At 39.4% G+C, this 121896-nt stretch overlaps 1 protein-coding gene across 1 annotated transcript; it reads left to right on the forward strand.

Moving 5' to 3' along the window:
* The first annotated feature begins 33258 nt into the window (after nucleotides 1-33258).
* Nucleotides 33259-118258, forward strand: brinp1 (bone morphogenetic protein/retinoic acid inducible neural-specific 1). The gene is made up of 8 exons (XM_002935206.5): nucleotides 33259-33545; nucleotides 97724-97979; nucleotides 103457-103647; nucleotides 107001-107170; nucleotides 108179-108284; nucleotides 110769-111005; nucleotides 113374-113596; nucleotides 114975-118258. Exons 2-8 carry the CDS (start codon nucleotides 97774-97776, stop codon nucleotides 116113-116115), a joined length of 2274 nt encoding a protein of 757 aa, XP_002935252.2. The 5' UTR covers nucleotides 33259-33545; nucleotides 97724-97773; the 3' UTR covers nucleotides 116116-118258.
* Nucleotides 118259-121896: the final 3638 nt, after the last annotated feature.

Here is a 121896-nt window from a genome sequence, read left to right on the forward strand (position 1 = left end):
TGCATTCATATACTGAAATTGTGCTAGAATGAGAGTTGTACCCAGGGCTCATTCTGCTAATTCTGCTGTCTCTATGAGTGCTACACCTTTGTTCCTAAGCTTTGGCTTATATAGTTCCATGTTCTTCTTCTGCATAGTTACATAGTTACATAGGGTTGAAAAAAGACCCCATAGAGGCCATAAAGTTCAACCCATCCAAGTAAACCCAGCACTCACAACCTATACTTGCCAATCTATACACTCACATACATAAACTATATATACAACCACTAGTACTAACTGTAGATATTAGTATCACAATAGCCTGCTTGTTCAAAAACCTATCCAGGCCCCTCTTAAAGGCATTAACAGAATCTGCCATTACCACATCACTAGGAAGGGCATTCCCCAACCTCACTGCCCTCACTGTGAAACCCCCCTACGCTGCTTCAAATGGAAGCTCCGTTCCTCTAATCTAAAGGGGGGGCCTCTGGTGCGTTGATTGTTTTTATGGGAAAAAAGAACCCCCCTATCTGCCTATAATCCCCTCTAATGTACTTGTACAGGGTAATCATGTCCCCTCGCGCCTCTTTTCCAGAGAAAACAACCCCATCCTCGACAGTCTAACCTCATGCAGTCATTGCATTTGAATAGATCTCAGAACTGTACCTGTAGAAAAAGCTACAGTTCTCGTAAATATTTGTAGTTTGGCATAATACCTGTAAGGAGGTAACATTTATTTTTGTTTGTTAGTGTAAATAGTTGGGCAATGTTTAAGTTTAGCCAGCAGGTGGCACCAAACCATAAAGAGATACTGACAGCAGAAATGAAACAATTATCAGAACATTGTCTTTGCATGAGCTTTATTATTTTGCTGTAAATCTGCTGCCTATGTAGGTATAGTGTATGTCCTGCGCAATGGCACTTACACTGCACTATTTATTCTTACATACCCTGGCATGCCCCAATCAGCCCCCAAACCTGCCCTCTCTGTAATATTCCCACACATGGCGTGTCCTTCCCAAATAGGGACAGGGGCAACGTATGCATTAATTACTCAACATAAACTTACATTATGTGTATTAAAGAATTGGCAAGTGGTGCTGCAGAGCTTTAGTTGCAGTGCTGCCCAGTTCTATGAATTTGCAGGGCCAATAATTCCCGAGTGGCCATACACAAATTAGGACTCTATCACTTAAAGACAAAGTTCGCCCATAAGTTAACTGCCTACATGTTGCAGATGGAACTATGCCAACCAGTTTCTATGTTGTTCTTACACCTGTTTTGCCTCTCTCCACAGTTAAACATAATATGCTTCTTGTCATCTATACTTGGAGACGCTGGGAATCAGAAAGCAGATTGTTGTGAGGTAAGATTTTTTTTATTGTTTATATATGGTGCTCATCATTCTGTGCAGCCTTCTTCATCCTTCCGGCAGATACACAGGTTTCTCCACAGGCACAGGTCTCAAGCAGTCACTGGCCTTTCTGTTGTTCGACTATGATTCCCAGAAGCCTCTGTGGGAGATGCAGTTACGCACTGAACAGCAGCAACACGGGGTATGTTATCCCTGAGTCTAGCGTACTGCATTCTGCAAAACAGTGTGCGTTTATAAGGTTCAATAGCAAGCTTTGGGAATCTGAACAGCATCAAAGAGAAACTTATTTGCTGTTTCAGCAGCCTCTGTTATTAACCTGCCCAGTGCCTTATTGTACTGGGTCAGAACAACTGGATCTAGAAGTGTCCCTCCATATTGCCCAGGATAAAAGTTGCTCTTATGCTTAAACTTGGTAGTATCTATCAGTTCCTAATTACATTGTTCTTGCAAGGTAACATTCCTCTCACAACTCCAGTTCCCTGCATCATGTAAAAATATTTCTTTAAGGTTATTTTTTGAACAAAGCAATTAACAACAACAATTGTTTCAAAGATATTAAAAACTCTAGTAAGTGAAAATGACAGCCCTTTACTTAATACTTGTACTAAGTATTTCTGACCGTGCCATCGCCCAGCAAGCAGGCCGCAGATCTCTGAGATCTTGACTGTAGTTGACTGTTTGCTGTCTCTTTTGTGAAATTAGGGATGCCTTTTCCCCCGCTAGCTGTCCCCTTTCTATACAGAGATGGACTTGGAGTACTCCTGAGCGAGACGCCTGCTGCCCATTTGGAGATTTCAAATCTCAAATCTCTGCCTGCAGTGTGGATGGTCGAGCTTCTAATTATTCTTGTTGAATCTCTCACCCTGGCGCCCAGTTAGCTTTGCCACATACCTATCTCTCTTTTGAGCTTTGTAGCTTTTAAGTGGTCAACTGCATGAGGATTTAAGTATATTTGATTGACATTTGGAAAACTTCTCTACCATTTTTCTGGACTTTTTTCTATAGTTATATGGAGGCATAATTGTTTTTGTTTTAGCTCCAGGCAACGATAGCAACTATTAAGCCTTGGAATAAATTTATTGACCTTGTTGCTTCTACTTGGAAATGCATAGGCTGATTTACTTTATGTTCTGACCATGGCATTCATATGGTTATTGTAAGTAATAAGGTTATTAGTCTTACACTTGGGGCAGTAATTATTAACATTGGAGACAAACATTACTGGTGATGTTGCCCATAGCAGCCAATAAGATCTTTGCTTTTGTAGTTGACCGTTCAGATTCTAATTGCTAATTGGTTGTTATTGGCAACATGACTGGTGATGTTGGCTTCCACACTATAATGAATATGCCCCTTGGAATAATACAACTGCATAAAGAATTTAATAACCTGACGTATTGGCGTTAAGATCTCCTACAACACTTTGAAAGGTTTATATCTCAAATCGCTCTATGATATTGGAGAACCTATCACTGCACTATTTTATTCAGTAATTTTGGGACTGTGATGTTATGGACTGTATTGTGTGGGTGACGACATTGCCCAACCGGCCCGAAGCGGCAAGCGAAAAAGTCCGCTCCTCTCTCTGTGCCTTTATCAAGTAAGTTCCCGGCCGGGATCAGTGTGAAGGGTGTGTTGTTTGCTAATCCCCGTGGGGTCCCTTGTGTATACTTTACTCTCCTGCAGTGCGGGGAATTACCGATACTTTAGTGGGGATTACTGTGAATACCTTAAGGTTTGGCTTCATCTGACGCCTCTCCCATCCAAGCTTTATGCCTCTATCTGCTTTTTTATAACGTCTAATTAGGTAATCCATTCCCGATTGCGATAGGTCTCTGAATTCATTGGATGTTTTAGTTGGGTTTTAAGGTAGCGATCATGTTGTTCAAATTGTTTTTTATTTCTTATGAGTATAAATTATAGGTTTTTTAACTGTTTCTCAATTTATCCAATAATCAGTTCGTTTATACCTGTAATGATCAATGAATTCCTGTAGTTATTGCTAATTATTTTTTGTATATATTCTCATCTCCTTTTTAATTATTGTGTTTTAATGTATGGGAATGAATTAATTTCATTACTTATTTCATTTTTCTGTCACTGTGAGCACTTTTTGATTTTGATCCACTGAATATTGTAACATTTTTAATAAAGATTAATTGATTAATTTCATCTGACACGGGTGTTTTGTGAGCGCCAACTCTGTTGTTATTCACTGTTTAGAAACACTAGGGGATTAGTTGGAGGATGGCTGCTCTGTGATATATTGATTCACCAATTAATTCACACTCTGGTGGTTTTTTTTTTTTTTGGTTTTTTTTCCCTCCTTCTCACCAATTAGGTTATTGGTTAAATTAATTCTTTTCACAATTTTTTTGAATCTATTTATTTTGCGCGGGCACGGTTTCAATACGTTATGGACTGTATTGTCAAATACTTTTGTAGTTCAACTCCTTCACCATTAGATGGCACCATAACACCAGATAATCTTGGAAGGGTGATGTCGTATTACTGTGCCGCTAAATATTTTTTTAGTGTATTATAAGTATTTTCCTCCACATTACTGTGCCACTTAACATTCTCCTGGGTTACAATTTCAGTTATCTTTAATGATCAAATAAAAAAGCAAAACCTCTCCCTTGCTTTATCCACAGAAACCAATTGTCACTTTCTTGAAGCAACAAACTGGTTGTTTGATACAATCTGCACACAACTCGGATGGGGCGGAAGGAATTGGCAAGACACACAGATACACTCAAATCAGGAATAGACAGTACAAAAACAGACTTATGGCAAATTAAACAACAGGTTCTAAACCACCAATTGAAATTAGAATACCTGGAGAACAGGTTTTATCGGGATAAGAAATGAGGAATTCCAGAATCTTATAAGCACTCGGAATTGCAAGAATGCTTTACCATTTACCATCTCAGTTTCGGCACATCGATCAGATCCCCAGATCCTTGGGAAGACTCCCCCAACACTGATCAGCCATGAGATATCATCCTGAAATTCCATTATCACCAAACCAAACAGGTCATTAGTAAAGCCTCCAGACAAGGCCAACCGTTTGATTTGTAAGGCCATTCTGTGCAACTGTTCGCAGATTTCACTCCTAAACAACAGCTCGTTGAAGGGCCCTCAAGTCTGTACTTACAGTACTGCAATCTCACAAGATCTGCTATCACTGGGGTTTCCCTTGAAATTGATATTTACACATAAAGGCAAGTAATTTTCCCACCCTACACCGAATAAGACCAAGGAAGCTCTCCAGTCTGCTGGATGTACTAATGCCTTACCAACTAAACTGAGTACAGCTCCATGTACCCTGCAATCATTCCAGGGATCATTCAGTTTAAGACATTTCCCTCATCCTTTTTCAGTGTTAAATATTACCTCTATTTACATATTCACATGAATTCACAGGAAACTTTAATTACTTTAATTGGTAAGTCACTATGCCCCAAACCAACAATGTTTTCTAGACATTACAGGAAAACATTTTGTTGCATGAACAGGGTGAGCTAATTCTAGCAGGCAATACTAATCTATGCTTGTTTCCTTCATTAGACAACTCAACAAGGCTTTATCATGGGACACTTAAAAAAAAAATGCCACCAGCTTGGGGGGGGTGAGGGGGTAGGGGGGTTGGGACGCATGACATTACGCTCCACCGCACAACTTAGGGGCGTATTTAGGTAAAGTGTCTAAGGTGGCACCGGACTTAAATACACCCCTGGAACTTAAAACAATTTTCTATGCCACAAAAAAAACAGATGAAAGCCTTTTGGATACCACTGATCTTCATGTTGCCAATGTTTGGAAGGGACAACATCCAACCAGACTAGACTATAGGGTTGATTCACTAAAGTGCGATAAAACGAGCTCTATTTATAGCATGTGTTAAAAAAAATTTTGCGTCTAATTTTTCGCGTCTTAATGCACGATTCACTATAAGGATATTGCGTTAATTTAGACGCGATGCTGTTTGCGTTATTTAAGTTGCGAAGACTATTTTCGTGCGGTATTTGATGCAACGCATGCTAATTAAGGCAGCGCGCTACTTGTTGTGCACGCTAATTAACGCACGTGTGCTACTTATCGCGCACACGCCATATTAGCTATACACACCATTACGGCTGCATCACTCTGGGGCCAACACAGACTGTAATAAATCCCACTGCAAAGTCCATATTGTGTTGCCAAAAGCTCATGAACTGTACTTTTCTATAATTACAGCCTGCTCCAACTAGGTGTTAATTTCCGCATAGAGTAATGCGATATATAGCGCGTCTAAGTGTTTGTGAATGATGCGTTAGTATTATTTCTGCGCGCTAATTAACGCAATGTGGTAAAAGTAACGCATGCGGTTGCGCGCTAATTAACGCACGTGGTATGGGACTTAACTATGCAATAATACTTTAGCAAATCGCGCGTTTTTTTCGTGTCAATTTTAACACAAAAAAGCATGCGATAACGCTTATCGCACTTTAGTGAATCAACCCTTATATGTTCTATTCACATCCCCATTCTATCCATACTTGAATTGATCATATATTTTTGGCCAAAACACTTATGCCCAAAGCTCATACTTCCTCCATACGTTCCCCTGCTTGGTCTGATCATTCTTTAGTTTCTTTAACTTTGACAAGTTTTAATAGTAAACCTACAACACTTAGATGGTGCTTTTTACATTTTCTGCTGCACATTCCAACCAAGCTGGAACAGGCAACGCAGGCCGCCCTTTATTATTTTAAAGAAAACTTTGATTCTGTACAGGCTCCAATCATCCTTTGATAGGCACACAAGGCCATTATGAGAGCCATGTAAAGGAGTAACAATTACAGTTGGTGCTGGGTGTTTTCCATCTCTTCTCTTGGTTCCTTCTCTTTCCTTTCTAGCTTTTGTTCTGCTGGGGCAGGTGGAAGCTGTGGTGAGACAGGGAGCAGCAGTAGGCCAATGCATGTTGCCAGTCCCAATATGGCTAACTGATGTCACATGCAACCTTAGCATGTGAGCCAGCCTCAGTTCAGAAAGTGTGTACTTGAGATCTGTAAAGAATGTAAAGAGATCCTTTTTATAATGCATGAATGTAAAGTCTGAAGAGATAGAGAGAAAATACAACTTCTAAAATATTGGAAATTGAAGATGGGGGAGAGACTAGGAGATTTAAAAACAGAGAGAGAGATAGAGAGAGAGAGAAGTATCTAGATAAAGAGACGTTATGATTGATGATAACTAGGACAGCAGATAAAATAGACAGAAAGTACAGATACTGTAAGTGTTCTAGCCAAGAAAAGTTGGTGAGAGAAACCAAAAGTTTATTACAACTTTAATTGCAACTATTGCATTAAACTGTTGTTTAACCAAAAGAATGAGGATCTGCACCATTGAACCCTAGTTATCAATAGCAGCATCCCAAACTGGATAAGTTTATTAAAAATTCATCTACAGAAACCTCATTGTGATATTTGTTGCATTGACCTCTTCATTTATTCATTTTTTTGAAAGAAAGCAGAAGCACAAGTCTGCTGCATTCCATAAAAGGAACAACACATTCAAATAACTGTGCCTGGTCTAGCTTTCTAATGCCAACACATCATTGGCACACAACCTATCGTAAAAAAAAATGAAAAAGTGCTGACTTTCGCCAAAAAATATTATCGCAAGATTGGTAATCCATAACCGATTAGATGACACTGCCACGAAACTCAAATTATTACAGCTCACAGAAGCACATAAAACAATAAGACGGAACAACCAAAAATATTATGCCAAATATAACAACGCTGGCAAGTTATTCGCTAGAAAGTAAAAGGGGCTGGATATTTCTCAGAACATTACTTACATGATTAATATGAGCCCATCCTGAAAAAATCCATATACAGTATATCATTCTAATCTGTATCAAGAGCCCTTCTCCCCCTAAATGCAGATCACTTATATCATAAGATTAAACTACTCGATAGAACTACTTTACAGGCCGTTTGCAATTGAGAGTTATGCAAGCTATTAAAGATTTGAAATCTAATACAGGTATGGGATCCATTGTCCAGAAACCTGTTATCTAGAAAGCTCCAAATTACAGAATGGCCATCTCCCATAGAGTCCATTTTATTTAAATAATTAACCTTTTAACAAATGATTACTTTTTTCTCTGTAATAATAAAAACAAAACCTTATACATTATTTAAACTAAGATATAATTCATCCTTATTGGAGGCAAAACAATCCTATTGGGTTTATTCAGTGTTTAAATGAGCTTTTAGCAGACTTAAGTTATGGAGATCCAACATTCAGAAAAGGGATCCAGAAACCCTCAGGTCTCAAGCATTCTGGATAATAGGTTCCATATCTGTACTACACCTGGCCCTGATGACTTTACTTGCCAATATTATAAGAAATTCTCTGAAATCCTAAGTCCTTATCTTACTAATACCTTTTATTCATATTGGCCAAAGAAATTTTCAACACATGATAAAACGCTTTATACTCTTCCGTCAGCACTTCTTAAATAGGAGCCATTCACTTCATCTAATATAATCCTGCAATAAGGAACTTGTCAGGGCTGCCCCTTATCTCCCATTCTTTTGCCCTTGCAGTGAAACTGTTAGCCAGACTGATCGATTTGCACCAAACTTTTGGAATTGCTTTTTCAACAAACAATACAAAGCTTGTTTGTTTGCTGATGACTTAATGCTGACCCTCATCAAGCCCCTAACACCATTACTTTACTTAATCAGTCCACTTCCATTTCAGGCTCATTGTTAACAACTCAAAATCTAAAGCACTCAGTCTTAACCTGCCATCACACAAGATAGAACTCTTACCCTTTCTAATCCTTTCTCTATAAATGGAATTATCCTCTCTCCATATATGAATTATCCTACAATGGGGAGAAATTAAGACCGTATTATCCCAATGGACTAGGCATAAAATAGCCTGTCTAGGACAGATATTATTTGCTCCATACCCATCCCAGTACCTAAGAATGAGCTTATTACTTTACAAAGGCTCTCAACTGGTTTGTTACCCTTGGGAGCCACCTTATGCTCAAATAGCCCATATTACCCAGTTGTACTATCCGTCCCCTCCAATTTGGGTCCAACTTGAAGTGTCACTTATATCCCTGATAAACCCTGCCTCTTTACCCTGAATTGAAAACCAATGGCCCAAGGTAGCATCTGTGTTTATGCAACACATGCTTTCTAAATGGGACCAGGTTAAAGGTGATGCTAATCTAACATCATCCCATAAACCAGTGGCCCCATTTTGGGGCAATCCAGAGTTTCTTCTAGGTGAAGAAGTGGGTTCTTCTCAGTGGTGGCTTGCCAAGGGTATCAAGTATGTCTGTGATCTGTATAAGTATAAGGACAGACTTACCTGGACATCTTTAGAACAAAAACTTAACCCACCTACCTTGAAGAAATTTTGCTCCTTTCAATTGCAACAATTTTTCCAATCTATGTTCCAACATACAGTGGTGTGAAAAACTATTTGCCCCCTTCCTGATTTCTTATTCTTTTGCATGTTTGTCACACAAAATGTTTCTGATCATCAAACACATTTAACTAATAGTCAAAGATAACACAAGTAAACACAAAATGCAGTTTTTAAATGAGGGTTTTTATTATTTAGGGAGAAAAAAAATCCAAACCTACATGGCCCTGTGTGAAAAAGTAATTGCCCCCTGAACCTAATAACTGGTTGGGCCACCCTTAGCAGCAATAACTGCAATCAAGCATTTGCGATAACTTGCAACGAGTCTTTTACAGCGCTCTGGAGGAATTTTGGCCCACTCATCTTTGCAGTATTGTTGTAATTCAGCTTTATTTGAGGGTTTTCTAGCATGAACCGCCTTTTTAAGGTCATGCCACAACATCTCAATAGGATTCAGGTCAGGACTTTGACTAGGCCACTCCAAAGTCTTCATTTTGTTTTTCTTCAGCCATTCAGAGGTGGATTTTCTGGTGTGTTTTGGGTCATTGTCCTGCTGCAGCACCCAAGATCGCTTCAGCTTGAGTTGACGAACAGATGGCCGGACATTCTCCTTCAGGATTTTTTGGTAGACAGTAGAATTCATGGTTCCATCTATCACAGCAAGCCTTCCAGGTCCTGAAGCAGCAAAACAACCCCAGACCATCACACTACCACCACCATATTTTACTGTTGGTATGATGTTCTTTTTCTGAAATGCTGTGTTATTTTTACGCCAGATGTAACGGGACATGCACCTTCCAAAAAGTTCAACTTTTGTCTCGTCGGTCCACAAGGTATTTTCTCAAAAGTCTTGGCAATCATTGAGATGTTTTTTAGCAAAATTGAGACGAGCCATATGTTCTTTTTGCTTAAAAGTGGTTTGCGCCTTTTTTGCCCAGTGTCTTTCTTATGGTGGAGTCGTGAACACTGACCTTAATTGAGGCAAGTGAGGCCTGCAGTTCTTTAGATGTTGTCCTGGGGTTTTTTGTGGCCTCTCGGATGAGTTGTCTTTGCGCTCTTGGGGGAATTTTGGTCGGCCGGCCACTCCTGGGAAGGTTCACCACTGTTCCATGTTTTTGCCATTTGTGGATAATGGCTCTCACTGTGGTTCGCTGGAGTCCCAAAGCTTTAGAAATGGCTTTATAACCTTTACCAGACTGATAGATCTCAATTACTTTTGTTCTCATTTGTTCCTGAATTTCTTTGGATCTTGGCATGATGTCTAGCTTTTGAGGTGCTTTTGGTCTACTTCTCTGTGTCAGGTAGCTCCTATTTAAGTGATTTCTTGATTGAAACAGGTGTGGCAGTAATCAGGCCTGGGGGTGACTACAGAAATTGATATTGAAATTGAAAATTGAAATTGATAAACCACAGTTAAGTTATTTTTTAACAAGGGGGGCAATCACTTTTTCACACAGGGCCATGTAGATTTGGAGTTTTTTTTCTCCCTTAATAACGTAAACCTTCATTTAAAAACTGCATTTTGTGTTCAATTATGTTATCTTTGACTAATAGTTAACGGTTTTTGATGAGCAGAAACATTTAAGTGTGACAAACATGCAAAAGAATAAGAAATCAGGAAGGGGGCAAATAGTTTTTCACACCACTGTATGTCCTTCTACAGGATTTGAAACTTGTGTCTCATGCCCCCATGCAAGAGGGTTGATTTCATTACTTTATTGACAAAAACTGAACTAATGATCTTTCTGCCTAAGCCTGGTCCTACTCCCCCCTTTTCTATCTCTATTGAAGGCACCCTCATCAACCCTGTCGATTCAGTTCGTTGTTTGGGGGTGATCTTTGACTCCAGTCTCTCCTTCTCTGCCCATATTAACACCGCTGTCAAAACCTGTCACTTTTTCTTGTGCAATATTGCCAAAATCCGTCCCTTTCTTTCTACTGCAACAGCTAGGCTGCTCATGCATGCTCTCATCTTATCCCGACTTGACTACTGTAACCTGCTACTAATCGGCCTCCCTAACTCCCATCTTTCCCCCCTGCAGTCTGTATTAAATACTGCTGCCAGAATTCTCCTCCTCTCATCCAGGAGAGTTCAGGCCCCTCCCCTGCTAAAGTCCTTATCGTGGCTTCCTATTAAACAAAGAATATTTTACAAACTCCTTCTCTTAACCTTCAAAGCCCTCCATTCCTCTGCTCCTCACTACATCTCTTCCCTTGTGTCTCCGTATGTTCCTGGCCGACTCCTTCGTTCCTCGCAGAGCAATCGCTTGGTTGCGCCCCCACTACTACTGCTATTTCCCACCTTAAACCCTTCTGCCTTGCTGCCCCTTACATTTGGAATGCCCTCCCTGATTTCCTCTGGAGAGAATCCTCCCTCAGTCTTTTTAAAACTAAACTTAAAGACTACCTTTTGGAGCACTCGCCCAGCACCTGATCTGGAACACAGATTGTAGTGTCACCCACTGTGACCTACAGCACTTATATTTGCCTATTTGTGTCTGTAAATTACCCTCCCATATAGATTGTAAGCTCTACGGGGCAGGGACCTCCATCCTCTTGTGTTTTTGACTTATTACAACTGTATCTTTTATTTATTTGTCTTTATTCTAATACTTTGTATTTATCCATTATTATCTTAATAATCCCCTGTTTGTATTAATGTATTCTACTGTACAGCTCTGCGTACATAAGTAGCACTTTATAAATAAAGTTATACATTCATACATACATACATACATTGTACCTTAATGTTGGAATCCAACAGCATTCTCCCTATCTTCATTAAACAATGGGAACAAGAATTTAATCAAACACTTAAACTAAAAGCTTGGGAAAAATTCTGGGAAGGAACCCACAAACATTCTATTTATTTGAATCAGGTTTAAACATCTTATAAAGCTTAATGGTATTTAGTTCCTGAATTCATACACAAAATACTCCCTTCTCAACCACCTCTTTGTTCTAGAAATTGTGGAGAAGAGGTCATGTGGTGGTATTTTCCCGTTGTACAGCGCATTTGGTGCAGAGTGTTCGGCATGATTCATTCTGTTATCACATTCATCAACTTTTTGTGAATTAGAACTAATTACGATACCAGAACAAGCCAAATGTGTTTGATGTGGATTCTGTATGGCATTTAAAAGTCAGTCACACTTCACCTTAGGCAAACTTTTCATGAATTAGAAACTTGGAAAATCAGATTCTAAAAATACAATGTTAGTCGATGGGAATTCATTTGTGATATCAATTTGTTCCCTTCTGAACCAAATGTGATAGGTATGGATTCTATATGGTAGTTGAAAATCATTGTCAAATGTTACCTTTTACACACTTTTCATGAACTAGAACATTTCAGAACACTTGAAAAGGCACAATCCTGAAATGCAGTGTTAATCTATAGTAAATAATTTCTGATTCTAAGCCAAACGCAATAGACGTGGCAGCTGGAAGTTACCATCAAAATGCACATTCGGCAAACTTCTCATGAATTAGAACCTGTTAGCAAAGCTGGAAAAACACAATCCAAAAATGCAATGTTGATCTATGGGAATTCATTTCAGATTTCAATACAGTTGTTATCTGGGCCAAATGCCAAAGATGTGGATGGCAATGGAAATACCCTGTCAAACTAGACCTTTGGCAAACTTTTCATGAATTAAAAACTGTCAGAAAACTTGGAAGAACAAAATCCTAAAACGCTGAGTTAGTCTATAGTAATTTATTTCTGATACCGTACAGTTGTCCTGTAAGAGAAATGTGATATGTGTATTCTATATGGAAGTTGAAAGACGCTGTCAAACTACATCTTTTAGAACAATTTAGAACATGTCAGAAAACTTGAAAAAACAGAATCCTAGATTGCAAGTCTCTGGGAATCCATTTGTAATATCAATACAGTTCTCTTCTAAGCTAAATGCGAAAGGTGTGCATTCTCTATGGTATTTGAAAGGCACTGTCAAACTCTACCTTTAGCAAAGAGACCCAATTCTAGTTATAGAACTACTGGTGCATGGGTCACTCAGGAGGAAATTCAAAAGAGAAATGAGCATGTAAAGGTCCAGGACCGGATGGTATTCATCCCAGGGTAATAAACAAGTTTAGCTCTGTAATTGCCAAACCTCTTCACTTAATTTTTCAGGATTCAGTGGGGTCTGGGATGGTGCAGAGGGACCGGGGAATTGCTAATGTGGTGCCGTTATTCAAAAAGGGTTCCTGTCTCAGCCTGAAAACTTTAGGCCTGTTAGTCTGGCATCAGTGCTAGGAACATTTTTGGAAGGGGTAAAAAGGGATAGGGTACTTGAATACATTGCAAATTATAATACTTTGAGTTTGTGCCAGCATGGTTTTATACATAACAGGTCTTGCCAGGCTAATTTAATTGCTTTTTTTCAGGAGATGAGAAGGAGCAATGGGATGGCAGTGAATGTCTTGAATGTCTACTTGGACTTTGCTAAAGAATTTGACACAGTTTGTGATAAAATTGAGGAATATTGGCCTGGAACATAATATTTGTACTTGGATAGAGAACTGGCTGAAGGATAGAGTACAAAGAGTGGTGGTAAATGGAACATTTTCTAATTAGACCAGTGTGGTTAGTGGAGTACCGCAGGGGTCAGTCCTTGGTCCTTTGCTTTTTAACTTGTTTATTAATGACCTGGAGGTTAGGGGGCATTAAAAAAGAACTGTTTGTATTTTTGCTGATAATATTATTTGTGCAAAACTATAAGTTCCATACAGGATGCTGCCACTTTGCAGAGCGAAATAGAAAATTAAGTTTAATGTTTAAAATTGCAAAGTTGTGCTCTTTGGTAGAAATAATATAAATGCACATACTAAATACAAATGCACACAATGAGTTACACACTAAACGGTAGTGTGTTGGGGGGATCCTTAATTAAAAAGGATCTGGGGTTTTTTATAGTTAGTATAGTCTAATTCCAGGCAGTGTCATTCTAAGGCTAATAAAGAAAGTACTGCCTTGCCTTAACTCAAAGGATGAAATCATAATTTTGCCCCTTTATAGGTCCCTGGTAAGGCCTCACCTTGAGTATGCAGTGCAGTTTTGGGCTCCAGAAAATTAATGAGCTGGAGAAAATGTAGAGAGATGTGAAACTAAACTGATAAAGATTTAAACTATGAGGTTAGACTATGGCTAACGTATCTTTTGTATACGAAATGCGTCAGGGCCTTTTTGTTTTAAAGATCTCTACAATAAAGACAAGTTTTAGTGGACCAAGGAGTGCGTGCCATTTCTCTTCAATATGAGGTTAGACTGTCAAGATTGTGTTCTCTGGAAAAAAGGCAATTGCCACCCCTTTAGATTAAGGGAATGGAACTTTCATTTGAAGCAGCGTAAGTGGTTTTTCTACAGTGAGATTGGGAAATGCCTTCTGAGTGATGTTGTGATGGCAGATTATGTTAATGCCTTTAAGAGTAGTTTGGATGATTTCATGAACAGGCATAATATGCAGGACTATAGTGAAAATCTACAATTAGTTTTGACAATATACATTCGGTTTCTCTACGGAGCTGCAGGGAATTTTATAGATTCATTCTGAAACAACGGAGGAATTACTTTTGACTATGGGGGGTCCTACACAAAGAGACATTGTTCTTCTTCATTGTTAATTGTCCTTCAGCTCCAGTGGTCTTGGGTTTACCCTGGCTATGTGTCAGCGGGGGCCTTCGGCACCCACAGGGAGGGTGTAGTCAGGATCAAGGAGGAAGGCCGCTTCCAGCGAGTCCGAGCGAAGTACAGATGCGGGGTAATCCAATAGAGAGGTCAGGTTCAGGCAAAGGTCACTTGAGGCAGGCAGCAAGGTACAAGGTCAGGAACAGGCAATGGAACAGCAACAGGAAAGCAGAGCAGACAATTAGAGACCCAGGAACACAATAGAAATATTGAGCTATACTCGGGCATTGAACCTGGGTCTCTGGCATCCTTTTAAGTTTAAATTTGGCGCCATAGCGCGTGACGTCATCGCGCCGGCGTCCTTGCGCCCATGTGGAGCCCTGGGCGCCGCCATCTTGGATTCGCCGCGCCGAGAAGGAAGACGCCGCCGCACACCAGGAGCAGGTAGGGAGCGGCGATTCATGACAGTACCCCCCCCCACGGGGGGCCACTGGACCACCAGGCCGAGGCTTCTGAGGAAATTGACCATGGAACGCCTTCACAAGACGAGGAGCATGTACATCAGAATCTTTTTCCCAGGAGCATTCCTCAGGGCCGAATCCCTTCCATTGGACGAGGTATTGGAGTGATCCCCTGGAGAGCCTAGAATCTAGAATTTTCTCAACTTCGTACTCTTGCTGACCATCCACGAGGATGGCAGAAGGAGGGGACTGAGCAGAGGAGAAGTGATTGAACACTACTGGTTTCAACAAGGAAACGTGGAACACGTTAGGAATCCGCATCTCTGGGGGAAGTTGTAGACGGACAGCCACTGGATTGATCACTTCAGAGATGGAGAAGGGACCCACGAATTTGGGACCCAGTTTCGGAGATGGTACCCTCAAGCGGATGTTCCTGGAAGAAAGCCAGACTTTATCACCAACCTTGTATGGAGGGGAAGGCTTTCTCCGACGATCAGCGAAGGTCTTGTGTACCAGGGAACTCTTCTCCAAATTAGACTTGGTGGCAGCCCAGATAACAGACATGTGAGCCGTCAGGTCATCGGCAGCGGGAACTTCGGAGAGGAGAACATCTTGAGGGAAGGCCAAAGGATGTTGACCATACACCGATAAGAAAGGAGATCTTCCAGTGGAGGAGTGACTGACATTGTTGTGAGCGAATTCCGCCCACGGAAGTAAATCCGACCAGTCGTCTTGGCAAAGGGAAACATGGTTTCGCAGGAATTGTTCAAGAGCTTGGTTCACACGCTCTGCTGCCCCATTGGTCTGAGGGTGATAGGCCGAGGAGAACTGAAGAGATACTCCCAGAGACTTGCACAAGGAGCGCCAAAATCTGGAAACAAACTGGGACCCTCTATCGGAGACAATTTCCACAGGAAAACCATGTAAACGAAAAATATGCTGTACGAAGAGATGAGCCAGTTCTACAGCCAAGGGGAGTTTCCTCAAGGGTATGAAGTGTGCCATCTTGCTGAAGCGGTCTATCACTACCCAAATAACAGTGTTACCACAGGAGGGCGGCAACTCCACAATAAAGTCCATACCCAAATGTGTCCATGGGCGAGAGGGTATTGGCAATGGATGCAGAAGACCGCAGGGTCGAGAGTGGCTGGCCTTAGTGGTGGCACATACAGTACAAGCTGCGACAAAGTCTCGGACATCCTTGCGGATGGTCGGCCACCAAACTAGACGTCGAAGAAGCTCAAGAGTTTTTTCAGAACCAGGGTGGCCGGCTTGTTTGGAGCTATGAGTCTGCTGGAGAATGGGAAGGCGTAATTCAGGAGGTACAAATGCCATTCCTATGGGAGTATCTGGAGGAGCGGCAGATTGGCAAAGCAAAATTTGTTCAGCGAATTGGGGCAATACAGTGGCAATGATCCTGGAAGGGAAAATGATAGGCTCTTGCTCTATAGGCAGACGATCCTCTGGGGAGAAACTTCGAGACAGGGCGTCTGCTTTCCGGTTCTTGGTCCCAGGACGATACGTCAGGACAAAATTGAAACGGGAGAAGAAAAGAGACCATCTCGCCTGACGGGGATTTTGTCTCTTGAGAGACTGTAGAAATTCTAAGTTCTTGTGATCAGTGTAGATCGTGACCGGATGAGATGCTCCCTCTAAGAGGTGTCGCCATTCTTCGAGGGCGAGTTTGACAGCCAGGAGTTCCCGATTCCCAATGTCGTAATTCTGCTCAGCGGAGGAAAACTTCTTGGAGAAGTATGCACATGGATGGAGCTTACCATCTGCAGAATGTCTCTGGGAAAGGATAGCACCTGCCCCTACATCAGAGGCATCGACTTCAATAAAGAAGGGTAGGTGAGGCTCGGGGTGCCGAAGACAAAGGCATCCTTCAGGGACTGGAAGGCTTCAAGGGCCACAGGAGGCCAACAATTGGGTCTCCCTCCTTTGCGGATGAGGGAAAGGATAGGAGAAATGCGGGAAGAAAAGCCTTTAATGAATTGGCGGTAATAGTTTGCAAATCCTATAAACCTCTGGATTGCTTTAGCTTTTGGCCACTTCTGGATAGCAGATACCTTGGCAGGATCCATTTCGAAGCCTCTAGACGAGATAATGTAGCCCAGAAAGGAGATCTTTGGTACTTCGAAGGTGCATTTCTCCCACTTGGCGAAAAGAGAATTTTCTCTAAGGCGAGAAAGAGCTTCTTTGACTTGGGAGCGATGGGTTTCCAAATCTTGAGAGAAGATAAGGATGTCATCCAGATACACGACAACAGACTTCCCCAGGAGGTCCCGAAAAATATTGTTAACGAACTCCTGAAAGACGGCTGGAGCATTGCAGAGGCCGAAGGGCATCACGAGGTACTTGTAATGCCCTTCACGGGTATTGAAAGCCGTCTTCCATTCATCGCCCTCTCGGATCCTGATGAGATTATAAGCCCCGCAGAGATCCAACTTAGAGAAAATCTTGGCCCCTTTAAGTTGATCGAAAAGTTCTGAAATAAGGGGTAAAGGGTATCTGTTTTTAACAGTTATTTTATTGAGACCCCGATAGTCAATACAGGGACGGAGTCCACCGTCCTTCTTTTCGACAAAGAAGAAGCCAGCTCCTGCTGGGGAGGTAGAAGGACGGATAAATCCACGCTGGAGGTTCTCGGAGATATACTCCTTCATGGCAGCCGTCTCTGCAGGGGATAAGGGATAGGTCCGCCCACAGGGTGGCATGGTTCCAGGAAGGAGATCAATAGGGCAGTCATACCGCCGATGCGGGGGAAGAAATTCTGCTGACTTTTTGCAAAAAACATCAGAGAAGTCCCTGTAGACGGAGGGCAAGGCTGAAAGACTCGTAGAGGAGACTGTAACCCGCTGGAGTGGCTGAGGAATTAAACAATGTCTTTGGCAGTACTGACTCCAACGGGAGATTTGACCAGATGACCAATCAATGGAGGGGTTATGAAGTCGTAACCATGGCAACCCCAGCATAACAGGAGAAGAAGGACATGGGATGATCAGGAATGACATCTTTTCCAGATGTAGTGCTCCAATCTGGACGGATAGTTCACCGGTGGTTAAAGTGATGGTGTCCGTGGAGTGGGGTCTGTCATCAATGGCAAAAACCCGAATAGGAGGAGTCACTGGAAAGAGAGGAATGCCAACCTTTTTTGCGAATGCCAAGTCCATAAAGTTTCCTGCAGCTCCGGAATCAAGGAAGGCTGAGACTGGAATTGCCTTGGAGGACAACCGGATCTGCACAGGAACATGAAATTGGTGAGATTGTTCCGCTGACTTAGGAACAATACTACCAGCAAAAGAAACAACAGTCTTACTTGAAGCAGGAGTATTCCCCAGCTTGACAGGGCAGGAAACCGCTAAGTGGGATTGTCCGCCGCAGTATAGACATAGGCCAGAAAGGCATCTTCGAAGCTTCTCTTGTGCAGTCAGTCGAGCCTTCCCAAGTTGCATGGGTTCCTCCGAAGGGGAAGTGGTAAACTGCGGAGAAGATGGGGGTACCATAGGGTTCTGGAAGCGTGGTGCCAGGACTGGATGAGACTTTTTATTCTGCTCTTTATCAGCTTGATGTTCTTTAAGGCGGGTGTCCACCCTGATAGCGAGAGCAATCAAATCTTCAAGGGAGTCAGGTAGATCTCTGGATACCAGGTCATCCTTCAGGCGGGATGATAGGCCTTGGTAGAAGACTGCCTTATAAGCCTCCTCATTCCAGGATGTTTCCGCCATGAGGGTTCTAAAGTCTATGGCATACTCACTGGCACCCAGATTGCCCTGGCGGATCTGCAGCAGGCGAGAAGAGGCAGTAGCAACCCGACCAGGAGCATCAAAGATGGTTCTGAACATCTGTAGAAATTCCTTCACATCAAATGTCAGGGGTGACTGACTCTCCCAGAGAGAAGTTGCCCATTCCAGCGGTTTGCCCTCCAGACGAGACATAACGTAACCCACCTTCGCTCGCTCACAGGAGAATTGGGAAGGTTGGAACTCAAACTGAATCTGGCATTGAGTCACGAATCCCCTGCAGGCCTGAGGATTGCCACTGAAGCGAGGAGGAATTCGCGGCTCACGAGCTGGCGACATCGCTGGAGGAGGAACTACCACTGCAGGAGGGATTTCCGCAACAGCGGGAGTAGAGGGCAAACGGGACAAAATGGAATCAAGTACTTGCCCAATTCTGACTTGCTGGGATTCATACGCCTCCATACGGGACGCCAGCCCGTGAAGGGCTCTTCCGACGTCCGGTACAGCTTCCTCAGGATCCATGGCCCGAGTATAATGTCAGCGGGGGCCTTCAGCACCCACAGGGAGGGTGTAGTCAGGATCAAGGAGGAAGGCCGCTTCCAGCGAGTCCGAGTGAAGTACAGATGCGGGGTAATCCAATAGAGAGGTCAGGTTCAGGCAAAGGTCACTTGAGGCAGGCAGCAAGGTACAAGGTCAGGAACAGGCAATGGAACAGCAACAGGAAAGCAGAGCAGACAATTAGAGACCCAGGAACACAATAGGAATATTGAGCTATACTCGGGCATTGAACCTGGGTCTCTGGCGTCCTTTTAAGTTTAAATTTGGCGCCATAGCGCGTGACATCATCGCGCCGGCGTCCTTGCGCCCACGTGGAGCACTGGGCGCCGTCATCTTGGATTCGCTGCGCCGAGAAGGAAGACGCCGCCGCACACCAGGAGCAGGTAGGGAGCGGCGATTCATGACACTATGCTTGCATAGCCCAACTAATGACCGGTCGTCCAATCATGTTTTCCACTGGAGCCTTTACCTCTTCAAGAATTGTCTGTCTTCTACTTTCAATCATTGTCTGTCTGTTGCCTCGGTTGATCTTTAAATCCTGCCTCTTGCATTGAAAGACTTTGCCAATATATTCAACAAGAAATCTGCAGAAACTCTTCCACCTCATCGCCCATATGACAACCCCATTGACCGTTTCCTGGAACCATGCTCTCCAGTACATTCATGAAAATCTTCAACATGAATTTATTCAACCTTCCATGTCTTTGTAGAAAAGAAAAATGACTTCATCCCTATATAGGGGTCTCAACAAGATTGCTTCTAAGAACTGAGATCCATTGCCCCTCATCTCTGAACTGTTTGACCAACTAAAAGAAGCAAGGATCTTAAGGATATTATCTTTGTCTTTCATGGGGCTTACAAACTGATCCAGATGCATGAGGGAGATGAATGGAAGACCAGAAAGGGGCATTAAAACCAGAGAGGGGCATTATTAGTACCTGCCAATGCCTTTTATCTCTGCAATGCTCTAGCTCTTTTCTAGAAATTTGTTAATGATATATTGAGAGATCGATTGGGACATTCAGTCAGTCTCTATATTTTTGTCTTCTTAATCAACCACAGAATCCAGGTCTCTAAAGGACTCATTCAAGAAATAATTCAATTTAGGCCAAGCTTGGAGGTTCCCAAAAATCTCTGTAAAAAATTATCTCCCAGGAAGGTTTTGAGATGGATCCTGCCAATGTCTCTGCAGCCTCTGACCCCCCTTCTGCCATCACTAAGGTCATACAAAGATTTACTGGCTTTGCCAAATTTTATAGACAGTTTTTCAAGGGGTTGTATAGCTCCCATCCTGGCTTTCATCCACAAAGAGGAAAATCTAACGCTTGGCCTCCACATGCTTTTAAACCTTTGAAAGAGACCTTTGCTTCTGCTACAGTTCTTATGCATCTCAAATATGGGGTGCAAAAGACTATGGATTTGTTAAATTGTCTTATATCATGGCAATCCATGCAGAAAGTCATCAAAGATTGTATTGCTTCTTGCATCATCTGTACCTCGTTCAATTCTAGCCATTCTTTTCAACGTAGTCTCCTGCAACCTGTCTGTTCCCTCTTAACCTTGAACCAACTTAGCCATGAACATTGCTGAACTTCCACCTTCCAAAGTTTTCACTGCCTGGGTTGTAATAGATCACTTGAGCAAGATGGCACATTTTATTTCTAGTGATGCACCAGATTCACTTATTTTCGATTCGGCCAAACCCCAAATCCTTCATCAAAGATTCGGACAAAAACCGAACTGAATCGGAATCCTAATTAGCATATGCCAATTAGATTATGGATTTTCAGCTTCCGTGTTTACATGATAAAATGTCAGGTAAACTAAGGGCAAGAAAAGAAGATCTGTGTGCCATCTGAATAAAGGTGATAGGAGAAGTCTAAAGATATGATGAGGTTACCAAGAGAGAATATAGAGAAAGAAGAGAAGAGGCACTAAGACAGACCCTTGGGGCACCCCAACAAAGAGATTAACAGATAAAGAGGTATTGTTAGAAACTGTTACACTGAAGGTGCCTGTGGTGCTTTAAAAGAAGACAATGGTCAGCTGTATTGAATGATACAAAGATCCAGAAGGATCATGGAATAGTGTCCTTGGCATCATAGTCGGATCAGAGGAAGGTTTCTTGAGTATAGGTGTGACAAGAGAATGGAGGTTGATGTAAATATACCTATTGAGAGGGAGGAGTTGAAAAAGTGCAGGAAAAACAGTAACAGGACAGATCTATTAGGAAGTGTGATGGAATGTGCTCAAGAGAGCAGGCGGTGACTGGGGATGCGAAGAGCAGCTTTGATGCTTCATCTTTTGTGACTGGGAAAAAGTCATCAAAGGATTATTTAGGAAGCTTTGTACGTGATACGAAGAAATGTAAGTAATGTGGTTTGCAAATTGTAGGGGGGAGAGAACAGATAGTAATTGTGCTACAGTTGGGGGTTTGAGCAGAGAACTGAACAGAGAGAAAAGGTGCTGGTTGTTAATTTTGTGAGTTGAGAGAAGTAGGATTGTTTAGCCTGACAGAGAGCAGTGTTGAGCAAGAGAAAAGAAACTTGTAGTAGAGAAAGTCAGAAGTGCATGAGATGAGAGAGTGAGAAAAAGTGATCATACTCTGTAGTTATTTTGTTAGAGAGAGAGTGGGCATTCCATGGTGCACAGGAGAAGGCGAGGGGGAGAGATATGGAGAGACATGGGATGTATACCAAATTACCAGGGCTCCTTTTTGAGGGCAGGGGTGTATAGTGGGGCATAGGTGGCAGTAGATAAGGATAGGGGAAGGCCCAGGATTAGGATTGATATCCCCTGAGAGTAGAAGCAGGAGCAAGGTGAATTAGACAACTTATTATCTACAAAAATCACCAGATCCTTCTCAATTAAGGATCCCCCAACACACTATCATTTAGTGTATAAATTGCATTTATATTATTTCTGCCAAAGTGCAAAAGTGCACTTTTTCATCACTGAACCTCATTCTCCATTTTGCTGCCCAGTTTTCCAATTTTGTCAAATCGCTCTGCAAAGCGGCAGCATCCTGCATGGAACTTATAGTTTTGCACAATTTGGTGTCATCTGTAAAAATAGAAACAGTACTGTCTATGCCCACCTCCAGGTCATTAATAAACAAGTTAAAAAGCAAAGGACCAAGGACTGACCCCTGCGGTACTCCACTAACCACACTGGCCCAATTAGAAAATGTTCCATTTACCAACACTCTTTGTAATGTATTCTTCAGCCAGTTCTCTATACAAGTACAAATATTATGTTCCAGGCCAATATTCCTTAGTTTTTTAATTAACTTTTTGTTAAAAGTCCAAGTAGATGACATCCACTGCAATTCCAGCATCAAGGTTCCTACTCACCTCCTCATAAAAGGCGACTAAATTAGTCTGGCAAGATCTGTTACGCATAAAACCATGCTGGCACAAACTAATAGTATTGTGAACTGCAATGTATTCAAGTACCCTATCCCTTATTACCCCTTGCAAAACCTTCCCTACCAATGATGTCAGACTAACAGGCCTATAGTTTTCAGGCTGAAAACAGGATCCCTTTTTGAATAACAGAACCACATTAGTAATTTGCCAGTCCCTCAGCACCATGCCAGACCTCAATGAATCCTGAAAAATTAAGTGGTTTGGCAATCACAGCGCTAAACTTGTTTAATACCCTGGGATGAATCCCATCCGTCCTGGACCTTTGTTTACCTTTACATGTTCTTATATTACTAGAATTGGGTCTATTAAAATGGAAGCCATATTTAGCTGGCTCTACAGTTGTCTAGACCGATGAAAAATAAGAGTTCAGTATTTCCGCTTTTTCATGGTTTGTGAATAAAGATAGGAAAGATATTTGTGGAGACCAGAAGGGATGGGAGATTTAAAGAGATATGGGGTACTATGTAAAGTGGCAGAGGTTCTGACCACTCCAGTAAAGCAAATTACAATTAGAAGCACACAGTGCATATTAACTGCTCAGAAGGTGGGACTTGAAATTGAATTCCAATCCAGATTCCAACTCCAGTTCTATCTAGAAAGATAGCTAGGTACGAGGGAGTGGCAGATCATGGAGATAGTTAACACCTGACATCAATGGAGTAGGCAACACAGAGTGTTCAGGGGCAGACAGACTGGGGCCAAAACTAACACAGGAGGTGAAAATTAGAAAATGTATGGAGAATTACTAACTCTATTAGAGCAGGATTTAAATGGGGCTGCAGAAAGATGCACAGCACATGAATGGAAAATTACAAAGTAAATCTAACAGACCAGGATTTAAATGGGGCTGCAAAATGAAGCACAGGAGAGGCACAGCACATAAATGGAAAAATGACCTGTAAGTAAAAAAAGAGCAGTGTTGAGTTTTTAGTTGTCTTCATGGAGTTCTGGCAGAACTTGTGTCTAACAGAGGTTCCTAATTCATATCCAAATTTCAACGATCTATGTGTCTCTTTGCATTCTTACTGTGTGTTTATGGCCAACATCTCATACCCTTGGATTTTCTTCTTTCTGATGTCTCAGCAGCCACATGTCAGAAATCTTCCACTAAAGCGAATCTGGAGACAACGCCTATGGCCAGGCTGAAAAAAGACATATGTATATCAAGTTCAACCTTGTACTGTATATCTATATGTATGTATATATATATACATATAAAAATACGACTTTTTCGTGAAAGTTAGCGCAAACCACAAAAAAGTTGCGTCATTTTAACAATATATTCGTGGTCATTACGAAAAGTTCTGTAAATTAAAATTATAAATTACTGTTTTTTTTAGTGCTAAAAGTCACAGAAAAAAAAGTTGTGACAATCTGCCAGCTAAAACTTGTCTACATCGTGTAGAAGTCCATGGCAGATGCCCCGTTCCTTCCCTGGAGGATTCTTCTTTACTTCAAAACTTTACAGATTTTCGGATTTTTGAATGTGTGACAATTCAAGAAAGTAGCGGTTTGGGTGAGACAATTAAAAAAAATGGCAGTGTCACAACTTGCGACTTTTTCCTGAGCTTACTTTTTCAGTTCAGACTTTTTTAGTAAATGTCAAATGTTCATGGAAATGGGTTTATCTGGATTTTTTAAAATAAAAATTAAGAAAAGTTAGAGTTTTAGTAAACCTGCCCCTAATTGATCTAGTTTCTGATTCTCTTGCCTGTTTCTACCTACTTTGATCTCTGCCTGCCCTGACCTGTGTCTGAAATTCTACTAAGAGACCATAAGCCCTTTGGATTCCATGTACTGAGCTTTATCAGCTTCTTTGCTCCTTGGTTCCAATTTCGACCCACGTAGGCCAAGCAGGCAATAACATCATCCCATAAGGACCCCTTTTCAGAATTACTCTGTTGACTGGGCTATGGCTGATATGCTCTCTTTGTGAACAGTGTGGTGTGTTTTATTTTGTTACTAGTACTACTGCTACTACTAGTGGTCTTTAAATCTGTTTGGTAACCGATCCTGCACTGTCTCCTTTATTTTTTTGTTTCTCTGTTCTGCTTTTTGGCCATTTTCTTTTTAATGCCCTTGTGTGTGCACAGGGGCACCTGCATACTCTTCCTATGATTATCAGGTAAAACACTTTAGCAATACTGTACTTTCTCTTTACTCTGTTTATTAATATTATTATTAATAACATTTATAATAACATTTATAATATGTATAAAGCACCAACATATTCCGCAGCGCTGTACAATAAGTAGGTTTCATACATTGGACACACAGAGTAACATATAAAGCAATCAATAACCGATACAAGAGGTGAAAAGGGGCCCTGCCCAAAAGAGCTTACAATCTACAAATTATTCTGGGCACTGATGACATCACAGGGAGTGGGTTGGATGCCAATTTAAATAACCAAGCGTGATTTTTTCCATAACAGGCTTTATTCAACATTACAGTTCCACTTGGGACCTTTATCAAGAATAAAGTGCCCGTGGCATTGTTGGTATTTATACACTCCCACTTACATACATGTCGTTAAGTCGGGTTGAAACGAGTCTCCTTGAAAAGAGAGCCAATCAGTAGAAACAAACAGTATTTACACTGTTAAACCTACTAACAGAGAGTGTGATACATCTTTTTCACCACAGGTGTCACTGGTGTCAATTTTTCTAGTAAAAAACTCAAGTCAAAACTTTGTTCCGGAAGTGATGCATACAGTAATATAATATGTTGTAACATTATGTGGATATTACTTTATTGTACAATATATAACATTATTTCAACAGTATTTACACATTATAGATGGTATAAGGATGACATTACAGCCTTGCCCCAGAAAACAGATTCAGATTAAGTTGCCCATTTAAGGCCCATAGAGCCCAAACAATCAAGCTCATGTATCCAACAGGCCTCACATGCTATGTCTGCCTTGCCTACTCTTGCATGCTTAGGAGACTATAGAGTCCAATTAGATTTCCTATGTGCAGGTACAGGTATTAGACCCCTTATCCGGAAACCCATTATCCAGACAGTTCTAAAATACAGAAAGGCCATCTCCCATAGACTCCATTTTAATCAAATAATTCACATTTTTAAAAATGGTTTCCTTTTTCTCCATAATAATAAAACTGTACAGGTATGGGATCTGTTATCCGGAAACCCGTTATCCAGAAAGTTCCGAATTACAGAAAGGCCATCTCCCATAGACCCCATTATAAGCAAATAATTCAAATTTTTTTTTTATTTTTATTTTTTTATTATTTATTGTTTAAATAATTCTAATTTTTAAAATTGATTTCCTTTTTCTCTGTAATAATAAAACAGTACCTTGTACTTGATCCCAACTAAGATATAATTACCCCTTATTGGGGGCAGAACAGCCCTATTGGGTTTATTTAATGGTTAAATGATTCCCTTTTCTCTGTAATAATAAAACAGTACCTTGTACTTGATCCCAACTAAGATATAAATAATCCTTATTGGAGGCAAAACAATCCTATTGGATTTATGTAATGTGTGAATAATCTTTTACTAGACTTAAATTATGGAGATCCAAATTACGTAAAGATCCCTTATCCGGAAAACCCCAGGTCCTGAGCATTCTGGATAATGGGTCCCATACTGTACCTTGTACTTGATCTCAAGTAAGTTATAGTTAATAGGAGCCAAAACAATCCTATTGGGTTTAATTACTTTTTAAAAAAATTTTTTAGCAGACTTAAGGTAGGAGATCAGAATTACGGAAAGATCCCTTATCCAGCATACCCCATGTCCCAAGCATTCTTGATAACGGGTCCCATACCTGTATATGAAGAGATACAGACATGCATTCATATAAAAGCCAGTGATAGGAATACTGTTGTACTCTGCCAGAGTAACCATCCCAGACATCTATTAAACTCAGCACTAAAGTAAAAAAAGGTTGTGGGTACTATATATTGGCAGCGACTTTGAGAATAGACTTTGAACAAATGTGTAAAAACAATTTGGATAGGGGGTTACCCTGCAAAAATTATAAAAATAAAAAAAACAAAATGAAAAAAAAAACATGGAATGGGCACTTAATTTAGACTGAGATTAACAGTAAAAATAAAAGTATATATATTTATTATACCGGCCTATATGGCAATAATAGCACAAGGGTAATTCAAAGCTTGCTAAAACATTAGCTCATTATTTTAAGTGATAAAGGTTTATGTGCAAAGGTCCCAAAAACAAAAAAACTTAAGACTGGCCCATTTGGGGTTGTTTACACTGGAGAAGAGGCACTTAAGGGAAGATATGCTAACTATGTATAAATATATAAGGGGATCATATAATAATCTCTCTAATGCTTTATTTACCAGTAGGACCTTCCAACGGACACCCTTCCTGGGTGTATTCACGTGGAATGGCACACATAACCGACTTATAAACAGAGCTTAATTTCCTATAAAATATCATGTTGATGTTTAGGCTAGATTAGGTTACTTTATTCACAGTACAAAGTAGAGTGGAGCACGAAACCAATTGTTTATCTTAGGCCAATGTCAGACGAGGCATCTGGCGTATATTTTCGGCAAGTGTAAAAGCACTTGCTGTAAATACTGCCATCCGCTTCCTACCTGCGCCTGCACCGGAATGAATGAGATACGCCCCGGTGCAGGTACAAAGTCTCACATTTTTATGTGCATTTTAGCTACATGTGCCTGCACGGAGCGTATCTCATTCATTCCGGTGCAGGCACAGGTAGGAGGCGGTATTTTCGGCAAGTGCTTTTCTGCTTGCCGAAAATATACGCTAGACGCCTCGTCTGACATTAGCCTAAGACATGGTTCAAAACCATGGTAAATGCATTACCTGGGACTACCTGGTTGTGTCCCTAATTACACCTACCTAACATTTTTCACTCCTCATTGTAGGTGGATCCAGAACATGGTGGAGGCTGTTAAGAATAATGAAAAAGGCCTGTTTTGCAATTATATGTGTGTAAGTTTATATATATTATACTAGGACAGAGAGCAGCAGTGCAACAAAACACTGCCCACAGCAGGACTAGCTCAAAAACAGTGCTAAAGGCTTAGAGGTGTCACATTATTGTTGAACTGTAACAGCTATAATTCACGGATGAACAGTCATCCACTGTCCTCGGACGCAATGTCATTGAAAGGTGTAACGGTTCATTTAGTCCATGTGAAATAACATGATATTTTTGGTTCTCTTTCGATTACTGACTGAAACGCACTTGAGTGTATTTTTGTGTAGTTGATTAAAAAAGTAGTTTCACCAACATTAAGAAATACACACACAGGACCTATTGCATGATCAGATTTGCAATATTGACATGCCACTAGTTGTTGGACTATATCATTTATAACTTAAACCAATAGGATTCTGCCAGTTGTTAATTTGTTTATTATACACACTGGTTCAGGGGCTGCCACTGTGTGGTCACAAATTTAGCTACAACTGGGTCCTGCATCTCTAAAGGAGATCTTTGTCATCTGCAGCCTGGTTCTACTGCATACAATCTGTTTAGGTGAGTGTTATAGTTCAGCAATAGTGTGTCAGGCCTTTGAATACAGTTATCTACATTGGTGCTGACTGTCAACCCGCTGTGTGGTCAACTGGACAGATTTCCCCCTTTGGCAGAGATTTCATTGCGGGTACATCTCCATAGACAATAAATACAACCTTTTTCTTGCCCAGTTTGGGTTTGCATACTCTAAATATACCTGCACCAGCTAGAGCTGATTGTTATAGCATACCTCCCAATGTTTAAAAAATGTAAAGAGAGACAGATATATTTTGACCACACCTGCTTTATGACCAATCGCCCTACATACCACGCCTATTTTACAAAATTGGGCGGTTATGTAAAGTTTGAACGCATTTCTTCGGGGTTTTGGGGTCTTGTTTTATGTGTTATTACAGTCAGTTCGCCAAGAGACCTGTTTAGTTTATTAGTTACAATTGTATCTAAGTGGAGAGTATTCTGGGCTCTCTGCCAAAAGCCTACTTATTTAATTAAGTTTGAGAAACTTTGTATCTTTTTTTCACTCATTGCAGGAGATCAAAGAGAAACAATAACAATCCAGGACTGCGGGCTGAGCTGTTAAAATCGGGTCCCATGAAAATTGGGATAGTTGGGAGGTATGTTACAGTTGAAAAATAGTGTACTCAAACAAACACATTTTAGAAAAACAATGCTCATAGCTGCTCTCGTAATTTCTTTGTAAAATATTTCCTCTATTGATTGTGGTGTAATAACATTTTTTTTACATCAGTAACACAAAATTTCTACTAAAGCTAATTGTAGTTGCTGCTGCTCTGCAAATATGTCACAAAAATAGCTGAGGGTGGCTGTATTGAGAATCCTAGGCAAGTTACAAATCTCACCACCTCTTCAGATGGCCTAAAAACAGTGGCATAACTATTGTGGAAGCAAACATGATACTCTATGGCTACCTGAGAGCTAGTGGTTAGGGAGGGGGGACGTGAGGGGCAATCAGATGGGGAATGGTAGGTTTAGGCAGGGCGTTTGGTGGGGTGACATGAGGGTCGGGCGAGTGGTAGCGGGACGGACAGGCAATGCTTTTGTTACGTGCCTGTGGGGGGTGGTGTTGGAGTGGTCTAGGTAAGAGTTACATGCCTAGGGCACAATGGTGGGGGGTCTGCCACTTCTGCTTCCAACTCCAGTCCTGCCCTTAGCGGAAATGGTGGAGGAAGGCAGAAAGCAGCAGATGGGATTGTTTGTGGGTTGAGATTTGCAAAGTGTTAGCAGGGGGGAAACGGGGAGTAGAATGAGTTGTAGGGGGTTTGGAGTTTAAGGCAGTGGGGAGAGTTGCTTAGTGGGGGCTAGCCTTGGGCACCCGTATGCTTTGGCCCAGCCAACCTAGGATTTTGTCATTTGTGTATACCTTTATTTCTGCATTGTGTTACTTATAACACCAGTAAGCACCCCTTTTTTCATATACACACACATATATATTAGTGATGAGCAGGGCCAGAACTAGGGGTAACAGAAGAGGCAGCTGCCTAGGGCGCAACGGTTGGGGGGCACCAAGCAGGAACCTCTCCTGCCTACCCCTAGTGCTACTTTGTCATTGCCTCCGCCGCTTGTCATTAGTGGTGGAGGCAATGACCGATCTAATCGCACCGCCCCCCCCCCCCTGCACCTCCTCCTGTGCTTTGGCGCGCATGTGCCGTTCGGGGGACGGGGAGGTGGGCGGAGTTGGCCGACCGGGTTGCCTAGGGCGCCCGGTCGGCTTGGCCCGCCCCTGGTGATGAGCAAAATTTTTCACCAGTCATGGCTTTGTGGCGAATTTCCACGCTTTGCCATTGATGGATTTTTTCACAAAACAGGTGATAAAATTTGCAGAGTAAAAATTTGTGTGCAACAAAAAATTGTAACGCATGTAAAAAGTAATTGCTGTACGTGTCCAAAAAATGAAGCGTATCAAAAAAAATCACAAAAAAACTTCATCTTTTCAAAGATTTGCAAATTTTTCGCCAAAGCAAAATGGGACAGATTCCCTCATCACTAATATATACAATATATATACAGGTATAGGACCCCTTATCCAGAATGCTTGGGACCAAGGGTATTCTGCATAAAAGGTCTTTCCATAATTTTGATCTCCATACCTCAAGTCTACGAAAAAATCAATAAAACATTAATTAAACCCAATAGGATTGTTTTGCATCCAATAAGGATTAATTATATCTTAGTTGGGATCAGTTATAAGGTACTGTTTTATTATTACAGAGAAAAAGGAAATCAGTTTTAAATTATGAATTCTTTGATTAAAATGGAGTCTATGAGAGACAGGCTTTCTGTAATTCAGAGCTTTCTGGATAACAGGTTTCCAGATAAGGGATCCCATACCTGTATATATATTGGTTACTGTGTCACATGGTAATATCTTAGATAAAAAGAATCAGGCTCTTTTTTCAAGTTCAAGGTTAGAAAGCAGATCAGGATTAGGATTATGTATCAGGATCAGGCACAGGTATAATAAACTGTATGAGGCATAGGGATCAGAATGTGGCATCAGGACCAGCTAAGCAATATTAACGCTTATTTATATAGTGCTAGCATATTTTATAATCTGGCTGCTAATGTTGATTCTCATCTGGCATCAGGCTCAGCTATGACAATCAGCATTAGCCTCAGAATTAGAGATCAGAAACAGGCTCACTTATCAAGAACAGTATCACAGTATCGGGATTAAGATCGGGCTCAGGTATGAGTTGTCAGGATCTGGCAAATGTTTTATCAGGGATCCACAACACCAGTTTTGATCATGTCACAATGTATTTTTTACAACTTTAATGCTTAGCACTACCATATGCAGCACAGAACAAATTGGGGGGACAAACATTGAAATAGGGGGCCATTTACTAACCACATTTTTTTACCTGATTTAGATTTTTAGAACTAAAAGCCGCAGAAAAAATAGTTGCCACTTTTCCGAGATTTATTGTGTGTTAAAAAAGCTAAAAATCCAAATATGACTATTCTCCAGGTAAATCTTGCCAATGGCAGGTGTCCCTTCCCTTCCCTGGAGGATACTTCTTTGCTTCAAAACTTAAGAGTTTTCGGATTTTTGACAAGTCGAAAAAGCTTTCGCGCAAGTCGAAATATTCAGAACTTTGGGGACTTTTCTGCAGACTATTTCAGATTTTTTCTAAATACAGGTATGGGACCTGTTATCCAGAATGCTTGGGACCTGGGGTTTTCCAGATAAGGGATCTTTCTGTAAGTTGAATCTCCATAACCTAAGTCTGCTAAAAATCTTTTAAATATTGAATAAACCTAATGGGCTTGTTTTGCCTCACATAAGGGGTAATTATATCTTAGTTGGGATCAAGTACAGGTACTGTTTTATTATTACAGAGAAAAGGGAATCATTTAACCATTAAATAAACCCAATAGGGCTGTTCTGCCCCAATAAGGGGTAATTATATCTTAGTTGGGATCAAGTACAGGTACTGTTTTATTATTACAGAGAAAAGAGAATCATTTAACCATTAAATAAACCCAATAGGGCTGTTCTGCCCCCAATAAGGGGTAATTATATCTTAGTTGGGATCAAGTACAGGTACTGTTTTATTATTACAGAGAAAAGGGAATCATTTAACCATTAAATAAACCCAATAGGGCTGCTCTGCCCCCAATAAGGGGTAATTATATCTTAGTTGGGATCAAGTACAGGTACTGTTTTATTATTACAGAGAAAAATTTGGCAGCGAGCCAGATGCAGCCATCAAAAGAGTCACATCTGGCTCCCGAGCCATAGGTTCCCTACCCCTGCAATAAGGGGTCTGATACCTGTACCAGACATTTGTGGAACCAAGTTTATTTGAATTTTTAAATAAAAATGAGTTTTAGGGGCACATTTATGAATGCTCAAGCCTTCTTTTCTTTTCCTCAACCAAAAAATACAAAGCTTCCCATCTAAAACATGCCAAGCTTTTTATTTTTTGGATGAGGGAAAGAAAAAACAATTCACACAAATCGGGCTATTCGGATGAAGAAACCATGCAAGAGTTTGGAAACTCCTGCTGATTTTGGGATACGAATGCTCCAGCCCGAAGTCTCAAGCATTCATAAATGTGCCCCTTAGTATCAAAATGTAAGTTTTGAGCGTAATACATAAAAACTCTATTCATTCCTATGGGGTTTTTAGAAATATATTTATCATTTATATATATTAACTTTCACCCATTGATAAATACCTAAAAATCCCATAGAAATTAATAGAACATGCAGTTTTTATGTATTAAGCTCTAAACTCACATTATAATTGCCACTGTGTAAACCATTGGCATTATTCATTAATGAAAAATAAACAAGACAACAAGCTATATTTAAAAAAAAAAAATTACAACACGGGTTAATATTATTTTCCTTGGTACCTACGTACTAAGGGGCAGATTTCTCAATAATGTGAGATTAGCGTTCACCACAGCACCACTCACCCACTCTCTGTTCATTCCTAGGGGACTTTTAGAAGCATATTTATCAGGGTGAATTATTTCACCTATTGTTAAATACAGAAAAAAATCCCTAGGAATGAATAGAAAGTGGGTGAGTTTTTCTGTGTTTAACTTTAATCTCACATTTTGATACATCTGACCCTAACCTTTTCTATTAATATGATTAATGACGATATAGTGTAGCACCGGTTAATCCTTTCATTTCTTTATAATACTACCAATTATAATAATCAATAAGTGTCAGTCCCCCCTGCCTTGAGTATCCTGACGTACAGTACCACCATCGGTTATATCAACTGAACCTTGTCAGGCAGCACACGAGCCCTCCCATATTCTAGCCCTCATGCGACCCATACAAACATTTCCTTCTTTCTAGATCCACCACAGATAATTCCCTCACATCCCTATCTGATCAGTTTGTCCCCTCAGTATACAGCTGCTCATTTCTTTCATGCTTGACTGCCCAGCCGTGCATGCCTTTCCATGTATTTCCTTGCATACTTTTCAGCATCTCCCCAGTCTCAGTCACAGTAATGTTTTGGCAATGAATGCAGCAAGCGTCGCTGGTCTTCTTCTTGTACCACCTCCTGTTCCCGAAGCTTATAGGATACGTCTCAGAAGCAGAGCTGTGCATCCAGCTCCTCCCAGCCTACCTCCCCTCCTCTTCCACCCTCCTAGTTCTCTCCCCCCCTCTCATCCAGTCATCATCTTGTCTCCCTGAGTAGAAGAAGGAAAATAGCCAGCAGGTTCAATACCTCTGTCTTTACTAATGCTTGGGATCTTGAAAAAGGATAATTGTATTTTTGTCTGAGCATGACAAGGACTGCAAACAACTCAGGATTACACAGACATCAGCCCCAGCATGCCAACTGTACAGAGGGGCGCCCACCTCGGATAATAATAGCTTTCAGATACCAGCTCCCTGCCAGAGCGGCACACTGACAGCAGGTAAGCTAATCTTGCCTTTTCCAAATCAACCCTATATAACCATATCTATTGCAGGCTTCATCCATAAGGCACTTGGACACTGACATTTACATATATTTTACTAAGGTACAAGCCAATATATATTTCCAGTACATGCAGCACTATGTTGTACTCCTGTACCCTTATAGAAGGAATACATTACAGAATTAAAATATATCTTGCTGCTATTGTAAATATATAAACCATACAGAAATATTGGTTATGTTGCTGGCCGTACTAGCACGTACAGAAATCCATTGCACTTGACTCAGATACACGTACTGCAGACAAATCTGCACAAACTGACAGGTATGCAGAGGAGAGGCTGTAAAAGCTGTTAACAGTGGCGAAAAATCTGCGCACACACACTGCATGCTCATGTATACGGCTACCATTTCATAACAGGGCACCGAGGTTTTACAATTTAGTATAAGTGTAAAGGCATACACGTAATTCACATTGCTGGAAGCTAATAAATCCATTCTCATACATATGTAATTACACTAAAGCTGCTGATACCGGTATATGGACTGCAAAACTTGCTGCTCTGTGTTGCTAGGGAATCCGTGTGCTCCTGTTTATTTATTTATTAATTTAATTCAAACTTAATGAAATGTATGTTTGAACTTGGCTGAGCATTGATGAGAGCTGTAGGTTCTGTTTTATTACTTGTTCATGACCAATGACATAACTAGCAAGATACTAGGGAGCAGAACACGTGATTGGTGGGGGTGGGAGGGGGGGGCAGGCAGACAGAGCACCCACGACCCCCGCCCTCCCCCCTCCCCCCCCCCCCACTTTGGTTCCTGATCACATCAGTGGTGCTGAAATTTTGTTTGTGCTGCAAAGTGTTTGCATGCGTCTTGTTTTTACTGGTGTTCATGGCGCTGTATCACTCACTGTAATACTGTGTTAGAAAACATCTGCAAGCACAGCTTTCTAACGCTCTGACTTTGCTATAGAACAGGCCTCTGAGCTGTGGTAAAGGATAGAACGCAGACTCAGGAAAATGAACCTCAAGTGGGATGTGGGGAAGTGTACAGAGGCAGGACTGAACGTAGGACACAGCGGGTTTTATTTTAATATACAAAAATATCACCGCTTCAACTGTAGCTACAGACTGACACATGTTTTATGCTGTTTGTGAATACCTTGATACAATAAATGTGCATGTTGTGTGTTTCAAACTGTTGGGAATTATATGTATTGGGGTTGCAGAACTGTATTGCAAAACTGTATGTTTTTATGTAAAATATTGTTGTCTGTATAGGTAATGAGGCTTTGTAACAATTTTACAAGCAAAGCTCTTTATTATTTTGTATATATAAACTGCATTTTAAAATAACTTGACTTGTAAAGAAGGAACAAATATATATATATAAGAACAAGACAAGAATAGGCTGCACTCAGTCAGTAACAAGGTGTACTGAATCCATAATAAAGTGCAGTAAAGCACACAGCATCAAGTACCTAGCAGTACCCAGCAACGTTTCGGCAAGCATAATGCCCTTTCTTAAGCTGTGCGGCAAGATCAAATGCTACTAGTTTACCCCAAAGGTTTATGAAGACCCAGAACAGGAAATTACAACATCATAGTAACTGAGTGACTATAGTGAGTCTATATTTACTGCACTTTATTAAGGATTCAGTCTTGTTACTGAATGAACTGCTGAGTGCTGCCTATTCTTGTCTATAGACTTTGTATGGGTCGGAGCAAAGGCAGAATTCTCCACTGTAAGGCCGTGCACTGCCACTATAATATTCTTCTGCCATAAACATATTTTACATATATATATATATAAAGTGCTACAGTACTGTATAAATCAATAAATTACAAACAGGCTGTCACAACAAATTTACCTTATTTCTTTGAGGATATTTGGCAGGACAGAAAGGCTATCCACTTTTTATACTGCTCTAGCTATGTATATATATCTTTATTTGTAGAGTGCTACTTCTATATGCAACACTGAATAATACACAGCAGAGACATAATTTCTGAGACAAGTTTCATTTGGTCTTTTTTGTGTGTTTATTTTGGTTTCTTTAACTTTTTGTTCAGCAGCTGTTTGGAATGTCACAGTTAAATGGTTGCTGGGGTCAAGTTACCCTAGCAACCAGTCAGTGGTTTGAATGTGAATGTCTGCAAGATGATGATGATGAATAGGAGATGGCCTGGCTAGAAAGGTAAATAATAAACAAAACACAAACAAATAATAACCTATAAAGGTTTCTGATGATGGGGTAACTGACCTCCATTTGGCCAAAGAGAATGGCAAATAATTAAAAAAAACTATAAAGTAAAAATAAAAAATGGAGACCAAATAAAACACTTGCTTATTTTCATATCAAGTGCTATGGGGGATGGCGATACTTGTCCTGTAGAGTTTACACATTGTTATTAGAGACATCTAGTAACAGCCTCATTTACAAAACTGCGGAAAAGCAGCAAAGTGTGATCAACAGACACAAATACTCTGCTTTTTTTTTATCTTTGTGCCTTTAAAAAACCTGCTTTCTGCTTTTTGCATTGTTGGGGTGAGTTGCACCCCCAGCTTTGCATGAGTGACCCAGCATTCAACTTAGCATGCAGCCTAAGAACACAACAAATAATATAACATGATAACCAAACCTCAGCATATCAAGGTTTCAACTCCTAGCAACTCTGTACAGGTATCGGAACCCTTATCTGGAAACCCATTATCCATCTCCCATAGACTCCATTTTAATCAAAGAATTCACATTTTCAACATGATTTTCTTTTTCTCTGTAATAATAAAACAGAACCTTGTATTTGATCCCAACTAAGATATAATTACCCCTTATTGGGGGCAGAACAGTCCTATTGGGTTTATTTAATGGTTAAATGATTCCCTTTTCTCTGTAATAATAAAACAGTACCTGTACTTGATCCCAACTAAGATATAATTACCCCTTATTGGGGGCAGAACAGCCCTATTGGGTTTATTTAATGGTTAAATGATTTCCTTTTCTCTGTAATAATAAAACAGTACCTGTACTTGATCCCAACTAAGATATAATTACCCCTTATTGGGGGCAGAACAGCCCTATTGGGTTTATTTAATGGTTAAATGATTCCCTTTTCTCTGTAATAATAAAACAGTACCTTGTATTTGATCCCAACTAATATATAATGAATCCTTATTGGAGCCAAAACAAGCCTATTGGGTTTATTTAAATTTTAATTTATTTTTGTAATAGATTTAATGTATGAGATCTGAATTACATTAAGACCCCTTTATCTGGAAAACCCCAGGTCCAGAGCATTCTGGATACTGGGTCCCATACCTTTATTAATAAAAATATAAAACTGTATGTAACACTAATTAGTCAGCATCAAACTGAGCACTTTGTTACTTGTGGAAAATTGCCTTTCCCAAGGTCAGCAAAGTACCCATATATACCAGTTAGTAACTGCTGCTGATAAATGATAGCAACTATTATATCAGATTGTCATTTTTAGAGTCCTGTGATTCTATTATTATTATTATTTATTATTATTTCTAAAGTGCCATCATCTCCCACAGTGCTTTACAGAGTAAGGGATATAATTATAAGCCATAATGCAAGATGCATACCTGCTGTCTGTAAGGGATATAATTATAAGCCATAATGCAAGATGCATACCTGCTGTCTGTAAGGGAGTAAGGGATATAATTATAAGCCATAATGCAAGATGCATACCTGCTGTCTGTGTGCTGCCCTGGCAGAGTGCTGCAGATGGGGCATGTGTACAGTTGGCATGGAAGTGTTTATTGCTGAGTAATCCTGGGTTCCCAGTCTGTTTTAAACTCAGTCTTTTAAATATAGAGAGACCCCGTGTTAAGGGAAAGATACATTAGGCATTCAACCTGCTGTCTATTTTCCTCTTGCAGACAGTATGATGACTGGAGGAAAGAGGGGAGGGAGAAAACTGGGAGTGAATGAAAAAGGAAGGCAAATGGGTTAGAATGAATGAGGAAAAGGCTGGGAGGAGATAACCACACTGCTCTGATTATGAGACATGGCCTGTGAGCTTGGGAACAGGAGGTAAATGGGAGGCAGTTAAACAGGAAGACATAGTAAGTAACGCTGGCTGCATTGCCTTGTCAGAATGTTAGTGAGTCAGGGATATGGGTCGGCAGAGGCAGTTACACGTTTCTCTTTCCAGCCCTGCATGTTTGTATGTATGTATGTCATTATCTATACTGCACTTCTGGTATATGTAAAGCCATTTATTTTAATCTTTTTAAACAGTAGTGACCTAATTAAATAATTAGTTTGAGAAGGGCATATAACTATTATTATTTTTAAAAAAATCACAGCAACATTTCAATACAACATGTATTTCATTTTATATTTGGCAGTATCTTATGTGCTCTACCTTCAGATTCCAAATATTCTCTTGTTTACTTTGTAAAACTGTAATTTGGTTATTCTGATTTTAATATATACCAGGAAACAGGGATATATATATATATATATATATATATACAGTGGTGTGAAAAACTATTAGCCTGATTTCTTATTCTTTTGCATGTGTGTCACACATGTTTCTGCTCATCAAACACATTTAACTATTAGTCAAAGATAACACAAGTAAACACAAAATGCAGTTTTTAAATGAGGGTTTTTATTATTTAGGGAGAAAAAAAATACAAACCTACATGGCCCTGTGTGAAAAAGTAATTGCCCCCTGAACCTAATAACTGGTTGGGCCACCCTTAGCAGCAATAACTGCAATCAAGCGTTTGCGATAACTTGCAACGAGTCTTTTACAGCACTCTGTAGGAATTTTGGCCCACTCATCTTTGCAGAATTGTTGTAATTCAGCTTTATTTGAGGGTTTTCTAGCATGAACCGCCTTTTTAAGGTCATGCCACAACATCTCAATAGGATTCAGGTCAGGACTTTGACTAGGCCACTTTGCTGGTGTGTTTTGGATCATTGTCCTGCTGCAGCACCCAAGATCGCTTCAGCTTGAGTTGACAAACAGATGGCCGGACATTCTCCTTCAGGATTTTTTGGTAGACAGTAGAATTCATGGTTCCATCTATCACAGCAAGCCTTCCAGGTCCTGAAGCAGCAAAACAACCCCAGACCATCACACTACCACCACCATATTTTACTGTTGGTATGATGTTCTTTTTCTGAAATGCTGTGTTACTTTTACGCCAGATGTAACGGGACACGCACCTTCCAAAAAGTTCAACTTTTGTCTCGTCGGTCCACAAGGTATTTTCCCAAAAGTCTTGGCAATCATTGAGATGTTTTTTTAGCAAAATTGAGACGAGCCATAATGTTCTTTTTGCTTAAAAGTGGTTTGCGCCTTGGAAATCTGCCATGCAGGCCGTTTTGCCCAGTCTCTTTCTTATGGTGGAGTCGTGAACACTGACCTTAATTGAGGCAAGTGAGGCCTGCAGTTCTTTAGATGTTGTCCTGGGGTCTTTTGTGGCCTCTCGGATGAGTTGTCTCTGCGCTCTTGGGGTAATTTTGGTCGGCCGGCCACTCATGGGAAGGTTCACCACTGTTCCATGTTTTTGCCATTTGTGGATAATGGCTCTCACTGTGGTTCGCTGGAGTCCCAAAGCTTTAGAAATGGCTTTATAACCTTTACCAGACTGATAGATCTCAATTATTTTTGTTCTCATTTGTTCCTGAATTTCTTTGGATCTTGGCATGATGTCTAGCTTTTGAGGTGCTTTTGGGCTACTTCTCTGTGTCAGGTAGCTCCTATTTAAGTGATTTCTTGATTGAAACAGGTGTGGCAGTAATCAGGCCTGGGGGTGACTACAGAAATTGAACTCAGGTGTGATAAACCACAGTTAAGTTATTTTTTAACAAGGGGGGCAATCACTTTTTCACACAGGGCCATGTAGATTTGGAGTTTTTTTTCTCCCTTAATAACGTAACCCTTCATTTAAAAACTGCATTTTGTGTTCAATTATGTTATCTTTGACTAATAGTTAACGGTTTTTGATGAGCAGAAACATTTAAGTGCGACAAACATGCAAAAGAATAAGAAATCAGGCAAATAGTTTTTCACACTACTGTATATATATATATATATATATATATATACAGGTATGGGACCTGTTATCCAGAATGCTTAGGACCTGGGGTTTTCAGGATAAGGGATCTTTCCGTAATTTGTATCTCCATAACTTAAGTCTGCTAAAAACCATTAAAACATTGAATAATATAAGGATTAATTATATCTTAGTTGGAATCAAGTACAAGTTACAGCTATCGGACCCCTTATCCGGTAACCCATTATCCAGAAAATTCCGAATTACGGAAAGCCCGTCTCCCATAGACTCCATTTTAAACAAATAATTCACATTTTTAAAAATGGTTTCCTTTTTCACTGTAATAATAAAACAGTACCTTGTACTTGATCCCAACCAAGATATAATTACCCCTTATAGGAGCCAAAACAATCCAATTGGGTTTAATTACTGCTTACATTATTTTTGTAGTAGACTTAAGGTAGGAGATCCAAATTACGGAAAGATCCCTTATCCAGAAAATCCCAGGTCCCGAGCATTCTGGATAACGGGTCCCATACCTGTACTATTTTATTATTAGAGAAAAAGGAAATCATTTTTAAAAATTAGAATTATTTGTTTATAATGGAGTCTATGGGAGATGGGCTTTCCGTAATTCAGAACTTTCTGGATAACTCCATTGTAATCAAATAATTGAAATTTTTTAAAATGGTTCCCTTTTCCTCTGTAATAATAAAACAGTACCTGTACTTGATCCCAACTAAGATATAATTACCCCTTATTGGGGGCAGAACAGCCCTATTGGGTTTATTTAATGGTTAAATGATTCCCTTTTCTCTGTAATAATAAAACAGTACCTGTACTTGATCCCAGCTAAGATATAATTAATCGTTATTGGGGGCAGAACAATCCTATTGGGTTTAATGACTGTTTAAATATTTTTTTTTTAGCAGACTTAAGGTAGGAGACTCGAATTATGGAAAGACCCCTTATCTGGAAAACCCCAGGTCCCAAACATTCTGGAAACGGGTCCCATACCTGTACTGAACTGTTTTACTGAGTAAGGACAATTTCCACGTATGACATTGCCCTGTACTACATAATCCAGTATAGCACATAGTAAGTAAATATAGTGAGGTTATCCATGTGGGATTTAAAATATGCAAGCTTCATCAGGGCATGTCCTTGTTGGAGAATGACCTGGGAGTAATAGTAGATAATAAACTTAGCTGTAGCAAGCAATGCCTGTCAGCAGCAGGAAGGGTCCGCTAGCAAAATATCATCCTGTTATTATCCTGCCAAGTTAGATTGCATACAGTGCAGACGATTGTATACAGCTGATATGATCATTTATTTATGAATATACAAGGGAATCAAACAATAAATCCAAACCCTCTGATGCTTTTACAAAAAGACTCTTCCAGTGAAAATGTAGATGGAAATGTAAAAAAAATGTTTTACAGTGAGAGCTGTACAGCTTACTACAAAGTTGGTCCAGAAAATAATTGACTTCTTGGTAGCTGGAAGCCTTTTTTTTTAAGCATTATTTTCTTTTTTGTCATTGAGCTGATGTTAAAAAGGAAGGTGTGCTAACCCTTTTAAAATAGCACATAGCATATAGACTTAATGAGACACTTGCATATATATATATATATATATATATATATACACAAAATAAATCACAGCCAGCACCAAGGCTCTTGTAGTTCAAAAACTTTGCGTATTATAATTGCATGTACAACCGACTTTCTGTCCCCTTCGGGACCTTTTTCCCAAAGGGGACTGAAACGTCGGTTGTACATGCAATTATAATACGCAAAGTTTTTGAACTACAAGAGCCTTGGTGCTGGCTGTGATTTATTTTGTATACATTGTATTTCTTGCACAAGGGCGGCTACATAGTAGTGTGACTGGAGTGAGGTGCAGTTTTGAGGACTTTATATATGTATATATATATATAGATGATAGATAGATAGATAGATATAGATCGATAGCTAGATATAGATGTACATATTGATATTACTTTAGCCCTGGATATTGTTCTTGTCCAAGAAGTCATCCAAGCCACTTTTAAAGGCACCAATGAAGTCTTCCATCACAACATCATCCAGCAGAACCTTCAACAACCTGACTTCAAGTGGTAATTCTGGTTCATTTATGAACAATGCAAAGGACTAATAACTGACCCCTGAGGTACACAACTAACAACACTAGTCCAATTATAAAAATGTTAATTTTACAGCTATTCTGTGTAATCATAATTGGGTCTTTTAAAAATTCATTGGTTTCTCAGCTGTCTAAGAAGAATTAAAATAAGTTTAAAATCACAGCTTTTCCCTGTCCTCATCAACCAATTTACCTATTTTTGATACATCTTGCTTTATTTTTAATACATTTTTAAAAACAAATAATTTGGGGTTTGGTGCATTACCCTTTTCACTCTCTATTTCATAATAATTGTATTTTTTAAGTGCTTTTTTATTGTAGGACTTTTTATTGTACTCAAAATGCCTGGCTGAACAGATATGCTTGAGTCTGGGAGGCAGTGTGGATTAAAAATTAGATTCTCTTTCCACTCAAGGTTTAAATGAGAGTTTTAGTTTAAGATGTTTTTTTTATAAATTATGTATTATGTGCCTATCGTGGGATACTTTGTATTATTGCTTTTTAATGTTATACTTTGTATTTATGGTTAAATTTTTACAGGTTATGCATTGTAAAGACTGCTATGAATTTGTACTGTCTCTTTACACATAATTGATTGGTGAGATGGCGTCATGGGATAGTGCGGCCAAGATGGGGTTAAATGTGTCACATGTTAGTATCACATGATTCGTTGTGGTATTTAATGAGTAACGTGTTCACGTATGTGTATTGCACCTGAAGAAGGGGGTATTTCCCCAAATCTTGTGCCACTTTATGTTATGGCGGATTCCATTTCTGCATATAAATCCAATATTGATTTATATGCCAGTAGGAGTGTAGCAGGGGAACTGTGTTTTGGTATATCATTTTATATATAATTGAGGGCAAGTGTTTTAACCCAGTTTCTCAGAACGTAGTCATGTCTTTTGAATTTCTGCTGCCTATCATTAATGTTGTCCCCAACATTATTAACATTATCCATAATTAAAACTGGAGCTAGAAAATATCAAATTTTCTGGGCGATCTGATAAAATCAGCTGTTGGAAAAGGCTGGGGGGGGGGGGAATTGCTTGAAAGATTTTTTTTTCCTTTAGGAAAAGTAAACCCTTGGAATTTTCTCCTCTGCTGATCTGTGTTGCAGTTCCTCCACTGGATTACCAATTCAAGACAAAATACAGATAAGCACCACAAGCTATGGAAAAGAAAGAAATATCAGAAGCTAGTGGAATATTGTTAACACTCAGTAAAAACACCATAGAATGACATCCGTTTAACCACTTTATACTAGTGGTACCCACCAGAGGCAGGCCAAAGTGGTGAGGCAACACTGCCGCCACCCAGCCCCTTACCCCGCCCCCCCCCCCCGTGTGTGAGCAACACCAACATTGTGCCCTAGGCAGATGCCTCTTCTGCCTACCCTTAGTACCATAGCTGATAAAATATCCATTTGTAATGGTTACTTCTATGTTCCTGGTGTTGCAACACCATCTCTGTGTGCTGATCTATGTTTGGATACCACCATGTCTTTTTATTTTTACTGTCCTTTGGTGTCCTTCACGTGCTAATACAACACTCGCTTTTGTAGACAATATGGAAGGAGAATGCAATTCCCCCTAAAAAGTTGCTGTTGCCATCAGTTACAATAAGCTCATATACAAACCTCTTGAATGTCATAAGCTCTGTTGAATGCTCTGCATTTCTGTTTGTACCATTTGCCCCTGTGTGTCAGTCGTGCATACCGCAATATGGCTTCCTGAAGCTCCTGAATTTAGGTACCTTGGAAGCTTTATGGCTGGAGACAAAATTGACATTATTCTTCTATTTTTGGATAATAAAGAATGTAGGTGGTGTGACACCTATTCCACTCTAGTCGTAGACCCCATATCACTATTCTGGCTGGTGGTTTAGGTCTACAATTACTCCAGGTCATCTGTAGTCATCTGTCACTAGAGTAAAGGGACATACAAGTGAAGTGTAAATATTTAAAGTTTCATATGGTTGCCAAAGCTTAACACTTTGTTTCAGGACATTGCTTTTCTACATGAGTGATTAGCTGCTATATGCAATGTTTATGAATTGAATATGAATTCTCCTGTGTGGCTTTATTATTGGTTTCCCAGCAGGATTAATCAGCCTTAAGTTTCCAATTTTGTCACACAAATGAAGATACTGGAAGATTAAGTTGCATGCAACAGAGCCTAAAGCAGCAAAGACAGTGTTCATGAGTTTGAGTAGACCCAAGCAAGATGGTTTTTCAAACCTCAATGATTCTGGTCACAAAAAATGTGTTATGTTATTGTATGTGTTATATTTGTATCTTTAAAGGAAAAGAAACACTACATTTTTACATTACAAATACACCTTTGAACAAAATAGCATTACCTTAGATTATAAACTCTACAGGGCAGGTACCTCCTTCATACTGTGCCTCATACTACATGGCACCTAGTCTTTGTGTATTTATACTTTTTTATTGTATTTATTATAATAATACATGTCCTCCCTGTGTGTAGTTTTGTATACATAATGTTATATGTACTGTACCTTGGATGTATAAGGCACAGCAAAAAAGGCAATGTGGTGACTGCTTTACTTCTGGTTACAAAAGTGATATAAAGGTTTTTTTTCATGTTGGAGCAGGGAGAGTAATGGAGTTGGGGAGAGAGAATGCAGTTTTCTATCTGGATGGTTCTTCTGAAAGGGCGGTGGCCCTGTTGTTCAATATATGTGCTCACAATGTTCTACTGGTATGAGGACTGAATTGTTTCATCTTAAAAGCATTGTTCTCCTATTCTTACAAACACAGAATAAAATTTCCTGTGTTTTACTTATTTTACTCTGGTCACCTGTTTAAAAGCAAACATCTTATTGGTTGCTATGGGTTACTGCTACTGGGCAACCTTAGTGTCTTTTATTAAATATGGGGGTCAAAGACAAAACTGACCCACAAATTCTGATCCAAATTGTCGTGAAGTTTAGCCCTTAGGGACTGGTTTAAAAATATAAATACTTTTTTTTAACACGGTTTACTAAAACCTACATCTCATTTTAGGTGGGAAAATGTTTTGTATGATTTACTTGTGAATAAATGCAATAAAAGAAAAACTGTGGCAAAATGCGATCCCAAAAAATGAACAAATCAGTCCCTCAGAGTAACTTAAACTATTGTACAGAGTTGTACAAAAATATAATAATGTGGATTGTCCTATATAAATACAAAAGACTAAGCATAAGCTATTCATATATAGGCACAGAAGGGCTAAGCTAGGAAAAACCAGTGAAATTGGAAACATGAAATATATTCTAACACTCTAACGTGAGATTGGGGCAGATTTATTATTAATCACACCTCGGCTTTGTTGTAATTTTAGTAATCTTACTCAATTGCTTTTTTTTCCCTTGTGTGGGATTTTCTGTCCACGAGTGTGTCTTTTCAAAAACTAAAAAGCTTGCTAGGTATTAGGTGAGCGTTTTATTTTAAAAAAAAAAAGTGCACATGGAAACAAAATCCTGCACGGGATTCAAATGATTGAATCTGTCTCAGTCCCTGTAATATTTAACCTTTAGTTGTTTTACTTTCAGTGGCTTTTACTTCTTTGTTAGCTTGAGAAAGGACCAGGAGGTCCGAAACGTTGCTGTGTCTGTGCCATATGTGAAATAAAGGCGGTTTTATGAATATGAAATGGGAGTGCTGCAATTTCGATATATTGAAGTCTGAAGGTATGTGGAGGTGAATATATGATGCTGCGTGCACCCCTCTGATAAACTTCCCACAAGTGGGCTGGAAATCCATTGTATTTTGACTTTTACTTTAGGACAAAGGTCCCCAACCTTTTTAACCCGTGAACAACATTTAAATATAAAAAAAAGTTGGGGAGCAACACAAGCATGAAAATAGTTCCTGGATGTGACTAAAAAAGGCTGTTATCCGTTATCCAGAAAGCTCCGAATTACGGAAAGTCCGTCTCCCATAGATTTTTAAAACTGATTTCCCTTTTCTCTGTAGTAAAAAAGAGTACCTTGTAATTAATCCCAACAAAGATATAAATTATCCCTATTGGATACAAAATAATCCTATTGGGTTTCATTAATTTTTTATTGATTTTTTAGTAGACTTAAGGTATGGAGATCCAAATTACGGAAAGACCCCCTTATCCGGAATGCCCTTGGTACCGAGCATTCTGGATAACAGGTCCTATACTTGTAATTGGTTATTTTGTAGCCCCTATGGTAATTGGCAGACTACAGGAGGCTCTGTTTGGTAGTACCTATGGTCATATTCCTCCAACACTTAGAAATTCAAGAATGAAGACCTGCTTAGAGAGCATTGGGAGCAACATCCAAGGGAGGGGAGAGCAACATGTTGCTCATGAGCCACTGGTTGGGAGCCACTGCTTTAGGATGTCCATTCATTGCATTGTTACATGCTCTGAGTAGCTGCTGCAATGGGAGTTAGATGCTATAGATCATATAGTGCTTCTACTAGCAGTGTTTAGCATTATAACACTGCCACTGGAACATTGGTTTTCCTAACCAAACTGTATGTTTAAAAACATAATCAACCAAAAAAGTGCCTTACGTCACTTAATGACCACATGCTTATTTGAAACCAATTCTAATTATTCAGCATGTTGCGTTCCACCTGCATTTGGCGCTTAGATGCACCCATGTGAGTTTGGGCACATAAGAGAAATGCATAGAGAAGGAATATATTGGCCGTAGCATAAATTTAAAACATCACAAGGTATATTTAAGAAAAACCCACCAAACATAAATTGGACGAGTAACCAGATTATAAAAGAGAAGACCTGTGGCAAGGATTTATATGGACACACCAAAGCTGCTCAGCTACAACTGTACCCATCCACATACAATAGGTGGAGGTAAGAAGGTTGGACATTTTTAATGTGAGGAAGCATTACTGAGTCTTCTTTATGAATGTGGTATAATATATATAAATATTATAAATGTTTCATTTAGGTCTAGAAACCCAAGCAACTGTTTGCTTTCAAACAACAGACTAGTAACCTCTGTGTGATGTAGAACTGTTTTTTTTTTCTCTAAATAATGAGCTCAGGTAAATACTACATTGTGCCCAGACATGAGTGCAGTATGTATTATTATGTCAAGTAATACTGTATATTGATAAGCTTTACTTGCTTGTTATAATGATTTTAGTAGGTAATGAAACAGCATTGTTATGGCAGATTCCATGTTCTAAGATTTTGCAAAGGCTTGGACATCCGCTCGTTATATTGAATTTGCTATTCTGAGTTATAAAAGTATCTATCAAAGAAAGAAGGAGACATAAAGTGAATGAGGAGGTATGTGATATTATACCCAGTCTTTTATTTCTTATATCTGCGCTAGCTACTAGATAAATACATAACTGTTTTAAAGATAATATGTTTTTATAAAATAATAATAATACTCAGGACCTGGGGTTTGCCAGATAAGGGATCTTCTAATTGGTATCTCCATACCTGCTAAAAATCATTTAAACATTAATTAAACCCAGTAGGATTGTTTTGCCTCCAATAAGGATTAATTATATCTTGGTTGGGATCAATTACAGGTACTGTTTTATTATTACAGAGAAAAGGGAATCATTTAACCATTAACCTTTTTAGTGCCACAGGACGTAGAATCTACGTCCTGGGTACTAAAGGACCAAAGTGCCACAGAACGTAGATTCTACGTCCTGGGGCACTTCCGGGTTTGGGAGCGGAGAAGCGGCTTTTCAAGCCGCTTCTTCGCTCCCCGCTCGTTCCCCAGCCTCCAGACACAAGTCAGAGGTGGGGAACGAGTGGCCCCTGGGGCGCGATCGCCCAGGGGCCCCATAGGAAATGTCAGGACACGCTGTCTATGCGTGCCTGACATTTCCTGCTCTCCCTTCCCTCCCCCCTGGCCCCCCTTCTCATACTCACAGATCGGCGTCGCAGGAAGAAGCTGCAGCGTCTCCTGGGTCCTTCCTCCCACCTTCACACGATGTCTGTGCCTGCTTGTCCCAGGTAAGTGTAAAAAAACACACATACACACACATAATACACTAATACACACTTATACTCACACTTACACACAAACACATACATTTTGGGTAGTTGTTGGGTTTCACACATTCAGAACAGTTACACTTACACATACTTACTTGCACACTCACTTGCACACTCGCACACATGCACAAAAAACACATTTTACCATGTGTACACACTCACTTACACACACTTATGTAATTTTGTATTTTTTTTTTTTTTCTATCGCATCGTTTTTATTCTTGCCTGAAAAAAATGTTTTATTGCCTTTGCGGATAGCGTATTCGCTAACCGCACTGCGCAATACCTTTTGTGTATTATTTTGGTGTTTCTACTACATGTTCTGTGATTTTGGTGCATTTTTGGGTTTTTTACTGCATGTTTAGCCATTTTATAGCATTTTCAGTTATGCATAGTTGTTGTTCGCTTGACTTTGTCTGTAAAACTTATTTGCCCAAGCCAAAATACTCAAACTGTTATTCTGCCTGCAGATATTATTAGGCAAAAAAAAAAAAATGATTTTAGTGATTTCTTTTTTATTTTTATCAATTTTAGGGCTTTTTACATTGTTCTTTGTTACTTGTCTTTGCACATGGACATTTTGTCTGCTGTATTTCAATTTGGCATCCTCTGTACCCCACATAGTTTGGTAAATCTATTCATATTGGGCATCAAACTGTTCAGTAGACCCCTGGCGTTCATAGTTAGAATGTTTTATGTTGATACGTTACTAAATGTGGGGGTACATAATGGGGTAAAATGCAAGCTTTGTGACAATTTTCAGAAATGTCATAAAAACCGTTCTGTTTAGCATAGCTTTGTAGTTTGGTAGTTTGCAGTAGAAAGATGTATTTACCCATTTTTGTTTTGTCAGAATGTGTACTTTCGGAAAATATATGGTTTTCTAGGGTCTCTGTACTGTTAGGGGATCTTATGCCGCATAATACACATACCGGGTGCAAAAACTGCATGAGCCGGAGCGTCTTATGTGAAAATTCATATGCACTATTTTTACTTGGGTGCCCCTGTACCCCACATAGTTTGGTAAATCTATGCATATAGGGCATCAAACTGTTCAGTAGGCCCCTGGCGTTCATATTTAGAATGTTTTATGTTGATACGGTACAAAATGTGGGGGTACATAATGGGGTAAAATGCAAGCTTTGTGACAATTTTCAGAAATGTCATAAAAACCGTTCTGTTTAGCATAGCTTTGAAGTTTGGTAGTTTGCAGTAGAAAGATGTATTTACCCATTTTTGTTTTGTCAGAATGTGTACTTTCGGAAAATATATGGTTTTCTAGGGTCTCTGTACTGTTAGGGGATCTTATGCCGCATAATACACATACCGGGTGCAAAAACTGCATGAGCCGGAGCGTCTTATGTGAAAATTCATATGCACTATTTTTACTTGGGTGCCCCTGTACCCCACATAGTTTGGTAAATCTATGCATATAGGGCATCAAACTGTTCAGTAGGCCCCTGGCGTTCATATTTAGAATGTTTTATGTTGATACGGTACAAAATGTGGGGATACATAATGGGGTAAAATGCAAGCTTTGTGACAATTTTCAGAAATGTCATAAAAACCGTTCTGTTTAGCATAGCTTTGTAGTGTGGTAGTTTGCAGTAGAAAGATGTATTTACCCATTTTTGTTTTGTCAGAATGTGTACTTTCGGAAAATATATGGTTTTCTAGAGTCTCCTAACTGTTAGGGGGTCTTATGCCGCATAATGCACATGCCGGTAGCTTATATTGCAGTATATACACTTTGTATGCACTAACTTCCTTTTGGGGTCTCTAAATGCCAGATACATCAGTGATCCTATGCACAATGGGCATCAAACTGTTCAGTGGACCCTTGGCTTTCATATTTAGGGTGTGTTTTCTTGGTACCTAATGTTATGTGGGAGATAAGGTGCTTGAAAGTGGAAGATTTGATGTGATTTTCAGGTATTTCACCAAAACTAGCAATTTTGGGAAAGCACTGCGACTCTGTAGTTTGGAGTAGAAAGACATGGGTACCAATTTTGAATTCGCCCGAATGTGTACTTTCCAAAAATATATGGTTTTGGGGGGTCAATGTATTTTTTTGTGTTTTTACCCCACAGAAAATGCAGTAAATGTGTTGAATTTTCAGTAGCTAAAGAGACCTCTGGGGCAATCTCTATGCACTAACTTCCTTATGGGGTCTCTAAATGCCAGATACAGTGGTGATCCTATGCACAATGGGCATCAAACTGTTCAGCGGACCCTTGGCTTTCATATTTAGGGTGTGTTTTCTTGGTACCTAATGTTATGTGGGAGATAAGGTGCTTGAAAGTGGAAGATTTGATGTGATTTTCAGGTATTTCACCAAAACTAGCAATTTTGGGAAAGCACTGCGACTCTGTAGTTTGGAGTAGAAAGACATGGGTACCAATTTTGAATTCGCCCGAATGTGTTCTTTCCAAAAATATATGGTTTTGGGGGGGTCAATGTATTTTTTTGTGTTTTTACCCCACAGAAAATGCAGTACGTGTGTTGAATTTTCAGTAGCTAAAGAGACCTCTGGGGCAATCTCTATGCACTAACTTCCTTATGGGGTCTCTAAATGCCAGATACAATGCTGATCCTATGCACAATGGGCATCAAACTGTTCAGCGGACCCTTGGCTTTCATATTTAGGGTGTGTTTTCTTGGTACCTAATGTTATGTGGGAGATAAGGTGCTTGAAAGTGGAAGATTTGATGTGATTTTCAGGTATTTCACCAAAACTAGCAATTTTGGGAAAGCACTGCGACTCTGTAGTTTGGAGTAGAAAGACATGGGTACCAATTTTGAATTCGCCCGAATGTGTACTTTCCAAAAATATATGGTTTTGGGGGGTCAATGTATTTTTTTGTGTTTTTACCCCACAGAAAATGCAGTAAACGTGTTGAATTTTCAGTAGCTAAAGAGACCTCTGGGGCAATCTCTATGCACTAACTTCCTTATGGGGTCTCTAAATGCCAGATACAGTGGTGATCCTATGCACAATGGGCATCAAACTGTTCAGCGGACCCTTGGCTTTCATATTTAGGGTGTGTTTTCTTGGTACCTAATGTTATGTGGGAGATAAGGTGCTTGAAAGTGGAAGATTTGATGTGATTTTCAGGTATTTCACCAAAACTAGCAATTTTGGGAAAGCACTGCGACTCTGTAGTTTGGAGTAGAAAGACATGGGTACCAATTTTGAATTCGCCCGAATGTGTACTTTCCAAAAATATATGGTTTTGGGGGGTCAATGTATTTTTTTGTGTTTTTACCCCACAGAAAATGCAGTAAACGTGTTGAATTTTCAGTAGCTAAAGAGACCTCTGGGGCAATCTCTATGCACTAACTTCCTTATGGGGTCTCTAAATGCCAGATACAGTGGTGATCCTATGCACAATGGGCATCAAACTGTTCAGCGGACCCTTGGCTTTCATATTTAGGGTGTGTTTTCTTGGTACCTAATGTTATGTGGGAGATAAGGTGCTTGAAAGTGGAAGATTTGATGTGATTTTCAGGTATTTCACCAAAACTAGCAATTTTGGGAAAGCACTGCGACTCTGTAGTTTGGAGTAGAAAGACATGGGTACCAATTTTGAATTCGCCCGAATGTGTACTTTCCAAAAATATATGGTTTTGGGGGGTCAATGTATTTTTTTGTGTTTTTACCCCACAGAAAATGCAGTAAACGTGTTGAATTTTCAGTAGCTAAAGAGACCTCTGGGGCAATCTCTATGCACTGACGTCCTTATGGGGTCTCTAAATGCCAGATACAGTGCTGATCCTATGCACAATGGGCATCAAACTGTTCAGCGGACCCTTGGCTTTCATATTTAGGGTGTGTTTTCTTGGTACCTAATGTTATGTGGGAGATAAGGTGCTTGAAAGTGGAAGATTTGATGTGATTTTCAGGTATTTCACCAAAACTAGCAATTTTGGGAAAGCACTGCGACTCTGTAGTTTGGAGTAGAAAGACATGGGTACCAATTTTGAATTCGCCTGAATGTGTACTTTCCAAAAATATATGGTTTTGGGGGGTCAATGTATTTTTTTGTGTTTTTACCCCACAGAAAATGCAGTACGTGTGTTGAATTTTCAGTAGCTAAAGAGATCTCCTGGGCAATTTGTATGCACTAACTTCCTTATGGGGTCTCTAAATGCCAGATACATTGGTGATCCTATGCACAATGGGCATCAAACTGTTCAGTGGACCCTTGGCTTTCATATTTAGCGTTTGTTCTTTTGGTACCTAATGTTATGTGGGAGATAAGGTGCTTGAAAGTGGAAGATTTGAGGTGATTTTTTAGAATTTTCATAATTTTTTATAGAAAATGCTAAATTCAGTAAAGCATTGCTGTTTGGTACTTAGGAGTTGGAAGACATAGTTACCCATTTCGGATTCGTCAGAATGTGTAGTTTTCAAAAATGTATGGTTTCCTGGGGTAAACCTAATGTTCCAGGATTTTTGGCTTTGGAATGTAAAGTATGCCGTATTCTGCTGTAATGCTTTGAAAATTTAGTAATTTACTGCTGGGAGTTTTTGATCTATAGAAGTCAGAAATCTCAATAAAACTATACATATCAGGTATTGGCACGTTCGGGAGACATGAGGCTTTCCAAATCAGTTGAATTTTTGTCCATAAAATAAAATATGTTTCTGGTAGAAATCCTTATATCATGAAAAATAGCATTTTTTCTTTTTTTTTTTGTATTTCAAGCTCTAAATCTTGTTCCAGAAGTGGAAATACACAAAAACTCAGGTAGATTTGGAAAGCTCATGTTCTCCTGAAAAAAACAATATATAGTTTGCCTACCTAAACTTAACCCTGCCCCCAGTAAAAGCCCCTACATTGAGAGAGCACAGAATGTTTACAAAACGTCTGGCACTGGGGGGAACTGAAATGACGAATTCGGCTGGCACTTAAAGGGTTAAATAAACCCAATAGGGCTGTTCTGCCCCCAATAAGGGGTAATTATATCTTAGTTGGGATCAAGTACAAGTACTGTTTTATTATTACAGAGAAAAGGGAATCATTTAACCATTAAATAAACCCAATAGGGTGTTCTGCCCCCAATAAGGGGTAATTATATCTTAGTTGGGATCAAGTACAGGTACTGTTTTATTATTACAGAGAAAAGGGTATCATTTAACCATTAAATAAACCCAATAGGGCTGTTCTGCCCCCAATAAGGATTAATTATATCTTAGTTGGGATCAAGTACAAGGTACTGTTTTATTATTACAGAGAAAAAGAGAAATCATTTTTTAACAATTGAATTAATTAAAAAATTAAAATGGAGTCTATGACACATGGCCTTCCTTTAATTCAGAGCTTTCTGGTTTACAGATCCTATACCTGTACTTATACTTCTCTGCATAACTAGGTTTGATTTTTGAACCATTAGTTTCTTTTACTAGACGATTAATCTGTTAACAGCGAAATTAGATTTAGTAGATTTAGTAGCACTGAGGAGTTTACAGGAGAAGGAAAGGCTAATAAAGAGTTAATCTCAAGCTGCAGGCATACCTTCAGTTCTCTCAATAGTGCCCTTAAGTCTCCCCATATTTCTCCCGTTCAGATGATCTCAGAAGATGAGAAGATGAGAAGGATGAGAAGGAAAAAAAACGCTGAGCTGTGTAAAGAAAGTTCCCATAATGCCTCACTCTTGCACCAAGACCGGTGTACATGCTGAGTTATTTAGACTATGAGGAAGCTTCCTGCTGATTGGCTCAGATCACACATTCCTAAGGGGGGGAGTGAGTTCTTAGCATTATGAGGGAGGGGGGAGCAGGAGAGGGCTGCGTGACTCTGGCACAGGAAAACAAACAGACAAGAAATCCTGTTTCTTTTGAAAGAGAACTCAGTGCAGCATTTCTGTGAGTGCTTATGGCTGTATTTACATAGACCTCTCTGATAAAGCTTACTTAGTTTTTACCTTTCTTTCTCCTTTGTGGCCCTTAGTGCTCATTTAGTGAAATAGATGTGTTGTGCACCCCACGCTGAATAACAAAAATCACTTTTGTGCATCCCCTGCCCCCCTTTGAACAGAGTGCTACTGAATGCAGACAAGGGGGTAGCCGCAGGTCAGAGACAGACCTGCAACATTTTGACAACAGGGAAAAGCAGTGGGCAAAAATGGGTTTACACCAAGGGGCGTATTTATTATGCTGTGTAAAACTAATTTGCCGAGAAAACGGAGTAAAAAGTTGTGTAAAATAAATGGAAAAGATCACCATCTGAACGCCGGATATTATGCCGTTATTTTCCATAAGTTCCGGTGGAAGAAAAAACGTGTAAAACAATTACGCCGTTTTTACGCCATCTTTACACGGCGCAGCCGTTTTCTTACACAGCATAATAAATATGCCCCCAAGTGCGCACCCCTAATAACCCCTAATGTGTGCTAACCAATCAAACAAATTAATTCTCTCTATTGGTAACAATTTTATACTAACATTAAACATGTATCAAGGTCTAATTATTGTGCTATTTTTTTTTATAATCTTGGGGACCACAGAAGGAGGTACATTTACTTTTTGGCAATTTATCAGCCATCATTAGCTCAAGATCACTCAGTAGGGGTCTTAATGAAATGTTAAACCTCTCAGCCAATCAAGGTGACCTTGAGCAAAGTCGCTTTAATTCTATGTGCCATGAATAAAAAATAAGTCCCTCTTTCAAGACGTGATTACAATCTAACTGCGTGCAGACCTTGTAATAAGAATGGTACATAGCAACGCTTCTCATTTGATTGATAACATATTTTATTGCAAGTAAAATTTAAACTCATGCTGAAATGAATTTGACTCATTGTACAACAAATAGGTGATATAAAGAGAACAGTTAATATGTCCATTTAAAAGGCACAATTTGGGACTGACTACATGAAGGTTTGCCCTGTAACAGTAATCAAATATGATTCATTTAGTTATTTGGTGACCTTGTGATACCTGGTGAGCGACTTTCTCTAAAAATATACTTTCCATTGTTACGGGAGATTGCTGGCCCAGAGCAAATATTGTATATGTTCCAGATAAAGAGTGTGACACAGGTAGGGTTGCTACCTTTTCTGGAAGATAATACCAGCCTTCTTATATTTTTGCCTTTTTTCCCTATTAATCACATTGCATCAAGCATCATTTTTAACGGCCAGGCCTAGACACGGACTGCAACCATTTCCATATGGCAGAGGTATTGATTTATTTTTAACAGGTAGCAAACAGAATGAGATTGCTGCTTATGTTAATTATAATCAATGACAGGGTTGGATTGGGCTGCCAGGACACCGGGAAAATACCTGGTGGGCCCCAGCTGCCCAGACCCGACCTTATTGCTGATTCCTCTGGCCTCCGATGTCCTCCCCTGGCACGTTTCACATACACGTTCAGGGGAGGACGTTGGACAGGGGCCCCTGTGCGGGGTGTTTAGGGGTGTGCGGCGGGAGACGCGGACGGAGGAGGCAGCTTGGGGAGCCCTGCACCCCCCAGTCCGATCCTGATCAATGACCGAAAATAATACACTTTCCATGTGTATTGGTTTACTTACAACAGTAAACAAAAGTAAAGGAAGTTCAAATTAATAATAAAGGGCACTTATCACCCTGAATTTGCTTCCCCGACCAGAGATGAGAGGTAAGGTGAGGTGCTAAGCTGCCCGAAAAAGAAGGGAGCTCCCAGTTTTGGTGGCCATGTTATTTAGCGTGCATATAATGAGCTCACACATTATATGCATGCATGTGACTTGGAAGACGTGGATTGGACTCCTACATGACATGCATGCAAGTATCACACTATGGCTGTCCAAACCAGGAACTCCATCCCAGTGCGGGCAGCTTAACACTGCAGGGGGCTATTTAAAAAACTATTGTGTCCCCCCAACCAAAGGGAGAAGCAATATTAGGCTGAAAGGTAAAAAGGTAAAAATATGATATATGATATATGATATATATATTCAGAGATTAAGCAACATTGGTCATTTTTTCTTTAACCTTCTGGTATCTAGTAGCGGAAAACACTGATACCATCTTTATTATGAAATGAGAATGTTCATTTTTTTTTTTAATCTTCTTTGTATTCAGGCCCTCTCCTGTCCTATTTATATATATCTACCACTGCTTGGTTGATAGGGTCAGTGGAACTGTTAAAAAAAACAGCTCACATTCCTGACAGGAGCTACTTTAATCAAAAGTCTAATTTGAAAGAAGAAACATGTAATTGTTGCTAGATATCATTCCAAAGGCTTCATTTATTATTATTGTTACCAGCAGTGCAGCAGTCTTTCCCAGAATTTCAGCATTTATTGTTTCAACTTGCGTATGATGTGAAATTTTTTCATAAATCATGTACAATTTGTGTCGGTGTTTGAAGTTACTATCCAACATTTTGCCATCCCAGGTAACCTGCCGGGGACACCAGCCTTAATGAGTGAAGTTCTTGCATTATCTTCTGGTTTCCATTACGCCAACTTAAACTGGTGGAAGTGCTATTTCTTTTCATGCAACAGCCTTTTCGCATTGCTTTCCTCTTGTATTCTGACACATGCGCATTTTTATACTGTGTTGTATAGGGAATAACAACTAGGCCAATGTGTATTATATTTCCATCAGTAGTTTCAAATGATCTATGTGTTAATAAGTGTTTATTTTTTAAAATCATCTTATGTAGTTCCCCTTTTTCTATTAAATATAATTAATTCTCAATGATTCTCAATGATGTGTAATTATTTTCCTAATTTTTTCAACATAAGTGTGTGTGCTACACTTGAATAATACTACGTAAATGTTTCTCACAAACATCTCTCTATTTTTGTATCTATCTTTTCCTGATTTGTTTGCCTTAATGTGTCACATCTTTAAATTAACTGTTACTATGCTGTGTAAAGACATATTCAAAGCCATTTTTTTCTTTGTTACTACTAATTATGTTTTTCCCATTTTTATAATATCAGCTGTACTTTATACCATTTCATCAACTGTTTTGATAGTCCTTCATTGGCTGGCTTGGTGTACACTATAAGATGATATAAACAATAAACACTGCAAGATTAAACAATCAAAAGTCATTTACAAAATGTAGTGAGGGTGAATTGCTGGAATCTTGATTGATTGAATGTACATTGGTGTATGGTTTACAAGGACAAGGGTACCTAGCATAGCATACTTGGGGCACACAAGCACCAGTAGCATGAAGTGCAATGGCAGTCCCAAGAATTTTCTAGAAGAGCAAAGCCTTTTTATACTGGGTGTGGTGTTTAACAAATGAGAGTTGATTGGTTTAGACCACCCAACAGAAGATGTTAAAAGAAATATTAAAGTTGCACCAAATCCACTATTTTAGGATCCGAACCCCAAATGCTTTGCAACAGATTCAGCCAAATACCGAACTGAATCTGAGTCCTACTTGGTATATGGAAAGGAAGGGCTAAAGACAAATTGTCAACTTCCTTTTTTATGTGACAACAAGTCAAATGATTTTCTGGATATGGTTCGGCCGGAGACATGAATTCGGCTGAATCCTGTTGAAAAAGGCTGAACCGAATCTTGGATTTAGTGCTTTCATAAGAAATATATTATTTAGTTGTGACCTTTGGAAGCTATTTGCAAAATATAAAAATGTGATAAAGCATTAAATTCATGCATGTTTGACACATTTTAGATGTAGGTAGGGTATTGTGTGTTAACTTGTTTCGTCACAGTATTTTTGGCATTTTGCTAAATGTATTGCTTACTTGAGCAAGATACTCTTCAAGCTTCATCAACTTCATCCTTGCTGTGCAGCAGGAAGACTACTGTGTAACTTGAGAAATCATCAATAAATGTAAAAAAATATTTCTCCCTTCCTGGAGTCCGAGTTTTCTCTTTTCTTAGATCTGTGTGCATTAGGTTAAACTGAGCTGTTGCTGGCTTTCGGAAAAGGTTTCTTTGTCAAATTTCCCCTTATTCAGCTAGTACATTTTATTTACTATGTGCATCAATTGTTATACCACTAGCATGCTAATCTTGAACTAGCCTTTTTATTGCTTTAGGATTTCTGTCCTCAAGGTGCCATGTGTTAATACAGTTGGCAGCCTTAACCATCTCCTGTCACGAATACCACATACCTTGTCTTGGGGGAAGTTTGAAGGATCTTAACCTCACCTACACTTTCCATAGTGTGAACAGTCAATGAGGTTAGGAACAGGACTGCCACTATGGAAGAGTGGCAGGAATGTCAAAAACAACCAGGTGTCTCAATCATTTTGCATGCCAGAAGTGATGGCAAACAGGCAGATTGTCGGTCCAGGCAGCGGAGAATCAGAGTCAGAAGTCAGGCGACAGGCCAGAAACACAAGGATCAGGCAGGAATAGAAGGCTCAGCGTCAGGCACAGAATAATGTTGATCACTTTGCAAAGTGAGGAGGCCCCAGCATCCATTTATATGTGCATTCACGTCTTTGCATTCTGTGCAGCGAACTGGGCGTCGAGGAGAGGAACCACCAGGGCTTGACTGTCATTGCCCCCTCCAAAGGCGTGTTTTCTGAACGCAAGTCAAAATTTCTTATTCTTACCAACTGAGGGGCATGGACATTCCTAGCTGGCTCCAAGGAGTTGTCCTTAGGGGGATAATTCTTCCATTGGACAAGATATTGTAAGTGATTTCCATAAATTTTGGAATCGAGGATGGTTTTGACCTCAAAGTCTTCTGTTCCTCGAACAGTAATAGGTTTAGGTGGAGTAACTGTGCAACCAGGAAAAGGATTCTGCGCCACTGGTTTAGGGAGCAACACATGGAAAACTTGATGGATTCTTAGGTAACTATGGCTAAAGGATACTGCATTTTCTTGTCCAGTTATTAGACAACTATAACAGATATCTTTGTCCTAATTTCTAAGAAGGACAGAATAAATTAAAACTCTAAGTAGTGAGCAAAATGCCAAGGATCCCGGCATTTCTTATCAGCAAAGTTTTAAAAACCCTCTGTTAAAGAGCCTTAAAGTTCCCAGACAAAAATATATCTTGCACAGCTGGAACAGGAACCTCAAAAAGGTCAGGCAGGGAGACTGGAGGCTGTTTGTTGAGTAGAAGAACGAATGATGTTGTTATGAGCAAACTCTGCTACTGGGAGAAGAGAAGCCCAAGAGTCAGTTCAGTCTCTCCATTAGTTTGAGGATGGAAAGCTGTTGATAAGAAAGGTTGAATATGAGAAAGAAACTACCAAAACTTGAAGGCGCACTGAGAACCATGGTCAGAAATTATTTCCTTGGAAAACCCATGTAGACTGAAAATTTCTCTGATGAAAATTCAACAGTAGCAGTCGATTACCTTCTGCTGCTGCTGCTACTGCTGAAGTTTTCAGGAATAAAATGTGCTATCTTATATAGTCTATCAACTACCACAATAATTGTGTTAAAACCAGAGGATGAAGGAAGATGCAAGAAGAAATCCCCTGTCATGCCAGGACAGGCATGGAGGAGATGGCCTGAGGCTTCACAATACAGGCAGACATTTAGTTGATGTCTATGCAACCTTTTCTTCCTGAGACAGTGAAGAGCGAATCCAGTCGATATGCATTGGCTCCAGGATTAGAGGGGAAAGGAGCCTTGGGTACCAACTACTTAGAAGGAGGTGCAACCATTTTTTCCTGAAGTCTCTCTCAAACGTCTATCAATCTGAATTACAAGGTCGATTGTGGCCTCCAGGGAATCTGGTTTGCCAATACGAGCCAGTTCATCTTTAAGGGAGCATGAGAGCTCAGTGCAGAACTGATGTTTCAGGGCTGCTTCTTTCCACTCAGTGTCAGAAGCATATCTCCAGAAGTCAGAGACATATTCTCTAACGGCTCATTTACATTGTTGTCAATTTCCCAGGGCTGCCTCAGCGGTTTTGCTGCAATGACCTACAAAGCGTTCAGGGAGGAGTATCTTGGGTTCAGGAACGGCAACAGGAAGACTGGATTAGAACCTGTAGGAGCAGGAATTATAAACAAGGCGGACAAGCTCTGGGCTTGAACCTGATGATGACCTCCATGCAGCTCACAAACTGCCTGGGTGAGGGTAGCAAACTGCGTAAACAAGCTCTGGGCTTGAACCTGATGATGACCTCCATGCAGCTCACAAACTGCCTGGGTGAGGGTAGCAAACTGAGTAAACAATTCCATAGGAGAGGCTTTCCCTGATTTCTCCTTATTTCTTGGCAAAGTTACTGTATATACTCAAGTATAAGCCTAGTTTTTCAGCACCCAAAATGTGCTGAAAAAGTCACCCTCGGCTTATACTCGAGTCGGGTGCCATGGGTCCCTCTAGACTAGCACCCTCTCTCCTTTGTGTGCAAATTAGGCCACCCGCAACCAGACCCTCCAGTTCCCTGGCCTAGGCTCCCACTAGCAATACTTATTTCCCCTTACATCTTCTCTGGGACTGGGTCTGCTGCCAGTTTGCCAATGTGCAATGAGCGTGGGGTAGTACTCATATTGTTTTTGTTGACCCTCTTCTCCGCTTACAGAGCTAGTTTACTGTTTTTCTTTGAAATAAATATTTAAAAACATATACCCCACTGATGCCTCAATTAATGTAATTTTATTGGTATTTATTTTGATGAAACTTAGCAGTAGCTGCTGCATTTCCCACCCTAGGCTTATACTCGAGTCAATAAGTTTTTCCAGGTAAAATTAGGTACCTCGGCTTATATTCGGATCGGCTTATACTCGAGTATATACGGTATTCTGTCATAAATACCACATACCTTGCAGAATGGCTTGTGTTGGAGGAAGTTTGAGTCGGGACTCAGGCCATTGGTCAGAAACACAAGGATCAGGCAGGAATAGAAGGCTCAGTGTCAGACACAGAATAGTGTTGGTCACTTTGCAAAGTAAGTAGACCCTAGCATTCGTTTATGCACATGCACAAGACATGTCTAACATGATGCGCGTCCGAGTCTTTGCATTTCGTGCATCTGCGACAGAATGTGTGAACTGGGCACCCAGGAGAAGAACCGCCAGAGCTTACCTGACATTCCCTACAGTCCAACTGATTGTGAATTTTGTGAATCCTTATGTGACTCCCTTTAGTTATAATGCAGTTGTCACCTTTAAATGTAACTGTATTCCCTTGCTTAGTTAGCTTTTTCACAGACAACAAGAATTGATTTCAAGAGCTGGCACATATGGGACATTCTTGAAAGGTATCTTTCTGGTAACTGTATTGGAAACAGGGCAGTGAAGAAAACCTACCTCATTCCCTCTGGGACCATAAATTGCCAATTAGCTGTAGCAATTCTTTCTGCTTTTCTTTGATCAAGCTGAGTGAAGAATTTCTTATCATTGGCCATATATAACGTGTAACTCCTGAGTCGATACACCAGCAGTGAATTTATGAGCCTTCCTCTTTGGAGTGAAAGTGAAAAAGGCACACTCTGCTTCTGTGTCTTCCATTTCTCTTTTAACACTTTAAGGCTTTTGTTGGTTAGCTTGCCTCTTTAACTTATTCATTCTAGCTTTTAGACTCTTCAGTTTGCTTTTTGCAAACAAAACATTCACATGTTTCATGTTGCACATTAAGGTTTTTAGTTTGATCCATGGTTTAAGTGCAGTTTCCAGTTCTGTAGCAGATTTGTCATTTGCACTTTCAGCTTCATGCTTGTATTCATCCACAAGCTTGCCTTTAACATCCTCCATTGTAAACTCCTCATCTGGGTGTGCGTCTAGTGCTGAGTCAAGTGTTTCATAGCTTGCTGGGAGATCACTGAGCAGCAGTGCTGCAACAGGAAAGTTTTTTTTTAATTTCTTCTCCTATACCTTACAGGCCTTCCACCATTTCTAAGGTGTACTTTAAAGTAGTCCTGTATATGCTGGTCTTTCATCAGCTTAAATTGGCCATACGCGTAGCAATAACGATCTTTCCTGTGACCATTGATGCTAGATGCCTAGATGAATTGTGATTACTGGAAGAATGCTTGTCTTGTGATTTGTGAGAGCAAACTACACTACTATGAAGAAATGGATTTAGTAGCTTTTCATCTGAATCTGTTTGATGTACAAGTTTACTTGAGAAGGGCTTCTGGGCTCCTTTTAGCCCCTCTGTTCCTAACCAATATGTTTTTTTTCCACTTTACTCATCAGCAAACACAAATGCATCCATTGAGATTAGAAGAAAGGAGGTTTGATCCTGAATTGTGGAATTCTCCATCATAAGAATGTGTTGAATATAATTTTTAAAAGGGGGGAAATATAGGGAAATTATTAGTTAGTGAAATTAACTTCTTGGTGTCAGAAAGGAATTTTTCTCCTTCCAAGGCAAATTAGAGATTGTTTAGATGGGGCTTTAGATTAGCTAGCAGTTAGGCAGATTTCATTTAGACGGAGTGGTTGATAATATATCTTTTACACTGTAACTATGTAAGTTATGCGCATGGGGAGGTAGCCCAACATCAGTGTTAGCTAGTAATGCCTCTTGAACTGTATTGTGTATTAAACTTATGGTATATTGATCAACAATATTATATTGTTGGACTAAATAAATTACAAACAAATAAATGCATCAAAACAAACACACAAATGTTTTTAAATAAAAATTCAATCAGACACAATTTAATTAATTATTTAAATTATTCATTTATTATAAACCAATATAAAAATCACAATAAGATGCACAATAGGCTAAATTAGGGAATACTCTCAAAAATATTTTCTCAAAAATCCAGATATAAGCTTCACATTCTTTCACTTAAGGGGGTGATTTATTAACATCTGAGCTTGAGTCGAGTTTCTTAGCGCTAAAACTCACACAATGCAAGTTATGGTTCAAAAACTTGAATGTCTGGTATTTATTAAGTGCAGAAAACTCGAATGTAAAACTTCGCCATCCAAAAGCTTCTATAGAAGAAAATGGGAGTTGTGCTAGGCAAAGGCAAGCTATTCAAGTATTTATTCGAACAAGTTTTTCTTAAATAAGTGAGCGTTTGATACTGAAACTCAAATTCACAAACTTGACAATTGATAAACAAGCACATAAATTAAGGTGCAAACGATAAACTAAAAGTAAGTTAACTAAGGCCCCTATGAATTATGGATGCATTGAATCCAGGTTTCAATTCAGGATTTGCCCGAATCTGAGCCTTTTTCAGCAGGATTTGCACTGGAGTGCCTGGCCAGACAAAATCCAAAGCCTTAATAATAATAATTATTATTTGGAATACTTATTCCATAATATCATATGGAATATTCCACAGGAGGTGTGGAATATGACAGGAAGAATAAAGTAAAAGAGTATTCCAATCAGTCTCTTTTCTGTAAGTAGAAGTGAACAGTGTAGAACCCACCACTGTGTCAATGGCAAATCCGGGGAGGAAATCATTGAATCATCAGTGTTGGCCATAAAATAAATTGTAGTCAGGACTTTTAAGTTCATGAACCAGTGACCAAAATTGCTTGGTGATGCCACTCCATAGCAAAAGCAAATTATCAGTAAAAAGAAGTGCCATGCGTAGATAATGTGTATGTCTCACAGACTATGGCATTGCCTTCCTCTATTGGCATCACCATATAAAGGGATGAGACAACCATAGTGGCTAATTTGATCCCAGGGGGCAAGGGAAATAGCTCACAAAGTTTTACTAGCAGGTGCCCAGTGTTCCTAATGTATGTAAAGGTTCCCTGTACAATAGGTTGCAAGTAATGATCAATATAGTTGGAAAGAGGTATAAAAGAGAGCCTCAGCACTTAAATGGCCAGGTGGAGCTGTCAGGCTTTTATGTATTTTTGCACACTTAGAGAATTCTAAGTTTAATTGGAACACTGTATTGAAGTATATGTCACCCTGATGGCATTGGTGATTGTGAGACCATATGTGCGAACCACCTGTGTGCTGTGTGACTATGGAGTGGTGGCTATGGAGTAACCACTTGTGAGCTCTATTAATGAGTACAATTTTTGTTCCAGTGAAGATGCCTATTGAACTGTGCATATTCCACATCTTAACATTCGTTCTCCGCCTATGATGGGTATAGGTACTTTTATCCTTGTACCTACCTGAGCTGTGAGACTTACCTGTATGCACATTAGTGTCCCTACCTAAACTTTCTTAATTACCTGTACGCTTGACTCATTGTAAGGTTCTGTAGAGAGTGGCTATGGTGAGGATAGAGATCAGAGTTGTGCAGTAGTGGTATAGTGTTTGCGTCACCTTGATGCAATAATATGGGCGGACACGTTTTGTATTCTTTATTTCTAATTCCATAAAACTGTTTGTTCCTCTCTTTTTAAAGTATATTTTATATTTTCTCTTTTTGTGATTGTTTCACTGGGGGTTGGGTATTTTGTAACTCACTTTGTGATAGAATTTTTTGCTTTGTGCCACAGTGGGTTAATCTATTATGTCTTTTCTTGCATTTGTAACTTCGATACAGACTGGAGACACAGCCAAAACCTCAGATCTACTTTTGAATAAAATGCACTTCAACACATACTGAAAGTCCTGTGAGTGCGGTATTTTGGACAATGACTACATATTTTTGTATATGTATATACAGATAAAAATGTAACCTTTGTTTATAGTATATATATTTAGATAACAATGCAGGAAAGATTTGCCCCTGCCAATGTATGTGAATGTGTTTATTTTTCTACGAAATAACCTTTATCACAATTATGGTTTCTTGTAGTGATAAGTCCAAAACAACTACTGAGTAATCTTGACAATGTTTAGCCATTCATATAAGCATTCTAACCGAATGGTAAGGAATTCCCTGAAATGTGCTATCTTTAATGGTATTACAAGTACCTCATTCCAATAACAATAATATGGCATTTGTTTTTAGATTGACATGACTGAAGGTGTGAATTGTTTTGTTCCAGGGTAAAGTTGTTAAAACAGCATTGTATATTCTGGGCAGGTATGTTGCAGGCTGCCCTGTTCTTTTCAGGGATGGCTGATCCAGCTTACCAGTTGACCTACTTCACACATTTTTCAAACCTTATTTTTTTATCTAAAATATTGACATTTCTTTTTTGAAAAGATTGTGGACAGAGATGTGATGGGTCAGCATAAGTACAAAAATTATATGTTTGTACAAAACTGTGCTCTCCGGTCCTTAATGAATACTGCTAGACTTACATGTCTCTTCCTTTGCCAGTCTGACAGCCTTTGCACTGGCGTCTGCTACCTTTCAATATAAAATACAAACTAATGACCCTGACATTCAAAGCTGCTCTAAATCTTCCCCTCTACACCTCTAAACTCATCTCCAGATACTCAATAAACCGCTTGGTATGCTCCTCTGTTGACCTCCCACTCAATGCCTCTCCTATTACCTTCTCACATACTTGCATTAAAGACCTTGCTAGGGCTTCTCTGGAATTCTCTCCAACATTCTGTCTGACATCCAATTTTTCTGCCTTCAAAAGATCATACAGATCACAGATCACTTAGTGATGGGTCCTGATGGGATGATGTGAAGTCAGCCTTATGTAGGCTTTCACTCCCCCACATGGAATGATTCTTATCAGTCAGTTACAGCCAGGGCTTAGAGCAGGACATCACAGGTTGTGAGACCTTTACACATGACTGATTTCAGGCCTGTTAACAATCTGTTTCAGCTGCTTGCAGAATGATTTTTTGGAATACTTTGGCCTGCACTATTAACTCTTACAGTGGTTGGCAAAGACCCAGTGGGTCTTTCATCCAAGCTCCTCTTAAAGTCATTAGCAGAATCTGCCATCACATCATTAGGAAGGGCATTCCCCAACCTCACTGCCGCTTCAAATAAAGTTCCGTTCCTCTAATCTAAAGGGGTGACCTCTGGTGCACTGATTGTGTTTATGGGAAAAAAGAACATCCCCCATCTGCCTATAATCCCCTCTAATGTACTTGTACAGAGTAATCATGTCCCCTCGCAAGCACCTTTTCTTTTCTCCAAAGAAAACAAACCCAACCATGATATTTTACCTTCACAGTTTAACCCTTTTACTACCAGATGATGTTTCACAATGGTGAACTCCTAATGCCAAGCAACTTTTAAGCACTTTGGATTAATTACATTTGCTTAGGTTGTTTTTTTTTTTTTTTTTTGCAAAACCTCGATTAAAGAAGACAAATTATATATTGTTTTTTCTATTACTGATGTGAAATGGGGCTTTAACATTCAAACAAAATTTTTTTACATTATCTGAAACGCTACTTTATATATTTTTAACACCATCGCAGTCACAAAGGCATACATTTGAGTAAAAAAATCCACCGGAAATCTTCAAAGCAAAGAAGAATTGCAGAATTATGGATGCAGTTCTCCATAGCATTCACAATCTTGTTTAAAAAGAAGTTGACCTAGATTTAGAACTTTCCTCAAAACTGCCTCAACAATAAAAAAAATTGCTAAATATCAATCTCTAAGTTCCCCTGAACAAAATGATACAACCAATGTATGGGTGAACCTAAAGATGCAGCCATCAAACTCCCTAAACCTAGTGCAAAAGGTACATTTGGAACTGTGCTCACCATTCTTTTACCTGTAAAATACCCCACAAAGTACATGTTCTTTGGAAATGCACACTTTCTGCTTTTTAGAAGCATGATTTTTTTCTGTGTACAAAATGATGCGTGCAATTCTTTATAGAAGTCCATGGTCTTTCCAAATTTCCTAAGGGAAAAAAAGCCTCAACGCACTTTAGGTTTAAAAACCCCACTGGACATGTATCTATAACATCTACTAGATAGTATGATATTGGACTCAGTCGCCAAATACCCCAAGTATAATGTATGGCTGAAAATTTGTTGACTGCAAAAAGGGATTCTTTTGGCTAAGGTACCCCAAAATAGCCCCAAAATGGAAAAACAAAAAAATATTGTTGTAGTCCAGAAATCAAGATAGGCTTTGTAATTGCATTAAAAGGTGAGTGTTTGAGGTGCCAATAAAAAAGCTTGTGGCATTAACAGAAGAGGTGAATAATCTGGTTTCGCTTTGCCGAAAAAATGATTGAAACCGCTGAAAAATTATTGATAGGCGTGTTTTTGCTGCTCCTGCACAACTTTTTTTTTAACGCAAAATACTTTGAAGCCAGTGGGCATTTTGTTCTTACTCCATATACACTGAAGTCAATGGGTGTTTTTTTTGTATGAAAGAAATTGTGTGAGATAAATTTGGCAAATTACAAAATTTTTAGGCGATTTTCAGAAATGCCATCAAAAGTAGAAAGAAATATTTACCCATTTTGGATTTGTCTGAATGTGTACTTTCCAAAAATATATGAGTTTCAGGGGTCTCTTGCAGTTAGGGGTGTTACGGCACATAACTAAATATATACGACACTTTGATAACCCTATGTACATTGGTCATCAAACTGTTCAGTAGACCTCTGGGGTTCATATGTAGGTTGTAGGTGACCTGCAGGACATAAGATGCTACACAGTAGACGTCTTGAGGTCATTTTTAGAAATTTCATCAAAATCGCCATTTTTAGGAAAGCTTTGTGGCTTGGTACTTTGGAGTAAAAAAAATGGGTACCCATTATAAATTTAGGTGAATGTGTACTTTCCAAAAATATATGTTTTCCTGGCGCGAACTTACTTTTTTGTAGCTTTCCCCTGACATAAACGAAATACAATGGTGTTCATATTTACGGTGTTTTATCTTGGTACCTAATGATACGTGGGGGAAAAGAAGCTGTAGACTGGAAGCTTTGAAATGTTTTATCAAATTTTTATAAAAACTGATAGTAAAACATTGCAACTTGGTAATTTGGAGTAGAAAGGCAGTTGTGCCTATTCTGGATTTATGTGTTCTTTCCAAAAATGTATAGTTTTCTAGGCTAAACCTACTGTAAGTGGAATATTTGGCCTTGAAATCTAATGTTTGCAGATTTCTGGAGCAGTGCTTTGGGAATTAGGTAGTGACTGCTGGGAGTTTTTGACCTATACAAGTGAGAAATCTCCATAAAACTATATATATTTGGTATTGGCACGTTCAGGAGACATGGGACTTTCCAAATCAGTTGTATTTTCATGTGTAAAATAATTTATGTTTCTGATATATGTGTTTATATTGTGGGAAAAATGATTTTTCTTCATTGGAAGAAGAGAAAGCAAAATGTTCAAAAATGGACTAGCAATAAAATTACTGCAAATGACCAAATTGTCTGGCATGCAAAGGGCTAATTACCAGCTTTGAACTGACATCTAAAATTATATGTTTACAATGTAACCTCCAAAGTCATTCTCATATAATGCTGAATAACTTAAGCTTTAATAAATTCCAACACACTGAATAGACTAGAGATGAAACTGTGAATAGAGTATGAATTTGCCAGTGCATATATCACTACTGGACAGTTTTATCCACACAGCATATTACCCACAGTTTAAATAAAAGTAAAATAATAAAAACCAAACACATATGTAGATTTATGGGGGAATTTACTGTTGGTCATTTTTTTTGGTTCAGGTTTTTTTGTTCCAGAAAACCAAATTTTCACCAAAAAACCCCCTGCAAATTTGTTGTAATTTATTATGTTGTCAAGATCATGTAGCAGTCAATGGCAGATGTCTCTTTTACAGCTGGAAAATCTTTATTTGCTTTGTGGTTTTAGATGTTTGGGGGTTTTTGCGACGCAGGCTATTGGGCGACAATACAAAATAGTTGCAGTTTTCGTACAAGTTGAAAAAGTCACAGTTTTCAGAACTTCCTGTCAGTTCTTTTTTAACTTTTTCTTTTTTTTTTTTTTATAAATGGCTGCCATTTGTGGAAAAGAGTTTAGTTGTGGTTTTAAAAAACCAATAAAACCACAAAAATCGTAATGTTAATATCCCCCCCTAAATATTGTGTTATACAGAAAACAAGCCTTTCAAAATGTTAAGAAAACAACCCCCAGTACATGAAATTACATCCCCTTCTCTCCAGTTTTACATTGAATATTTTCGTTGGACTAAGAGGTTTCCATTAATAAGCTTAATGCAATTTTCTGGAATAGATGAGTCTGATGGTTAACATCTATATAGTGTGAACTTACCCTGATGCAATGTTCTAAAGATCATTTATATTTCAAATAAAGAATGTGAGAATGTGGTGTGCATTGACAGTTGTTTTGAACATACATACCTAGGGATTATTTGTTATTTCACATGTGTAAAGTAGTTCTGATAGATTAATAATAAGATTAATATCTATTATTTATAAAGTGGTGTGACACATTCAAAAACAGTTTTGCAGAGATTGTTCTTCAGTCCTCATTCCAGGGGAGCTTTAAATTAGATCAGTTAACAAACACACAAAGACCTGAGTCAAATTCATGAAAATCAATCCAATTGGCCTAAGGCCTGGAGACACGACTTTTTAACCCCATACATAATTTTTATTCAAAGAGAGGTTTTTACATAAGCTTTTAACTGATGACCTTATGTCAAAACGAGGGTGGGGGGATACCTCTTTTAAACAACTCAGTATATGGTTCCTCCCTGTATTTGTCCACTCTGTTTCACTGCATACCAGTTAACCTTAGACTGTAGCTGCTTTCCCCAGCTTTTGGGCACACACTGTTAAACCTGAGGTGGATCCTGACATGATTCTGTCTATCATTCACTTGTGACTTAGACAATTTAAAATTCTCCATAGATATAATGCATTCCAAGCCTTCTTAGCTGAGAAAAAAGCAGCTGTCCAAGCACAGTGAAATGAGCTATGTACTTGAGATGTAATACATGTAATTGAGACATAAACTGAGATCATAAAGCAGAATGAAAACAAACACTGTCAGGTGAATAGGCCCCAAATAGGACAGAAGTCTGTAATAACATTCTCCAGAATGGCAGAAGACTTTAGTCTAGTTTACTAAGGGTTAGTAGGTAAAGTGTCAAACAAGTTAGAGAAATGATGGTGAATGGTAAAGGTGTGGCAGAATTCCACTAGCTACAGAGAGAATGTTTGTGGTGGAAAAGTGGTTTGTGATTACAGCTCACTTGACTTAAGTCTTGAAAATGGTTCTGACAAGGGAACTTGTTTTGTGAAGTTTGTATGTTATTCCCATGGTAACACGGGTTTTCTCTGAAAATCCTGGTTTCCTTCCACCGTCCAAAAGTCTACTGATTAATTTTTTTCTGATTGATAATTTTTGGAAATACAGTATAAGATGTAATAATAAAGAAGAGAGAAAACATAAATGAACATTATCTCGTAAAATTAATTCTAAAGCTGACCATACACGATTAGATTTTAGTCATTTTAGGATGAATGACTGGATATCAATCGTACATTTTAATGCAACAATCTAAAACTAGCATTCATCTTGAGATTAGATTCAGATTGTAGGATTAAGTCCTAAAAATAACAAATTGGATGATGATCTAACGAAAGTTATGTCCCAGATATACATTGTAGGTCACTCAAGGAAATCGCCAGATACACTATACATGCACAGATATTTTCATTGTCTAACCTGTCCAATCGACCTAACAACCAATCGCCATGGTACAAAAATTGTCAAGACGATAATTCAGAACCCACACAAGGTCAACAAATTGTACAAAATAATATTGATGCGTATATGGCCAGCTAAAGGCAACTGGACTTTCTTGAAAACCCGAGTGGCTTCTCAAATACTGAAGAAGCCGCTCAGATAAGTAGTAAAACATTTTCAAGAACACTCAGAAAGTCCAGCTGCCTTAGACTTTATATCATGCCCTGGATGAATGAAAAATCTTCATAGACAAATATGAACATTGCAATAATTCATCAACATAAAGGATTTAATAGCCTAAGTAGAGCTGATAGTAAAGGGGCGGAAGGAGAAAGTCAGACTGATTGTGACAAGTGGGGACATAACTGTTAACTATCCTTGATTAGCCCATCACAGAACAGTAGGAAATCCTAATACATTTTAGTTGGCAATTTGGGCAGCAGTAGCAGTGGAAAGTACCTTAAAGCTGTAAAGTTATTTTATTTTTATTAGCCTGTCCTATATGGAGAAAGACTTTGTTATTTTCAGTGTAGCAAGTATAAGCAAGTATAAGTAATTTACCAGTGGTTAAATCAAAAGGTTCAACTGTGGAAAACAAGGAAGAGAGAAGGTCTTGTTCAGAAGGAACAATAGCACATAATCTTGGTCATTTGCGACCTTGATTATCCCATCACAGACTGGTTGGTGTATATAGAATCTCTTCAGAAATTTTCAGTATCCAGTCCCAGTATGTGCAGATTGTGTAGCAAAGAGCAATGGCATAACTATAGAGAAAGCAGACGAAGGGGGGCCCAGGGGATAGGGAGACCAACACAGTGAGGCCTGCTTCCTCTTTAGCTGCTCTAGTTGGGCAAGTTATTCATGTTTGCTGCTTTACTATTAAGCAGGGGGTGTGTGCATAACATTAGCGGGCAGGGAGGGGCGAAAAATAAGTACCTGTGCACGGGGAGGAATCATAAAAGTTTCTCTAATGCTTTATTTAACATTAGGGCCTTCCAGCAAACGCAAGGGCATTCATTTCAGTTAGAAGAAAGAAGGTTTTGTCTAAAAATTTTGGAAAGGGTTTTTTACTGTGAGAGCTATAAAGTTGTAGAATTCTCTCCATGAACCCGTCCTTCTGGCTGATACATTAAATAGCTGCAAGAAAGGGTTGGAGAGTGAGGAAATACAGGGACTGGTACGATTGCCATCTTGGAGTCAGGAAGGATTTTTTTCCCCTCTGCGGCAAATTAGAGAGGCTTCAGATGAGGTTTTGCCTCCATCTGGATCAAGTAGCAGTTAGGCAGGTTTCATATAGACATAAACAGTTGAACTTGGTAGACGTATGTCTTTTTTCAACCTAACTTACCATATTGCTTACTATGTTACTATGTTAAGTTATCTATGGCACAAAACCAACCTTCTTCAAACTAATCAAATCAGAAAGCAGTTTTTGAAATCATTACGAGATAATGTTAGCAAGGAACTTCATGTCATGGTTGACTAGAGGGATCCATGATCGCTCTCTGGGTAAATAGATTTAGAGCTCTGGGTAACTCTTCCCTTGGATCACCTGTATTTGTTAGATAACAGCCCTTAAGGAAGCTATGGTAAAATGTGCAATGGGCTGTGGGGATATGGACTGATTGTGCTATGGACTTCAACATGGATCATAGATGATATGAATCTTGAGGTGATTATATTTGATGAATATCCTGTGCTCTTTTTCAGTATTGTTTTGACTCCTCTAGTTTAATGAATATGTTCACTTGCTGTGTCAAGTGGGATAAGTATGCTGTACAAACTCACTCTCACAAGGACAGGTATAGAACCCATTATCCAGAATGCTCGGGATAAAGGGTATTTCGGAGAAGGGGTCCATTATTTGGCTCTTCATCCTAACCTTAAATCTACTAAAAATTGAATAAAACAATAATTAAACCCAATAGGAATATTTTGCCTCCAATAAGGGGTAATTATATATTAGTTGGGATCAACTACAAGGTACTGTTTTATTATTATAGAAAAAAAGGAAATCATTTTTAAATATCTACATTATTTCATTAAAATGGAGTCAATGGGAGACGGGCTTTCCCTAATTCGGAGCTTTTTGGATAACGGGTGTCTGGATAAAGGATCCCATACCTGTAAAAGACTAATATAATAAATAATCCCTTAGAGTTGCAATATCTTCATATTATCACAGAGAAATGTGAACCTGGCATCTAGTTCCTCAGCAGTGAGTTGTGGTAAGGGTGGGGGCATGTTGAATTTTTGAAGCTAAGCCTAAAGGGTGCGTGTGTCATCAGAGAGAAATTTTCAAAGTCAGGGCTGGTTGGGCACATGAGGCAGGATTAAAATGCTGAAATATACATACTAGGTCCATTACTAGTTAATAATATATCCCCATATGAGCCTTCAAAATCATGTAGGTAGCATGACAGAGTCAAGGTTTACTTTGGTGATGTAGTAAAAACTTGGCTTGGCTTAGTAAAGGATCATAATCAGAACCAGGAAGTGAGATGGATACCTTGGCAAAACCTAGCATACTTACAATGTTGTTACTTCCAATCCTGCGACATATACAGTCCACTCTGTGAAGTTCATTTTGGGAGGAAGTTGCAGAAGTTTAAACCTTCCCAGGGATCATGTACTGTAGCTAATCGAGTCTACTGTCTTTGTAGACTTGAAGAAAGAAACAGAAGCCCCATCGAAAGCATAGGTAATTCTTCTTAAGTAGTGTAATGAGGAGTAACAGCAGTCTGCATTGGTGCATCGTTGAATAAGCAAGGTCCTAGTAACTTTCAATAATGTCATGTTTCACCTTGGTCACCCCGTGTAAACGATCAATCAGTATGGTGTGTTTTTGTCATACAGTTCTTTAGTAATGTTTTTTCCTCCTGGCTGTATCCTCTGGAAAACCTTATATACACGTTACATCTGCAGCTGTGATTCTCTGCCTCTAGTAGGTTCTTGAGGTTCCATAACTACCTTGCGTGTTAAACTGCTGGTGGTGTAGCAGTCTTTGTGTCTTCTCCATATGTGTGTGGAAAGAGTAAATATCTCATTTTATTTCCTTGGTTTACTGTGAGACCTTAATGGCAGCCTCTTTAATCTGTAAAGTTGACAGTAGAACTCCTAAGTCCAAGGTCGATGCAGGAGTCAGGTGAGTTGCTGGGACTGGAGAAGAGGAGTGCTCTGGCTCAACAACCCTTTTGTGGTGCGGTTGCTCAAGGTGTGGAGACTTTAATAGCAGTGTATTTTGGGAGCTATCAGGAGCCATGGATCTATTTTGTTTCCCCATTTTGCATTAATATTAAAGGCTTGGTTTATCTCCTGGTTTATCTCCTGGCATCTCCAGCTTCTTCCAACATATCCTTCAAGCTTTGCATCTACTCATAAAAACTAGATTGTTGATTACATTAACCCGGTTGTGGTATTATTTTTTACCAGCTACAATCTATGAAAGGAAATCTCTTTATAGGGTCACCTTCCAATAAATATTGTCACAAATACTTTCACTGCTGTCTTTAGTAAGGCACTGTAACTAACTTATAGAATGAATATAAGAACATGCCCCCTTTCTACTTTGCAAGTTCTTCATACATATTTTTAATACATATTTTTTAATGTTTTAGAATTTTATTAACATCACAGCTCACAAGACCATTCCTGCTGTAGAAAAAAATTGCAAACTTTGTGCCATTGCATTCGATGTTTGTTTTATATGATCATTTTAGTCACAGTCTGCAAATTCTCAGTAGCCATAACACAAATAAATGTAGTAGCTATTGTTATGAGGCTATGTGATTCACATTTGCTATTAAATAGAATGCATTGTGAACAACATTGAAATGCTTTCAAACTGAAAATCTTTTCATAGTTTGGCGGAAAGATTAAATATATACTATTATAGCTTCATATTTTCAGATCAGAATGTTTTTTGCAAGAAATACAGGGTCTGGCTGCAAGTTATAGACAAAAAGGACATGTTCCAAGGCCAACTTGTCGCAGGAAAGATTTGTCTTGCCATTCAAATGTTATTTAGTAACTATCTGTCAGTTCTTTTGATTAAAATTTGTGATTATCATTTCTGATGTTAAATAGAAAAATGAAACCAAATTTATTTCACAAAATGCAGCAAGTACTTGGCTGCGCTTCCCCAATGGGCATATACAGTTTATTATCATGTAATAATAGGGCTCATGTACGTCTGCAAGTGAAACAAAACAACCATTTATTGGCTCAAATTTTTAACAAAAATTCAAAAAGCAAATCATACCATGCCAAAGAACAAACAGGTGCTTCCCAGTGTTTCATAGTACCCATACTCCGCTCTCCTTACGCGTTTTGCACCATTGGGTGCTTCATACTTGGTGCTGCTTAGTCTTCCCTACCTTCCATTCCGAATTAAGAACTTCTCTGGCTATTGATGCAGGGGAACCCTGGAGACTACGCAACTTCCGCACCGCAGTGCCCTGTGACCTGCATGCCAAACAACGGAAATGATGCCACACAGACTTAGTGAGTATTCAATGCAATTGGGCCTGATTTGTAACGAAGTGTACTTGCAATCATGTTAATTCTGCTAAATTGGATGCAGCTGTGGCAGGAGCAGTGCAGTTATGTCTAGATTGCCCCTTTGCAACTGCAATGAAGCCAGAATTCTAGGATTGCACTTGAGACTGCACTATGGTCACTGCTCGTGGGCGTACATGTGCCCCAATGTATGTTACCAGCTCATATTCTTATATTCATAAAGTATTATAGTTACTACTATATATAACTTGGTATAGACTGTCTTGTGATACCTTCCTTTAGTGCAGCGGTTCTCAACCTGTGGGTCGGGACCCCTTTGGGGGTCGAACAACCCTTTTACAGGGGTCGCCTAAGACCATCGGGAAACACAAATTTCCGATGGTCTTAGGAATCATTTTATGGTTTGGGGTCACCACAACATGAGGAACTGTATTAAAGGGTTGCGGCATTAGGAAGGTTGAGAACCACTGCTTTAGTGTAACGTGTAACTTGAAATAAACTTGAAATAATCTTTAAATGGTTACTTATCAGCCATATAATTCTGGCTAAGGGTGGGCTGCCATTACATTTCATCTTGTATGATGTCATAAAGATATTGGCGAAAAAAGAATCAAGAATCGATTCTAGAATTTCTCATAGTCTAAAAACCATAGTCCCTTTCACAGTCAAGAGTTGACCGCTTGTTCCTAGGAGGGTATCTGGGTTAAGCTGAAATCTTTAATCCTAGATATAATTGTGTCACAAATTCATGTAATTGACTTGATATGCAAAGGCGTTCAGTATCATTTGTATGGTAATGGTGGGAATTATAATGCTACAAAAGCTCAAATGCTGTTAAAAGTTGGCACTGTCTAATACCGTTTTGCTTAGCTGTGTGCTGCTATTTTATAAATGTATTCCCAGATTCCAATTTCGGTAACATTAGTATATCATAGGTTTAAAGGGAAAAATACCTTCTTTTTATAAAAAAATGGTGCACAAATACTGCATTTCCAAAAATAATTGTGAATATATTTTTTTACACAGAAATATGATTCATATATTGAAAGGACAACATGATAGTCAGTCTCTGACTTGTAAGAACCAATTACCTACCCCCTCAGGCTGGCAGAATTATGTCACCCCTTCCTCACCTTGTTCCATTTCATCATACTTCATTACAATGAAAAAAGGTGTTTGTGTGGAGTTTTCAAATAGTGATACGTGTGTAGTGTCCTTTTTGCCAACTGATATGGTCAGCTCCAAATCTGGGAAGATAATGTGTTCATTATTATACAGAGCTTCCATTTGTTATATAGAAGCATAGAAACATCTCTATCCGGAATGCCCCAGATCTCGAGCATTCTGGATAACAGGTCCTATACCAGTGATAGAATCTGCAATCACAAAAGCACCTAGTAGGGCATTCCCCAACATTACTGCACCTCACTGTGAAGAACTGATCTCCCAGTATTTGACCTTCCTGCCTGTTTCTGACAATCCTGTTTGCTGCCTTTACTGACCCGTGCCAGAATACATTTTTGAGACTGATTAACCCCTTGGTACTGCGTTTTTGGCCTGTTGTACTGCTTATATTCTAGCTTCCTCCTTGGTTCTGACACCAAACCAATTAAGAGCCAAGCAGGCCCTTATAGGGGAGATAACAATTTAATCCCAGCCTAAATGCTCACCTACTCTAATACTGGAGATGAACTTGGTATTATTAGCTATTCCAGATCTAAAAGAGCATCTTTTCTAGTAGGATCCTTAACTACCTAAAATAAAAACTTTTACAAACCTGTTATGTCTGTCTATCCAATTGCTCTAGTGACTGCCTGCATAAAGGAAAACCCTTATAATGATAACCTGACCTAGTCATGAAGACTTTTCCATTTGTAAAAGTAGCTGACCTTCATTTAACATTCATTCAACTTATGCTGGGTGGCTTGTAGCATACACCAAATATCATTTTCTTATTAACCTTAAATCCAACTTAGACAGTGTCGGACTGAGATGACAAGGGCCCACCAGGACACCTTAAACCACAGGCACACGCTCCAAACTATTTTCCTTCCTGTCATCACTCAACCCCTTTATTCTCCTAGTCTCCTTTCTATCCATAATATCATCTATTCTTCTATTTAGCCTCTTTGTTTGTACAGAAAAAGTATGAAGTAAGCTACATGGTTAGAAGCAGGAGGGGCCACTGACACCTGGGCCCACTGGGGTTTTTCCTGGTGGGCCAGTTCAACACTAAACTCAGATCTACACACAGGGCTGCCACCGTAGTCCTAGTCCTGGCCTAGGTGCATGACTTTCTTCTGGCTTTACATACAGTCCCTCCTATAAAGTGTGTAACCATTTAAATCTTCTGTTATCTTTTAAATTATTTCTGTATTTACAGCCAACACAGACTCCAACGTTTCAGCTGGAATCATGTTTAAGTTATAACAATATATAAAACAATATATAAACTAACGATTATGATTATGAGCATTTTCTTGGTTCCTCTGTTATATTGGGCCTACTAGTGTAAGTGAATTTAGGTCACTTATTTTGATTGCAACTGTTAAAAAACTTTCATTGGGTGGATTGCCATGGGTAATCATTCTTCTCAAAAAATTTTACTGCTACAGAACATTTTCATTACTATTTCATTAAGTTTTCAAGTAACAATTCAAAACTTTTGTTAAGCAGTAACTTTTGGCATTTCAGCTGTGCCAGATAGATACTGAAAATTGGTGAGTTTTCAAAAGAAACACAGTAAAACCATCCTATTCAACATTTTCAAGGCCTACTACAAGTTGGAAAGGCAAATAAAAATTACAGCAAGTGTGCTGCTAATTCAAATGTTGTATTATGCAAACAGAGTTTAATAAAATAAAGTATGCTTGGATAGTAACATTAGGTACAATGCCAGAAATATGTATTACTTACCATGCCTTTCCTGCAGGCAGCCATATTATTGTCATGCTGTGACCTGCTTGAACTAGCTTCAGCTATGTTAAATGAAGGCAAGACTAATTGTGCACTACATTTAGAAATATGGGATTAACCTTTGGGGCAAAGAGGAAATATATAATAAACTTTGCCATTTAAAAGAGAGTTTTAACAGAGACTGTTGTTGAAAATTACTTGGAAAGAAAAGTGTGATCTGTGTTGTGAAGAGTAGCAACAAACCATAGAGATCAAACTGAATCTTTTAATGCCAATTTTTTTTTTTTGAAGCTGACAAACATGTTGTCACCATTATTTCCACTCTTTAATGGCAAGGACTAGGCTATGCATATTAGATTTCATACACAAAGTACGTATATTCAATTACCAGGAAACTAGCAGTATTATAGTACTGCATCAGTTACATTTTGGGGAAATAGTTTGATATGTGCAAGCAAAAACTCTAATCAGAGATAAGGCATTGTGTATGCACCCAACAATAACGAAAACTCTTTTTTTCTATCAAGTTATCTCAAAGGGTCAATCTCACCTAATTCTGGGGGTTGATCAATGAATCCCATAATTGGTTTCTATACAAAAGCCATTCTGACCAATAATCCACTTGGGAATCTTTCCTAATTAATGATTTCATGATAAATACTATATTAAATGACATTTGGAGAATCTTATCTCCTGTAGAAAAGGACTTTATATTTTACTACAATATACATAATCTCAATTTACATTGATCTCTTGGACCATACCCATGTTATACTTGGTGGCCCACGATTTTTTTGTGGTTAAAATCACGATATGCAAAAAATTTGGAGTAACCATGATAATTTCTGATGTTCGAATATGTCATGAAAATTCTTTTAGCGGTCATACGAAAATATCACAACATTTTCAGATCGGAACGTTCGGAAACGGAGCGAAAACCTTTCTGGCTTTGAAACTTCAATGTATGATTTTGGAAGCCTCCCATAGGGCTCAATGGCACTCTGCAGCTCCAACCTGGCCCAAGGAACGTCTCCCATAGGGCTCAATGGCACTCTGCAGCTCCAACCTGGCCCAAGGAAAGTCTCCCATAGGGCTCAATGGCACTCTGCAGCTCCAACCCGGCCCAAGGAAAGTCTCCCATAGGGCTCAATGGCACTCTGCAGCTCCAACCCGGCCCAAGGAAAGTCTCCCATAGGGCTCAATGGCACTCTGCAGCTCCAACCCGGCCCAAGGAAAGTCTCCCATAGGGCTCAATGGCACTCTGCAGCTCCAACCCGGCCCAAGGAAAGTCTCCCATAGGGCTCATTGGCACTCTGCAGCTCCAACCCGGCCCAAGGAAAGTCTCCCATAGGGCTCAATGGCACTCTGCAGCTCCAACCCGGCCCAAGGAAAGCCTCCCATAGGGCTCAATGGCACTCTGCAGCTCCAACCCGGCCCAAGGAAAGTCTCCCATAGGGCTCAATGGCACTCTGCAGCTCCAACCCGGCCCAAGGAAAGTCTCCCATAGGGCTCAATGGCACTCTGCAGCTCCAACCTGGCCCAAGGAAAGTCTCCCATAGGGCTCAATGGCACTCTGCAGCTCCAACCCGGCCCAAGGAAAGTCTCCCATAGGGCTCAATGGCACTCTGCAGCTCCATCCTGGCCAGAAGATAGTCACGATACCGAAGCTTGAATGAATTCCGAAATGGTTGTAGTCTTTTCGAAAAATACAACTTTTTGTGGAAGTTAACTAAAACCAAGAAAAAGTTGTGGAATTTTAACTAAATTATGGATATCACGAAAGTTCTAGAAGTTAGAAAAAACACAAATCTTTTTCAAAAAACTTAATTGTGGTTTAATGAATGGGCCCCTTGGTCTTAACAACTTCCCTATTCAGAAAAAGTCCATGTTGATTGAAAGATGAAATTTATTTATTAAAGAAAACTCAGAACATATAAAAAATGATAAAATACTATAGGAAACATGAAAGATGGTTATTACAGGGGACAAGACTTTTTTATAAATTGGTCAACGCTTATTTTCTTTCATTGAGTAACTAAAATTTTAATAAAAAATTCCTCAATGGAGAATAGTAGAAAATACAGGTATGGGACCTGTTAACCAGACTGCTTTTTTCAGAATTTGGATCTTCATACTTTAAAGGAGAAGCAAATGTATAAACTAAGTCTATGTAAATACAGCAATAAGCATTCACAGAAAAGCTGCATGGAGTCCTCTATCAAAAGAAACAGGATTTATAATGAATAATAATGAAGTCCGTGAGCCAGAGTCTGCATAAGAATGCTAAGAACTCCCTCCCCCCTCCCCTAGGAATGTGCAGGGCCGGATTTCTAATGGGGGAGCCCCGAGGCCGCCCCCATTCATGCCCCCCCTCCTAGCCCCCCCCACGCATGCGCAAACCAACGGAACCCCCCCGCCACCGAGCGCGCATGCGTAAACAGTAAAGGTCCCATACGGAGCATTGGGGAGAGGTCCCCATTGACAGCTCTCAGAATTACCTACCTTTGTCCCTCCATTCTGTCTGACCTGATTCCTGAGTTAGAAGTTGCTCGTTTCCTTTGCTTCCTTGTGCAGAGTGAAGCTCCGCCACCACTTTCTGTTCAGGTCTCTTATTACTTTGACTACTGTAGTCAAAGTGGAGAGACTTCTGCACATGCCTGGACAGGCAGGTAGGAAGCGCACCTGATTTTTCAAGAAAATCGCGTGAGATTTTGCCCAGCAGCATGCACGTCTGTCTTGCAAGGTGTGCGTTCGTATTAGCAAATCGGCATGCACCCACGCAGGCATAGGAGACATGTGCCTGCTTCCCAGGTGGTGGGGGGGGGACACCCGCTCCCTCAGTCAGGATTTCCAAGATGGCACATGTGTCAGGAAAAAGTCAGGTGAAGCGCAGAACACTGCACACATAAAAGGTAACCTTATATTAAATATTAAGGTAGTGTATGGTGTACTTTTAAATGGGTTGATGCTAAATATATCCTTTTTTTAAATATTTACCTCTTTAAGTCTACTAAAAAAATAATTTAAACATTAATTAAACCCAATAAGATTGTTTTGCCACCAATAAGGGTCAATTGTAGCAAAATGATCTCAATTACCAGGTAACTCCCTTTTCTCCTGTCAAACAATTTGGACATTTTTCTTTAAACTCACCTCTATTGGGAACGGAAAGTTAAGATGAATTAGAGATATTATTTGATCACTGATTCTGGTGAGTTGGTCTTGTGACAAACTGTACAGGGAAAAAGTGAATCTGACAGAAAAAGACCATAGGATTTATTTTCAATTAACATTAGGAATTCTATTTAATAACCAAGATATTAACAAAACTATTACAGGTATGGGACCTGTTATCCAGAATACTTGGCCACTGGGGTTTTCCGGGTAAGTGGTCTTTCCGTAATTTGGATCTCCATAACTTAAACCCCCATAGACTTGTTTTGCATCCAATAAGGATTAATTATATCTTAGTTGGGATCAAGTACGGAACGATGTAGCGGGAGAACCTTTCCGACTTTGTTCCTTCAGTGCATGATTTTGGAAGCCTCCCATAGGGCTCAATGGCACTCTGCAGCTCCAACCTGGCCCAAGGAAAGTCTCCCATAGGGCTCAATGGCACTCTGCAGCTCCAACCTGGCCCAAGGAAAGCCTCCCATAGGGCTCAATGGCACTCTGCAGCTCCAACCCGGCCCAAGGAAAGTCTCCCATAAGGCTCAATGGCAGTCTGCAGCTCCAACCCGGCCCAAGGAAAGTCTCCCATAAGGCTCAATGGCACTCTGCAGCTCCAACCCGGCCCAAGGAGAGTCTCCCATAGGGCTCAATGGCACTCTGCAGCTCCAACCCGGCCCAAGGAAAGTCTCCCATAGGGCTCAATGGCACTCTGCAGCTCCAACCCGGCCCAAGGAAAGTCTCCCATAGGGCTCAATGGCACTCTGCAGCAACAACCTGGCCCAAGGAAAGTCTCCCATAGGGCTCAATGGCACTCTGCAGCTCCAACCCGGCCCAAGGAAAGTCTCCCATAGGGCTCAATGGCACTCTGCAGCTCCAACCCGGCCCAAGGAAAGTCTCCCATAGGGCTCAATGGCACTCTGCAGCTCCAACCTGGCCAAAGGAAAGTCACGATACCGAAGCTTGAATGAATCCGAAACTTTCGTACTCAGCACGACAATACGATTTTGACGCACAAATTTTGACACAAAGTACTAAAATGTCGCCAAAAATACACTCAGAGCGTTCATGGATTAGTAAATGTCCCCCTTAGACATTGTTGGGAAACGTCGTTAAATGTTTCAGATTTGAAAGACAGAGCTTTGAAAAGATTTTAGACGGATCTAAATATTATACAGGTATGGGACCTGTTTTCCAGAATGCTTAAGACCTGGGATTTTCTGGATAAAGGGATCTTTTCGTAATTTGGATCTCCATACCTTAAGTCTGCTAAAAAATAATTCAAACATTAAATAAACCCAATAGGCTTGTTTTGCCCCAATAAGGGGTAATTATATCTTAGTTGGGATCAAGAACAGGTACTGTTTTATTATTACAGAGAAAAGGTAATCATTTAACCATTAAATAAACCCAATAGGGCTGTTCTGCCCCCAATAAGGGGTAATTATATCTTAGTTGGGATCAAGTACAGGTACTGTTTTATTATTACAGAGAAAAGGGAATCATTTAACCATTAAATAAACCCAATAGGACTGTTCTGCCCCCAATAAGGGGTAATTATATCTTAGTTGGGATCAAGTACAGGTACTGTTTTATTATTACAGAGAAAAGGGAATCATTTAACCATTAAATAAACCCAATAGGGCTGTTCTGCCCCCAATAAGGGGTAATTATATCTTAGTTGGGATCAAGAACAGGTACTGTTTTATTATAACAAAGAAAAGAAAATCGTTTTTAAAAATGTGAATTATTTGCTTATAATGGAGTCGATGGGAGATGGGCTTTCTGTAATTCGAAGCTTTCTGGATAACGGGTTTCCGCGTAAGGGATCCTATACCTGTACTTTACATCATAAATACAACATTGTTGCATGAGGTCCTATCCTTATGGGTAAACTTAAAATATGGCAAGTTTGACTAGAGCAAGCTCACCTTTCAATAAACCTTTAGTATTTTCAATTTTATTTTAATTTTTTAAAACAAAAATTTTGCTTTTTGTTCGGGAACTCTGTAGAATGGAATTTCAGCAGCTATCTGGTTGCTAGGACACAGTACAGACAGACTGGGAGATGAATGGGAGAGGGCCTGAATAGAAACATGTGTAATAAAAAGTAACTAACAATATTGCCAAGGTCAGTGACTCCCATCAACCATATATCACTGTAAAATGCCAGCTAGAGGGGGCAGAGATAGATAGCTTTGTTTATACCTAGAACTAAAGAAGCTTTGGGGTCAATTAACTCTCCTTAGTGCTCTTCTATATTGCCACATCCCCAGGAGCTGTGAAAGAGCAACCAACAATGGGTAGCGTCAAGCACTGAGACATTTACCTTCACTTACCTTCAAATAACCCCCAAAATGGCTCATGTAGCCCACACTTTGCTTACCTGCCAAAGAAAGTTCTAGACACAAGTTTAGAACTACTACTAAAATTGGTTAATACTTTTCATACAGAATTAAAATCTGCAGATATTGGAGAAAGCTTCCCTGGCAGCACTGCAAATGTGCTTGGAAAAATGATTTATTGATTGCCCTTGAAAACATACAAGAACAGGTCTCTTTTTTAGTTCTACTTTTCTTTGACATAGTTTCCTAATGCTACATAAATTAAGTGACTTACATTAAGATGAAGAAAGTACCATCATTTTTTGTTACAGCCTAAATTTATCCGTATCTATTACTCTGACTTACAGAAGTCTGGATGTTATTAGTAACATTATGATACATTATTCATGATTATATATAAAAGTCCTTTGCAAATGAAACACAAAATGTAAATTATTTCTTTTATTTGAAATCTTAGCTGTCAATCATATATTGTCTGCTCCAGCTTTATGCCTCAGGCATAGAGATGGGACAGGCAAATACTTTTACTTTCCATTCTGCACTTCCTAGATGTCATGTCATTACACTCCTCTCATTTCCCCTGCCTTCTCAAATCTGTAATTGTGTAGGCAGTGCATGGGCATCAGGTCCCCCATTTTGGCACATAAACAAGAATTTGGGATGATGCGAAACTTGCTTTAAAGGGGAAGAATCATGAAAAATTGTTTTATAATATTGAAAATATATTGTCTAGACAAACATTTTATAACAATTTATAGGTTTTAGAAATTTTACACTGTTACAAAGTTTTGGCTAATTATTTCAGCAGCCCCCATCCCCCACCCTTCAGAATCTCTGGCTCCCTGGTCTGCGTAAGTGAGAAAGTAAAGGAATGGGGCCGGGCTGGGCTTGGTGCTGATGAAGCTGCATTTGTACAAATAATAGCAATTGCTTATATCCACATGTACACAGCACTTCAGACTCTTTTACATTTGGGTTTTATGCTGATCACCAACAGACTTAGATCAGCTGACAGTCACCCTCCTGGGTTACGCCGCTGTATAGATTTCTTTTTTTTTTTCAACTTGTCATTAGTTTTTACAATACATGTAAACCATAATAATTACACAGCTTATTTTATCAGTATCTGCAAAGAAAAAAGTAAAACATTGTAACAAATAGCACATCACACATAACTATAGAATATCGACACCAGAAATGTCCTTCCATATTTTTTGAGCCTCCTGTATGTATCTTCTTTCCGAAATATTTCTTGGAATTGCCATTTCATATACTATTTTACTGCCAATTTCTCTCACCAGTTGGGGAATTTTTGGAACCTCCTGTTTTTTCCAATTTCTAGCAATTAAAAGTCTGACTGTATTTGATAATTGAAAAATTACTTTTTCCAGAGCTTTGTTGGGAATTTTGTCAGAAATGTTTAATAACACCACTTCCGGAGATAAAACAAAATCTCGTAAGATGTAATTCCATATCAGAGAAAATGCTGAAGTCCAGAAAGATTGGATAGTAGAACAGGACCACCATATGTGTAACGTATCTCCTATTTCTTTGTTACATCTCCAACAAGTGTTAACAGTTCCTGGATAAATCTGTGACCATTTTTAGGAGGTTAGGTACCAATTGTATAACATTTTGAAAAAGTTCTCTTGGTGTGCATTTTGTATTGGGTATTGCTTGTTGCCAATCTTTCATAGGAAAGTTCTTATTTAGACATTTTTCCCATTTCTCCATTGCAGAGATTTTTGTCCATTGTTTGGGTCTCTTAAAAAGGTTATAGATCCTTGCCAGACCTTTTTTCCTTCTCTCTCCAAGAAGAATTAATTTCTCAAAATTTGATAGTGATCTCAACTTGCTTTAGGGAACACTGTTTATATTCCTAATAGATTTTGTTTTCCCCAGATCTGGTTTATCTGCCTTCTGGGTGATGTCTCTTTTGGATTTGTGGTTCCCAGTTTTAAAACAAAGTAAAAAAAAAAAAAAAAAAAGAAAAAATGGTTTCTAGTGAATAATAATGGATTATAATCCTGCAACCAGTCCATGTAGTCTTAAGAAATGGGCATATATTCTGTTATCGATTAGCTTGCATACATATAAAGAGTGAGTACAAAATCACTGCACAGTAACACAAGTTATTGTTCCTACAAAATGTATTTAGAATTTATACAAAAGGCAACTTGTAGTTTTATGGGAATGTGCAAGTGGAAAGCCTAAAGCTATTGTCTAACTACAACTCTGAGCAATACCTGCCAGCTCACTTGGCATGAATGTTTGAGAAAAAGTGTCAGACAATGTAAGGGTAAATTGGGTTCAATTTTTAGACATTCTTCAAAGTTTTTCAGATACAAAAGATGGGCTGGGGGGGGTTGAAATTTAGATGTCAATCAAGAATGGTTGAGACGCTCCCACTCCTCTCTGCTCAGAATACAAGCTGCCTGTCATTACTGAGCCAAATTAAGCAGATTCCCATTCATGATAATTCATCTTTAATAAAAGTGTTCACAAAATGGCGCCTGATAAACTTACCCAGTTAGTTCAATGGCACACTTCACTGGGACTTCTTAGATAGAATGGAAAAGGCCTTCATTTAGACTTTAAATACTATGAAACCCATTTAAAGAAAGATGAAAGAGTGGCCTTAGAAACTCTAAAAGATGATGTGACGATAATTATTAAAACTGCAGATGAGGGAGGGGTGACAGTAATTATGGATAAACAAAGATATTTAGAGATGTGTCACGTTCTACTTACACATAACTTATAGCATTTTAAAAGAAAGCCCAATTGGAATATTCAATAAAAATTAGGACAAATGTTAGACAAAGCCAAAGACAATTGAATTATCAATTCATATTTTCCCATATTGCAGTTGGGCGGAAACCTGTCCCTATGGCACTGCTATATAAATGATATTGAATTTGTCTGGGAAGGATCTGAGGGAGACCTGGAGGGGTTGTAAATTCCCTTAATCAGAATGATTTCAATCTAGAATCATCACTAACTTATTGGTTTAAAGAAAGAGGGTATAAGGAGACATTCAATAAAAACCTTCAATAGACAAAATTAGATAGGAAGGAGAGAAAGGAAGAAAAAGTCAAAACAACCAACTTCCCACCATATCTAATCTCCTAGAAAAAGAGATTAGGAGAAATTCTACATTGTGATCAAGAACTCCAGAAAATGATCCGAGAGCAAGCGAACGTAGTCTGAGCAAATACCAAATATTGACATGGAACCATTGTTTTACAGAAAAGATAAATCCAAAAACCCTGTCATAGGCAGGTTGTTATCCACACTCCCTCTGTAAAACATGAAAATATGGATAAAAAGAAATCTCTTCAGTAACAAAAAAGAGTATAAGATCAACCAATGTATCAAATGCACAACACAAAATATGATATGCTGTATACAGTACCCATGTGGCTTGCAGTACATTGGTACAACAAATAGAATGCTGACAGACTGCATTAGGAAACATATAAATAATGCTGAGAAAGGAAAACACAGCGTTTTGAAACATTTTCAAGATTGTCACAAAGAAAAGAATCCTATAGGAATCATATATTGTGCAACTAACAAGTAAATAAAAAATGGATAGAAGGGGATTTGGTAAAGATGTGCTACAGTGTGAGAGTAGGTTGGATTTGCACTATGGAAACATTTGAACCAAAGGGTTAAATGCTGACATGAACTTCTGTATGCATTTCTGTAACCTCCTCAGTTCATATGAAAGCGTATGATCAAAAATAATCTGACTAATAATAGACTGATTACGTATGGTTTTAACATGGTGTGAATAAGTTACGTTCTTTACTTTACTGTATTGTATTGCTGTATGGGAACAGGTAAGTGTGAAAATAAATGGGTTACTAGGTGAAGTCTAAATCAGGGCTGTTGTAATAAATGGGCAACAGGGGCATTTGCCCAGGGCCCAACAGTATGCCCACTAGCACACTTTCATCTGGGATAACTTTTGGCAGAAGCATTCTGCAGAGATGGCAGACCCCTTGTTTTAATCAACTGGAAGAGCTCTGCTATGGTTATTTCATTTTTTTCTTGTGGCATCATGATTTTTTAGCTCCCAAGTACAGGCAATTTCTTCACTGCCTGCCTTACTATATTGAACTTTATGTGATTTAGGGTTATTCTATCACAACTGTGTAGGGACCCAGCAATATAATTTTGCCCAGTGCCCACTGGTACCTTACAGGGGTTGTCCACCTTTTCTCAGTACTACCCAAAAATTACTTTGTAGGGAGAAGGAGTGTTTCTTCTCTACAGTGCGAGTCACATGTGAGCTTCCCCCCCTGCTCCCCCCTCCCTCTCCACTCCCCCCTTCCTCCCTGAACACTCATAGGAGAAGACAGCAGCAGAAGGGATCATGTACTAGCCTGTAACTTTAACAGCCAATCAGAGGAGAGATAAGAAGCAGACAGACTCCGCATTACTCAGAGTTCCACATGCTGACACAGGCTTGTGCAGAAAGGGGTCGGCGACCCCCTCCCCTGGTGCCTCCACTAACCCCTGCCCTATACAGAAACGCTACCTTCAGAAGTAATTTTCTCTAAAACAGTAGCCATTTTCTTATAGAGATACGTTACATATTTTATTAAAATGACTTACTCTGCTAAATAGCTTCATTTTTATGAAGGTGAACCCCTTTAAAGCACCCCTGTTCTGCATATATATAATTGAATAATCTTCGCCCACTGTGAAGCCAATAAAATTGTACACCAATAGAAGTTAATTAAGAGTGATGGGCTGCTATGGAGATGCGCCTATGAGTGATGAAAAAAAGAGCAAACAGGATGGTGACATGCCCCCATAGTGATGCGCTTCCATAGCAACGCACAGATTTTAAGAACGGAAACATATGTAGCTAATGATTGAAGAAGTTGCATAGACAAAATGCGTCAGGTCTGTGAAGTTCTCCTGGAGAACACCTATGAATGCCAATGAAAAAATCATCCACAGGCAGCAGAAAGGATTTAGACACCAAGGGGATACTATTTTTCAAGGAGTTTTATTGCCAAAAATAAGTGAGTGCAATTTTAACTTAGAATTAATATTTATTAAAGATTTGATGCTATAGTTCTTTGGCATAGAGCAGGGGTGCCCAGATTTTTTAACCCTGGTGATTGACTTTTGACTCCTCCCCACTTACCTATGTGATGCAGCGTATGTGCGCATACCCAATAAACGTATGGTACCACCGCACTTCCTCATTTCCTGGCTTATACACGTTCCACCAGAAATCCAAGGGGGATTGACTGGTGGACCGCGATCAACATTTTGGCCACCCCTGGCATAGAGTCTAGACCAGCGGTTCTCAACCTGTGGGTCGGGACTCCTTTGGGGGTCGAACGACCCTTTCACAGGGGTCGCCTAAGACCATTGGAAAACACATATATCCGATGGTCTTAGGAATAATTTTATGGTTGGGGGTCACCACAACATGAGGAACTGTGGGTCGCGACATTGGGAAGGTTGAGATCCACTGGTCTAGAATCATAGAAGAGAATATTTCCAAGGCAACATTCTAATTGTAAGTGAGTACCCATCTGCTACTTTAAAGTTATATAAATACAGTTTATAAGTTAAAGAGCAGTTTCACCACCCCCATACTGTACAAATGCTGGTACTGTAAGGGTGATGGATGTACATGCACAGCATCTCCTAAAGTGAAATGGTAACATCAGAAGGACGGTTAACTAAAAAGAAAAATACTGCTCTATAATAAAATCTTTTGTTGTACAGCAACAACAGCTACTGTATATGCAACCATTCATAAGAAGTGCAGATTTTTCCTCCTGGCCTAAATCTCTACTTTCCAATGGTGGTCTTCCCTTAAACTGAATTTTATATATTATCTTTTGACCCCTCTGGGCTTGAAATAGAACAATTTCCTATATTATGTGCATCTGCTCTATTTCCATAGTGCATTACTAATACGCTGAAATGGTCCAGATTTAGAACTTATAAACCTACTAATAATTTTTGCCCCTTCAAGCATTACAGATCCATTGTTCACCTTTCAGTATATAATGAATAAATGTATAGAATACGAGATCAGGCATGAATTTTCCCAGTCCTTTGTAGCTCCACATATTCCTTCTATTTACATCCTACCTTGAATCATAAAGCATCCCGAAAGTATAAATAAAAAATAAAATATATGTGTGCCTGCTGCCTCTATAATGATGCTGTTTTGACCTATATAATAAGACCAACACAAAGATATGTCCTTCATAAAAAAAATCTCCAGTTTTTCTTAACCAATACGCACATACACAGCACACTAAAAATGGTAAAAAAACTAAATAGACCCCCCAGAATAATAAAAAAGCACTGTGTTTATTCCATTGTAATAAACAATATACTCAGCTCTTCATGGACTTCATGTTGTGCGTAAAACAGGCCAATGTTACTAGAAATAAGGGGAAACAATAGCAAGCATCTATTAGTGGTGTGGACACACAAAATAAAAAAACATACCTTTCCCTGGAACATAAGACATATTCAGACCTGTAAGATATATCGTTTTGTTTTTATTTTGTGTTTACTTAAGCAAAATTATACCTGTCAGTACTCAGAAAAAAAGAATTTTTTAATTGAGACCTCTTGGAAATCGTGGGTTTAATTACGACCCTTCAATTTACGATATTTATTTGCAAAAACACCCAAAAACCAAAATTTAAAGCTTAGGGGGCCATTTACGGTCAAATATTTTTTTCCCCCGATTAGGACTTTTCCAAGATTTACTATACATCAAAAATAGTGATGAGCGAATTTTTACAGCAGGCATATAGATTTGCAGTGAATTTCCGTATTTCTGCATTGTTGAATTGTTTTGAGAAACATTTGTTTCGCATCAAAAAAGTCATGGTTGCATAACAAAAAAGACACGCAACAAACATGTTTCGCAAGTTTTTAATGTTTAGCAAATGTTCTTGTCATTTTGTAAATTTTTCATCGAAGCAAAACGGGACAGATTTGCTCGTCACTAGTGAAAACAGCTAAAGATCCAAATCTGACAATTCGCCAGCTAAAACCTGCTGAGATCATGTAGGAGTCCACGGCAGATGTCCCTTCCCTTCCCTGCTACCCTTCTTTTGCTTCAAAACTTTAGAGGTTTTAGATTTTTGACTTTTTTAATGATATTTTTGTGACATTTTTTTCCACAAGTGCTTTTTCATTCCATAGTTTTTAGTAAATGCCAGACATTCATGGAATCAAGTTTAAATGAATTTTGAAATTGAAAGTGAGAAATGTTGGAGTTTTAGTAAATCTGCCCCTAGGGTATCTAAAAGCTTGTGAGTTGTTGTAGAAGTTAATGGGACTTGTCCTAGGCAAAATTCAAGCCATTTTTTCAATTCGAGATTTTTTTGGGTTATTTTGTTTTTTTCGAGCTTGTAAACTCTTGTCGAGGTATTTACTGTATATACTCGAGTATAAGCCTAGTTTTTCAGCACCCAAAATGTGCAGAAAAAGTCACCCTCGGCTTATACTCGAGTCGGGTGCCATGTGTCCCTCCAGACTAGCCCCCTCTCTCCTTTGTGTGCAAATTAGGCCACCTGCAACCAGACCTTCCAGTGCCCTGGCCTAGGCTCCCACAAGTAATACTTATTTCCCCTTACATCCCTCCAGTTTGCCAATGTGCAATGAGCGTGGGGTAGTACTCATATTGTTTTTGTTGACCCTCTTCTCCGCTCACAGAGCTAGTTTACTGTTTTTCTTTGAAATAAATATTGAAAAACATATACCCCACTGATGCCTCAATTAATGTAATTGTATTGGTATTTATTTTGATTATTGAAACTTAGCAGTAGCTGCTGCATTTCCCACCCTAGGCTTATACTCGAGTCAATACGTTTTTCTAGTTTTCTTAGGTAAAATTAGGTACCTCAGCTTATACTCAAGTATACACGGTACGTTTTTTCCATGATTTTATTAAATCGAGTTTTTTTTCATATTTAGATTATTTAATAAATAAGCAAACATACCAGTTTTTCAAATTGTGAGTTTATGTCGACATAGGAAAAAGTTTAAATGAATTTTAAAGTTAAAAAAATGAGAAATGTTTTAGTAAATCTGCCTCTAGGGTATCAAAAAGCTTGTGAGTTCATGTAGAAGTTAATGGGAGTTGTCCTAGGCAAAATTCAAGCCATTTTTTCATTTCGAGAATTTTGAGTTGTTTACGTTTTTTTCTCGTGCTTGTAAACCCGTGTCAAGTTACAGGTATGGGATCCCTTATCCAGAAACTCAATATCCAGAAGCCTATCTCCCATAGACCCCATTTTAATCAAATAATTCAGATTTTTAAAACTGATTTCCTTTTTCTCTGTAATAATAAAACAGAACCTTGTAATTGATCCCAGCCAAGATATAATTACTCTTTACTAGATGTAAAATAGTCCTATTGGGTTTAATTAATGTTTTATTGATTTCTTAGTAGACTTAAGGTATGGAGATCCCAATTATGGAAAGACCCCTTATACGGCATACCCTTGGTCCCGAGCATTCTGGATAACAGGTCCTATACCTGTTTTTTTCCATGATTTTATTAAATTGAGGTTTTTTTGTATTTAGATTTTTTAATAAATAAGCAAACGTATTAGTTTTTTAAATTGTGAGTTTATGTCGACGTAGCAAAAAAGTCAAGTAGAATTCACAAATTCGAAAACTGATAAATATGCCCATCAAATTCACAAATTCAAAAATTGTTAAATACTGTAAGCCCATAAATGTGCTGAGTTGCGCATTTTATCCATATTGTATTTTAATAACGATTAATTATATATTTGCTGAATATTTTCATCTAAGATCTCTGCAGTTAAATATTTTATAATGTACTCAGTAGTGATGAGCGAATCTCTCCCGTTTCACTTCGCCGAAAAATTCGTGAAACGGCGAAACACACGCATTTTGTTGCCCGTTTCATGAAGTATTGTGCCAATGGCAATACGCGGAAAATCGCCGCAAATCAATGCCTGCTGAATTATTCCGCCCGTCTCTAGTACTCAGCTTTAGTGGGTAAGCCATTGCTTTCCTAGTCACTGTATACACAGTAAGTGGGCAATTTACTCATTTTCATGGTCGAGGAAAAGAAAACACAATTACTGGAACAAACCGCTCGCAGACAAGTGAGAATCAAATTGTTTTATTCACTTTTAATGAAACTGTAAAACGTTTTAATAAACTGGGAAACAATAAATAAAATGAAATTGCTTGAGACGATTCCCGTTGGCTCCTACAGAAACGCAGCAGCTTTTCGTTTTTTCAGGCAAATTTTTTTTTTTTTTTTTTAAAAATACCTATTCGACTATTCAAGGCTTTAGAAAATATTCTCGAGTTTAAGCATGTTTTTCCTTGTTCGTGTTTTTTCATATTAAGAATAAAGCCGCAACCTTGAATTTTGATGAGTTGTCCCCTTATTGTTATGAAAGCCTATTTCATTTTCTCTTTCTATTTATTCTCTTTACGTAGTTAGATAGTTACATAGGGTTGAAAAAAGACCAGTGTCCATCAAGTTCAACCCATCCAAGTAAACCCAGCACACCTAACCCACACCTACCAATCTATACACTCACATACATACACTATATATACAACCACTAGTACTAACTGTAGATATTAGTATCACAATAGCCTTGGATATACCAGTCGTTACTGTATACTGAAAGCTTCATTTGAAAATATATTTGTGCTGAATATGTAGAACATTTTATTTTTCTGGACTTCATCTATTCTTTGTTTTATAAAGGCCATCTTAAAAAGTTCCCCTTTAACGACTTCTCAGTAAACCTTGGTTTTCCAAGGATACCAAATAATAGCGAATGTGTCTCTGGGCGCGGGAAATATTCATTATATTTGCATATAGTTACAATGGCAGCACAACAATAAACAAGAAAACATCAATATTTTGCTAATTAAAACTATTACTGCTGTGGGAACAGGAGCAGCGTAAGCGATTCTTAAATCCATACCACAGATTTGTTATTCATTTTCATTAACCTTACGCTTTCATCTCACGTGGACTCTTTGTTTTAGATGCTTCTATTAACCTTTCCTGTCTGGCTTCATTTGTTATTTTACATGATAACTAAATACACTTACATTTCAGCTCTTCTTATAAAATACAATAACATTGTTTTATTTGTAATAATTATTTAACACTTGTACTTTATTACAATATACAGGGACCCTTATAATATTGTTTGTTTGGTTTTTTTGTAAAAGCTTTTCGGCATACTGCCACTGAAGTCCTGCCGCCTTAGGCCTGGGCCTTTGTGAACTTACCCAGGGCTGGCCTTAGGCTAATTGGACCTATTGGACCTATTGGGCCCACACCTGGGGGAATAAACACATAAAGCTGTCCAGGCCACCCCCAACAACGATTGCCCAATAATACTGCTATGTGTTCTGGGACATTAAACCCAAAGTGGGCACTGCATTCATACTGCTACCCCAGGATCTTTCACTGTGTAGAGTGTGCTTGAGGGGCCAATAATCACTGTGTCACACTGTATATAGTATGCTTGGTGTGTCAGTGCCCAGTGCTTGGGGGCCATATTGTGCCATGAAATGTTGGGGCCAATGGAACAAGAGAGAGGTAAAAAGGCAGGGTTACACCATCAGTCACAGAATGAGAGACAGGGACTATTTGCCCACCCAGCCCTGGAACCCTCTGCCAGCTGGCAACACTTTGTGTAGGGGGCCCCGCCAAAATGGTCCCAATAGGGCCGCGCAGTTTATAAGACCGGCACTGAACTTAGCACAAATCCGGGCCTGGCTATTTTATGTTCTTTGCAGATGCTCTTTTTCTAACACACCATAAGCCCCACATCCTTTAGAGCCATATAAAATATTGCAAGTGAATGCGAGAAGTAAATATTTAGTGAATGTAAAAAGCCTTACTTCTCATTAATACTAGCATCTCAGAGTGACTGGCTGCTTTTCAACTGAATTACAGAGATTTATTGATGTGAAATCATTTATCTCCATCCTTACATTAGCTAACTTGTCCACCCTAAAAATGATTTCCTTTCTTTTGTAGAATTACTGTAAAAATCATAGATGGAAGGTACACACCATTACAGAGAATGTAAAATTTCTCAACACCAGGGTTGGACTGGGGGGTGCAGGGCCCACGCCTGACGTCCTCCCCAAGCGCATATAAACTGGACGCGTCAGGGGAGGAACAGTCAGTAGGGGGAGCGCCGGCAAAGGTCAGACTGGGCCGCTGGGGCCCACCGGGATTTTTTGGCCCAGTCTGACCCTGCTCAACACTAACCCGCCCGCTCCGAACCCTACCCGCGCCTGCCCCACAGTGATGTCACAAAGGGGTGGGGCTTCTGGGCGCGCACCTATAAATAGAGAACCCCAAAGAGAGCTGCCGGCAGTGTACGTGTTCGGGCCGACCTCAGCACATCACCTGCGGGTTGCGGGCAAGTTTGGGCTGAGCTCCTCCACTTGCTCTCCCTGCCCGCAACCCGCAGGTGATGTGCCAAGGTCGGTCCAAACACGCCCAACCCGTAGGTTAACCCGCAGGTATCGGGCCAGCCTGCACATCACTAGTGGGGACCTAAAGCTGTTCTGGGGAACTAAACAAACACTGCATTAAACAATGAGTTGCTTGATAAAAGATCCGTGTTGGACATACAGTTGCCTCTTGGTTATTGGGGACTTTGCCCATAGAGAGGCAGGATTTCCTAGTCACAAAGATTGTCTACTGAAAATAAAAGTATTTGGCACTTAAGTAAAGTCATTACTTTCACAAAATAACTGGAGTGCTGCTGTCTCCACTGATTTATGTACTTTACAGAGGGTACAGCGTGCACCTGGGGCTACAATGGGCTCTTTTCCTTTGTGTAGCACACGTGCAAAGCTACTGCCAACATTGTACTGGGAATATTAAAAAAACTGTGTCATTTGTATTTTGGTTGTGTTGCATTTCTTTGCCCTAATTGTGGCTGCTACTAGCACATACAGTAAATTCATTCAAATATTTTATTGATTTAAAAGTTAATTATTGAAATTAAGACGTTTCTGTCTGTCCTTTTGCCTTTTCAATTTGCAAGAAACGACAGAAAAATCAGCAAGAGAACTGTTGCAACAATGTGTTGCATTCCTCTGTTATAATCTTTCTTTTCAGGTTTGTAAATAACAGGAATACAAGTGATTGTGAGAATAGGCACTTGGCTACAGGACAGACGGCTGATACACAGTGATGAGCGAATGTTTTCGCCAGGCACGGATTCACAGCGAATTTCGCCATTGGTGAATTGTGGCGCAAAACTTCAGCATAATTTTGCTGCGAAAATTCACAGTGACTGGATTGGCAACAGAAGCAGTGTCTCTTCTAGGTCACTCGGGTTCAAACTAGGATGCTTTTATTAATACTTGTTTCCCTGTAGCAACTGTTTCCATGAGGACTGTAACTAGTACTGGTGTATTCAAAGGCAGTAATGTAAAAATAAATAGTGACCAGATTTAACAGGTGTGGGATTTTACATTTATTACGTCGTTGCATCATGGTCCATCGCCAAAGCTAGTACACTGCCATGAAAAATGTAGCTTCATTACACTGACCTGCACAAATACAGATAATGAGCAATACCCTATTCTCTAGCCAGTGATTCGCTCTGAATAATGAGAAGTATCCAGTAGGGTGGTGTAATAGTTCTTTTTGTGGTCAGCTCTATGATCTACAGGTCCTTCACTTTAGATCACCCTAGTCCCTGACTCCTCCCTGTTTCTCCCCCGCCCCGCCCCCTTGTGTGCTCACTGCTACAATGCTTTGTTCATATTGGAGGACATGGGGGTGACAATTCTGATTTCAGTGGAGCAGGTAAGTTAGGTTTTGGGTGCACGTTAGTGGCAGCAAGAGATGGTGCTCTACAGTGGATGACTGTAAAAGAGTGGGTTAAATCAGGACATTTCCTGACAAATATGGGGGAATTGACATGTCTGTAAGCATTAAGCAATAAGATTTAGGGCCAGATTCATCGAATCCCGAAACGGGTAACATTCGGATTAGATACAATAATTTCTGATGATTGGACATGTCATGGTTACGAAAAAATCGTAATAGTCACGATAATATCGTATTGGCAATCCGAAAGTCACGAAATTTTCGTATCCTAACGATCATAAAATGCAGAGAAACCTTTCTGACTTTGATCCTTCTGTGCATGATTTTGGAAGCCTCCCATAGGGCTCAATGGCACTCTGCAGCTCCAACCCGGCCCAAGGAAAGTCTCCCATAGGGCTCAATGGCACTCTGCAGCTCCAACCTGGCCCAAGGAAAGTCTCCCATAGGGCTCAATGGCACTCTGCAGCTCCAACCTGGCCCAAGGAAAGTCTCCCATAGGGCTCAATGGCACTCTGCAGCTCCAACCTGGCCCAAGGAAAGTCTCCCATAGGGCTCAATGGCACTCTGCAGCTCCAACCTGGCCCAAAGAAAGTCTCCCATAGGGCTCAATGGCACTCTGCAGCTCCAACCCGGCCCAAGGAAAGCCTCCCATAGGGCTCAATGGCACTCTGCAGCTCCAACCTGGCCCAAGGAAAGTCTCCCATAGGGCTCAATGGCACTCTGCAGCTCCAACCTGGCCCAAGGAAAGCCTCCCATAGGGCTCAATGGCACTCTGCAGCTCCAACCTGGCCCAAGGAAAGTCTCCCATAGGGCTCAATGGCACTCTGCAGCTCCAACCCGGCCCAAGGAAAGTCTCCCATAGGGCTCAATGGCACTCTGCAGCTCCAACCTGGCCCAAGGAAAGTCATGATACCGAAGCTTGAATGAATCCGAAACTTTTGTACATAATAAATACGATTTTGTTGCAAGGTACAAAAAAGTCACGCAACTTAAATTAGAAAATATACAAATTTTTTGTATTTGGATTAAATCGTACTTTGATAAATGTGTCCCTTAGGGCTCTGGCACACGGGGAGTTTTGTCGCCGGCGACTAATCTCCCCGTGTGCCAGAGCCCTTAGTTTTAAACCATTTACTACAGTGGATTGCCCATGAACATAAACAATAGCTTCTAATCAACTGTCACTTCATTGGTTTCTACATAGTCATGTTATGAACCAATTACATTTATCCTAGCAGCATGTGCATCTTAGTGAAAACTATATTATGCAGATACTGAAAGTATAAATAGTAATTATTTCAACATACAGATGGAGAAAACATTATATGCTACTGCTAATTGTTTCCTATGAGTTAGTGCACCGGGCAAACTTGGTTCTGTTTATTACACAACCCCAATGTTTTTAAACATACAGCGAAAGAGAAAGGGTGCAATGCACAGAACATCAGAGGTTGGTATATTGTGTGCGTTTGGATAAATATCCTATTATTCATGTGTGTCTAGTTTAATAAATGTGATTATTGGCATATAACATAGAAGCTGTTAGCTTGTGAGGCATTTATTAAGGATATGAAGCTTTAGTGTGGGTCTTTCTCATGTAGATTATTTTATTAATCTGCTAATCTGAATGTCTATGTCCAATAACTACAGGTTGTTTAGTATTTGAATTATTCTTCTATGATGTACATAATGATTAAATTAAAATATATATATTTTTTCCAACAGGACTCCATAGAATGGAGCAAGAATGAGAGGGGAGAGGCCGAGGGAGAAGCATGAGCTGGCGTCTGGTCAAGTTACTCTCCTTCCTGTTTATTTGGGAGCAGATTACTGTGCAGGAATCAGCACAATCACAACAACATGTCCCCAAAGAGTTTGATTGGCTCATCTCAGACCGAGGCCCATTCCATCACTCACGCAGCTACCTGTCCTTTGTGGAGAGGCATCGACAGGGCTACTCTACCAGATATAAAATCTACAGGTATTAAATAGACACAAAAAACTATTCTGCACTAGTCAAGCTCAAACTGATGTATGTATGGATATTTTTGTTTATAGAGGGGATTAGCAGACGAGGAGAGGAGGGATTTATTATCAATAAGTAACACTGCTCTACACATCATCACAAAACATTTATCAGTGGTAAAGTCATAATCAGCAACCTTTTTCAGGGACAGCAAACACGGAAGCCCACTGATTGTGACTGAAATGTTGGACCACTATTTTTTTTTTTTTTTTTCAAACAAGGTTGCTTTTGTGTGTGTAAATATTTAGCAGGTGTTAGAAACCTAAAGGTGTGATAGAAATTGCACTTGGAAGTTAGCAATAAAAAAAGCAGTGCAAAGATTTTCAGTGGGTTTGCTGGGACAGGTATGGGACCTGTTATCCAGAATGCTCGGGCTTTCCAGATAAGGGATCTTTCAGTAATTTGGATCTCTATTCCTTAGGTCTACTAAAAATCATTTAAACCCAATAGGATTGTTTTGCCTTAAATAATGATTCATTATATTTTAGCTAAGAACAAGCACAAGGTTCTGTTTTATTATTACAGAGAAAAAGGAAATCAATTTAAAAAATTATTTATAATTATTATGGAGTCTATGGGGGTTGGCCTTTCCGTAATTTGGAACTTTCTGGATAATGGGTTTCCGGATAATGGATCCCATACCTGTACCACTTAATGTGCATCTTATCACATAAAATTATATTGGAGCTATTTCAGTGAGCATTCCCTTGTGAGAGATGCAGGTAGGTTCTACTGTTGGAATCCACAGAGGAAACTTGAATATTTTGGGGGACAGCTTTGTTGCAGTTAAGAGGGGCAGCAATGAATGGAAAGGCAGGGGGGGCAGGTCCACAGTTTGTCAAAAACAACTAATTTGCTATTTTGAGTTATTTTAAACTAGTATGTATTGAGTGGGCTGGCTCTCAGCTCATCCGAGTGGCAGCTTCTTTAGTACAGATGGGGGTAGAGAGCTAGAAAAAGGCAGATTATATTCAGAGGGGATTTAGGGCATTAGGAAGATGGATAAGGAAATCTGTCACAAGGACCCTACATGCCAAACTGTCTGTTGCTAGGGTTTGGCATGTGGTGGAGAGAGTGGACAGATTATTTAAAGAAGCTGGGGAAGACCTGGTGGTCTTGGTACTTATTGGTACCAATGAACAAGTGTTGAAGTCCTCAAAAATTTACAAAAATCTAGGTAAAAAGGTGAGGACTTTTAAGGTAATTATCTATATTACCTGTTCCACGTGCAACAACTTAAGTAAAAGTTGGTGTAGGGAGTTGTGGTTTGGGTTTTTTATAAACTACTACTGACTAGTTATTGGGCCCCACAGCAAGATCATTGGGCCCCTAAGCACAGTTTACTGACCCTCAATGAACTGACCGTTAATTAGCACATAAATTGGTGGAATTCTTCATATGAACTGCTTATTATAGAGTAACATTGCCTGTTTACATTGGAAGTAATTGAAGGGTTCCATAGTGTACATGCTTGTTGCAAGTGGAATAATGCAAGTACCTGAATTTTCATTTTGTGTTCACTGTAGCGCTTCACTCTTGTGCTTGCAATCATGGTTTTATTTATTTATACTTTCTGAATGTAACTATTACACAACAGAAAAATAGTAGGGACAATTGCCATTCATGATCCTGTACAAAACTGTGAAATGAAAAACTTGCTCATATAAAACAAGACATTTGTTGTAAAAAACAGTTTATTTGTGGGTGCTGGATCACATGATGACATTAACACTGGTCTGTTAATTCACATTACTTGTCCCACTCAGCCAGGTGATGAAATAACTGCAGGGCCGAAACAGTTATCTAGGTCATCTATTGAATCTCAGTTACTGTTAGATGAGGAAAGACCAATAATATAACATATCATATGCAGGGTGTCCTATATATTGACATATAATAATTATCCTAGTAACTAATGCATAAATCATTGGGAAATTAATCAAAAACTAAAGTAAAAATAAAAGAAAAATCTTTATTACATTATTGCCAACACTAAATTCCTAAAATTAAAATCCCCAAAACCCATAAAAACAAGACAGCGCTGTAACAAGGAAAAGAAGGGGCCCCTGCACATGTATAAGTGACCTTCTGGTTAATAGTGCAGCAAGCTAGCATAACCACATGCAGGGTCGGACTGGGGGGTGAAGGGCGCACCGGGGCTGCTGCCCCAGGGGCCCCGCACCCCCCAAAGTGCCCCCTAACCCCCCCAACATGCGCAACTGTCTAATGTCCTCCCCTGATCGCGCGTAAGTGAAACGCGTCAGGGGAGGGACACCTGCACGTGGGGAAGCGTTGACGGGTTGGGTTTTTTCCCGGTGTCCCGGCGGCCCAGTCCGACCCTGACCGTATGTTATAGCATACAACATATAAATAGCGTGACTTTAGGATATTTCAGGCAAAATTGCCAATATGCAAGACTGCTATATGTGAAGGTCCTGAGCTAGTCCTAAAACAAGTTATGCCAAAAAGTATAATAGCTTATGAGCAAAACACTCCATATTGTACCGGTCTGTCCAGAAGGAAATGCAAGTTATTAATGAGTGTTCAAAGTTCCGTGTGGCAAAAAAGTAAAATATAACTGAGGATTATAAAACCACTACTGCATCCCACATAGTTTCGGTCTGGTCAAGCAAGGTACATAGTTGTGTCTAGTAGTGTCAGTGCGCAAGTAAGTATTCCAGACAGGACCAGAGTGTTCAGTGTGCACTTAAATTATACTTATCATTCCTGCTTGGGAGTGGTTGCATAACGATGTCCGTGTTCACCTCTGCCATGTGGTCCCACAGCCGAATCTGTGAGCGTCTCGGAAGTAATGGTGAAATCTGTAGCGTCAGATGAGGCACCTATAGGACGCCATTGGGCAGACTGCAATATAAGAGATCATATATCCAGAGAGTAGGGGGGCCCCACTTTGCAACAGTGCTGCCGTTTTGCTATAACAATAGCTTTCTCAACTGACATAGCATTAATTGGCATCCAAAGTGGATGTACTGTTCATTTAAAAGTAGAAATTCACACTGGAAGTCAGTCTGAGAAACAGCCAATATATATACACTATAATCATGAGGATTATAAACAAATAATGTTCTCTCACACCCTTACACCATAAGAGAAACAAAACAGTATTGGCAAAGTATATTTACATAATATACAGGTATAGGACCCATTATCCAGAATGCTTGGGACCAAGGGTATTCCGGATAAGGGGTCTTTCCGTAATTTGGATCTCCATACCTTAAGTGTACTAAAAAATCAATAAAACATTAATTAAACCCAATAGGATTGTTTTGCATCCAGTGAGGATTATTTATATCTTAGTTGGGATCAATTACAAGGTACTGTTTAATTTCTACATAGAAAAAGGAAATCAGTTTTAAAATTCTGAATTATTTGATTAAAATGGAGTCTATGGGAGACAGGCTTTCCGTAATTTGGAGCTTTCTGGATAACGGGTTTCCGGATAAGGGGTCCAATACCTGTATATATATAAGTATATAGTGTATGCACCAAGCGCTCGCAGATATAATAATTCTCAATATCAGTTAAAGTAAAATAGAAAAAATCTAGGTCATCCCATTTTGGTCTCAGAAGAAGGCCTAAAATGAAAAAATCTTTTCATATTGCTGCACAAATGCAAACGTCCAAAACATATGAAGAACGATCTTCCAGTTGTAAAATGAAGATTGACTTCTACATGACCTTGACAGCTTTTAGATGGCATATTTTTGCTTTTTTGCATTTTTTTTCTGCTACAGGTATGGGACCTGTTATCCAGAATGCTCGGGACCTGGTGTTTTCTGGATAAGGGGTCTTTCCGCAATTTGGATCTCCATCACTTAAGTTTGCTAAGAATAATTTAAATATTGAACAAATCCAATGGGCTTGTTTTGGATTAATTATATCTTAGTTGGGATCAAGTACAGGTACTGTTTTATTATTACAGAGAAAAGGGAATCATTTAACCATTAAATAAACCCAATAGGGCTGTTCTGCCCCCAATAAGGATTAATTATATCTTAGTTGGGATCAAGTGCAGGTACTGTTTTATTATTACAGAGAAAAGGGAATCATTTAACCATTAAATAAACCCAATAGGGCTGTTCTGCCCCCAATAAGGGGTAATTATATCTTAGTTGGGATCAAGTACAGGTACTGTTTTATTATTACAGAGAAAAGGGAATCATTTAACCATTAAATAAACCCAATAGGGCTGTTCTGCCCCCAATAAGGGGTAATTATATCTTAGTTGGGATCAAGTACAGGTACTGTTTTATTATTACAGAGAAAAGGGAATCATTTAACCATGAAATAAACCCAATAGGGCTGTTCTGCCCCAATAAGGGGTAATTATATCTTAGTTGGGATCAAGTACAGGTACTGTTTTATTATTACAGAGAAAAGGTAAATCATTTAACCATTAAATAAACCCAATAGGGCTGTTCTGCCTCCAATAAGGGGTAATTATATCTTAGTTGGGATCAAGTACAGGTACTGTTTTATTATTACAGAGAAAAGGGAATCATTTAACCATTAAATAAACCCAATAGGGCTGTTCTGCCCCCAATAAGGGGTAATTATATCTTAGTTGGGATCAAGTACAGGTAATGTTTTATTATTACAGAGAAAAGGGAATCATTTTAAAAAAGAGTTATTTGTTTATAATGGAGTCTATGAGAGATGGCCTTTCCATTATTTGGAACTTTCTGGATAATGGGTTTCCGGATAAGGGGTCCGATACCTGTACAAAATAGTATTTTGGTGAAAAAACCTTAAATATATATATATTTAAATATATAAAGATATAGATTGTAAGCTCTACAGGGCAGGGACCTCCAACCTCTTGTGTTTTTGACTCTTATTGCAACTGTATCTTTTATTTATTTGTATTTATTGTTATACTTTGTATTTATCTATTATCTTAATAACCCCCTGTTTGTATTAATGTATTCTACTGTACAGCGCTGCGTACATAAGTAGCACTTTATAAATAAAGACATACATACATACATACATACATACAAATAACCCCCATAAAGTATAAATTCTTTTTTTAGCAAAGTATGGTAATCCAAATTGAGATCCTCACAGTCCCGAGCCTTCTGGATAATACTGCCCATACCTGTACCATATTTATATGTACTTGTACAAGCACAAACTTTCAGTTTCAGTTAAGTTTTCGCTTTGTCAGTCATTCAATCAGTTAATGCAGGTTTTTTGGAATAAGGCTAAAGCCACAAGGGGCTTGGACATAACTCAGGCTGAGAATCAGCCGATCTGCAGGCATTTGCTTTCTCCTGTGTCTGCACCAAGATTTACTGCATTGACCTCGCTACAGACACATGGAGAGGATTTTTCTGCAGCCAGGCCGCCACAGTGACTCTGAGTGCTTTGTTTGGTCTAATTTCTTCTTTTTTTGTGCATTTGTTATAAAGGGAATTTGCCCGCTGGAAGGTGAGAAACGTGGCAGTGGACCGGAAGGAGCCACTCCGTCATCCTTTACCATTAATGCCTGAATTTCAGCAAAGTTTGCGGCAACTTGGTCGGAGGCCTTCCTCACAACAAATAACAGAGACCATCATCAAGAAGTATGGCACGCACCTATTGGTTTCTGCCACATTGGGGGGTGAGAGAAAACACTCTGCTATTAATATAGAAATAGAATTTGTTATTGCTATCTAGCTCTGCTGAATCATGCAGTGTTTTGCAGAGATTATTGCGCCTACTGTTTATACACCCTTGCCTAAAACACAAATGTATTCTGCCTATTCATGGAAAAAAAATCCACATTCATTAAAAATCCCAAACTCTCCCATTTTACAAAGGAGAGACATAGACATGCAAAACAGTAAATAAAATAAAAAGGATTAAAACATCAAGTATTGTACCCAGAATTTCCTGATGTCCCTGAGGCAAGGCCAATTTTCTGTAATACAATATTGGGACTTCTCATTACCCAATATTATAATGAAAATAGGGGAATGTGGTGATCTATATGTGGGAGATCAGAATGATATCAATGACCCGGAGAGTACACATTTTCTCAGTGGATATGTGTTATTTTATTGAGACATCACAGCACTAGATGTTTTGGCTAACAGCCTCCCTTATGCACCTGAGGAAGGCTGTTAGCCAAAACGTAGAGCTGTGATGTCTCAATAAAATTACACATATCCACTGAGAAAATGTGTACTCTCCGGGTCATTGATATCTGAATTTGGAAATGCTGTACAGCCAGCACGGGGTCTGTAACCTGTTGAGGAGTACAGATAACACTGGAGGCTACTGAAAGACTTTTATTTATTTGTCCTGTTTGTTTTTATTAGGAAACATGTAAGCTTCTCATAACCAATATGTGATTTATGAGGATGTGAACCCTATAACAGAGGGAATATATATACTTTCCTATAATTAAGGATATTCCCAACACACTACTTTTTTAGTGTATAACTCACATTTATAATAACTTTGCACTTTTCAACATTGAACCTCAGTTTCACTGCAATTTTGTCAAATTAGTCTGCAAAAGCGGCAGCATCCTGCATGGAAAGGTTAGTTTAGAAACAGTACTGTCTATGCCCACCTCCAGGTCATTAATAAACAATTTAAAAAGCAAAGGACCAAGGACTGACCCCTGTGGTACTCTACTAACATTACTAGTCCAATAAGAAAACCTTCCATTTGAATAACGGCACCACATCAGCAATACGCCAGTCTCTCGGCACCATGCTAGCCCTTTAGGAATCCTGAGAAATTAAGCGGAGAGGTTTGGCAATCACAGAGCTAAGTTTGTTTAGTACCCTGGGAAGAATCCCATCCAGTCCTGGACCTTTGTTTACCTTTACATGTTCAAGTCTCTTTTGAATTTCCTCCCGAGTGACCCATGCGTCAGTAGTTATATTACTAGAATTGGGCATATTAAAAAGGAGTCCTTCATGAACTGGTTCCTCAGTTGTCGTAGACACTTCAGAATTTCTGCTTTTTCTCTGTTCTCATCAACTATCTACCCCCTGTGATAATTAGGATTTGTAAGGGATGCTTTTATTTATTTTTTTGTTTTTCACTGACTAAAAGTGACCCTACACCTGAAAGGGGTCATCCCACTTAACTTTTAGTAAAATGTAGAGCAGAGGTTCCCAACCTTTTTAACCCATGAGCAACATATCAATGAAAAAAAACTGGGGAGCAACACAAGCACAAAAACTTTCCTTGCATTTGACCAATAAGGACTCAGATTGGTTAATTAGTAGCCCAATGTGCACTGGCAGACTACTAGAGGCTCTGTTTAGCAGTACACATGGTCATTGTGCCTCCAACTTTGAGACCAATGGGAGCAACATCAAAGGGGTTGTTGAGCAACATGTTGTACATAAGCGTGCACCATTCTAGTTAACAGCCAACCAAGTGCACACTCCGGGGGTGCACACTAAAAGGAACCTCCATAAGGCTCTAAATGTCCAGCTGTAGAGGTTTATCTAGAAGATGCATGTCCATTGAGACAATATCAAGTTACAAATGCCTTCATTTATGCATCGTTAAAAGGATGTACCCAGTCACTTGATGTGTTTCAGGCCTCCACATGGCTTTAAAAACAAGTTAAGTAAAAAAAATCTTGCTTGCTTATATTGCAATTTTTTTCGTGATCCGGGGCTGTCTAGACTGTCCAATGCCCATGCTGTCATGGGGCCCCCTAACAGGGCTACCCTTCGTTCTAAGTATTTTTCTTTGGTATTTATTGGCTGGCATTCTTTGCCTAGTTGCATTATCTTTACAATGTGGTTACTGACCAATACATTGATGCGGCAGGATGATCTTTCCCAGCTATGGATTTTTATAGGTGAGAGAACTTTAAGACCACAATATATTTCTAAAGGAGGCTACCAGCGTATTTTAGAGCATGCATACCTACATTTCTGCAGACTCAATATATAAAAATAAAATGGTCTGTGGAGCTCTCCTAGGCCAGGTATAATCATAATATTAATGAAGTGCAACTTGTCTGGCCAAAATTGTTATTTGCCAGTTAGTGGTGTAGAGTGGAGATAGAGTCTGCACTTGACATGCAACACTTAGAAATGGCAGTGAGGCCCTAAACATGTCATAATAAATATTATGGCTATATTAATTGTACCCTAAGGAACAATCAGCCCAGTGCTTTAAGGACCCAAACCCTTCTTTCTTATACTTACTATACTTCAGACACTAAAGTTGCATATGATACAGGGAGGTTTAGATTAATTATGACTTTGTATAACCTTCCAAGATCAGAACAGCAAACAGAAGAGGAGAGGAAAGCCAGGTTTGTGCTATTACTTCTACTCAACATCTATTTGCAGCAATACATAGTGGTGAAAACTCACCAAAATGCTAACATCTAAAAACATTTTATATATATACAAAAAAATTAAGCCATTGCCATAAAGGGGTAACCCCCAACCCTCTCATGAATACTGTGTTAGCTGTCACCCATTACATTTCTTAAAGTAAAAAGAGGTATGGGATCCGTTATCCGGAAACCCGATATCCAGAAAGCTCCGAATTACGGAAAGCCCGTCTCCCATAGACTCCATTTTAATCAAATAATTCAGATTTTCAAAATTGATTTCCTTTTTCTCTGTAAAAATAAAACAGTGCTTTGTATGTGATCCCAACTAAGATATAATTAATCCTTACTGGATTCAAAATAACCCTTTTGAGTTTAATTAATGTTTTATTGATTGTTTAATAGATTTTAGATCCAAATTACAGAAAGACTCCTTATCCGGAATACCCTTGGTCCCGAGCATTCTTGATAACGGGTCCTATACCTGTACTTTATACAAGTTCTGAAGCAAAACTGCCAGTACAGGTAATAAGGTTACATGGAGTAGTTTGCACTCCATACTTATACCCACAGTTATAATGTAATTCCTTAATGTATTTATTTATTGTTGCACTTATGTTATTGCATCAATTCACTGTATTCTTCATATTTTGCAGGCGAGGAGGCACTGACAATGTACATGGATAAAAGCAGGCTAGATCGCCATTCAGGGAATGGAAGTCAGAGTGTTGAATCTCTTCATCATTTGGCATCATCATATTTCGTGGACAGGGATGGGACCATGAGAAAACTTCATGAAATCCAAATATCCACAGGAGCCATTAAGGTAGCGTTTATGCAGAAGAGAAAGAAGAAAGTTTAAAGTGCAGATAACCCATCACCCAGTAAAAGAAAACATGAATTCCTTTTAAGTCCCTGCCCCAAGCCCCTCCTGGTGTGATTAGTTGGCACTCTGTTTGTGGTCCCTGATCCCTGCGGAACATCTCTATGTGCTGTCATACGTGCAGTGGGATACGTGGGATGTAGGGGAAGGCTGAAAAGTCATGTGCCTAGGGCACAGTCATACCCTTGAGACCAATCCTCACCCACTGGATTTTAAGTGATAGCCAAAGTAGTATGCTGAGCAGATGCACAAAAACAGACCAGTTTCAATCTTGTTGGGACTCATTGGTTCAATACAGGACTTTTCACCTAGGAAGTGGATCCACTATAAAAGCATTCAAACTATAAAAGCATTCAAAAACTTGAATATCTGGTATTTATTAAGTGCAAAATCCCCAAAAACTCAAATGTACAAATTCTATAGAACTCAATGGGAAAAGTCTTATGCAAAGTCAAGTCATATTTTCAAACTTGAATTTTTCGGGTATTCAAGTTTTTTATTCAAACAAGTTTTCCTTGAACTGAGGGTGGCGGTAGAATACTTAGTTTATTATATTCACCCTAAAACACAACCCTTTACTTGCTTACAAGGGGTATATACAAGGGATATATGGTTTGCCTGCAGAAGTTAATGCTGGCCTTACAGAATATCAACCCCCTTTACCCAGCTGTGGAAATACAAAGGTTCATTTTTCAAAAGGGTGAAATATCTGCTTCTTAGGGGCTAAGCTTTCTTTCTTATAGAGGCTTTTATGGGATAAGTAGTCCTGCAGGCTGTGGGTCATTGGTAATTGGCATGGTTTAATTGGTAAGGTTAGGCCATGGTGGAGGGGGGGCATCCATTGAAGCACTTGTCTTTGGTGACAACATACCTAGGCCTGGCCCTGGCAAATGGTGCACAAATGAAAGGAATTATAAAAATACCGTGGCATAATACTTAATTTATTTCCAGGTAACAGAAACTCGGACTGGGCCGCTGGGGTGCAGCAGCTATGACAATCTTGACTCTGTTAGTTCAGTGCTACTTCAGAGCATGGAGAGCAAGCTGCACTTACAGGGTAAGTCTGTGTACATTGTAAAGCAGTACTAAATGGTATGCCTTCTGTATAAAGGAAAGAAATGAACAAGTCATATGAATAAACATTGGAAATGATGAAGAATTTGTAATTGTAGCCCAGACTCTCCTCTTGCCTGACAGCTAGCTGGGAAAAAAGTAGTGCTGTTGTCTGTTTCACTGGTTAAAGTAATGTAAACACGCAGTAATGATCTTAAACTAACCCTCACCATCCTGTTTGCTGAACACCCTTTCCAATTCTTTTATATGTAAATGCCATACCATTATTTGTGGAACCTCTAATTAGTAATTTAAGTGATATGAAATATTCCTATCATTTATAGGATTGTGTTACTATACCCAGGGCTGCTTTGAGGTACCAGCAGGCATTGGGCAAAATTTTATTGGTGGGCCCCCACTGCCCCAAGAAATTTGTGATAGAATAACTGAAGCATGTAAAGTTCAATATAAGTAAGTAAGGCGGGCAGTGAAGAAATGATGCCCAGGTGTGCCGCCCTGGATCAAAAGCCCTAGGAGCAGAAACATGATAAAATGGTGATGCCACAGGAAACAGGGCAAATAAATCAAAATAACCATACTGTATGCCGATTCCTGCTGATTGAAATGAGGGGTCTGCCATCTCTGCAGGATGCTTCTGCCAAAAGTTATCCCAGATAAAATTGTGCCTCCTATCCTGGTGGGCCCTGGGAAAATGCCCCTTTTACCTATGTATTAAAATGACCCTTACCATACCTAGCAATGTCGGACTGTACTATATTTTATATCACCCTTACATTGTCATTTCCAGCTGTACTGACACTTTGCAATAGGTTAAAAGGGCTACAAAATTAATTGTATCACTTCAAACACATATATATATATATATATATATATTTACAGAATATAATGGTAAAGTAACAAAAAGTAACTGGTACCGCATTCACAGGACTTATGAAAGTACAGGTATCGGACCCCTTATCCGGAAACCCGTTATCCAGAAAGCTCCGAATTACGGAATGCCCGTCTCCCATAGACTCCATTTTAATCAAATAATTCAGAATTTTAAAACTCATTTCCTTTTTCTATGTAGAAATAAAACAGAACCTTGTAATTGATCCCAACTAAGATATAATTAATCCTTATTGGATGCAAAACAATCCTATTGGGTTTAATTAATGTTTTATTGATTTTTTAGTAGACTTAAGGTATTGAGATCCAAATTACGGAAAGACCCCTTATCCGGAATACCCTTGGTCCCGAGCATTCTGGATAATGGGTCCTATACCTGGGTACAAAGATTTATTCAGTGTTCTCAAAGACTTTGAGAAAGGCTGCAGTGGTAGCCGAAACGTTAGACACAACTTCTGAATAAATCTTTGTACTTTCATAAGTCCTGTGAGTGCGGTACCAGCTACTTCATATATATATATATATATATATATCTACTGGAAATCGGCACTCACCACATCAAAGGCACTCGCCGGGTGCTGACCATAAAATAGAAAGAGCATATATAGAGAGAGCACTCACGGCATACAAGAATAGAAAAAATCTATTTATTCAGTCACCGCATCTACGCGTTTCGATCCCCACAGGATCCTGATGACTATCCTGTGGGGATTGAAACGCGTAGATACGGTGACTGAATAAATAGATTTTTTCTATACTTGTATGCCGTGAGTGCTCTCTCTATATATGCGCTATATATATATATATATATATATATATATATATATATATATATAAAGTCAAAATGCAATACTGGCACTCACGTATAAATCTCAAATCCGCCTGGGTGCAGTCTTCACAGTGAAACCGAGATAAGAAGAAAAAGAAGCCGCTCTCTCAGGACTTAGGTGCAAAAATAAAAAGTAATTTATTGAGTAGACGAACTGACGTTTCGGCTGAACACCTCAGCCTTTCTCAAAGAGAAAGGCTGAGGTGTTCAGCCGAAACGTCAGTTCGTCTACTCAATAAATTACTTTTTATTTTTGCACCTAAGTCCTGAGAGAGCGGCTTCTTTTTCTTCTTATATATATATATATATATATCAGGGATGCACCAAACCCACTTTTTTGGGTTCAGGCGAACCCACCCCGAGGGATTCTGCCAAATCCCGAACCAAATCCGAATCCTAATTAACTTTATGCTAATTAGGATCGTAAGGGGTTAAAGATCGTTGTTAATTCCCCACCTGACCATTTAACCCTTTCCTAATGCTGACAGCAGGCAGTATAAGTTCATAAATAAAAAATAATCAATTTATCTGGTTAAGAGACAATTGGCGGAATGCTCGCTCCACAGCACCAACACAATTATAAGGGCATAACCCACTTTCAAATTAGAGAGAGAGAGAATTGACTTACATATAAAGTAATTCCTGAACCTTCCAAAGCCTTACAATGAGTGATCTTCTGTTGTTTGTGTATAATGCTTGAATAATGTGTACTTATTATTCTAATTGTCTCTATCATGTCACTTCTCCCAGGTCTACAGATCATTGTCCCTCAATACCTGCGGGAGAAGTTTGTGCAGTCTGCATTGAGTTACATCATGTGCAATGGGGAAGGAGAATACGTGTGCAAGAATAGCCAGTGCTCCTGCCTGTGCTCTGAATCTTACCCTCAGTGTAACTGCCCTATAAATGATATACAGATAATGGAAAACACACTGGCCAATCAGGGCAAAGCTTGGGCACAAGCATACCGAGACTTCGAGAGCTCAGGTGAGCCCAGAGAGTTGTGTATCTTAAAGTTCTTGCCAATTGTAGCTGCATATGCTTTGTAACTCGCCATATCTTTATTTACTCCATGGATGTGTTTTGTTGAGCAATATTATTTTCATCCTTTTGTGTTTAAAGTGGTCTTACAGAGTGGCTTTTTATATTTCTCAAAATTATCATAGTTCCAACTGATGTACAGATCCATTGCTGGGCCCCTATCCTGAAGCAAGAACTGTTTTTGTGTTGATTTGCTACCTTTTTGCCGTTTGATAAAAGAAAAGTAATTGAGCCATTGAGGTGCTATATGGTCCTTTGTCCGTGATAGGCCAAGTTCTATACCAATCAAAGCTCAATTGGATCAAGCTTGTATCCCTATCCAGGCATTAGTTATAAGTGATCTGTAAAAATAACATCCATACAAACACAGAGTGTCTAGGGAAGCGATATATATTCTCTATTTAGAGGGTGCTTAGCTCTCATGCTAGTTTGTAATATAAGTATCTATTTTTTTAGCCACTTTTCCTGCTGTTTAGTTATAGTTTGTGCAGCTGACATGGGAATATCTTGTTATAGGTGTAATATACAATTTATATTGCCTTCTACGATACATCTCCTCTTATTTTTGTGCTGAAAAAAGTTCTAATGTTCTAAAGAGAAATTGCAATTGGTTGTTATTGGGTACATATAGATTAATTTACGTATGGAACTGATTTTCTATAGAGCAGATTAGCGTTAAATAGCAACCCTTGGGGTCCCCTAACAGATGCATTTGAAATACTAATTTGGCACTAACTAAAATGGAGACTCCTTTCGATTTATTCTTGGAAGTCAAGCTCTTATTCAACAAATTAGGTAGGACCTTTAAAAATGGGTCTCTTGGTGAAACAATCTCCTGAGCTCATCTTAACCATTACAGGGCTCAATCAAAGCAGAACTTTTTTTATCAAAGTAAGTTCTGCCTGTGTAAAGGTCCCCATACACTATAAGATCCGCTCGCTTGGCGATGTCCCCAAGCAAGCGGATCTTCACCCGATATCCCCACCTACGGGTGGGCGATATCAGGTAGAAAGTAACTTGAAAAAAAAATTATCCGATCGTTTGGCCCTTGGCCCTGGCCCTGGCCCTGGCCATTTGTGGCTATGGGGCAGTCGGTTCGGGGACCGCATCAACGAGCCGATGCGGTCCCCGATCCGACCAGATTTTCTAACCTGGCCGATCGAGATCTGGACAATTTCAGGCCAGATATCGGTCGGCCAGGCCGCTCTGTTCTGCCCATACACGGGCCAATTAGCTGCCGAATCTGTCCAAGGGACCGATATCGGCAGCTATAGTCGGCCCGTGTATGGGGACCTTAAGCCTGCACATGCATTGTTTGCAGATATAAAGTCACTGATAATGTGTCACAGTGAAAATGGCCACCTGGTAAAAGCTGCTATTTGTGTTAGAAAAATGTGATGGGATAGATGCAGTACAAATTATGCCATTTGGGTGGGTGAGATGTAACCAAATAACATACATTGAAGGAAAATATATGCTTTACATTTCATGACTAAATTACGTTTAGTCCCTAGCATTTAAAGAATAGAATTTTACTACAGTAGCAATCAGTTGTGTGCTTTGATCATGGCATGAACATAGTACATTATCCATGTTCTTTTGGTCACCGGGTCAAAAAAAGTATGAGTTTTCATACAAAATTCTTTGTGCACACCATAGGCTTAGAGGGAACAGTGCCTGCAGGATTGATCTCCAGGCCTCGCAACTTTGTTAGTTAATGGATCTACCTCCTTCTCCAATTTAGCTAGTTTATCTGTCACGAGGTATCTGAAGTGAGGAGCATACACTGAAAATTGCACTTATTTATATTTGTAAAAGTAGCTTGTTTATCTGTCTACTTGTTATGGTTCTCAGCCTACGCCCTCATTTAGGTTTTTAATGTGTGTGGCACACTTGCCTAGCTCATGGATTGCTTTTCATATGTCTGTGGAAAGTTGTTAAATATCTGCTTGTAGTGTGTGTTTCAAATTCAACAGAATGAGCTTAAGATGTTTGGTAGGTGTTGTTTCTCCAGCTTGTTTCAGCCCTCCATCCCCTGCCGCTTGCTGTTGATCCAAGATGGCTCCTGAATGTGACTGTGAACTGGATTGTGTATATAGAGTGAAGTGTGCAGTTACCTGTTGTGACACTTTTTTATTCTGATGTTAAGGTCCCAATTCTGTTATTAAAGATTATTTGTTAGGTTGTGCATTTTTATTTGTGTTTATTATTGTGTTTATTTGTGTTTATACCTAACCACTTTTGTGATCTGTACATACAAAGCATTTTATAACTCTTGTGTTCTCATGCACTCCTTGACCATTATTTTTTTCAGATGAGTTTAAATCTTATATGAAGCATTTACCTAGCAGCCATTTTCTGAGCATTGGAGCCATTCACCAGCATTGGGGCAATGACTGGGAACTGCAGAGTCGCTATAAATTACTCCAGAATTCACTAGAGGTGCAGCGGCAAAAGATGCAGCGCACAGCACGCAAACTTTTTGGACTTAGCCTGCGGTGTCGGCACAATCCCAATCACCAGCTGCCTAGAGAGTGGTAAGTGTTTATTATATTACTTGAAAGGGATGAAAATGTCGGACTGGCCCACCAGGGTACCAGGAAAACTCCCGGGGGACCCAGGTGTCAGTCGGCCATTTTCCTTGTATGCCTTTACCACGGTCATTCCTCATTTCTATATGAGAACAAAGAAAATAAATAGAAGGAAGAATAAATAATATGTATGGGGAAGTGATTAAGAGAATAAATATTGCAAGTGAAGAGAGAAGGAAAAATTGCTTGGAGACTGGACCCACAGTATAGGGTTCTCTGGTGGGCCCCTGGCACCCCAGTCTCACTCTGACCTTAAGGCTAATGTCCCACGGGGAAATTTAGTCGCTGCGATTTTTAAAAAGTGAGTTCCAGTGACAAGTCTATTTCCCACAAATCCAGGTGTCATTTTCCCCGCCCACAATTAGAATTTACATTCAGTGCAATAGAGAAATCGCAGCGACTTCGCGCTCAGCGGGTTTTACTTTCAGCGATTCCAATAGTTTTGAATGACAATGCTTTCTTTGTAAAATCGCTTGAAAAAGGGGCTCATAGCGGTTCGGAGTGATAAGCGATATGAAGTAGTATCGTCGGTTTAGGTACTGGCGATTTATATTCTTCTCTATGTAGACACAAAACGAGCTGGAACCTGCTTTTTAAAAATCACAGCTACTAATCCTCCCCATGGGACATTAGGCTAATTCACACATATTCACATTTCTAATCAATAAACTGATTTTAGAGTTTTTTGTTTTTGATATAAGAGGGCTTTCTTTACTCTTAGTTCCTTGTACTTATCTTTATTCGAAAACATTGTCATATTAAGAGATTAAGATATTGCCTTTTATGCTCATTCCTACCTTTCCCTTAGCTCAACTTCTGTATTCCATACCACCCTGTTTTCACCATTTTATCTTTCTCATTCGCTCTACGCTGTTTTTTTTCACTCCTTCTCTCCTCTCCCCTCCTTTATCCTATTTTACTACTCTGTTTTACTTTACCTTTAGTTTTCACCATGCTTTTTCTTTTCTGCATTTCTACCTTTGCTCTTGCCTCTTACCTTCTGACCCCCTTCCTCTACACTCCAATTCTATCGTACACTGTTCTTCTCAGTCAAATTTTATTTTACATTGCCCCAGTAGACAGTTGTTATTCATTCCTTTAACTTTAACCTGCCTAGGGGTTTCTTGCATTTGTGCCTTGTGCCCGAAACTGCTTGTACTAAGCATTTTGCTCCATATTTTTAGAACTGAGGAAATGTAGGCCTTCTGCAGACTTTGCTAATTTTATTCCTGTGTCTTCAAGAAAAGGGCTAGTTAGTATATTTTTATTCATCATGTACAATATATTTATATGATCTAAGGCTTTTAATTTCTTTCTTTAACAGGACAATTCAACAGTGGCTGGCTAGAGTGCAGTCCTTACTTTACTGCAATGAGAATGGTTTTTGGGGAACCTTTTTGGAGAGTCAAAGGAGCTGTGTGTGCCACGGAGGTAGTACCCTTTGCCAGCGACCCATTCCTTGCATTATTGGGGGAAACCAGAGTTGCGCAATGTGCAGTATGGCCAACATTTCACTATGCGGCTCCTGCAACAAGGGCTTCAAACTCTATCGTGGTCGTTGTGAGGCACAGAATGTAGACTCAGAACGTAGTGAACAATTTATGAGTCTTGAGACTGAACTGGACTTTCAAGATCAGGAGTTGCGCTATCTTCTGCAGAAGATGGACTCCCGACTACATGTCCATACCACCTTCATTAGTAATGAGATACGATTAGACACCTTTTTTGATCCACGCTGGAGAAAGAGGATGTCGCTCACATTAAAAAGCAACAAAAATCGAGTAGAGTTTATTCACATGGTTATTGGAATGTCCATGCGCATCTGCCAGGCCCGTAACACCACCTTAGACCCAAGCTTTTTTGTCTATGTCAATCCGTTTAGTGGAAGCCATTCAGAAGGGTGGAGTATGCCTTTTGGTGAGCATGGCTATCCAAAGTGGGAGAAAACAAGGCTTCAGAACAGCCAGTGCTTTAACTGGACTCTGTTATTGGGAAACCGCTGGAAGACATTCTTTGAAACTGTGCATATTTACCTTCGCAGTCGCACCCGCCTTCCAACTCTTTTCCGCAATGACACTGGCCAAAGCCCAGTAGATCTTTCTGATCCAACCAAGCGACAGTATTATGTGAAGATCTCAGAAGTTCAGTTGTATGGTTATAGCTTACGATTCAATCCAGATCTCCTCCGCAGTGCAGTGCAGCAGGTCAATCAGTCCTATTCCCAAAGTGGGCAGTTCTACTCATCATCATCGGTAATGCTGCTCATGTTGGATATTCGTGAGAGGATCAATCGCCTGGCCCCACCTGCCGGACCAGGCAAACCCCAGCTGGACCTTTTTTCTTGTATGCTGAAACACCGCTTGAAGTTGACAAACAGTGAGATCATACGTGTAAACCACGCGCTGGATTTGTACAACACTGAGATTCTGAAACAGGCTGACCATATGACAGTGAAATTGTGTTAACCCTCTCCTCTGCCTCTTTATAAGGACCCCCGGGTCAAATGTTTAATATCAGAGTTCAGTGGTCCACCTTCTGGAGAATTTCATTGGTCTGATTTCATCACTTTCATTGACTTGGAGATCTCTTCTATTTCCATACAGATGTAAAGTCCAACTTACTGTCTGACTATGATTATGTTGCACTGTATAAAATGAGTATATTTACATACTTACATCTAAGGTATTTTTTAAAATATTGCATAAGCGCCATGCAGTCAAAGAACTGGCCACTTCTCTGTGCAGTATGAACATACTTGCACAACTAGTACATTTTTATGTTAAATACTAGTAGTAAACAAGGGGAAACACAGAGGTTACATGTTATACATACTACAGTGCTGTAATATTATCATAGTATTGTCCTTGTTTGTTTCCCAGTCCCATCCCCGCGTTTGTGCTGTTTCGCTGTATGTATGTTTCTACTGCGCCTCGAGGTGCATCACATTATCAAATGCTGCAAATATTGTCATTTTAATGAAGAGTGTTGCGTTATTTTTGCTCACATGTGCTTAATTCCAGTATTTATTAAGCTATGCAATCTTAAATACATATCTGTAGAAACAGTGTACATGATTTTGTCTAATCTTAGCCTAATCATTTATAAAACTTTGCTTATTGTTTACGTTTGTATTTTACGACAAGTCTTTGTAACCCCCCCTACTGGTAAATAGTTCATTCCTATGCCTGCATCAATCCAGGGCAATATCTGCTCTGCTGTTGTTGAATGTACCTTTTAGCTAAGTACATCGACCTATGGTCTTATTCCCCCATATGCTGTTATAAATATACACATAAAAGGGGAGAAAGGGACATGTAACCATGTCCCAGATGCACGTCACATATTAGATAGATGATAGATAGATAGATAGATGCCGTAGTTAGATATGAATCTTTTAGAGATTCCTGATAATGACTCTTGATTGTCCTCAATATCAGAATTAAATGCAAAGGAGAAAGCCAACTTACTTTGACCCTGGCCTCAGAGTCAAAAGGAAAAAAATATAGATTTAGATTCCAAGTCACTGCACTTTATCTGTTTCCTATACTGTACAAGACACTTTCTGATTATGATTCATATCTATATATTGCACATTGATACCAAGCCATTGTAAACCATTTTATTTTTCAATATTGCCTCTCAGAGAACTGACCAAATTGTCATGAGTTTAGAAATCGTGGAGTTAAACGAATACACTGGCATCTCTTATTATTTTGCTGAAAATGCTTACAATGTTCATTCTATATTTGCGACTTTCAGGTAACTGGAAGTATGTAGCCATACTCTGTATTGATTCAGCATACTCATTTTCAGACAGTGCCAAATATGAACTGCTGCCCTGAAGGGATGCACATTCTCAGAATTACAAAATGCACAATAACCTTAACAGAATTTGTGTTATAAAGTCTTTAGTTTTCAGGAACCTCACTACATATCAAGGACACGTATCATCTAAAAGCTTTACCATCCAACAGACTATAAGAAAGTCCGCTTTATTATGATTCACCAGCGAGTCACCTGACGCAGCCACCAAGCAACTCTCTAAACACCAATCCCACCTCTACATCCATAATGCAGATTTCCCCCGAGCCTGAATAAGACAATCACCATCCAAGGAAGGGGAAAAGAGAGAGAAGCACATATCTGTTTCCAGGACATTAAAGTGGGATTAATCTAAGACGTTTCAATACTCAACTGACCTCCTACACAAGCTTTGAGAAACCAGCAGTGATGGGGTTTAACTGCCATATACATAAACATTTGCCCCCCAATGAGGGAGAGAATCTTCGTTTTTTTTGTTCTGTAAAAGAAATTTGTAAAATGTTATATAACAGATAATATCAGTAATGACGGTGATTATACAGCAAGCCTGAGGGTGACAACCTACTCCCTAAGTGCTGGAATGTTCCACCTTAAAGACTCATAAAATACTGGCATAATACCATGTTAATCTGGCTGTTCTTTTGGTGAAGAATGAATGAAAAAAGGATGCATTACATTGGGAAGAAAGTGGGGAGTAGTAGTAGGAGTCTCTAAAGTATTTTTGGGCACTGCATGTTACTGGTGAGAGAAAAAAAAGAAATAAATGACATCTTTAATGGTAAATAAGCTACAGAGGTAAGCATCTTTTCATTACTGGAACGTTAAATATCATTTACAAGGTGCATGGCAAAAACACATGCAAGGTACTATGTTCCTGCCAAAGGTTGAGCTTGTTCCCTTGTGTAAAATAATGCACAAAGATTTGCATCTGAATCCACGTGCGATGGGGTGCAAGCAGGAGAAACCTGCAGCTTGTGGCTGGCCAATCACTAGGTGCGAAACAGTATTGGACTGTTTTTTTCCTTCATTAAAAAATCCTCCCCTAAAGTAACTCTATTGAGATGCAAAGCAAAATGAAAAACTCGGATGTTGCTCCCCAACCCCTTGGATGTTGCTCTCAGTGCCCCCAAACCAGGGAGTTATTTTTGAATTCCTGACTTGGGGGCAAGTTTTGGTTGAATAAAAACAAGATTTCCTACCAAATAAAGCCCCCTGTAAGCTAATAGTGTGCATAGAGGCTACCTAATAGCCAATCTTAGCCCTTATTTGGCTCCTCCATGAACTTTTATGGTGCTTGTGTTGCTCTCCAAGTCTTTTTACATTTGGCTGTGGCTCACGAGTAAGAAAGGTTGGGGATCCCTGTGCTAGATTTATATATGGACATTGGTCAAATTTGCATCTGGGCAATAACCCATAGTATCCAATCAGTAATTAGTTTTTTCAGCCAGCTGCAGGTAGAACAATGAAAACAAAATTTGATTGGTTGCCATTAGTTAGTGCCGAGTTGCAGTAGAGAGCATTAAAATGCGCCACTGGCAGACTGCAGGGTTCTTTAGTTTCACATGTAATAAATAAGCCACAGAGAATAACTATCTGGAGTTTATAATGTGCATATGGATTAAACTGAAGCGAGTGGAGTAAAGAAATGGCAACTTTATACAATAACATTTTGTATTCCCATATGGGAAGCTGCAGTTTTTCACACTTTGAAATGGCCACACAACAAATAGTATTTTATAGTAATATAGCAGGGTATTAAATATAGAAAATGTATCACGCTGATATTCAAACAGCATGGTAGAAAAGAAACTTAAGGTGGCCATACACTGAATGATCCGCTTGTTTGTTGGCAACCTCACCAAATGAGTGGATTTTTGCTTGATATGCCCACTTCAGGCCAACCAATCGAATCACAACAATGGGCTGTTGGAGTAAGGACCACATCAAGAAGTGACTGCTGATAGGGCAGATATTGGTTGGGCAGGCCCATCGGAGCGCCCCATACACAAGCTTACCTTATAGCTACAGCTATTCCAATAACAGGGAATTGTAATTCACATTAGGTTTTATAGAAAGAAAAAACATGCTATTTCTCTGACAATTAGATCGGTTATTGGCGATTGGTTATTGGATCTATGACATTGGAAGAATATATTCAAATGGTTACGGTTCAAACAGAAACAGAGATTATACAGTGAAACTCAGCTTTGTAAGCTCTAGTTGTTCAGCAGGTCGGTTTCTCCAGTAACTAAGCATGACCTTCACTGAAATAAATCCAAAACATAATGTGTGCATGTCCTTATAACATGCCTGGTTAAAGGGATTTTCATGTTAAGATAATTTAAAGGGATCGGGGTCCAAAACATTTTACATAGTGAAATCAGATGTATTTTTAAGTACCATAACAGATTTACATTTCATGTAAAGTTATATTAAAGTGCAATAGCAACTGGAAGCCGTATTTGCCTATCCTCTGTTATTCTGCTGGTTCCGACTACAGGTACCATGGAAACGATGTTCCCACAATTCCTTATTCTGTGGATAACTGATGTTGAAAGAAGAAAAACCAAGGGGATGTTAACCTTGAAAGCACTTTTATTAAAAAAACATATCCCATTTAAATAATACCTGTAATTGGTCTTTATTAGCAAAAGGGAACCATTTTTAATATATAAAGGCAGTGATGAACTGATGAAAAATCTGATGTAGTCACAACATGATTGCTTCTGCACTTTCTTGATTGTCATTTTGCCTCATCTACATATTCTTGATCTGATTGGCTGAATCATACCAGCCAATCGGATCAAGGACATGCAAATGAAGTAGGCATGTGCAGCAGTGACTGATACCTGCACTCCCAGGATGAGCTGGAGACGTCATTCCTCTGTAGCCAGAATCCCGTACAGCAGGGGTCCTCAAACTACAGACCGCGGGTTCAGGGTCGGACTGGGTTTTTCCCCGGTGGGCCCTGGCGGCCAAGACCCAACCCTTGCCGACACTCCCCTAGCCGAACATTCCTCCCCTGATGCTTTAAACTTACGTGTGCTCAGGTGGGGACATCGGGCGGTGGACCCTGCAGGGGGTTAGGGAGGCTCAGTGGGGAGGGGGGTTAGGGGGTAGGGCCACCTGAGGGTCCCCTGGGGCAGCAGCCCTGGTGGGCCCTCCACCCCCCAGTCCGACCCTGCGTGGGTTGGATACGGCACCCCATGGTCATTTACCGGCTCCTGCTGTGGCAGACACTGAGACAGACAGGTAGTAGCCCCTGCGGCAGCAGCCCTGGTGGGCCCTCCAACCCCCAGTCCGACCCTGCGTGGGTTGGATACGGCACCCCATGGTCATTTAGCCGGTAAATGACCATGGGGTGCCGTATCCAACCCACGCAGGGTCGGACTGGGGGGTGCAGGGCCCACCAGGGCTGCTGCCACAGGGGCTACTACCTGTCTGCCTCAGTGTGGTCCTTAGCCCCAGCGTCTCATGTTACCACATGACACCGACCAACGCAACGGGCTGAGGACCACACTGTGACAGACAGGTAGTAACCAGGGGTGAGTTTGAGGACTAACTATAATCCGGCCCCCCAACAGTCTGAGGGACCATGAACTGCCCCCTGTTTAAAAAGTTTGAGGCCCCCTGCCTTACAGCCGCGGTGTGGGCGATCCCTCTGGCTTGTGCGGATTTCTAATGCTCTAAGCAGTGCAACCTTTTCAGGTGAATATATTGGAATTGGTGCATTTTTGTTAATAAAAGCACATTATTAATTACATGGGAAATATGTTTATTTCATGAAAGTGTTATAATGGTGAACAGCCCTTTTAAAAATATTTTTGCTTACAGACAATTAGGCTGAAAGCTTAGAGAACAGTAAGCAGATAACTGCCAAACCATCTATCTAGAAAAAGCCAGCCACTTAATGTGGCCTTTCCCTAGCAAGCCAGTCCTGTCAGTTCTCCAATACTGGGTGGGTGACAAATGTTACTGGCAAGATGGGCATTCCTGTTATTTTGGGGTAAATGGAATGTAGATTGAAGCTCAGCACCATTGAAAACCCCTAGGTGCAGGGATGGGAACCATTATCTGGCAACCTATTATCCAGAAAGCTATGAATTATGGGAAAGCTGTCTCCCATAGAGCCTAATTTAGCAAATAATTAATTTTTTTTTCAAATGATCTAATTTTTCTATTTAATTTAACAGTACCTTGTACTTGATCCCTATGGGAGGCAAAACAATCTTTTTCGATTTAAAAAATGTTTTAATAATTTCTTAGTAAGCAAGATACAGTAGGGTTGATTCACTAAGGTGCGCTAATTTTTATTGCACGCTTCTTTGCGTTAAAATTGACGCAAAAAAATCGCATGATTCACTAAAGTATTACCGTGTGCATTGTCACATATCACGTGCATTCAATTACGCGCAACTGCATTC

This window comes from Xenopus tropicalis, chromosome 8, assembly GCF_000004195.4.
Source record: "Xenopus tropicalis strain Nigerian chromosome 8, UCB_Xtro_10.0, whole genome shotgun sequence".
Taxonomy (NCBI): domain Eukaryota; kingdom Metazoa; phylum Chordata; class Amphibia; order Anura; family Pipidae; genus Xenopus; species Xenopus tropicalis.

What these genes read in the sequence shown, in the direction of transcription:
- brinp1 (XM_002935206.5), top strand. Translation starts at nt 97,774, where the DNA reads ATGAGCTGGCGTCTGGTCAAGTTACTCTCCTTCCTGTTTATTTGGGAG. An exon ending in GAGCAAGCTGCACTTACAGG is followed by an intron (nt 108,285 to 110,768) that starts GTAAGTCTGTGT and finishes CACTTCTCCCAG; the next exon opens with GTCTACAGATCATTGTCCCT. An exon ending in CACCAGCTGCCTAGAGAGTG is followed by an intron (nt 113,597 to 114,974) that starts GTAAGTGTTTAT and finishes TTTCTTTAACAG; the next exon opens with GACAATTCAACAGTGGCTGG.